The 144,179-nt window shown below is 41.3% G+C and overlaps 2 protein-coding genes across 3 annotated transcripts; one reads left to right on the top strand and one right to left on the bottom strand.

The window, feature by feature from the left end:
• Positions 1-5,663: 5,663 nt before the first annotated feature.
• cntnap1 (contactin associated protein 1) lies at positions 5,664-26,402 on the top strand. The gene is made up of 24 exons (XM_077619509.1): positions 5,664-6,344; positions 10,436-10,537; positions 10,628-10,821; positions 12,107-12,260; positions 14,436-14,639; positions 14,710-14,894; positions 14,974-15,123; positions 16,380-16,641; positions 16,715-16,864; positions 17,915-18,089; positions 18,178-18,284; positions 18,370-18,492; positions 18,582-18,785; positions 18,853-19,009; positions 19,086-19,213; positions 19,290-19,463; positions 19,530-19,748; positions 19,825-20,064; positions 24,452-24,691; positions 24,776-24,903; positions 25,392-25,485; positions 25,573-25,803; positions 25,884-25,928; positions 26,020-26,402. Exons 1-24 carry the CDS (start codon positions 6,284-6,286, stop codon positions 26,211-26,213), a joined length of 3,921 nt encoding a protein of 1,306 aa, XP_077475635.1. The 5' UTR covers positions 5,664-6,283; the 3' UTR covers positions 26,214-26,402.
• Positions 26,403-36,019: 9,617 nt separating this feature from the next.
• On the bottom strand, positions 36,020-88,323 carry notch3 (notch receptor 3). 2 transcript variants are annotated; one of them, XM_077618778.1, is made up of 33 exons: positions 88,024-88,323; positions 87,229-87,301; positions 69,650-69,792; positions 67,959-68,294; positions 66,417-66,539; positions 64,877-65,110; positions 63,452-63,607; positions 62,917-63,102; positions 61,201-61,314; positions 58,930-59,043; positions 56,194-56,427; positions 55,991-56,101; positions 54,181-54,373; positions 52,897-53,042; positions 52,598-52,831; positions 52,371-52,523; positions 52,066-52,294; positions 51,188-51,389; positions 50,207-50,363; positions 49,938-50,122; positions 49,188-49,320; positions 48,834-49,091; positions 46,650-46,759; positions 46,024-46,553; positions 44,320-44,646; positions 43,398-43,537; positions 43,087-43,315; positions 41,703-41,793; positions 41,453-41,621; positions 41,073-41,380; positions 39,762-39,909; positions 39,015-39,112; positions 36,020-38,945 (listed from the first exon to the last, which is right to left on the bottom strand). In XM_077618778.1, exons 1-33 carry the CDS (start codon positions 88,082-88,084, stop codon positions 37,539-37,541), a joined length of 7,332 nt encoding a protein of 2,443 aa, XP_077474904.1. In that variant the 5' UTR covers positions 88,085-88,323; the 3' UTR covers positions 36,020-37,538. The 2 variants fall into 2 exon arrangements, with proteins under 2 accessions (XP_077474904.1, XP_077474905.1); XM_077618779.1 differs by lacking the exons at positions 87,229-87,301; positions 88,024-88,323 and adding an exon at positions 75,845-75,888.
• Positions 88,324-144,179: the final 55,856 nt, after the last annotated feature.

Below are 144,179 nucleotides of genomic sequence, written 5' to 3' on the forward strand. Positions count from 1 at the left end.
GCACTGTTCCTCAGTAGTCTGGAGCTGAAAACAACAGTAGCAGAGTAGGGCACCTTGACTCCGTTGCTGGTAAGCGCCGACAGCTCTTCCATCTTATCCCACGATGCAATGGTTGGTCAGAAGCGTTGCCTCTTCTCACGGCACTTTTGTCCAGCTCCGAATCCCCGGCGGCACCGAGGTGTTGCTCCTTCCGCTGCGTATTGTAACAGCTAGTCCCATGTGTGTGACAGCGTAGGCATGGCTGAATGGTTCCAAAAAAAGAAGTAGCCGAAAGAAGCCAGGCTAACAGAACACGGAACGTTGTAAAAACATTAAAGTAAAAAGTATAAAGTACAAAGTAAAGTAAAAAGGATTGTATTAAGAAATATTAAAATGTAATTGAAAAAAAGATAGAAGGGCTGTAAATCACGAAAAACATAAGAGTGTACAGAGCTACTTCCACTGGCTCCCGCGTGAACGGCGCCATCTTGGTAATAAATGGACAGTGCAATATTTTGTAGACTCGGATGTTGCTATGACTTCAACTATTTCCGGTATATTTGGTCACAATCAGCATGTTGCTATGACTTCAACTATTTCCGGTATATTTGGTCACAATCAGCATGTCAAAATGATTTGTTTTGATCAAAAAAGATTTGAACAAGACTTCTGTCTTCAAGAAAAACGTTGCAAGTTGCAAACAAAAAATAAGTATAAAAAATGAAACTCAAGCAAACAAACAGAAAAGTATGACTCAATATTTACATTTTTTTCAATTCCCTTTCCATGTTCTGGGTATCCAAACTTTTGCTCTTGATGCCAAACTTTCTCAGAGGCGCCACAACTTTTTTTTTTGCTCAAGAAAAAGATTTATTTCTTGCCTTTCTCTTATGCTCCCATTGGTCAAATAGATTTCTCATGTGGAAGTTACTGCGGGCTAACCACACTGTTTGGCGTGAAATCCTCTGCCTGCACTAAAAAAAGAAGTAAAATCTGCTTGTTATGTCCATTACCTTACTACTACTACATTTATGAAAAGATTTCAATAAAATCTGTCCACTGGTCATAAAGATGAAGATTGAATATGTTGTGTGCGGATGTAGAGTATAACCGTTACATCTTTGGCAAGACGTCGAGGCGAGGTAACGAAGAAATAGGACCCAATAGCAGGGAAGCAGGCGAGGATGAGGGAGGTGGTGCTCAAACCAAAACTTTAATAACTTAAGGACGATCTGAGAAAATAACAAAGACTTAGAAATCAAATCACATAACCAAACCTGACAAGGGGAGATACGGGAACGCGAGGAACGAGGCATATGTAACAGGGATCGAGGTAACGTGGAAACATGGACAAACAAAAGCAGACATAACAATCAGTGGGGTTTAAATAGACTGACATGGGTTAGGAACACCTCGGAAACACACGAGGGAGCAAGCAGGGAATACACCAGGGGCGGAGAAATGACTGCTGAACACAGGGCAATCACTCAGACGGGACACCAGTGGGAAAAAAACATAAAACCAAGCAACCCTAACAATAACTGAGATTCATGACAGGATTTCCAGTTTAAAATCTGCATTTAAAACATTGTACAGTGGTACCTCGTCACACGACCGCTCGTCATACAACGACCAAGCTTTTTTGCATATCTTTCGTGTATAACAATATCTACGAGCACTGAACGATTAATTCAGACGAGTTTTCCCTCCTACGCATCGACCAGGAAACGCACAACGCGCATGCGCGGGCAAAAAGAGGGCTTTCTGGGTAATGAAGTATACTCGTGCACACAACGCCGATAGGCAATGGCACTCTTTCTCAAAATGAAACTTCATTACCCACAATCAATACGTGGGTAAGCTGAGCTGTTGCATTTCCTGTTATTTTATTATCTAATACGAGGAGTATTATATTACTTCTCGTTCGCTGCTCCTAAGAACATCAGCGGCACTGGCTCGCAATTCCCTCTTTGTAATATTTTTGGTCGCAACTCTCTCTCATAGGCGCCGTTCAAAGCGGTTGCAACCAGAGCCATTTCAACGAGGGAGTTGCGAGCCGGTCTTTATGAGCAGCGGAGCGATCGCTAAAATGTACTACAAGACTATTTCTCGTTGGCAAGTGGTCGTGGGTTATCCTATTGTGAGGACATTTGTGTGAATCATTTTCGGAATATTTTGATGGGAATACGTAGTACAACAGCAAACAGCCCATCGATAGCGAACGTGAGGGTGGAGGCGTGGCAAACCGCCAACCCGGAAAACGAAGGTAACAAAAGATTACAACAAAATTAGAATTCAGTTTTGTGTAAAGTTACATTAAACGTATGTTTGAGTGTCTGTATATATTAATCCAAGTTAATTTAAATTTGTTTGTTCCGTTTACGAGTGCGTTGTCATGGAAAAAAAAGATCCCCCCCCATGCCCCCAAACGTCTGTCTCCCGTCGGCGAAATCTGCCCAATTTTAGTTAGATTAAATACATTTTATTACTATTAAACCACTAGTTATGTGTTACTTTGTTAATCGATGGCGAATTAGAAGAAATAAAACATTTTTTTCCAATCCAATATCCTGTTTTTGGTGTTTTTTCAGAGAGTTGGAACGAATTAATGTGTTTCCCATTCATTTCAATGGGAAACGTCCGCTCGAGTTACGAGAATCTCGTCATACGATCTCAGTCCCGCAACTGATAAAATCGTATGTCGAGGTACCACTGTATATTCGGCCGACCATCTGATTCCACAAAGAATCCTGGTCTTTGTTCAAACCGATCCAGTGCCGACTGTTTAACCGATGAGACGTCTTCTAAACTAAGTAACACTTCACTGCTATCAACTGATTAAACTTGCAAAAGGTGTCCTCTTGTTCTGTTAGGATGAAAACCTGCACCCACTGCGCCCCTTTGAGGAACAGTTTGGTGCCCCTTATTTTAACAAACATTGGGGCTTGAGTGGGAGGACTACACATCCACCCTTGGCACTTTTCAGTAGGGATTACATGGAACAGGAAGGGCTAGGCAGAGCTTGAACTCCTCTCACAGCTCTGTTTACGGCCATCGACGGGAAGCCGTGACAGCAAGTTCCCATGGGAACCGACCAACATAAACACTCATCCTGTAGTTGAATTCCCGAGTTTCCTAAAAGGCCTCTGTCAGCCTTATCTGCCTGTGTTTTGAGTCGATCTCACACGCACGTATGGCAGCTAAAGGTTCCTCCATCCATCTTCATGACAAGTAGTGCTCACCGATGATAACAGATCAGCATAATTATCACATGGAAACATCTGGGCATGAGCTGTGAGCCATAGGGGTTGCCCTCGGTTGTACGTGCAGATCCACACTGTGTCTGTGTGTCTTACTCAATGTGCACCCCTATGGAAAATCCACTGGAACAGGGGCAGACCAAGGTCCTATCTGGTGAGAAACAGCTCCATTTGTGTTTGTATGCAAAACAAATAGGGGCATCGAAGTACACATGACCGCCAGGCATGTTTTTATTTATTTTTTTAAAATGTATTTATTAAGAGATTTTTTGTTTTTTTTTATTACATAAATTAAAACGTCATCATGCGGCCTGGCGGATGAGTGGTTAGTATGTCGCCCTCACAGTTCTGGTGTCCTGGGTTTGATCCCAGGTCGGTCCTCCTGTGTGGAGTTTGCATGTTCTCCTCAGACGTACGTGGGTTTTCTCTGGGTACTCCGTTTTCTTCCCACATTCCAAAAGCATGCATGGTAGGCTGGTTGAAGACTCTATTTTGCCCCTATGATTGCCCCCAGGTATGAGTGTGAGCGTGAATGGTTGTCCTCGTGCCCGGCGATTGGCTGGTTACTATTTCAGGTTGTCCCCTGCTTGGTGCCTGAAGTCAGTTGGCATATGCTCCAGCACCCTCCACGACCCTTGTGATGATAAGCAGTTCAGAGAAGGAATGACAATGATTAAAAGGTCAAAAGTCTATTCAAGAGTAAGAGAAAAGCAGAGACAAGGCGGACATCTAGTGGCAATTTGAAGCAGTCACATTTGTACCAAAAATAAAGCATTGCCTCTCATTTATGTTTCAAAGTACAACAGGAATGACCAATTCTATGAAAGACCTTAGCAAGAGAATGATAAGATGTACAAAATATCTTGGAGCAGCATTCATGTATTTTTATTTTGAACACGCCATACTATACTTTAACAGTATGGAACAATTAAAAAAATAAATCTAAGAGTAAGAACCAGAGAAAGATGACAATTTAATAACTTTCGCTAGATGATGTAGGCAATGAATGCTATTCACGTTTGAGCACCGTTTTGAGAATTAACCTTAAAAGGGGCGTGTGTAAGGATATGGATAAATATTCATATATACATATGACCAAAGTTGTTCACATTACTACTGTAAGGCCAGTGACTCAATAATTGGGTGGGAAATCACATCCATAACTGAGTACCAGGGCAAACTCTATTGCCGATCAGAAAGAACATGAAAGGTTCTATAAAATATAAGTAAATCTGAATAGTTCCCAAGACTTTTGTCACGATGAAACACAGCGCCTTAGACAAAAAACAAACAAACAAAAAAACACAAAATACTACCATGAGTCAAACATGCTGGTTGGGCTGCTTTGCTGTTTGGATGACTTGCACTACTCACTAGGATCGACAACCCAAAATGTTGAACGAGCCATTTTGGACCCAAAAAAAGTATGTCTGGAGTCTTAAAAGCCTTATACTAGCCTTATAATGAAGGCAATACGTGCTGTATGTATCGGTAGTAATCTACTTCAAAATAATCAAGTTGGTTACAAATCCATCATGAGCATTCATGATTAAATCTTTATGCATTCTGTCGAGAACGACTCACCACATGACGGGTCTGTTGTACGATACTGCCTCAAGTTGAACTTCATTACAATATTAATGAATTAAGTTTCATTGCTATGATGAAATTATTCATTCATTCATCTTGCATACCGCTGGGTTTGCAAGGGTTGCTAGAGCCTAACCCAGCTCACTTCGGGCCATAGGCAGAATACACCATAGACTGGTCGCCAGTCAGTCGTAGGGCACACACAATTTTTTAATCTCATTTTATTTTGAGGATTTGACATAACGGGTGGCCCGGCGGCTGAGTCCTTAGCGCTTCGGCCTCACAGTGGGGTGCCTGTGTGGAGTTTGACTGTTCTTCCCGGGCCTGCGTGGGTTTTCCCTGGGTACTCTGGTGTCCTCCCACATTCCAAAGACATGCATAAATGTGTACAGATGATTGAGGCTGGGATGAGATTTAAAGGGGGGACAGATGGTGGGCCTGTCCCACCTACTTCATGTATAGTATATAGGAGTCGTTTACCAATGACTGTGTTATCAGTATAGTTTCACGCTTTTTGTAATATTCATTCAGACTGGTAGTCTGGGAATGCCAAATTAGTGCCAGGGTGTCAGATGGGGGTAGCGCTGCATTAACCAAGCTTACCAAGCATCTGACTTGATTGAAAACACAAGCAAATCCACAAACACACACACACTGGCATTCAATCTCACAGACACATGACGTCCCATAAACCCACTTCTTAATCTCAAAGCTGTTTTTATTTTTTCCCCTATTTGTGGCCACTGTGTTTCGCATCAATGTAAATCCCCCTCTGACTAAATCCACCCCGCCCCCTCCTGAGATTTCTCCTATCCTCAGTCCTCTAAACTCAGCCACAGCAGCTGGCATCATTGTTATAATCTAACCTGTTCTGGAACATTTGCGACTGGACACTCGATATGGACAAGGTGTTTCGAAGCCAACCCGCAAGGATGCCCGGGTTTATTTCCTAGAGGCGTTCACCAAACACGGCCCGATTTGACCATCTTAAAACTGGAAAGCGTGCCAACCCAGAACACGAAATGTCAGACAAGCGGCGGGACGTGTCTTTGTACCTGGTAGGGTGAAGAGGACAAGTGGATTATTTTTCATAGGGATTCATAGAGACTTCTTTTAAAGAAGCTATTTTGGGAAACTTCGACTTCTGCAAATTTGTTCCTCTTCTACACGCCTGCAACACCCGCTATCTTCTTGCCTGACAATCCCAATATTTCAACTATTTGGAGTTTTAAGACGGGGCAAAGGAATCGCGCGCTCTTGCAGCATCAGGACCAACATTCCATGCGCGTGCCCGCCCCGGTAGAGCCTGCCGGGGTTGAAGAGGAGTTGGACGATTTAAAGTTGGCTCGGCGTGTGGAAAATAAGGAGCCGATGCGATGAAAAGAGCATTCTGTGCGGAAATTCTGTCGTGTAATTAACATTTTCAATGAGGGCAAGGCGCTCTAACGAACAGGATGACTTGCAAAATATTGACTTTATCCCTCTTGATTTGGACCGTGCGACACTGCTCGTCACGTAAGTCATATCGTGCAGTAAATGTGTTGCTTTCTTGTGTAATTGGCGTTTTTGTGTCTTTTGGGGAAAATATTGCGTGCATGCGTAGCAGTGAAGGGCATTACGTGTCTGCCCTGGAATTCCGAAGGACATGTTGTGATAACTATAGCATGCTTTGTCGCTGTAAAAGCCTCCAGTACACATTTATCTGGGAGTTCAACTTGGGGGATTCGGTCGGTCGTTTCGTGGCGTTTGCGTTTGCGTCAATCCTGCAGAATTAAGGTGAGCGCCGATTGGACTGTCTGCATTGCAGTGCTTTCACTCTGCACGCAAGTTTGTGCCCGGCGCAGCCTTGCTCAACTTGCAGGAACAACGCCGCTGAATTGATGCGACTGCGTCAAACATAGTGAAGCATACATTAAAACTGATGTCAAATTGAACTCATTGGCAGCCTTTGACGTCGATAGACGTCCAATTCATTTGAACTGGGAGGGTCTACTCGTGATGAACTCATTTGAACTCATTTCCTACCCTTGATGATGATAAATGTCCAGTCCATTTAAGATGTCAGGCATTCCAGTACAAATGGATTGGCCGTAAACTAATGCTGAATTCATTTTAACTCTTTAACTGCCATTGGCAGGGATAGACGTCCAAATTGTTTGAAGTGTGGGGGATGGCAGCAAATGGACAAAATGGCCTGAACGTTGTGACTTGTTTAAATTCACAGCAGAGGGATGAACAGCCCACATGATTGTCATCAATGCCACTGAAAAGGGTCAAAATGAAGACGGTTAAATATAGGCTGAGAGCCTGGCTGGGACCAGCCCACTGCAGCACTTTTTGGAGGGAGTCATAAGCTGTCAATCAAAAAGCCTTGCATACAATGAGGTACATGGACCTCCAACTCGATGTACAAATTATGTTTAAAAGGGATGTAATTAACATTTTAATGATTTCAAGACGAATCAGGTGTCTGTACAGTATAATATAAAACACACTAAATGCTTTTCTTTGCATGCAGTGCCAAAGTGATCATGAAATCCTTCAATCCATGAAGTTCAACTGTGCTGAATGACTCAGTGATTTTGCCTTGCGAGAGGTGGGCGTGCAGAGAGGATGTTGGTCGCTAGTCACGTGACTCAAATTTGGAATTTAAAATTAATCAGCAGCCAATGTCGTTTGGAGGATTTGTGTGATTACAGTTGGGTTCGATTCTGCTATGAAAGAAACAATGCTTAATTAAGCATTATATGTGAAGTGAACAAAAGTTTATTGAATGCTGAGTACTTCATGATGGTTCAAAAAATATATTTGTGCACAGTTGAAATGGGCCAGATGAGAATGGACATTCCTCAGAAGACTAAACCATAGTGAGAGGAAAGTCTGTTCACTCATTCTGTGCCCTTAGTATATAATGCTAGACCAGCAATCATGTGGCATCCAATCATCTGCTGAGAATTGGTTCGTCACTAGTAGATTTTTGATTTATTCGAAGGTCGAGGGTGTCAGTGAATACAACAAACTCATTGGTTGCCATCGATAAGGATAGATGTCCAATCATCCTACTCTGAAATGATTGAATGAATCACAGGTAGTAGATGTCAGATGTCTATTGCTGTCAATGGTAAACACTGTGTTTGAGAGGCCTTAAGACCATTTTTTGGGACAATAAGAAATTCAACAACTGTCAAAATGGTTGATTGATTTGATCAATAAATTTAGAAAAGTTGCCTCAAGTAATTAGAAAGGCTCCCCACAATATAAGAAAAGATGATAACCTCTTTCAAAGTGGGAGTGCTGGGACTGAATACATGAATTCTCACATGCTTGGATGTCTACTTGTGGCGAAGTCATTTCAATTTAAGAATAAAAAGAGCTGCATGATTTGACGTGGCGGCAGCCTGACGGCCGAGTGGTTAGGACATCGGCATCACTGTTCTGGCGTAGAGACTTCAATCCCAGGTGGGTGCTCACTGTGTGGAGTTTACATGTTCTCCCTGGGTTTGGGAGGGTTTTCTCTAGGTCCTCTGTTTTCTTTCGACATCCCAAAAACACATGGTAGGCAGGTTGAAAACTTTAAATTGCCCCTAGGTACGAGTTTCAGCGTGAATGGTTGTCCATCTCCTGGTTGGACACCAAATCAGAGTTTCCCCTGCCTGGTGCCCATAGTTAGCTGGGATAGGTTCCAGTGAAGCCAGTGACCCTTGTGAGAATAAGCGGTTTGGAAAATGAATGAATGAATGAATATATTTTTGAATTGTTAAAAGTAAGTTTAAAAAGATCTGGTTAATCTTTTTTAAATACTAAAAGAAAAAACAAATAAGAGAATGTGTATGGTTTCCCTTAAAAAAAATCCAATAATAATATAATTCTTTTTTTTTACAATTCTCATTCTACCATTAATATTTCTTTTTTTAATGAACATTCATTTGCTACCACCATCCTGGTTTAAATGAATTGGATGTCGACTACTGATAAACTCACTTGAATTCAGAACAAAAGGATGACAGGACGCCACATGATTGGACGTCGATCATCGCCAATAGAACTGAAGGAACATTATACAGTGAATAAAGTGCTGGTAACCACCCCAGCACTAGTGATAAGACCATCTGCAGAGAAGGTACTGCTCTGCCCCTCACCCTCCTCATCTGATTTCTGCATAGCACTGCAGTAAAAAGATGTGTCAGCTTGCTGGGCCCGTCCCACACTCTTACAGATGACGCAGCACAAATGGAGAAGGTGCTCTAAAAGTGTCCACACTGTTTCTACCCCACAGATCCAAACTGATGAATTTATAATAAGTGCATTGAGGAGGAAAGTCTTTTTGAGGGACACATTGAAGGGTCCTTAGAGGAGACCTTTGGGATACAGAGCCTTTAAAGTATTAGAAAGGAATGCTTGATTTCCTTTCTTTATTTCTGGAGTTATTAAAGCCAATCAATAAGACTGCCTTAAAAGCAATGCAGATTTCCTGTAATTGAATATTCTGGTTCTGGGTGTGCACAGATGAAATTCTGTCAGAGGATGCAGATGCACCTGGGAAGGTCACATTAACCTTGCCTGCCATGATTCGTTCATACGGGGTAGTCCTTGAGGGGAAAAGCAATGGTGGTCTGACCTCTCAGGGTGTGTGACATTTATTCAAGCTAGCAAAGAAAAGAAGGACATTTTGTATTTACTCTGTCATTTGCAAAGACAAGGTTAGATGTACAATCGTCATTCTGCTGTCTATATGAATGAGTTTATCTGTATTTCTAGCAGACATGCAATTCATTTGAAGTGGGAGGAATGGCAGCGAATGAACGTTGAAGTGGAAGAGTGGCAGTGAATAAATGAATTACCATTCCTCCCACTGCCAAAGGATTAAATGTCTAGCATTGTCAATGGCAGCCAATGAGTTAATAGTTGGAATCACAACGAACCTTTACACAACAGAGAGTGTTTAGGTCAAAGCCCAGTAATTTTTGTATTTACTTGTCATCATACAATGTCATCCACAAATTTGCTCTTCTCTTCACCTATTATCATGAGGTGGCAAGGTTTTCATTTAAATACTGGAAACAATAAATCAATTTACCAATAATATCATGTTTTTTTTTACTATATCGTGCATTTAAAATCCTTTATTTTTTCCCAAATGTGACAGTGTACCTTATAATCCAGTGCGTCTGATGTATGAATTCTAATAGAAATATTGTTTCTCCAGTAAATTGCTCAAGACATACATACATTTGCCAACTTAATACCCATATGAAAAACAATAAATTGATAAACCAAACAATTACAATATTAAAAGATAAAGAACATCAACAAATATAGTACATTGATGCATTAATGTGCCTTATTATCAGGTGCGCCAAAAACATAGTACAAGTTTAGCTTCTAGTAAAAAAAAGATCTCATTCATTACAAATAAAATAAGATACAATCCCTTAAAAACTATCATTGCGATACTTTGGGTTTCCTTTATTAGCACGATTTTAAGGTTTATTTTCCAATATTTTTTTTGATTTACCACTGGCAGATTTTTTACAGTTGTTATTTGCTGTGTCATAATGTTGAGCGTGTGATTGGCTCCAATGATTGATTTTTATTTTTGCTTCTAGAAGAATGTGTGGACCCACTAGTCTCAGGCCTCTACGCTTCGTCCTTCTTGGCCTCCTCCAGATATAATTTTCTCTACTCTGCCAATTTTGCCAAGTTGTATGGTAAAGTTCTCGCTCACTCATAGTAATGACATGAATCTCAGAGTATTTACATTGCAACTAATTACAAACATGCCTTTGTTGTCTTTGTAGGAAGCAGCGGCTGGTCGCCCTCCCTTAGGGACCGGCAGCCCTGGCTGCAAGTGGATTTGGGTAGGAAATACCGCCTCAGGGCCATCGCCACCCAGGGAACGTTCAACTCGTACGACTGGGTCACAAAGTACACCCTCCTCTATGGAGACAGGCCGGACTCATGGACACCATATATCATGAAAGGAGGCAACTCGGTTAGTGCCAGAGGATGGAAGAATTGAATGCGTTGGTGATAAGATGATAGGGTGTTGTGAGGGTGGGGGGCGTTAATTTTTATTTTTTCACAGGGTCCATCCAGCCATGCATTTCCTACTACTCAATGAGATTTAGGTACTCATTGAGATTTAGGTCCTTCAAATCAGGGATTTCTGTACCTAAGAAGGTTCCTTTTAGTTCAAGATGTCAAACTCTGGCCCAAATCTGGTCTGGTCAGACTGTATCATTTTCCAAGGACCATCAATCATTTTCATTGATTTTTTTCTCTCTGAAATAATATGTATGTAAAATTTCTGTAACTCATTTGTCTCCCACCAATAATTAACCAAATACATGAAAAAAATAATGCTTAAAATTCTAGAGAATATTGATAGTTTTTTTAATCCAAAAATGAAAATATAAAAAATGCTGTGCTTATGCGCCAACTTTTTAATTACAATTGGTGAATAAATTAAAATTTAAAATGAAAAATAAATGAATGAATATATAAAACGAAAATAGTCATGTTTTTAATAATATATTTTAGGGGACAATTTATTAGTCAATTTCCCTGCAATTGGCTGGCCGCCAATGCCTGGTGCCCGTAGTTGCCTGGGGTAGGCCCCAGCACACCGCGGACCCTTGTGGGGATAAGCAGTATGGAAAATGAATGAATGAATGATTAGTTAATTAATTTTGGTCGACCTTTTTTAAATGGCATTGATGCCAATTTGACTGGGTGTAGTGTCCCAGTCAAAATGAATTGGATGTCTAGCGCTCTCAACGGCAGACAATTTAGTTAAATTTGTATATACGTATGTTGGCCAATATTTTCCTACAACAGCATGGAAAACCAAAGCTTACAAGGCCTAGTCCATCCATCGTGATTTGCAACAACAACTTTCTTTCAGTTTTACAATTAACATTCAGGACAGGCAACTTTTGAGGCCAAGTTTGCATGATTGTTTTATCAACGCTTGTAACCTTTTGCTAACACTGTTAAGTAATTATAGTAGATTTTGATCTTTGGTTTGACTTTTTACATCAACAGTAGACTGTACCGGTATTGGATTAATACAGATTCATGGTATGTTGATTTTAGCATCCTGCAGTCCCCAAAGAGCAAAGCTTTCCACAAGTTAATGAAGATTTCAGGGGGTGGACTGAAATATAGCACATTATTTCTACCACTGACAAAGCTCATTTAATCGCGCCTTCATCATTCCAGGCGAGTTTCTTAAAGGGACTATGACTCAATATCACTCCCTCCTATTTTTTTTGCAGACTCTGCCTGGCAACTGGAATTATTATCAAGTGAAGAGGAACGTTTTTCATTATGCCTTTACCGCAAAACACATTCGCCTTCTGCCTCTGGCGTGGAACACAGAAAATGGAGGGAAGATTGGTGTCAGGCTGGAGCTGTTTGGATGCCATTATGGTAAAGGATCATTTCAGTTTAGTTACTGCTGGCTTTGTTCTCATGGAAAATTAGTAAGGCAAGGCAAGGAGAGGCACTCTAACACAGTGTGCTTTAAATCATATAAAAACATTGTAATAAGCAATTTACAAAAAAACAATCTATTGAGGCGGCCCAGCGCCGCGAGTGGTTAGCGCGTTGGCCCCACAGTGGGGGTCCTGGGTTCAAATCCAGGTCGGTCGGTTGTGAAGTTTGCATGTTCTCCCCGGGCCTACGTGGGTTTTGTCCGGGTACTCTGGTTTCCTTCCACATTCCAAAAACATGCATGGTAGGCTGATTGGACACTCTAAATTGTGCCTAGGTATGAGTGTGAGCGTGAATGGTTGTTTGTCTCCTTGTGCCCTGTGATTGGATGGCCACCAATTCAGCATGTCCCCCGTCTCTGGCCCGGAATCAGCTGGGATAGGCTTCAGCACCCACTGCGACCCTAGTGAGAATAAAGCGGTTCAGAAAATGAATGAATGAATGAACAATTTATTGAAAATAGAATAAAACCCCTCATCAAATTCACAATAACAGGTTCAAACAAAAAGAATAAAACAGGAAAAAGCAGAACTCATACATTACAGTTTTGAACTGCAAGGGCAGTTTGGAAAATGCTATAATAAAAATGGTGTTTTTAGCACTGAACTATGTGTTTGAGCACACCTCAGATTTTCATGTCATTTGTTATAGAGAAGAGAAGGTGATTGCTGCCTTACACTGCTTTGTACTTGTTCTTGAAACACACAACAAACCAGTTCCAGATGACCTAAGGCATAGCCGTTCAAACTACAGCCACTGGGCTGCCTGCATCCTGCTACATAGTTTTAACTGGTCCGCAGCAAATTATGAAAATGTAATTGAATATAGCCAATGAAAGAATCTTAAATTCATTTACATTCAGATTTAACAATAGATGGAGTTAATCACTTAAATGGTGCCTCTCCATGATTTCCAATCATTGTAGGAAACTAGAATTTCAGTATTTTTTTACGTGGGTAAACGTAAATATAAACCATCTAATGTGATACATTGACTGCAAAAAAAGTGAAAAAAATGATTTTAATGCGTTTTTATGGTTGATTGACATTTTCTCTTTGTTCTGCAAAGTTAGTTTCAGTGGTGTTAGTCTAAATATCAGCTGCTGTCAAGTAGTATGTATTAACATTTTTGATCACAAGATTTTAATGGGGCAGGCATGGTAGGCTGATTGGACACTCTAAATTGCCCCTAGGTATGGGTGTGAGAGTGCATGGTTGTCTGTCTCCTAGTGCCCTGCGATTGGCTGGCTACTGATTCTGGGTGTCCCCCGCCTCTGGCTCGGAGTCAGCTGGGATAGGTTCCAGCACCCTCTGCGACCCTAATGAGGATAAAGCGGTTCAGAAAATGACATGAGATGAAAGAATGGAAAAAACAATTACAAAATAATCCTACAAACAATAAATCTAGGAAAAAAATAACATAATACAAACTTAATTAATTCCATGGTGTTCATAGTTAACTTCCAAATATTAATTTATTCATATTATTAAGTTTTAAATGCTGGCCTGATGCCCGAGTGGTTAGCACGTCGGTCTCACAGTTCTAGGGTCGAGGTTTCGATCCCAGGTTGGTCCTCACTGTGTGGAGTTTGCATGTTGTCTCTGTGCTGACATGGGTTTACGCCAAGGAATCCGGTGTGCCCTCACATCCCATGGGTGCAGGTTTTCATTCCAAACCATAAAGAGGACACCTTTACACCAATCTGGTGTCCAACAAGTGCAATCAGTGGATTGCAGTCAGGTGCTTCTTGTTTTCTGCAGAAATCTTGTTGGTTAAAGTGTCTGTGCTGGATCGGTTGCACCAAAAACCTGCACCCACAGTGGCCCTCAAGGACCGGTTTGGCTACCGCTGCTCTAAATTGTCCCTATGTATGAGTGTAAGTGCAAATGGTTGTCTGTCACCTTCTTCCCTGCTATTGGCTGGCCACCATTTCAGGATATCCCCTGCTTGTTGTCCATAGTTGGCTGGGATAGGCCCCAGCACCCTCCTCAATCCTTGTGAGGATGCTTCATAAGGAATCAGGAGAATTCAGCATATATCTTGGTCCAAGTATTGCAAAACTACCTCTAAAATAACCTATGTGTCCTGTCAAAATGCGCACCACTCCCCCAGATTCCTATGTGCTGCAGTATAACGGGGATGATTCGGTGGTGTATATGTACCCCGGTAAAAGGTTCCATACGCTCAACGACCACATTGAAATCAACTTCAAAACCCTGGAGCAGGAGGGCTTGCTGTTACACAGCGATGGAGTACAGGGGGACCTCTTCACCCTCGAGCTAAAAAGAGGACGTCTCCACCTTCATATCAGCCTTGGTATGGCCTGACATAATTTAATCTGGGGAATTCAATGTCATCAGCCACAAAATGAATGTCTCTGTTTCAGGTGGTAGTGTTATACACAAAACAGATGGCCGGACCACTCTAGTAGCTGGAAGCCTTCTCGACAACTTGCACTGGCACTATGTTACCATCAAGCGATGGGGTCGTCAGGTAAACTTCACCGTTGACAGCCAAACGGTGACGGCTATCTGTAACGGTGAGTTCAGCCATCTGGATCTGGACAATAAGGTAGGCTACGATCTTTAGAAAGTTGACATCTTAAGATGTCTGGACCAAGGTGTTAAGGTTCTTTGCGCCTGATTTCTAGTTATACGTCGGTGGTGTAATCGAGCCTAAAATGCCTCACCTGCCCACCACGCCGAATTTCCGTGGTTGCCTGGAAAATGTCTTCATCAATGGCATCAATGTCATCCATAAGGCTAAGCGGGAAGAAGAGGACATTGTCATACCCAGAAAGGTATTCTGTTTAGAGCACGTGTCAAATCGGGCGGCCAGATCAAACCCGTTATATCATTTTGAGTGCGCCACCAAAGTAAATTACATGCATTTATCAATCTCATGTTTTTAAACAATATTCCTGTAGTCTTCACTGAAAGCTTGAGGAACAGAGAAAGCCGAGAGTGATGACATTTTGGTTTCTTTCATAAATAAATAAACAGGTTTTAGGCAGCCTGCCGGATGAGTGGTTAGGGCGTCGGCCTCCCAGTTCTGGGGGCGAGTGTTCGATCCCAGGTGTGTCCAGATTTTATAAAATGAAAAAGGGAATAAAAAAAAAATTGACTAGATTGTCTTGTTTTAATAAAAAAACATATTAATTAAGAAATAACAGAATAATTATAGTCGTCTTTTTGTGTTAGTTTTTCAGTTAAATTTAAAAAATAAAGATTTAAATATAAAGATATTATTTCTTTTAATAAAAAAAATATATATATTGCGGGGTTGTCTATCTTGTGCCCTGCGATTGGCTGACCTCAAATTCAGGGTGTCTATTGCCTGGTGCCTGTAGTTAAGTGGGATAGGCTCCATCAACCTCTGTAACCCTTGTGAGGATAAGGCAGTACGGAAAATGAATAAATGAAGTGTTTAGGGGCCTGCTGGGGGAGTGCTTAGCGCGTCAGTCTTGCAGTTCTGTGGTCGAGGGTACAATCTCGTGAGTAATCAGTGTAGAGTTTGCATGTTCTCCCCAGGCTTGCGCGGGTGTTCTCCGGGTCCTCTGGTTTCCTCCAACATCCTAAAAACATGCATGCTAGGATGGTTGAACACTCTAAATTGCTCGAAGGTATGAATGTGAGAGGGAATCGTTGTCTGTTTCCTTGTACGCTGCAATTAGCTGGCCACCGATTCAGGGTGTCCCCCGCCTGGTGCCCTTAGATACCTGGGATAGGCTCCCCTTGCGACCCTTGTGAGGACAAGCAGTTCAGAAAATGAATCTATTAATTAAATAACAAAACTGAATAAGTATGTTGGCTATTAACTATTTCACTGCCATCGACAGTGTAAGGCCATCCAATCCATTTGAATTAGAACGGTTGGCATTGAGATATCATGTATACCTGCCAATGACGACGATAAACGTCCAATCCGATTTACTATGGTGCCTCCTAATGAAAATGGATTGAACGTCTATAGCCGTCAATTGCAGCCAATGAGTTAAGAGACTCAAAATTACTCGCTGTGGAGTAGATGATCAAATAGATTTTGGATATATTACAGAAAAAGATGCATTTTGCCTGCCGTGACATTCTTCTTAAACCGATGACCTTCGCTGGACCCAACAACTACCTGCAAGTACCAGGCTTTTTTAGACGGCCTCGCATGTTCATCAAGTTCAAGTTCCGCTCGTGGGACTACACAGGACTACTCATGTTCACTCGCTTTGCCGATGACTTGGGTGCCCTGGAGCTAGGACTGAGTGAGGGGCAGATCAACGTCACTATCTTTCAACCCGGAAAGAAAAAACTTCAGTTTGCTGCAGGTTGATCTTTCACAATCGTAATGATCAGAGTGATGAAAATCAGTGATTTGACAGGCTTTTCTATTCTGTCCAGGTTACAGGCTTAATGATGGTTACTGGCATTCAGTGGATTTGGCAGCCAGAGATAACCTGCTAACCCTCACAATTGATGAAGAGGAGGGTTCTCCGTTGAAGATCACTAACCCCTTCACAATTCGTACTGGGGACCGTTACTTTTTTGGAGGTGAGGTTCAAATATGCAGTTGTTTTCATCTTTTCGCTGTGAATTTACATCAGTTTAACAGTTGTCGATGTCCAATCAATTTGAACTGCAAGGGATGGCAGCGGATGAAGGAATGGAATGGACTCCCACTTCAAATGGATTAGAGGTCTAGCGTCATGGCAGCCAATGAGACATTGGTTCTGCGGATATCTCTTACATTGTGTTTTCCTATATCTACTCTCGGCTATAAGTTACTATCTCTATCTATACTGCTATTTTTCGAATAGCAGGCTGTATCCGATTTGGTCACAAGACCAGATTCGATCCAGTATTCACATGTATTTTCAGCACCCTTGCACTATTTGGCTGCTGTTAATCAAACCACAATCCAAACATGTTGAGAAAATAATATTAATGACAGATGATCGTGTAATATTTATAAACAGATCAAATCAGATCATATTGGATGTCAGATCTTCCAGACATCCCTACTCAGATATATTCCTCGGGTGGTGTATTGGATTTTATCTGATAATGGGTGCTACTCAAAATGTTAAAAAAATGTTTCAGGGGTTTAAATGGTTCTTCTTTGCTTCCAAAATAAAAATAAAAAATATACCCACAAACGTAAAAAAATATATATATATATACCCGCAAACATAAAAAAAAATAAAAAATATACCCACAAACGTAAAAAAAATTAAAAATTGCAGTGCCACATTGAATACAGCCCAGAGTAAAAAAATAATAAATAAAAATAGTAATAAAGAAAAATATAATAAAATGTACATATCGCTGACTTTCAGCTAAACCCCTCAGCAGTTACCACAGCAAAACAGTCAGTCCGTATGCTACTAGATATGTCACAGGTTTTACGCCGCAACAGGCACAGTTTAAAAAAATGGCACCAAAATGTTAGTTTTTATTCTGACCGATTACCACCAGCCTCCTTGCTGCTGTACAAAGAGGAAGGTCACAGATTGATCAATACTGCGGTAATTGTAAACACTACAATCTGGAGATAAACGCAAATCAACTTATTCTGGTATATCTTCATGCATTTTTGTTCAGGCTGCCCGAAAACCAACAACACCATCAGGAAGTGTGAGACCAAGCTCAACCGCTTTCACGGTTGCATGCAGCATATCTTCATAGACAATGAACAGCTTGACATCGACATTATATTGCAGCGACAGTGGGGGCGCTACGCTGAACTCTTGCTGGGAACATGTGGCATCACGGACAGGTGGAAAGTGTTCCTTTCTGCTACTGTTGCGCTGAATATGAAGTCATTGCTGATGGGCATGAAACATACTTTGTATTTTGATTAACAGATGTAGTCCGAATCCTTGCGAGCATGAAGGTAGATGTATTCAGTCATGGGATGACTTCATTTGTCTGTGTGAAAACACAGGTTATAAAGGAGAGGTGTGTCACATGTGTAAGTGTCAAACTCTATAATACCATTGTTTCTAAAGACAAAGCCATCCCGAATGATTTCAATTGAACTCTTTTAACCCTAACAGCTGTGTATAAAGAGTCATGTGAGGCCTACAGACTCAGTGGAAAGTACTGGTCCGGAAACTACACAATTGATCCAGATCTGAGTGGTCCACTAAAGCCATTTGAAGTATACTGTAAAATGAAGTGTAAGCAAGAACGTCATTAATGATTTACTTCCAGAATTATATTATTTGCTTTTCCAACAATTATCTTCCACTCCAATGAACCCCACTAGCATACAAAGCTTGGACGGTGATTTTGAATGACCGCACCAGTGGTACAAAGGTAACAGGGAGTTCAATTGATAATCCATTCATTGGAAATGTCAACTACTGGAACGCATCGTGGGATGAAGTAACCGCACTGGCCAACACCTCCTTATACTGTGAGCAGTGGGTCGAATACTCCTGCTACAAGTCCCGTTTCCTCAACACACCAAGTGAGTCTGTTAACCAAAACTGTAAGTGAAGGGAAGCTTAGTTGTGCTCAAACACTCTCTGATTCAGATGGAAGACCTTTTGGTTACTGGATTGGGCGCAATAATGAAAGCCACTATTACTGGGGAGGAACTTTTCGAGAGGTCCAAAAGTGTGGTTGTGCGATTAACCAGACCTGTGTTGACCCCAAGTATCAATGCAACTGTGATGCAGACTACAGACAATGGTGAACAAATTACAAATTGTTTTTGTGTTATGTAACACTGACGTGACAATATCAGAATGGTCTTGTTAACCTATAGGTACTCTGATAACGGTTACTTGGACTTTAAGGACCATCTCCCTGTCAGGAGGGTGATGGTTGGAGACACCAACAGGACTGGCTCAGAAGCACAGTTTACAGTTGGACCTCTCCGCTGCCATGGAGATAGTAAGAACAACACTAATGGTTTACTTTTGTAAGATTTTTGAGTTGCTTTCTCTCCATAACATTACACTGTTCGCAGGAAACATCTGGAACACTATAGCCTTCACAAAACCTGCCAACATAACCTTCCCTACGTTCAAGCCAGGCTCCAGCGCCGACATCTCCTTCCATTTCAAAACATATAGATATGACTCAGTTTTCATGGAAAACTCTGACGACCACCTGAAGAACTTTATCCGACTAGAGCTTAACAGTGAGTTTGCCCAGAAGCAACCTATTCTCCTCATTTGGCTGCTCTTTAACCCTCACTTCTTTTCAGCCACGCATAATCTGGTATTTGTCTTCATGGTGGGGGATGGCATCCAAAATGTGACTCTTCGCTCCCCTGTGCCACTCAATGATAACGAGTGGCACTTTGTTCAGGCTGAGATTAATGTGAAATTGGCTCGACTCAAAGTTGACTACCAGCCTTGGGCCGTCAGGCGTTTCCCCAGTCAGACCTTTGTCACCATGAACTTTACAAATCCACTTGTTGTAGGTATGTGACTACAAGAATAATTAATCCAGTTAAAGTAAAAAAAAATGTATATTGAATAAATGTTGTTTTATAACAGGTTCACGCAACCGGACCCAAAAACCCTTCTTGGGTTGTCTCCGAGGGTTGCGGCTGAATGGTGTACCTCTCGATTTAGAAGGGAAAGTCGATGAAGAAAAAGGTATAAGGAGGAACTGTACTGGCTATTGTCTCAATGCTACCATACCTTGTCGTAACAGTGGACAATGTATTGAGGGCTATGCCTCTTACACCTGTGACTGTAACAACACTGCATTTGATGGCTTCTACTGCCATAAAGGTGAGTTCTTAAGATAAATTGTCAATTCAGTCTTTTGTCTATTGTATGCATGCAAAAATGCTAATTAAGCCCTCCTCATCCTCAAACCAAGATACACCTCCCAACAACAGCCAGTGGCCAAAGGGTGCCTGTGCCTGTTTGAAATGTAGGGCCGCATGCGGTCATGATCACAAGTACAGGTGCGGGCACCCATTGGCCATTGGCTGTAGTTGGTAGGCGGATCTTTTTTTGAGAATGAGGAGGTCTTTACTCCCTTTTTTGCATGCATAGTATTTACATGAGAGTACAACATTTAAGTATTTTCATGCACAAGTGAGTATCGTCAATGGTTACATTACAATGACAATCAGCGTCGATGTAAAAAGCATGCAATCGTTCATTGGGTTGGGCTTTTTGCTGGTTCATAGATCCCGCCTTTGCTTTGTTTACTGTCATCAGTCTGGAGGACTCTTTTTGACATCCGGTGTGTCCTGCTGCTTTTGCCGTCTGGATCTTGTCAGCAAACTGAAAAAGGCTTGTTCCGCGCTGGACGCGGCCGGCAGCCCGGTATAAAGCTGCCTTTGGTCGGAGGTTGCACAAGCACTCCTCGGTTGATGGGTCTGTGCGGTATGGTGTGCAGGTGCAGTAAGGCGTGTTGTTTGGAGTTTGGTTGGCTTCTATGACATTGGCCATCAAAGGCATGTTGATGGCTAGTCAGTCCGGAGCAGTTTCTACCTATAGTTCCATAGTTATCAGTACCTGTGCATTTTTATGAACCAGTTGGGTATGGGTGACATCCACTGCTGCTTCATGATGCCTGGTCTGATGATGGCTTCTTTGCTCCAGTGCCTGCCCGAGGCCTGCAGGTGGGTGTCCGTCTGAGACACCCACCTGTTCTGGTGACTGTGTGGCGTGCCATTGGTGTGGTTCATCATGTGTATCTCCTGTGGGTACACCATGGCCATGTTGCGTATGCTCGCCGTGTGTGTGGGGTCAAACTGTTGCATCAGCCATATTTCCTCTTTGGCCGTCCGACAGCCTTTTTACCCGAGCGCAGTTCTAGGATCTTGTCGCCGTTTAAGAGCAGGTCTGACCCAAAGTATATGTTGTCTTTCTGGTGCTTGGTCGTGTGGTATATGCAGTGTTTCTAGGTGAGCAGCATGAACCTGCTGCTGTTTGTGAGCCCTTTTGTGGTACCAGAATTGGTGTTAGTAGACCTCCACCGGCTCCTCCCACTCTCTCTTGTAGTTGTTGTCTGTATAGAACAGCAAGTAGATGGTGTTGTTGAACATGCTGATGGTCGTGTTACCATGAATGGCAGGCAGTCTGCTCGGTTAGCGGTATCATGTTGGAGACGGTGCATCTTGCTCCCGTCACACGAAAGGCTCAGTGGTTGTATTAGATTAGATTAGATGGAACCAGTCTTTGGACATCAGGAAATTGATCCAGGTCTGATTTGGTATACGGTCGTAGCCCGTCAAGTACTCTAAAGGGTTTTGGTCCTGGCCTTGCTGCGAATAATCGCATCTGCTGTTTTCTATGTAGGCGTAGTAACTGTTGGAGAATTTCATGATGATGTTCTTTTCCACGGACTGTTTGATGTACAGCATGTAGTCCACCCAGTCCTGCTTGTCTATGGGGGCATCTAGGTCGGTGGCAGCAGCTTGCACGACCACCCCTTTGGGTGCTTCAGCTTGAGCCGTATCCTCCCTGTCAAGCTTGCTTACCAGTCTCTCGATCAGTCTGTCTTCCTCGCCGTCCAGGTCCAACAGCGCTCTCATCAACAGGTCTGAGCAGAGGAGCGTCTGCGAGGACTTACAGGCCTGGGGCGTCGCCATTTCCGTGTCCTGAAAGCAGTCCTCTGTCATCTGCAGTGCCACGGACGACTGGAGCTCCTGCACCGTTGGCCCGCCCGTCATCCTGCTGAGCGTCGCCACTGCCTTGTCCATCATCGTCATCCCCCCAGCAAGCTTGAGACAGGCGAGATCAATTCATTGAGGACTTGGGTGGTGAACAAGTCAAACACAAAGAGCCAAAAGTTGAAACTGTGAGAGTCAAAGAGCCACAACTTGCATCGGAAGCAGCATGGAAAAATCCAATCTGCCAAATTATTTTTAAAATACTATAATTTATTTTTTGTTTTTCATGGGCCCTGATGAATTTGAGTGTTTTAAGTGAGAATAAAAATAACAAGGCAAAGAGCCATAGTATATACAAAATATGATAAGAAGCAAAGAGCTACTACATTTATTTTGGCCAGGAGCCGTATGTGGCTCAAGAGCCATGTGTTCGCCACCCTTGATTGAAGAGATTCCTGGCCTCTTGCAGCAGCATGTTGCCCTGGGAGTTGGCCGGACAGTTCTAGCGCAGAATCAACCAGTGCCCGGTTGTAGGATGGTTGCCCTGCCACCCTCAATGCGACATCGATAGGTCTGACCAGCTGTCTGTGAAGTTCCAGGATTTGTCAGCAGAGGCCTGATGAACAATGTTTTTCCTGTATTTCTTGGCCTATGCAGCACCATTGTGTTTTTTTGGGTGCAGTTGCAGGGCCCACTGTTTGAAGCTTTCGTCGAACTCGTCCGGGTCGTTGCGTTGGAACCTCGGATATCTGTGGATGCGCACCGGCGTTGCCGTGCCATTTGGCATGTCCAGTTTCTTGTGCAACGTCAGGTAGCACAGTCTGCAGTTGTGTATGACCACCTGCAGGTTGGACTTGTGCAGGTGGTTCTCTAAGATCTTCCGAGTGCCCGCCAGCATCTCCTTCAAGGTCAGTGTATTGCAGTTGTGCATGATGTCCTTGGTCATTGGGTTTTTGATGCTCTCCTCTGACTGCCAGCACACCAGGGGGCTTTAGGTGGCAATCATCGACGCCTCTAGCAGCAGCTCGCTGTTGGTCCATGCAGACATGCCCTCGTTTTGAGACGTACCGGAAGAGGAGCAAGCAACGATCTCACCTTCAGGCTTCTGAAGCAACTAGCATTGTGGAAGTTGGTTGAATGTACATTTTATATTGTCCGCTTGGAGGTCGACATGAGCACATGGTAGTAGAGGACGTTGCCTTCTGACAGCTTGCTTGACATGATCCATAGCTGCAAGTGGTGTTCGAGTCACTCAAAGAGGTTACTCACCGCTTCGATGGTGATCACGATCTCTTTGAAAGTGTGTATTGTCACCTGTGTGATCATTCTCATGTAGTCGTCGTAATTGGCTTGCGTGCATGCCTCCTTGAAGTCCTCCTACCTGTCGTCCGAGCAGTAGAATGTCTGAAGTATCACTGTGTGCGCTCGCCAGTCCTGCTCTGGTCCTTGTAGAGCCTGAAGGGCTTGCTCTCCTCCTCCGTCACCAGGACCGGCTACACTTGGCCTGTCTGGTCCTCATAGTTATTGCTGGTGCCATCCCCTGTGTTGTTCAGGTCTTGGTAGTATCTCTAAGAGTCCGGCACTCTGTAGTGATCTTCTAGTGTCCTCAGCTCCAGCAGGTCCATGAACACATCCAGAAACCTAGTCAGTGTCACCATCCGGCTCTGGATCCCTAGGCGGCCCTTCACCGTGGTGTTTTTCAGTCTGAATGTCGTGCAGTCGAAGATCAGCCCCTCCCGAGTCAGCTCAAATTGCAAGCTGTGGGGGGTGGGGGTTGGGGCTCAACCACTTTTTCCCCGTCAAAAAATAAAAAAATGACTCCTCACCAACGCGCCCACCAGGAGTTATGTGTAGGAATCGGGAAGTCAAATCTGAGTCCAACTCTAAAATTTGGGTTGACGGAGGGAGATGAAGGTTGGACCGAACGTTTCTTGGGAAAACAAAGGGAGGAAAACAAATGCGGGTGGGCAAGCGGTGAACTGGCGGCAGGTGGGTGACGGGCAATCCGTCGTCAGTGCTCACGGCTAATGAGGCAGACACAGGAGGAGTAAATTTTAATAACAAAGAGCAGTTCACGAAATAAAACCTTAATACCAAAAAACGTGGAAAAAGTATCAAAGCAACAACAAAACCAAAGAAACCAGGGGAAAACATGAATGGACACGTGGAGAACTGGACAGCACACTGACGTGACCAATCCGACGGTGGGTTAACAGGGTTTTAATACACCAACAGGGCTTGATGAAGACACAGGGTTTAAATACACCCACAGGAGATGACAAATACACAGGGTTTAAATACACCAACAGGAGTTGACAAGACAATTGGCAACACATGGGTCACATTAGAGTAGCAACAGAAAAGACACAACAGGTGAAACTAATGTGGAACCACAAGGACAGGTCACACAAAGGAAAAATACCCAAAATACCAAATCCCCAGCATAACATGACACTCTCTTTTTGTTGATCTCTTTTAAGATATCGGTGCCTACTTTGAACCAAATCCCCAGCATAACATGACACTCTCTTTTGTTGATCTCTTTTAAGATATCGGTGCCTACTTTGAACTTGGATCCTGGTTGAAGTACAATGTGCGGAAGAAGCCAATATCCGACGAAGCAGCATGGGCCAACTGGATAGACCCGCATTACGACAATTTTAGCCTGGGCTACAACGACACAGCTGATGACATTGAGTTCAGCTTCAGCACTGTTTACACACCGGCCGTCCTACTCTACATCAGTTCCTTTGTACATGACTACATTGCTGTGGTACTAAAGAACGATGGTAGGGACCAAACGCACAAAGGCTTTTCTTACTGTACCGTAGCGTATACAATGTCAATACCTACTGTTGATTTTATTGCCATAGGCAGCGTCGATCTGAGGTATAAGCTGGGACTCATCACCCACAAGTACGAGCTTACACGCCGTAATCTTGCAGACGGATACCCACATTACATCAACATCACCAGACACAACCGGACCATCAAAACACAGGTCTGCGGATTCGCACACTACAAACAGTATTTGCCTTAGTTCTATTAAAATTAACAGCACTTCCAACAGCCCAAAACATTATGAAAGATACTGCTATTTTTTTAGCAATTCGGTCTAATGTCAAGAGCTTCTTGCTGAACGTCTATCTCTTTTTTTAATACGGAATATGAGCCAATAACATCGTCAATATTGCCATGGATCATCTTCAGATGTTGTTTTTCAGGAAACATTTATTATTTAGCATTGAGCTACTGTGCCGTCTAATGTGGAAGATTGTCTAGTGTAAGTTTTATTACACATCAACAACCACTGCAGAATCAGGTGTGTGGAAATTTTTGAGTTTGTCGTTTTTAGGAATCGGCTCAGGGTTTCGGAAAAATTGGACAAGTCTTTAAAAATAGGTTTACCACATGACGATGGCACAATTATTAGGGGGAATGAAATCCAGATTTACACTTGTAGGAACCAGTAATTGATTGTCTCTGCAGGTGGACTTTATGGAGCCTATTGTCGAAAAGATAACATTAGTAGAAGATGCAAGATTCGACTCTCCAAGATCCATGTTCATGGGCAGAGTAATGGGTAAATTTCTCTTTTCCATGTCAAGAACACACAAGTTCTTTTTTTTTTTAAATGAATGCATTTTGACTGCATCTTGTTGTCCCCCAGAGGTCGGTGATATTGATTATGAAATACAAAGGCACAACGCCCCAGGATTCATTGGCTGCATCTCTGGCGTCAGATATAATGTCTATGCCCCTTTAAAAGCACTTTTCCGGCCCAATGAAACAGATCCTCCGGTGACTACACAAGGTTACGTCTCTGAGTCCAACTGCGGTGCCTTCCCTCCCGTCCTGGGTTACGTCCCATGGGAAGTGGATCCCTGGTTTACCACCATAGGTATGCCAGTTAAACCATAAATACAGAAGTTAACTATAAGCACATGATTTGAGTTCTTATTTTGTACATGCACTTTTCAGATTATATATATATCCATGATGACCTCGGCCTTTTCTGGATAATAGGTGAGACTTTAAAACATCTAGCTACCGTATTTTCTGCACTATAATGTGCATCAAACTTTACAGTCATTTAACAGCTGTTTCTGTCCCCTAGTCATTGTCATCCTGGCACTACTCCTTCTGCTTGCGGGCTTGTATAGCATCTACGTGTATGCATACCAGCAAAAGGGCACCTATCGCACCAATGAGCCCAAACACCTAGAGTCGCCCAGCAGCTCGCGGCCCCTCACCGAAACCCTGAGACGAAAGATCCTGCCGGAAATGGATGAAGAGTTCAGGAGCGGCTAAACTTAAAAACCCCATGTGGAAGTAGTGGGAACAATAGACAGTGACTTTAGGGAGGACTCACACTTTTTTTTTCATTGATTATTATGATCATACACTATTGGCAGTCCCTCTGAAGTAGTCACTTGTGGGTTTAGCTACCAAGATTTACTGACTGTAAAAAAAATCAAAAGTTAAAGGAACAGCAATTTAATCCAAAAAAACGGAATAAACTGCGACTGAAGCTATTTATAAGTATTGTCATCCAATCAATCATCTACAGTAAATTGACCTACTGTTGTTGGCCATCAATGGGTTGTCCGAGTCTATGCTGTTCTCAGGTGTCCTGGTTACCCATTAGCTGCCATTGACAGCACTAGATGTCCAATCCATTTGGTAGCAGAAAAATGAACAAATGTTCTTTCGCTGCCACCCGCCCAGTTCAATTGGATTGGATGTTTACAAGTGATAAACTCATTTAAATTCACACTAAAAGGATGGATAAATAGATGTTTATCTTCATCGATGGCAATGTAAGAGTTAAAAGATGAGTAATTTCTGTAATTTTTATTTTTTAAAGCATTTCAACTCATGAATGAATGTCCATTCCCTGCCACTCTTTCAGTTACAATGAATTCGATGTCTACAAGTTACAAATTTACTGGTGAGATGTAAATGTATAATCCATTGCGGTCCTAACTACTAAAACTTAATGATTGTCAATACTCCAACATGTTACCTACAGTGGTGACAATGTAGTATGTACTGTATATAGTGTATATACATTCTGTTGAATTTGAAGCTTTAACATTTTATCTCCAAATTTAATTTGAATCTAAACTCCTTTTTTTCTCCTGGCAAGTCTTATATTGGGTGTCATAAAAATCTCATCTCATCTCATTTTCTGAACTGATTTATACTCACTAGCGTCACGGGGGGTGCTGGAGCCTATCCCAGCTGACTTCGGGCCAAAGGCGGAGGACACCCTGAATTGGTGGCCAGTCGATCACAGAGCATGAGGAGACGGACAACCATTCATGCTCACACTCATGCTAAGGGGAAATTTAGAGTGTCCAATTACCCTACCAAGCATGTCTTTGGAATGTGGGAGGAAACCAGAGTACCCGGAGACAACCCACACAGGCCTGGGGAGAACATGCAAACTCCACAGAGGTAGACCGACCTGGATTTGAACCCATGTCCCCCACTGTGAGGCTGACGCGCTAACAACACAGCTACCGAGCCGCCCGTCATAAAAATAGATTCATCAAATATGTTAAATTAAAGGCGGCGGTTGAGTGGCTAGCACGCCGGCCTCACAGCTCTGGGGTACTGGGTTCGAAATCCAGGTTGGTCCACCTGTGTGGAGTTTGTATGTTCTCCCCGGCCTGCAGGGGGATTGCTTCGGGTACTCCAGTTTCCTCCCACATTCCAAAAAACATGCATCGTAGGCTGATTCCACACTCTAAATTCCCCCTAGGTATGAGTGTAATTGTGAATGGTTGTCCGTCTCCTCATGCCCTGCGATTGGCTGGCCACCGATTCAGTGTCCCCTGCCACTGGCCTGAAGTCAGCTGGGATAGGCTCCAGCACCCCCCACGGCCCAAGTGAGGATTAAGCAGTTCAGAAAATGAATGAATGTTAAATTACCTCACCAATTAAACCCACAAGCAACCACAGAGGATAAAGTCAAACTATAATATCTCCTCTATCTTTTTTATTTCACTTGTGTTGTTTTTTTCCCCCAGCCTTAGTTCGGTAAGAAGCCATGCCCGGTGCTGTACAAAGTTTGTATTTTGCAACGTTTAAGCGCCCCGCTCTCGACCTGCGTGTCTCACACTGTCCTGCAGGATGAAATACTGAAGTGCCTCATTTGAGCAAGCTTAACACCGCCCCTTCCCTCAAATATCCACAAAAGCCTCATCAGATGGCGTTTTGGATCCAAGATAAGGGAACCTATTTCAGGCTGTCAACTTCCTACCATTTGAACTGTGTGAAAGTACCACCATAGCTTGCAATATTTCCATGTAAAAAAAAATCTCCAAATTTAGTTGTGAAACTCAACCAATCTCAGAGACATGAACATAACCATTGCAAGATCTGTATAGTATTGTAAACTTAAAAAAAGGCTTAATTACCCATACGGAATGATACATGTGCAGTTCAGAAAGGCCATACTGTATTAATATAGATCCCAGCTTTGCTGATTGCAGTATTATACCTCTCTTATAGCGTGGAGCTTCAGACTGTCGCTTTAATAAGGTATCAATCACATATCTTACCTGTTATTGTTAACTCACTAGCTGCCATTCACAGTGCTTGATGTCCAATTGAAGTGGTAGGGTTGTGAGCAAATGTTTTGATGTCACGTGATTGGACGTCATTCACCGCTAATGGCACTGAAAGAGTGAATCTGATTTTTGGGATTTAAAAAATGAGTGAATGGAATTAAAATGCGGTTGATACTGTTACATTTTTCAGGTTTTGGTAAAAAGACTCACCTCCCTTATAAAGTTTAACAGAATAGAACAGCTTATCCTTTTGAGGATAAGCGGTTCAGAAAATGAATGAAGGAAAGAACAGAAATGAGTAAAATGATGGAAAAAAAATGTAGATGTTTTACTTCCAGTTGAAACACATTTTCTGGTCAATTCACGATAAAACTGATGCTTGTCATCACTCTTTGCCTGCATCTACTTCGTGTGTGAAATAATGCTTCTCACATAGCACTTGACAACAATGATCTTTTTTACGACACTGGTGTTAGTTTATCCTGCCAGTATGTAGTACAATGAATGTAGTGATTGCTCAGGACAAATGAAAGTACCCATGATTAGAGTGTATGGTAAACAGGTGAATATAAAACCGTCAGTGTTGCTAGTAATCAGGAGTTTGAGCGTCTTCACTGTTTGGTCACCAAGATACAACAAATCAAACAAGCAAAACATTCACAAATGACAAATAACTCTTTACAACACCAATCACGCTAAAGGAGAAGTGGTGCCCTTGAGATCAGAGATTTACTATTTTCGCAACAACGCATTTAACTCAAGACGCTCATATTTTTCAAGACGGAGGACAATCAGTGAAGAAATACAAATTTTCCACTGTGAACTCAAGCTCCACAAGAGTACAATTTTCCACATTAAAATCATTCCAGTTCATGGTGTAGTCCAGGGGTAGGGAACCTATGGCTCGGGAGCCACATGTGGCTCTTTTGATGGGTGCATATGGCTCTGAGCTAAAATATGGAAACCGGTGGTGAGAGAAAAGAGTCCCGAACGCACCAATAGGAACATCACGTCGGCACTGTGGCATTGATTTTTTTTTCATTGGTCTTCTGCATTCATTCTCTCATTGATACTCATTGAACTCACTGACATTCATTGATTAGCAACAGCTTAACAATGTTGTCAAAATAATTAAGAGACTTTTTGTACTCTAAAAGTTGTAAAATGACAAAAAAAATCGCACATTTTCATGTGTTTTGACTTTTAAATTGTGATTATGGCTTTCAAGGAATAATATTTGAAAATAGGAATTGTTTATGGCTCTCTCTTTCAAAAAGGTTCCCGACCCCTGGTGTAGTCCAACATGGCCAAAGTCAGCATGGATAGGGTCGAGCACTCCGTGACACTGATAAGGATAAGTGTTAAAAATGGATGGGTGATTTACACCTATGTATAAGAGAATCGCCAACATTTTTTTTAAAATTCCTTAACAGTATTTTTATTTTGCCAATTGATCTTTCTTGCAAAGTGCAGTGCCATTATTGTAAAACCTTTTTTAATTTTTTTTATTTTAAATTGGGAAAAAACATTTAAATTGAATTGAAAGCTTTTATTGTCATTATACATAAATACATACACAAATAAATGGTGAAATACATCCTATTTTCAATACAACTTTTATGTAAACAGTCCGGCAGTTACGAAAACACCATGTAAGTGCATATGGTAAAACTAGAAGAAGTTTAAAATAACAGGGCAGTGATGTGAAGTAAAGTTGTTTTTGATATAACGATCAGAAAAGGACTTTACGGTAGTGACAATGCTTTTAACCACCAACCTAGTCCAACGTGGTGTAAGTGGTTAACCCAGGGGTGGGTAAACTATTCCACAAATGGCCTCAGTGTGTGCGTGTTTTCGATTCAACCCATCAAGAGGAAACCTTTTCATCGATCTGATGTCCTACAAGTGCAATCAGTGTTTTGCAGTCAGGTGCTTCCTGCTTCCGCGGAAACCTAATTGGTTAAACTGTCTGTGCTGGATCATGTGGAACAAAAACCTGCACCCACAGTGGCCCTTGAAGACCGTTTTGCCCACCTCGGGCTTATCGCTAGTGTGCCAACACAAACAACAACTATATTAAATTCACCATTACTCTTTTCCTATTGAAATTCTCAAAAGAATGATTCGATGTCAATGTTTAACAGTCGATCACTGTCTATGGCAGCCAATGAGTTAAAGGTGCTGACTATAGACTCAGTGATGGTGGTACCTACAAATTGATAGCATATGAGATGTTAAGGACAACTAACATCTTCCTATATGTTTAACACATCTCTTTATGCAGACGCAAACACACTGGGGTGTGTTGGGTTCAAGTCCAATTGCAAAAAAAGAGGGAAAATAATAAGGGCCCTCCTTATGGCAATTAAATTCGGGACCATCTTGTATAATGCAGAAGGCACAGAAAACCTCCACTTAAATGCTATTTGTCCGGAATTAGCGTCAAACTAGCGGAAGCAAACCCTGTGTCATTGTTTAGAATCTAAAACACATTGCTTTGGATTTGGTTTGACCATTAACATCAACACACACACACACACACACACACACACACACACACACACACACACACACCACTTCTGTCATGATCGTTTCCTTATTTTGTCATATTCTAACTGTAAATGCCCATTGTTGTTATACTTGTGCAAATCATGCCAAACTCACCTCAATAAAAAGCTACAAGGAGCCCACATGGTGTCGTAGTTGTCATACGGTGGATTTTAAACCAGTTTTTCCCTCCACCTTAGCCTTTTAACTCCTGGGTTGTGAGCAGGACCTGAAAAAAAAAATCATTTTTGTGGCCAAAATTAATTTGTCCCACCAAGTAAATCAATTTTAATTTTGGCTGCAAAAAAATCTTTTGCATGTTTACAAAATAAAATCAGTGTTTAAATCACTGAATTAAAAAACAGACTTGCGAAAAACTGAATTTAGCGCTTTTGCGTCGTTAACAATCCGCAAAAATTTCGAAAATTTCTGATAGCCATACTCTGCCCACTAAACATGAATTGATTCTCATACCGCATCCAAGCAGTCAGGGTTGTAGTCCCAAAGTTCCCATCCCGGAAAATTGCGTTTTTCGATTTGTGATTGTGGATTTACAAGATAAAATCAATTTGCTAATAAAAGAAAAATAACTATGAAATAAAATTTCCCCCAGAAAAAAAACCGCGATGTAGTGAAACAACGAAAGTTGATGCCGCGATATTCGAGGGATTAATGTATTGACCATACAGCAGTGGCGGGCCGTGAGGGCCTTCAAAGCCTTCTCTGCTGGCATAAGAAATATCTGAATCATATATTATATTTTGTCCATCAATACTTATTAAATAATGCAAAATTGTCTGTTAGCTTCCTTTCATTGCTTTTCCCCCTGGTTGCACTGCTTCCAGAAGTGTGTTTCATATTGAAGCATTTAACCAATCACATTTCAGCCATTATTTTTTGCCAGGGTCAGAAATCTGCCTCAAGGCCTTCACAATCAGTTCTGCAGGCTCTGCTGCATTAAACAAGCGTCAATAAGACTGTTGCTTTAACCAATCAGATTTCGAGTTGGCAACACCACAATGCCTTGTCGCAGGAGTAGGGATACGTCATCGCTTTCACCAACTATGATTGGCTAGTGATTAGCCAGCGCTACCAACTAAATGCTGCTAGGAAGTGGATTTTACCCCATTTTAGTGCAATTTTTGCCGTTTCGCCATTGATGTCCATCGCTGTCTTTTCCCGGGGAAATCACCCCCCTGGCCCGGTTGTAATGTCTGAAAAGCTCCAGTATTTGTATTTAATCAATAAATGCTGCTAGGAAATGGATTTTACCCCATTTTTGTGAATTGATTTATTGATTATTTTTTATGTGTCACAGCTGTAGCTGCAGTAGAGGTTTTATAGCCATAAAATAGTTTTTGAGGGTTGGATTGATTTGTTGAAGGCGCTACGAGAAATTGCACGGACCGCCACTGCCATACAGTAACTACGGCATACTAGAACTTACAGCATTTGGAACACTAAAACATGAAAAATATTTAATACTAAATAATTTGTGGCCCGGTAGTGGAATGGTTTGCGTGTCGGCCACACAGTTCTGGGGTCGTGGGTTCGATCCCACGTGCTGTACTGTGTGGAGTTAGCATGTCCTCCCCAAGCCTGCGTGGTTCTCTCTGGGTACTTTGGTTTAGGGTTAGGGTTACATGCATGGTAGGCTGGTTGAACACTTAAAATTGTCCTTATGTAAGAGTTTAAGTCGGAATGGTTGTCTATTTCCTTGTGATGATGTTTAAAATATCTCACTCACAGTGTTTGTTTTTCTCAACTTTGCCTCATTTCTTGAAACAAAGAGCACATTCTCAAAAATATTTCACCCAAACCAGCCTGTGATTGTTGACACCGGAATTTTATTTCTCATACATTTCATCAAGTTGTTCATGATTTAGTCTCAGCTTTATCTTTGTCACTGATTGGTTTAAACTACCAATCAGTAGCCTGCTTTAGCACATTTAATCATGATTAAGTGTATGTCTTAAAACATCTTCGTAAATGATTTTGTGGAAGTTAGACTACTTTTAGCACATTTAACCAAAATTCAGTACAATTCTCAAGTGAAATTATCTTGTTGCACTAAACTGATTCTCAGCATTCTTGTGCTGATTTGTTTGTTGTGTGTCATCTGTTCCAAAAAACAAAACTACTAAACTTAAAAAAGACCAAGGCAATGGTTCAAAATGATGTAAATAACTTTGCTTTCATTTCAGGGGAATTAAATCGGGAGCAGGCAAAAACAGATCCGAAGAACAACACAAAATCACACCTTGAAACAGCACACAAAACGCTGGGACCTTTAAAATGCCTTTATATTGGTTAACAATAAAAATGATGAAATAAACTATCAACTGTCAACTGGCTTGTCACATTGCCATTTTTTTGTTGTATTTCTGCTGTTGAACTGCACATATTACATGACATTGTCCAAGATAATAACATTATTACTTTCGTAAAAAAGGAGCAAGGCTAAGATACAAATTATTCACTCTTTCATTCATTCATTTTCTGAACCATTTCATACTCGCTAGGGTCACGGGGGATGCTGGAGTCTATCCCAGCTGACTTCGGGCCAGAAGCAGGGGACACCCCGAATCGGTGGCCAGCCGATCGCAGGACACGAGGTGACGGACAACCATTCACGCCCACACTCATACCTAGGGGCAATTTAGAGTGTCCAATTAGCCTACCATGTATGTTTTTGGAATGTGGGAGGAAACTGGAGAAAACCCACACAGGTGGACCGGCCTGGATTTGTACCCAGGACCCCAGAGCTGTGAGGCCAACGTGCTAGCCACTCGAGCCGCCAGGCCTCATCTCATCTAATTTTCTGAACCGCTTTATCCTCACTAGGGTCGTGGGGGTTGCTGGAGCCTATCCTAGCTGACCTCGGGCCAGGAGCAGGGGACACCCTGAATTGAATTGAATTGGTGGCCAGCGAATCGCAGGGCACAAAGAGAAAAACAACCATTCACGCTCACACTCATACCTAGGGGCAATTTAAAGTGTCCAATCAGCCTACCATGCATGTCTCTGGAATGTGGGATGTATATATATATATATATATATATATATATATATATATATATATATATATATATATATATATATATATATATATATATATATATATATATATATATATATATATATAATATAATATAATATATATACACAATTTTCCTTGGAATGGCCTCAAATTTACACAGCTTGTCTAGTAACATCTTACACTTTTGTGTGTCGTGTTTGGCATTTCTATCTTCTCAGGTTAAGAAATGCCGTTCACTTCAAAAGAAAAGGCATTTCACGTATTAGATTATGCTCAGACTTGGACAGCAAAGACAGTGCAGCGTGCCTTCTTCACAAGTTTTGCAAAGAAGGCACCAACTCAAAACAAATTAGGACTTGGCACCAAAAATTTCATGAAAAGGTCTGATTATCCATACCTAAATCACCACGGCCATCAACATCAGCGGCGACAGTGGAGCAGTTCGTGAAATTTTTGGTGCCATTCCTAATTTGTAGTTGGTGCCTTCTTTGCAAAATTTGTGAAGAAGGCACGCTGCACTGTATGCGGTGACGGCATTTCTTAACCTGAAAAGATAGAAATGCCAAATGTTAAACACAAAAAATGTGAAAATTTGAGGTCATTCTAACGAAAATTGTCAAAACTATTGGCCTACAAGGGGGGTCAAACATTTTGGAACACCTTGTATATAACAAATCAAACACACAGCAAGGCTTTAATAATGAAGCACACCTCATTTCACGTCTCTCTCCAGTAATCTAAAAAGTGGACGTTCACTTGAAAGTAGGGGCAAGTTTCGATTTAGAAGGGACTTTCAAAATAAGGAGTCATTTTTCATTGATAGCAGGTCTTGGCAATTCAACTTATGATTCAAATGCTTGAGAATAATAGTGGAATTCTCCTCATGGGTACCAATGCAGAGGCATTAAACAAATAAAAGTACAATATGAGTGTGAATACATACAAGATTTGATATATGTGAGTAATTGACATCTACCACACAAAGTGAATTTCCTATTTGTATATTTGCACTCAAGCAGCCTTGTGGTTTAAAGGTTCATTCGCCTGACTTTGGTGCGGGCAGGCATGGGATCCATTCCTGCTGGTGGTGGTATGATTGTGAGTGTGGATGGTTGTTTGTCTATCTGTGTCCCCTATGGCTGACTGGCGACCAGTCTAGGGTAGTCTGCCTTTTACCCCAACTTTACAACGTCTTTTTGAGTCTGTATCCGTTTTAGCTACCGCAACCAAGATGGCGCCGTTCAAGTGGCAGCCGGCGGCGGTAGCTCCGTCCACTCTTGCTCCACTTTTGTGTTTTTGCTGTTTTTCTGTCTTAATGATTTGATTTGGTGATTCTCAATTATCCCATTTACTTTGATTTGCTTTGTACTTTGTGCTTTTGCTTTGTTGTTCTGTCTAATCACCCTCTTGCTACTGCCACAATGAAATTTCCCAAATACGGGATGAATAAAGTTATCCAATCCAATCCAAGTCAGCTGGGTTAGGCTCCAGCAATCCCCGCAACCCTTTCGAGGATGTGCGGTATGGAAGATGAATGAATGAATGAATTTTTGACATCTGTTTATTATGGCCAATTCAAGAAGAAAAAAATCCACAGTTTCCACTCAGAATTTCCTGCCAATTTTTTAAAGGTTTTATATCGACGTGATACTCAGTTAGTAATACCTTCAACCTGATGAGATGGCCCAGATGTTGATATGGTCAAGGTAATACGGTATGATGTTTGCAAGTGTTTCTTCTTTATAACAGTTACATAGTATTTGTTTAAGTTTCACTTTTGTCAGATTTGAGATTTTTTGAGTCTCCGGGAGCTGCAACATCCTCTCAGGGTGTGATCCCCTATTGTTTACATTTTCGTTAAGCATTATGGCATAGTGCAGGTATTCAATGGCAGTTAATGAGCTAACAGGAATTGCAAAGGAGAAAAATAATCAAGACACACACACTCCCACTTCTGCTAAATGAAGTACACTTTATTTTTGTCTTTTTTAGTACATAATCATTTCAGAAACATAAGACTTTTCAAGCAAAAGATCTACCCGGGAACAAACATATGTACATACAAAAAATGTTGAAAATTTGAAATGTACAAACACTCAGTGCGACCCGGTAGGAATAACTGGCAGGCAAGTTACACAATATATATATTTATAAAACTCCGAAAATGAATCGAACAAAAACGACAAGTTACGTATATGTCAAGTTGGAGTGGAACTTTGAACAAAAGTGGACAACAATTAAGAAAGACTAATAGGATTACAAGTAGTCATATTTTCTATGGGAATGGTGAGCCGCTTGTGTACTAAAGGTGTTCAAATGACTATAAAATGCTCATTTGATTTTGTTTAAAGGCTGATGGGAATTAAGCGCTTGATTTTCTGAGCGCATCATCCTTGGAATATGTCAAAAGCTAAAAGGCACCGCACTACATGGTAGCGTTCTTTCCTTTATTCTCTCCCGACATTAATTTTAGGATAATAAGCCTTCAACTGATCCCAAGAGATGTAATGGCACATGAAATATTTTGAAATTTGCAGGGAAACCTGATGGAAACAAATTGTAAAATAGCAGCTGGTGAACGTAGCTTAGTAAATATGAAGTGACAACTATAAAAAGGAATGCATTTACTAACAAGGATACAAACAAACTAGTCAATACAAAAGGCAGTGACAAAGCTGATTTTAAAGGCAAGGCAAGTTGAAATTGGTCTTTAAAATGATGACAATGAAAAACTAACATATTAATCAGGATTATTTTTTTAAGGCCGTCATAAAAAACAAAAAACAACAACAACAAAAAAAAAAACTATAGACATGCTTTCAATTCTATTCCCATCATAAATAGAAATTTGTTTCACCAGTCACCACTTCAAGTGCTTTGGATACACTCGTCTACATTCTTATTTTTAATATTCTAAAGAAAATTGACGGGCAACATTTGAATGAGCCTAATAAATACCAGGAGGTTTGATGAGCAGGCCTGAAGGATAAATTAAATTAGAAATCAAATGACAGGAGGTGACCCTTTTTTTAACGTGAAACTAAAAAGGAGTGTGATAATAGCTACATAAATTCAAACAATAAATAAAAATAGAAGAGTTCCCTTCAACTTTGAGCTACTTTTAAATGTTAGTTTTCAGGAGACTAACCAGTCTTTTGAAACAAAAGACTTGGTTTTCTTCATTATATTTCTTTTTTTTAATTTTTTTTTAAATTAAGTCCATCTGTGACAGAATTACTTCAATAAATTGTCTGCTGGTTTGTCAGACAACACCTTTACTGTGTCTTACGACATGACCGCAAACGATGACGGTGATAGCTGTCCAATCATCTTATGTTGAACCATTTTAAACCATCCGCTTCAAACGGATAAGACGTCTATGATCGTCAACGGCAGCCAACGACTTAACAAGTCAATCCAAATCCAATAACAAATCTTGGAAACTGGAAGTTTGACATGTGAACTGCATCTTTAAGCAAAGACCTGCATGTTTTTGTTGGCTTCCGCAACTTGAGGGATTTGGGTCTGAGCAGAGCCTGCGACGGCAGGGCTGGGCGTGGAGTCTGACCAGTCGGACACGCACTGGGGGGAGGGGCTGGACCAGGCCTCGGGCGACTCGGGCGAAGGGGTAAGGTAGGGGTGCTCGGTGGGAAGGTGCAGGTAATGCTTGGGCGTGGCATCGAGCGTCGACGTATAGCTGTGCTGCGACGGCGGGGTGGGATAATCCTCCTGGTGGGGCGGGGCTTGAACGGGTTGGGCCACGCCTGGCGGGGCTTGAGGGGCAGGCTGTTGGAAGAATGGAGGGGGTGCGGCTTGCGACGTCTGCGGCGTAGGCGGTGTGGACGAGGTTACGTGAGGCAGATTCTGCTGGCCACTCATGTTGTGGCTCATGACCTGCTGCTCAGTGATGGAGGGCAACTTGACCGGGCTGACGCTGGGCGTGGAGCCCACGGGAGTGGGTTGCAACATGGCGCCGCGGTACATCTGGTGCATCTGCTGCTGGTGCATCAGCATACTCTGCTGCTGCACAGACGGGCCGGGTGGGCGCATGACCGAGGCCTGGCCGTTCTGTACCAGGCTCAGCACGTGCTGACTGCATTGGGAGGCGGGTGCCCGGGGGTGCCAGTCGAAGGGTACGCTGACCGGGCTCACCAGATTGATCGCCATCTGGCCCGACGGGCTTAGAACGTAGCCACGGCTCATATCCGGAGCTACGCATCCCTGCATGGATACGTTGCCCAGATCGTTGAGTTGCGCCAGCGACACGGCAAAGGGTCCGCCACCGGCCTCCAGCATGCCGGCGTGGACCATAGGTGTGCCAGGTACCGACATGGATGAGTGGAAGAGCCCTGGTGACGGCATAGCCACCGGGGACGTGGGGTTGGTGATGTAGCCAGCATTGCTGGCGCCGCCGTGGGGGGAATCCAGCGAGTCCACCGGAGAGAGGGTGACTGAGCTCTCCAGCAAGGCGCTTTGCATGTCTAAGGTCAGCTTCTTGTTGCGGGCTTTGGCAGAGTCCTTAAGACCGCCACTGTGCTGACCACTCAGGCCAGACCCCTTGGGCCCTGGCCGTCGGTTCTTCTTGCCCTGAGGGGTGCTCTTGAGACTGGGCAGGAAGGCGCTGGGCGGGCACATGAGGGGCGACAGAGTGTGTCCCCCAGAAAGGTGAAGTCCGGGTCCGCCATGGCCCTGGGGGCTCCTCACCGTGTTGAACTCGTCCAGAAGCTGCACGATGTCGTGGTGCATGCGCTCCTGCGCAATATCTCTGGGCAACCTGTCCATGTGGTCTGTAATCTCCCGGTTTGCCAAGTGGGCCAGCAAAACTCTGACCGCCTCGCAACTTCCTTCACGAGCCGCTAGGAACAGAGGCGTCTCTTCCTGCAGGGGGCACGTGCGGAAGGTTACCACACAATGTTGTCATACTAGCGAAAAAGCCAATTATAGTACCTTGAGATCTTGCATGTCTTTGTTTGCGCCATTCTTCAGCAAGGCCACAGTTGCGTCTACGTTGTTAACAGCAGCGGCCCAGTGCAATGCAGATTTACCTGAAGGAGAACACAATTTGAATTTTGAGTGCTTTATGTCATCCTTCCGATATCATAATTTTTGTATTTCTTTTCATTCTTTTGGCAAATTAGTTTATCATATCATCTCATTTTCAGAACCGCTTCATCCTCAATAGGATCGCTTCCGGGATTCCGGGCCGGAGGTGGGGAACACCTTGAATCGGTCACCAGACGATCGCAGAGCACAAGGAGACAAAGGACAACCATGCATACTCACACCCATACCAAGGGGCAATTTAGAGTGTCCAATTAGCCTACCATGCATCTTTTTTTTTGGAATGTGGGAGGAAACCGGAGTACCCAGAGGAAACCCACACAAGCCCGGAGAGAACATGCAAACTCCACACGAGTGGACGTGACCTGGATTTTAACTCAGGACCCCAGAGCTATGAGACCTAACCACTCGCGCCACCGGGCTGCCCTAGTTTATCATTCGGGTGTGAATTACAGCGAGTTGATTACAAGTTCATAACATGTTCAATCCATTTGAAGTGGGGGGTTGGGAACAAAATATTAATTCACTCTCTATCTGTAGTGTCATCAATGGCAACTTTAAATGAGTGCACTTTAAATGATTAAACTCTTGCTCTTGTTGTAAAAATAAGCTTTTCCAATATGATAGGCTTACCCTGTTCATCAACTGCATTGACGTCTGCATGGCAAGTGATGAGTTCCTCCACCATTCCCTCCACCGCCAGCCTGGCAGCCAGTACAAGCGCAGTGGAGCCGTCGTACATGCGTGAGTCCAGATCTGTGGCCCTGTTTCGGATCAGGATCTACCAAAATGCAAAAATGAGTTGAAATTGTGTGTCCCTTTCACATCTAACCTTTTACAGCATCCATTAATAAGAATAGATTCTGGGAAGTTAACTCAGGGTTCTTGCACGTTTAAGTAAAATAAATCTAAGGCATCCATTACACCAGTGGTCCCCAAACTATTCCAGAAAGGGCCACAGAGGGTGCAGGTTTTCGTTCCAACCTGTAAGAGGAAACCTTTCCACCAATCTGGTATCCTAGACGTGCAATCAGTGGATTGCAGTCAGTTGCTTCTTTTTTCAGCAGAAACCTCATTGGTTAAATTGTTTGTGTTGGATCGGTTGGAACAAAAACCTACACCCACAGCGGCCCTCGAGGACCGGTTTGGAGACCTCTGCACTACACCATCGTTCCAGTCTTAACTATTGATCGTAAAAATGCCATGCTGCTGTTACAGAGCCAAGAACCAACAAATTATGGAATAAACTATTACAAAAAAATTCTTATTTCAGAAGTGCCTATTCATACAGATCGTTTTGTACAGGGTGTGTCATTTTTAAAATTGTGTGTTTTGATGCTCTCAAAAGTCTGTTTCATTTCACCCGCAGCAAAATTCTTCTTGTATTTTCATCAGTTGATTTTCTTCATTTTTAGTCTTGTATCCTAACCACTCATAACTTGGGTTTCCTTGTTCATAGCATCGCTGGTTGACAAATATGGAACATGCAAGTAGATGTAAACGTCTGGTTTTTTTGGAAGGATATTCTTGTAAGGTATTGAGTGGCTTGTTTTTGTGGTTTTTATCCTCACACACCTCTCTTGCAGCGCCTTGCTCATCACCTCAGTTCTCATGTTTTGTTAGATCCCCGTTGACCCTTTTGTCACCAACTCTTTTTGTTACTTCATTTTTGAGTTCGCATTTTGTGTGTGCTTTGAGTTGAATAAATATTGTAACATGCCTCACTGGTCCAAGTTGTCTGTTTAGGGGTCGAAACCTACTTACGCCTCGACGGACCATAACAGAAAAATGGAAATAACTTTTTTGTTTCTCAGAATTTTTAAGTGTTTTTTTTTATGCAGTGGAGTCATAAACAAATTGTCATTACAATACCGATATTGCAGTGTTGGTCGAGTTGTAGCAAGTGAATTGACATTGTTGCCCAGCTTCAAATAATAATAATACCTGGAACACTCCCTGCGCATCAGCTGCCACGGCGGCATGTAGCGGCGATCGTCCGGTGTTGTCTTGAGCATTGGCATCCGCCCCAGCATCCAGAAGTCTCTTGGCGGCGTCGGCACGGGCGTAGCGTGCCGCCAGGTGAAGGGCGGTCTCGCCCGTGCGATCGGTTTGGGCGGCGAGTGAGGCGCCTTGGTAGATGAGGTCTGAAATGATGTTCGCTGAGCACTCCTCGCTCTCCTCGTCTTCGGCAGCCACCTCAGACTCCAGGCCTCCCCCGCAGAATGACGCCAGCATCAGCGGAGTAAAGCCATCTAGTAAAATAATAGCTGAATTAAAATACGGTCAATTTGATAGGATTGATGTTATTTGCTGCCAAGACCAACCTGGTCCCCGAACGTTTACATCCATGCAGTCGCTCTCAAACTCCCCTTGCGGAGGTGTGAGTGCCATGGTGGGCGGCACTCGAATGTCTGCCGCCGCCAGGTGATGCTGCGTCCACTGTCGGCTGTCAACAGCGTCCTCGCCGTCTGACAGCAAGCTAGGCTCTTCCATCTAAACACACCAATCAGAGGTGTCATTGTAATGACTTAATCGTAGTACGTGCAATTTTTGTGGGTGGATAAGGTGACTAACCTTTAGTCGTTTGGGCTCTGGACAGTCGGCTTCTATCCACTGGTCGCTGTGATCTCCGAGCAGAGATTCCTCAACAGTTTTGGGCATATGTCTGTTGATGATACAAGAGGACAAGTGTCAAACTCAAAGGGCCATCATTATTTCACATGCAAGTACGATCACTCCATATTGTTACCTAACAAATGGTAATGATACCTGGTTTAATAATTACAAATCAGTAAGATAGGGACTGATAACAAAAATTGGTTGCAGTTATTCAACATGCGATGACTCAGTGGCTGTCATTGACAGTGCTAGATGTCCAAAACATTTCAAGTGGGCGGCCGGGCAGAGAATGAACGAATGTTCATTTGCTGCCATCCTTTCACTTCAAATGAATTGGACATAGTGAAAACTCAATCAAATTCACAGCAGAAGGATAAAAAGAGCCAAATGATTGAAGTCTGTCACCGTCAATGGCACTGAATGAGTTAATAGTGACAATCTGCCACTTTCAGGGTCTTAAAAAGTCTTAAATGAAAATCATGGAAATGATTTGACTCTTGATTTTTTTGCCTGCTTGCCAGGTATAATTTGACGTATTAAACAATTATATTTTTGTGAGGTTGTCCATGAACATTCAAAATTGACATTAAATTCAGTTATAAGTGATCTTCAAAAGCTTTTCCATTTTACTTGATGAAGTCTGGAATTGTCATTTGAGCATGAAACATATATTTGATGAACATGATTTGCTTTTGCGGGGCATGCAAAATGATAGTGTGCAGAATTTGGCCCATGGGCCTTAAATTTAGCGGCAATGATGTAGGGTAATATAGAAAAACAACAACCAAAGTACATTGGTATTTAGGAATAATAAACTGTAAGCCTGTTTGTACTGTTGTATAATCACGTTGTATGTGCCAATTTTATTCCATTTAGTGCAGGGGTGGGCAAACTATTGCCCAAAGGGCTACAGTGGGTGCAGGTTTTCATTCCAACCCATAAAGAGGACACCTATTCACCAATCTGGTGTCGTAACAAGTGCAATCAGTGGATTACAGTCAGGTGCTTCTTGTTTTCTGCAGAAATCTCATTGGTTTAAGTGTCTTTGTTTGATCGGTTGCACCAAAAACCTGCACCCACAGCGGCCCTCGAGGACCGGTTTGCCCACCCCTAATTTAGTGCCATTGTCACTGACAGATGTCCAATCTTGTTTTTCAGTAATCCCTCTGCTCTGAAATTAAATGTGCTCATCAGTATAATATGTCCAATTCAAGTAAACCGCTTCAAATGCATTTGACATCCATCGCCAAGGATTGCAGCCAATGAGTAAACAACTGTTTGTCACTGTACCAATTTAATTACTACCCCAAGTTCCAGCTCAAGTTTCTTTTCAACTTACTTCATTCCAAGAGCATCCTGGCCCACCGGCTCCCTTCGGTTCTTGTTGCTGCTGTGTTCCTTCTTGAGGAAAAAACCCTCAGGGAACCAAAGCGTGCTGTGCTCTCGCTTTCTTCGGGAAATCAGCATTCCAATAACCATAATGACCAGCAGGAAAAGCGAGGCGATGCTGACCAGCATTAGCTTGCCCCACTGAGGAATTGGGTCTGTTACGTCCACAATTTTTTCTCCTGTGCATGTTAAGAGAAGACAGTGATTGTAGACCCCTTCGTCTTGGTTTCTGCTGTGATCATTGCATACGCTTCTACCCACCGCGGACTTCTTTGAGCGGGTATGGGAAGCGGAGCATTTCGACAGCCGACAAGGCTCCGAGGTAGTCAGCGGCACTTTCAGGTGATGGGAAGCAGTCGTCAGTACACAAGCGGTTGTCGATTTCCAGGTACACTATCGAGCTGTGAAGTCACAAAAAAATGGAATGTGTTCATACATGTGGAGGAAATTGTTCTCCACAATAATATACCATGTATTGAAATGGGTTTATCACAAGTAGACATCCATTTGAAGGAGGAAGCTGGCAGCATGGATTGAAGGTCTAGTCGTGTTAATGACACCCAATGAGATTAAGTAAATTTTACAAGTTTGTCAAAATAAATAAATTGAAACACCACACGCAAGGAAACGCTGAATTCAACTTTTTAGTGAAATACATTTTATATAAACGCATTGGTTGCCATTGATAGCCATAGACATTCCCATCCATTTGAAGTAGAAGGAAGGGTGAATGTTCATTCTAGTTCAAAAAGATTGCACGGTTATAAGCAATGTTCCCTCTAATTTTTTGTTTGTCTGGGCAGAAAGACAACCTCCTTGAGCACACTGAGTACTGGTGTGAGCAACATCATCATTGCTCGCTATGGGCACACACCAGTATCACACCTGCCATAAGCAGGTGCATGTCTACTACACATAAATGATTTAGTAATAATAAGATGTAATGATTAATATCTATGAATGGGCGGCCCGGCGGATGAGTGGTTCGCGCGTCGGCCTCAGCTAAAAAAAAGGGATTTTTTTGGTGCGCTCCATATGATTTGCTGTGCGCAGAGAAGACGAGAGTAGTGGGCAATTGCACACGCGCACAGCTTAGAGGGAACATTGGTTATAAGCTCATTTCAATTAACAACAGGATCCTTGGATGGCACATGATTGAGAATTAAAAGTGTGTTTGACTGACCCAATAATTTCCTGCTGTGGCTGCAGTTCCCGCTTGAGTCTAGCCTCTCGTCGGGTGTAGGGCCGGATCATTGCGTCGCCATTGTGGTCAAGCCGGAAGCGCAATGTGGTGTGAAGAATGGCGCTCAGCTTAAGAAGGAAGGCCGTGCTGGTGCGGAGAAGCTCCTCCGGGGGCAGCAGCACCACCAGAACCAATGCGCCGTCGACGATGTCTTCAGGAACTTTTTGAGCGCAATCCAGGCCATCCCAGCCGCATTCCTCCGTGTTGCAGCCCTGGTCGCACAGGCCGTCCGCGTAATGGTCGATACAGTAGGTTTCGTAGATAGGACTGAAGAAAGAACAATAGGAACATTGACATTATTGTCGTTGAACAGTTCTGTGTTTTTCAAAGAAATTGGCAATTATTATTTTACCGTAATTACTCGAATATAACGCGCACTCGAAAATAACACGCAGGTAATTGTGGGCCAAAAAAATCTGGAAAAACGCAGTACTCGAATATAGTGCGCACCTAAAATTTCCCGCTGACGAAAATCAGAAATCTTACCTTTTTTTCTTCGTTTCACGATTGTTTTGTTCAAAACCGGATAGAGAAATCTTCAGGTACGAGCGTGTCGAGTGTCGTGCAGTTGGGAGTTATGCGTTTGAATTTTAGGGCAATAGATGATACACAGAGTGGACAAACATATCATGTAGACATGTTATGTTGCAATACCTTTTAGACTTCTTTGAACATTGACTACATTTCAATTGACAATACCATGTTTTAATTCAAATATCTATTGTCATTCTCAAACAAGAAAAGGAACATACAAATTGAATAAATAAATGATTTGAAGATATGCACAATAGAAAAGACTATCACATGTAACAAGGGAATGTACTGCCCCCCGCTGGACATATTTTTAAATACAAGTACGTACTACACTACAATGTAGTATTCTACTTTCCAGCTTATTAATGCAGGATTGTGATGTTTGTGAGGCTTGACGATCTTTAATATGCGTGTATTTTGAATTCAAAGTTGGAAATTGCACAATGTCCGTGCGTCAAAGTGAGTTTGACAATGCTTTTTTCGATCGAAAATTTGTAATTTATTTTAGTTATTGATTATAACACGCACCCCCAACTATTGGAATTAATTATATAGCAAAAATATACATGTTATATTCGAGTAATTACGGTAATTGCAATTACCGTATTTTCTTGCATACAGTAATACCTTGACATACGAGTGCCCCGACATAGGAGTGCCCCGACATACGAGCAATTTGAGATACGAATAAAATTTCTAGCAAATATTTACCTTGAGATATGAGACAGATTTTGATATACGAGCATACACCCAGATGTGGCAGACGCGAGAGGCTACTTTTGAGAACAACATGGGTACTGTCTTCACGCCGCAACCTCCTTGTGTAAATGTCTTTACGAGCACTGGGTGGAACGTTGCATTTTTTCCTTGTTTTTTCACCATTAGTCAGTGCAGAATAATGGGAACAACAATGGTGTACTGCTATCAATAATTAATAGCTGAAAAAAATCACGAAGAATTGAATTTGCGATAAGTCAAGTTGCGAAAATCGAGGGAATATATATATATATATATATATATATATATATATATATATATATATACACACACATAGCTTTTGGCAGTGTAGAATTAACTGCCATGTTGGAAGAAGACAGAAAAGCCACTCACTTGCAAACTTTCTCTTTAGTTTTGCAGTCAAAGTTGTCATAGAGGCAGTCTGCGTTATTGCATGACATGTCACACTGACTATTGTTGAAGCTCCGCCAACAGCGTGGGTCGGCACAGCGTGCCCAGGGATTGACCGCCAGGGAGCAGTCGCCGCCATCCCAGCGGCAAGCCAAAGTGCTGCACTCCTTATCACACACGCCATCATTGGCCTTGCTGTGGCAATCAGCAAGTGGGCACGACAGGGCCGGGGTTTCGTTGACTCTGCCGGCCTGCTCGCAGCGTTTGCCCGTCCAGCCACCGGGACATTGGCAGTGAAAGAACGGGAAGGCGGTCTCCTCGGTGCACAGGCCGCCATTGCGACAAGGCTGCGATGAGCAACCCTCGTTGCTGCGGTGGGCGCATTGCGGCCCGCCATAGCCGGGCAGACAGGTGCAGCGTGCCCCGCGAGTGGTGAGAGCGCAGCTTCCGCCATTGTAGCAAGACAACTCGCGGCAGGACATGCTTCGGTCGCAATTAGGTCCCGTGTAACCCTGCAGATGACAGTCGAGATCAAATTCCTCTCTTTTTACCTTTAATCATTATTCAGGAAAGCAAAAGGATGTGCTAGGTGCTCAATGTGGACTTACAAGCTGACATGTACATGTATAACCAATAACAGAACTGGACAGTGAGCATGCTCCTCCGTTTTGACAAGGATGAGATTCACATGCACTGAATCTGTTTTGACACCTTCGACCTAAAACATACAAAGCAAAAACACAAAATGATCAACCAGGAGCACAAATAGTCAGCAAACAATCTCGAAAAAAAACTGTAAATATTCTCTGATTAAATTGTCCCTCAAACGCTGTCGATTAACTGGGCAAAAAATTGTATCGTTACGCATGCACATATTTTGGTCAGTAAAATTGATGAAAGAATAACATTGTTTTTGTGGATGCTATCAATGCATTACCAATTGAAATACAGTTGTACCGCTACTTACGAAATTAATTGGTTCCAGAACTTTTTCCGTAACTTGATAATTTCGTAAGTGGAACAGTATTTTATATGTAAATTCTCTTTCACGCTCCTCACACAACTACCAACTAATCCCTTTCAAATTGATCAAAGCGTCCCAATTTTGTATGAAGGGTGTGAGAAACACAACAATGAGAGAAAATTTACTTGACTTGAAATGAATAACAAACATACAAAATCTATCTGTGTTGAAGCATGATATGCGCACGCGCATTTCCCTATGACTCAACGGCGTCAAAAAGCCGTCCACTTTGTAGTTCATTTTAGACTTTTACGTGTACCCTATGTGTGTGTGAAAGTATGTGCAACGTTTCATTTGTAGTTTTTAAAGGGAATTGCCATCATTAATAAGGGGAGCATTTAGCCGGGGTGGACAGGATATGATAGTCCCCTTTGACCCGTCCGTGTCAGAAAGCCGTACACGTTGTAGTACATTTTAGACTTTTACGTGTTCCATATGTATGTAAAGATATGTTGCGTTGCATTTCTAAGTTTTTTTAATTCGTTTAATAAGGGGAATTGCTATCACTAATAAGCGGAGCATTTAGCCGAGGTGGCCAGGACATGATATGCGCACGCCCATTCTCCTTTGACCTGTCCACTTCAGAAAGCCGTCCACTTTGTAGTACTACATTTTAGAGTTTTAGAGTGAGGATAAAGTGGTTCAAAAAATGAATGAATGTGTGCCCTATGTGTAAATATGTACCGTGTTGCATTTGTATGGTTTTTCTCACTTAATAAGGGGAATTGCAATCATTAATAAGTCAATTCTTATTTTTGCACTAAGTTAACCCCAGTACAATTTGAAAGCCTCACGTTTTAAGACTGTGGCGTCAAGCTCGCATATTTTGTGATAAACTTAGTTTGTAGACCAGGACTGTCAAACTCAGTTTGGTAAACGCGCCACATTCATGCCAACTGCATCTCATGTGAGCCGGACCAGTTCCTTTTTGGCCATAAAAAGGTAATTTAACAGCCATTGACAATGCTAAATATCCTATACATTTTGAGTGGGAGGGGCGAATGAACGTTTGTTCAGTCAAAATGGATAGGACGTCTAGTGTCGTCAATCAATGGCACTGAAAAATGAGCATCCACAAAGAGAATTGGAACTCTATTGTTATCAATGGCAGGGGGTGAGTCAATTTTGTGTACTAATTCCTTGTCATTTTAGAGGTACTTACAAGTCACTTCCTGTAAATTTTGGATCATTTCCAATTGATTTTGGGGAATTTCTGGGCTTCCTGTGAGTTGATGGATTTCTGTTAATTTCTGGCAATTTCCAGGTTACTTCCTGTTGGTTTTGGGGCACTTTACCGTTTCTTGTTTTCTCATTGGCTTCCATTAGTGGGACAGTTTCGACTGCAGGGGGGTTGACGAATATGATCGCGGCTTATAAATTGAGTGCAATAGTGCGCACACTCATTCACAGAATTCACCAAATTCTAGTTTTAAATCACCCGTGTCAAAAAAATGAAAGCATTTCATTCCGTATGTACAGTATGAATGAGCTACAAAGTCATGCAGAACATCCCTGTGGGCTGGCTAGGAACCCCTAGCAGTGTTGTAGACATGCTGTATTTTTATTGTAATAGCTAACATTATTGTGTAGTTTGTTAGCTTCTATGTTTTCTGATTTGTATGATAGCGCAACATGATTACCTATTGCAAAGTGTTTATCTGGTAAACCCAGGGGAAAAGGATGTTGCATGTGTGAAGATTTTGTTCCTGTTTGGAGTATCATTTTTGGCGACCATTCTTACATAAAGAACCTTAAATGCCAATCTCACCTGTAAAACCGGTCTTGCAGATGCATTGGTAGTCATTAGGCATCTGGATGCAGTCCAGGCTATTAGAAGGGCTGCAAGGGTTGGAGAGACACTCGTTGATGTCCCCCTCGCAGCGCTCGCCAGTAAACCCGGGCGGACAGTTGCAACGGTAGCCGCCCACTCGGTCCACACAGGTGCCATTATTGAGGCATTTGGGTGGAGTGCTACGAGGTCTCATAGGGGGTGCACAGTCGTCTTCATTGATCTCACAGAGCACACCTTGGATGGAGATAATTGGCGAGTTTATCTTGGGCTTATCACCTCAAAATATATAGGGCCATGTATACGTCATTGCCTGGTGTTGCACGTGCATACCAAGTGTGCCAGGAGGACAAGAGCAGATATAATGGCCAACCAGGTCGATGCATGTGCCTCCATTCTGACAAGGATGAGACTGACACTCGTTGATTTCCAGCTCACAGTTTTGCCCAGTGAAGCCTGGCATACACTGAAGGACAAAAACAAAATTGTGGAATAGTAGTTAAGCATGTCTTCCTTACCGGTGGTGAACAACCTTTTCTTAATGGACAAATTTAATTCAATAAAAAATAAGAACAACAAAAAAACTGCAATGAATACTGTTGGTTTAGGTCTGACTGTTCATAGGCAATTTTTGGTATGGAAAAAAATAACGGATCTACTTTTTTGTCCTCCACTCTTTAGTGCCATTGACAATGATAGATGTCTAATCATGTGTTGGCCAATCATCAATCCTTTCAATGCATTTAGCATCTGAAGACATCCAATCCATTTGAATTAGGTGGGTGGCACTGAATGTTCATATTTTTTTTTTAGATAAACAGGAAACCCATAGTTCAAAAACTTGATGTGAAACAATGTTTTGAATTCTACACCTAAGAATGAGTTCAAAACAATCTTTATCTTGATCATAGTGTATTAATTGATTACTTGAATAAAAATGTCAAATTAATATTTATCAAATCAGGCAATAAATTAATGAATGACTACAATATAATTCAAATAATCAGCAAACACTACATTAATAAAAAAAAGAAACTTTTGGTAAATCATCGCAAGCTGCCTTGATAAAACAATTTAACTCACGTCACACTGATATCCTCCAACGTATCCCCTGCAGGTGGCACCATTGCGACAGGGTTTATCCTCGCAGTGGTCCACTTGGCTCTCGCAGTAGCTGCCAGTGTAGTCTTCCGGGCACTTGCAGTAGTGTGTGTTGCCTGTGTTGACGCAGTGGCCGCTATGGTGGCACAGCTCATCTGTCTGGATTCCTGGTGACAAGAAAAGAAAAAATGGAGGCATGATCAAATGCCACAAGGCAAATGAGAAGAGGAGCATAAAAACGAGAAGGACACCTCTTTGGCGAGCCGCCGTCTCGCAGGAGACCCTGGGGATGTCGCAGTCACGTCCAGACCAGCCGTGAGCACAGTCGCAGATATAGGATGAATCTTTTTGACGACAGCGTCCTCCGTTCTGGCAGGGAGAGGAGCGCCTGCACCAATCAACTGGTGTCTAGAGAGCAAAAAGCAATCTTCATATATACTGTATTATACGTAAGGCTGGCTGAATTAACCCAGATCTAAGTAACATTAATAAAAACAGTATTTTTTTCTAACTGTGCATTAACTCATAGTGAGTTAACACTGCCTACAAAATTAATTGTTTCTCGAAGGTTTTTTGTACCTTTCCATAAGTAGAGGCATATTTTACATTGAATAAGCATAATAAATTTCATGATTTGCCCCCTTAACCATTTAAAATGAGACAAGTATACACATTTTACAAATTCAGTTTCTGAACTGCTGATTCTCAATAGGGTCACAAAACACTGGTGGTTTAGTCAGCCTTAATAATACTTCCCTCGTGGAAAAAAACGGAAACGAAAATGTTAAAGCGATAGAGGCTACCTATGCAATCAATTCCGAATCGATTACCACGGTGAAGTCGCACAAGACGAATCATTTGTCAGAACTTGTAACTCGGATGATTCACAAAGCACTTGTGTTACCGAATTCATCCGGTTTGTAGTGCAGTTGTATCAAATGCGGAAGAAAGATACGGAAGCCGTAGCAATGGTGTGAATTTCGAGGCAAATTAAATTGGAAATTTGGTACTTTCCCAAAATAGTTGCTTCAAAAAAATTTAAGTGACAATTTTTGGGGATTTCCGGAGTTTAGGGAGGTTGTTCGGGTAAACTCCGGAAATTCGGGAGAAGGTCGCAGCTCTGAAGGCCCCAAACAACATAGCTCCAAGGATCACTGGGACAGACAAACCCCACCACCACGATTCGGGGGGATTTGTGTAGCTTTGATTTTTTTTTCTTTTTCTTTCTTTACCTGACAGCGTGTGCCAGCGTAGCCTTTGGGGCAAGTGCAGCGGAATGACTCCAGGGCATCCTGGCAGAGGCCTCCATTGAGGCAAGGCTGCGAGTTGCACTCATTGACCTCGTACTGGCAGTGGGAGCCTGTGAAGCCTGGGCGACATGTGCACGAGTAGCCGTTGACCTTATCGGTGCACGTTCCTCCATTGAAGCATGAACTGTGAAATTGAACTCATGTTAGTTAACTATTGGGACATTTGTGTGCCATTTGCGAAACCTATTTATTTTACCAGAAGAAAAATATGTGCAGTTTGCCATTTGTTTTGTCTTCTTTTGAACATTTGATATCGGAAAGCCACGTACAAGGATTCTTTCTAGTGTAAAATAAAATAGTACTTTCAATAAATTTCACTTTTGATGTTTTTGCCTAGATATACGTTTTTTTTCTCACAGATTTGAATTGAAATGCAATTACATCTTAAATTACTTTAAATTTATAACAAAAACCTGTGATTAATCAAGATGAATTAGTTAACTAAATTAGATAAATTATGTTTAACCAAGTCCCATCCTTAATACACACCCACTGGGCCTAATATACAGACTCTTTGCAAAAAAATACAATATGATAGAAAAAAAATGATATTTTTAAATAAATAAATAAATTTAAAATATGTCTACTATAATGGAAATATAGTTTCAATCTGATTAAATTTTTTTGAAATTCAAATTAAAAAAAAATGTTTGGCTGGGTAAAGCTCAGGACCCCAGGGACTCTTGTGAGGATAAGCATTTATGGGAAATGGATGGGTGAAGGATCTGCTGTCAAGGCAAATGCTTTATAACTTCTCCAAACACACAATAGCTTTAGCTTTTACAACTCGCTCCACCCACCTTTCCGTGCAATCAGGTATGTTGGTTTCGCATTGAATACCGGTGAAGCCAGGCCTGCAGGTGCATGTGTAGGAGTTGACGTAGTCGGTGCACGTGCCGCCGTTTTTGCAGGGAAAACTCTGACATTCGTTGATATCTAGAGCACAGCGAGGCCCAGCGAAGCCTGGCAGGCAACTGCAGTGGAAGGAGTTGACACTGTCCGTACACGAGCCTCCGCTTAGACATGGATCTAATTTGGTAAAGGAACAAGAAATTAGGGATTTGTGATGGACGACAAACCCGTTCACACTCTTGTGGGCACTCACTGGGGGAACAGTCATTGATGTCCGTGTCACAGGTTGGCCCGGTGAACCCAGGCCTGCAGGAGCACACAAAAGATCCGAGCGTGTTGGAGCAGGTCCCGCGGTTTTTACAGGGGTTGGAGAGGCATTCGTTCACATCTCTGTTACACAATTGCCCTGCGGACGGCAAAAAAGAGTTAGTTTAGCTCACATTTTATGAATTTGAATGCTTCCCGTCATTCGAGACCCACCTTGCCAACCCGGTTGGCAGTTGCACTGGTAGCCCAGGTAATCTGGGGTGTGGCTGCAAACAGCCTTGTTCGCGCAGGGATTCGGGGAACATGGAGTGAGCACTTCGGCGCACGTGGGACCGCTATAGGGCAGCTCGCACAGACAGGTGAAGCTCGCCACACCATCCACACATGTGCCCTCATTCAGACAGGGACTGGACGTGCATTCGTTGATGTTCACCTGGCAGAGGTTGCCTACCCGAGGAACAAAACGCACAATATAGCAGAGTACGAGGTACTTTGGTTTCAATGTGGCTTACCTCTAAAGCCCTGGCGACACTTGCAAGTGAAGCCATTGAGCTGGTCGATGCAAGTACCCGCGTTCTGGCATGGGCTTGGCAAACAGTCGTTCCGGTCCAGGTCGCAATTCTTCCCAACCCAACCAGGCTCGCAGTCGCAACGGTAACTGTGGAGATGCTAATTCAATCAGTTTTTGTCACATCATTTTTTGTAGAAAAGAAAATTGTGTGCATCGACTTTGTTTTTTACTCAAATAAAAATTCACTCATTCATCTTTTAAACCGCTTGATCTTCATGAAGATCATAGGGATGTTGGAGCCTATCTCAGGTAACAATGGGCAGGAGGCACGGTAAACCCTGAATTGGTTGCCATCATTTAAAAGTAATTCATTTATTCATCTTCCATACCGCCCATCCTCAAAAGGGTTGCTGGAGCCTAACCCAACTGTCTTTGGGCGAAAGGCAGACTACACCCTAGACCAGCAGTCCCCAACCTTTTTCAACGTGGACCGGTAAAGCTCTTTCTATTTTCTTGCGGACCGGCTAATAGGGAGGACGACAACTTAAGACAAAATTGTGTGCAAAAAAAGTCCCAAGCGTACTAGCAATTATTTATTATTATTATAACAACTTTTCTAATTTCAAGTAGGAGGACGAGATTGAAAACATTAATATTTTTTGCTCTGACGCACTAGCACTAGGTAGCTCGCAGACCGATACCGGTCCATGGACCGGTGGTTGGGGACCACTGCCCTAGACTGGCCACCAGTCAGTCGTAGGGGTACACAGAGAGACTTGCAATCACTCACACTGTCACCGAGCGGGAATTGAACCCAGACTACCCGCAACAAAGTCAGGCAGAAGAACCACTGCACTTTCGGGTGGCTCATTTTAAAGCAAATGAATTAATAACATATATAAGTAAAACATGTACATAAAACCATGGTTACCGGGGAAAAAGAGGGGTCCTAAGCAAGACGGTGCAATGAAAGATACCCGTTTTTTCCCCCGGTAACCATGGTAACCCTCTATTTCAGAAGATAGCTGGGATAGACTCCAGCAAACCCTGCTACCCTTACGGGGATGCGCGGTACGGAAAATGAATGAATGTATGAAACTGAAAAATATGTTAATAAATAAAGAATATTTTCATTGTTTCTTTTTTAATTAAAACAACTCCAAAAACATTAAAAAGAGAATATTAAATGTTTGAAATTTTTAATTTTGTTATCAAAACAAAAACCACCTGGCAAAATGCTACTAAGAGGCTCAAATAGAGGTTTTAAACAATTTTGAAGTCATACCCGTTGACGTCATCCCTACATGCTCCGTGGATGCAGGGGCTGCTGCCACACTCGTCCACTTGTGAGTAACAGTATGGGGGCTTGAATCCCTCAGGGCATTGGCACCGGAAGCCGTTCTCTTCGTCCACGCATGTGCCTCCGTTTCGACAGGGGCTCGACACACACTCGTCTATCTCCACGTTACACTTGGGACCTGACAAGATGGTGAGTGTTAAGAATGCTGTGCAAATGAAATTCAAAGTGTGATTATCAGGGATGTACAAACTTTTTCCACTGAGCGCACAATAGGAAAAAAGGGAGGAAATACCCAACCAATAGAGGTATTGAAAACATTGAATTTTCTATCAAGAAAACGAAGATAAAGTAGAAAATATTGATATCATTCAGTCATTCTGAACTGCTTATCCTGTCCTTGTCGCAGGGGGTGCTGAAGCCTATCCCAGCCGACTTCGGGCATGAGGTGGGGAATACCCTGAATTTGTGGCCAGCCAATCGCAGGTCACAAGGAGACGGACAACCATTCATGCGCACACTAGGGGCAATTAGAGCGTTCAACCAGCCTAACATGCATGATTTTGGAATGTGGGAGTCCCTGGAAAAAAAACACGCAAGCCCGGGGAGGACATGCAAACTCCACATGTCTTCATAAGGTGCCACAGCCCTTACTAGTTCAAAAGGATTGAACATATAGGAGTGTCAATAATACTTTTTGATACCCTAAAATATGTCTTGTTCTAGACAACTACAGATACAGTAATAACTCGACATACGAGTGCCCCCACATGCGAGGAATTTGAGATACGAGTAAAATTCCGAGCAAATATTTACCTTGCGATACGAGACACATTTTGAGATACGAGCATTTAAGACAGCCAGTTGGCCCGGCGGCAAGAGGCTACTTATGATTTCACCGGACTGTCTCTCTCGCTGCATCTCCCTCGTGCAAAGATCTCTACGAGCACTGGGCAAAGCGTTACATTTTTTCCTTCTTTTTTTTTTTGCATTAGTCAGTGCAGAATTAAGGGAAACACAATGGATCTAAAGCTAGCCGGTGTAATGAAGGGTAGTGCGAAGAATAGGCGTATGATGACAATCGATATTAAGCATGAAATAATCGAAAAGGCTCGTCAGTACGTATGGAGAAGCAGGAAGTTCGCCCCGAGAAGCCGCAGTGGAATACATTAACCTCTTTGCCTTGGTTATTGCACAAGAAGGTTTAAATTTAGTGTAACATAAGATTAAAACTTTTTTAAGTGATTGTGTACAGGAATCTAAGTTCATTTAAGTTAAATTTAAAGTTTATGTTATATTACAAGTGCATCCGTCAAGTGACTCTCTCTCTCCTCCATCCACAAACTCCCCGTTGTATAAAATAATGCCTCATTTTATTATTAAACATCATAACCACTAGTTATTTGTTACTCTGTTAGATGGTGAATTGCAACCGATAAAAATATGTTTTCCATTGTCATATCCTGTTTTTTGGTGTTTTTTCCGGATTTAATTTGCATTTAGTTCATTTCTATGGGAAACGTTGATTTGAGATATGAGTAAATCGACATACGAGCTCAGTCCCATAACGCATTAAGATCATATCTCAAGGTATCATTGTATAGGAGACCAACAATAGGGTTAATAAAGTGACAATTGCTTTATGGTACATTGCCAAAATGCCTATGACAAGCTAAAATTGAGATTACCATTAACTGTTAAAATGGATAGCTGTATGCAATGACTACAGTGGATAAAATTCCACCAATATGAGAGAGATAATGTCGATTGCATGAAAGCTAAAGTCAAAATGACATACCAGTGAACCCAGGCTTGCAAACGCAATCGTAATGGTTGATGCCATCTTTGCACACGCCATAGTCGCACGGGTTACTGGCACAATCGTCGAAATTGACCTCACAGTTGGTACCTGTTGTGATAGAAATATTTGAAATGCATTTCTCCCTCGTAATTTAAGGGAATTCCCACAATGAAATTTAGCTTTAGCTGTCAATCTCGTACCTGATGTTCCGTGCTGACACTGGCAGATGTATTTGTTGACCAGGTCCACACATTTGCCTCCGTTCTGGCAAGGGTTACTGTGGCACTCATTTAGCTGATTCTCGCATCTGTAGCCCGTATATCCGGGGTCACATTCGCATGTGTAGCTTGCGATGCCGTCTATGCAGGTTCCATGGTGACAAGGGTCTGGTTGGCAGTTGTTGATGTTACTCTCGCAGAGTGTGCCCTCATAACCTAAGGAGAGTACAACTGATTAGAAGTCAGTTTTTCCAAGATGGCGCCGTCACGCGGCAGCCAGTGGCAGTAGCTCTGTCCACTATTATTTGTTTTTCGTGTTTTACAGCCTTTCTATCTTTTTTTAATTACATTTTAATATTTCTTAATACATTCCTTTTTACTTTACTTTGTACTTTATACTTTTCACCTTAATTTTTTTACAACTTTCTTTGTTCTGTTAGCCTGGGTTCTTTCTGCTACTTCTTTTTTGGACCATTCAGCCATGCCTACGCTGTCATACACATGGGACTAGCTGTTACAATACGCAGCAGAAGGAGCAACACCTCAATGCCGCTGGAAATTCTGAGCTGAACAAAAGTGCCGGGAGAAGAAGCGACGCTTCAGACCAACCATTCCATCATGGGATAAGATGGAAGAGCTGTCGGCGCTTACCAGGTCGGAAACAGAGTCGAGGGGTTCTACTCTGCTACTGTTGTCTTCAGCTCCAGACTACTGAGGAACTGTGCGGTTAAGCTTGGAAGAGTGACTCTGCATATTCTCTACCTCAGTCCCAGTCTGCAGAAGTTCCCCATCTTGTGGAAGACTTCCTGTGTGTGGTTCCAGTTTTATCCAACTCTACGTCTTTTTCTTGAGTCTTTTTCCGTTTTTGCTTCCGCAACCAAGATGGCGCTGCTCAAGTGGCAGCCGGTGGCGGTAGCTCTGTCCGCTCTTGCTCGCTTTGTGTTTTTGCTGCTTTTCTGTCTTAATGATTTGATTTGGTGATTCTTAATGATCCCATATACTTTGCTCTGCTTTGTACTTTGTGCTTTTGCTTTGTTGTTCTGTGGCCTTTGCGACTGTATTGTCTAACTTGTAACTATGTGTAACTATGCCTTTTCTGTTTCTGCATTCTCACCCTCTTGCTACTGTCACAATGAAATTTCCTGAATACGGGATGAATAAAGTTATCCAATCCAATCATTTTCCAAAAAGACAACTCCAGGGTTCCAATTGATTTCAAGATTTTTTACTTCTGTTTCAAGGTGGACAGAATAATGTGTGTTCTAACAATTTAAAGATGGAGGGAATAATATTGCCTTTTTAAAATAATTAAAATCAAACGAATAAGCTGTCTTTTTTTATTTGTTGATTTACTATGAAAACCTATGGCTCATGTGAGCTGCTTTCTTGCCCACTCGCCTTCAAAGCCTCTCATCTTCTACAGTCATACCTCTACTTACCAATGCGTCTAGGTACAACATTTTCAGGTTATGAAAGCTTTTGAGATGCAAATGAGTGCCTCAAGATAAGAAAGCAAGATCCAAGTTACGAAAATGTCAATACATTTCCTGTGTCCGTCATTTTATTTTGAAAATGTTCGTGGATGCATTGCTTAGTGCTTGACATGTCCACTGCACTCTACTGGGCTCTCTTTGGCTGTCTCCCAACAAAAACTCTCCATGTTTCAAGATTCTATTATGTCCGTTTGACCATCGTCAGTCGTTGTGTGTTTGAACTTATACTTGGAGGAAGCTGTGGCCGGGTGCCTTTGACGGACTAGCAGTCGACAACAACACTCCACGTCTCAAGATTCTCTTATGTATTTTTGACGACCGTTCGTCGTTGCGTGCTTGAGCTTATGCTTGGAGGAATCTGTGGCCAAGTGCCTTCGACGGACTCACAGTCGAGCCTTAACCTGAACCGCAGCCTGGGGAGAACATGGAAACTCCACAAAGGTGGACGTGACCTGGATTTGAACCCAGAACCCCAGAGCTGTGTGAAATTGTTAAATTCTGCCACCCCATTATCCAAATTCCAAATAAATGTCATTTTTTTGTACAGAACTTTTCAATATATAAATATATTTTCTTTTACCCTATGTTTGTCTTCTAAAAAACATATTTTCACGACTTTGGCTTCCATGTCAACAGGTTGTCAGTGGCTTAGACAAGTGATGGGTTTGTTTGCTATGTGTATGGTGTGCTGCTGAGTTGGGCAAAGCAGCAAAGAAAAGTCCTAACCAAGGCCCCTCGGGTCCGCTTTTGTTCTCAGCGACGGTGGAAACAATGGCGGCCTGCAGGATGTCAAACAGAGCCACTTCTCCATGCGAGGGAGGAGGGTTTACCAAGCAGCTGGCATGTGAAACAATGCAGCAGGCGATTCTAAAGGCAAGGGACTAAATAAACGTTTAACATTGAAACAAGCGTTAACAAACGCTGCCGTACACTTTCCTGCCAACCCAACATTTTTTTGTCAAGATAAAACTACACATACGTGATGGAATGAAGTACTTGCACACCATAAGGTGGAGTGGGGGTGGAACAGATGAACAAATGAACAGATGTCGGGGTGATGACCAAGATTCTTTTCTTGGTAACTAGTGATTCTCATTGACCCTGTGATCTTGGGGGCAGCACGGTTCACGGTATCGACCTCAAGTTTGCAATGATGTAGATTACCCCCTTCTATAAAACAAACCCACAACAACTGGTTAATTGTTCAAGCTTCTGACAAACGTACCTTCGGCGCAGCGGCACTCAAAGCCATTGGGGCGGTCGTAACACTTGGCACCGTTCTGGCAGGGTGTGCTGGCGCATTCGTCGATGTCGATCTGACACATGGAGCCAGTGAAGCCTGGGACAATCAAATAAAGAGGTGACGGGTCAGAAGCAGTTTTGTCCCTTCTTAGTGGCTGGTAGCAAAGGTCTTTGCTGTGGTCTGCAACGTCTGGCTCAGACTGGTTAAGGATGCATCATCTGGACACTGATGGAAATCCCATGACCTTGATGGTGTTTCAAGGTCATCGTAAGATGCTAATGCAAAGTGCATATACCAACTGTTAACCTGTAAATATTTATCATATTCACAGAGCATGTCCTGTGCTAGTTAGTAAGAGAAAATGTATCTTAAACCGTTAACGGCAATACACGTCCAATTGATTTTTTGACCAGTCAAAATAGATTAGATGTCCATTCCCAAAGAGTTAAGGATCTAAAACTCTGATGACCTACATGTCCACCGGGCTGATTTGAATATATTTCTTTCAAATAAATTAAGATTGGTCTGACAAGAGTGTGGGCGTGAATGGTTGACCGTCTCCTTGTGCTCTGCGATTGGCTGGCCACCAATTCAGGGTGCCACCCGCCTTGTTATTTTTTTTTAACTCTTTCAGTGCCATTGACGATTACAAACCTTTAATCATGTAGATCTTAAATATAAATTAAACCTCTTTAAATTAGTTTTTTACAAGTAGACATACAATTAATTTGGAGAGTGGCGGCGAATGAATGAATGTGCTTTGCCCTCTCACTTCAAATAGATTGTGGAGGTTCAGTGCCATTAATGGTAGACAATGAGTTAACAAAAAATGTAACAATATTCTCCATTTCCATCAAGAGTAAAACCAAAATCTAATTTACCCCAGAACAACAAATTTCCTGTGGCCTGTGACCTGTGATACTGCAAAAACAGTGTTGATACTTTTACAATCAAGTATCAACATTTCAGTATTGATAATTTGGTGAATTTTTGACAACCTGACTATAATGTTGATTTGTGGAATCTGATCAAATAAAATCCCTTCCAAATGTGACTTGTGTTCTTTTAATTCATTGAAAAATACTGTATATTAATAAGACTTTGTGGCTTTGAAGGCTTGAGAAACTGCAGCCTTGAAATCGCTGGGCAAAGTGCCCAGACTGGAAGTGAATTGCAGCATTGGAAGCATGCTGTTGATTAACAATGTGAGGATGGGCACTGTGTTGGTGCTGATGGGGGTGTTAGTAGAGGAGACAGTGGGATTGTTTTCTCTTTTGGGTGACCCCAACACACCCTCCCTCCCTTCCTACATCATCTCCACTGGCTCAATGGTGAGATGGGGTGGTGAAGGGGGGAGACGTCTGTCCCAGATGTAAATTGTGGACCTGGAAAAGAATCTCATTAGCAGGACTGCTGTTTCCCCCCTTCGCCAACACCAACAACAAGCAGGGCTAGGTTGAGGGAGACTCTCTTCTAGATTCCAAAAGGGAGGAGTCTGGGGTCACACAAGTGTCTTTGTTTAAGAAGCAAGAAGATAGGAAACTTCTTCTTTTTTCTACTGAATGAAGGTTCCAAACATAGTAAGTTGACATTCAAATCATGTTCACACAAATAAACATATTTTGAAGTGGTATATAATACCCTTCTGTGCATTTGGCCTTCCATCTTTTGACGCCACATGATTGGATGTCTACAGTGTGTATCATTGTCAATGGCACTGCAAGAGTTAAAAAAAGACAATTGACCTGCCATCATTGGCATTCAGTGTTTGTATCATAGTTGATGACAGTCCTCAGCACAACCAAACTTACTCACTAATAAAAATCAACTTTTGAGTGATTTTGAAGTCCATAACTCGGGTTGATAACAGGAAATAACCAACAAGAAGTAACCCAAAAATGGCCTGAAATCACCAGGAAGTGACCTTAAAATTAACAGGAAGTATACAGGAGGCTACCCAGAAATAATAAGGCATAATTAACAGATGTAACATGGAAATGCCTCAAAATAAAAAGGAAGTGACCTGGAATTGAACCTAAAGGTGTTTATTGACTGCCATTGTTGATGATAGATGTCCAATTCATTTTGAAATGGGAGGGCAGTAAATGAACATATATTCATTCGGTGCAAACCCTCCCACTTCAAATGGATTGAATGTCTACTAGTGTTCATCATCGTCAATGACATTGAAAGAAATACATTGATTTTTTTTCTATCTGCACAGTTGAAATGAATAACAGAAGCTAATCTTACCAGGTTGACAGGTACATGCAAAACCGTTGACCAAGTCCCGACAGATTCCATCGTTTACACACGGATTGCTCTCACAGTCATCTATGTCCGTTTCACAATAAGTGCCCATGTAGCCTACAAGACAAGAGTTTGCGCGTGAGTACATATGTTCAAATAATGTCCATTGCTGTGTGTGCATGTATTTTTCCATCAGCACAATAGGAAGAACCTGTGAGAAATCCTGTTTTAACATGTGATACTGACCTGAAATCCCACATTTCTGCAGAGCCTGTCTGTGTCCCATTCACCAGGTGCACGTTAAGTATTCACTGTCAGCAAACTTAGTAAGGGAAGGATTTCAAACTAGGGGCCTGTGGGTCAAATCTGTCCTGTCGCTTTTTTTGTGTGAAAGTAAATTATGCGCACCTACCCTATGTTTTTCACTAAACCAAATTTTCTGTAAAATTTCTGAAGTCCAGAACTTACAGAGCACCTGCATTTTTTTTTAATTGAAAATCAACAAAAACAAGGAAAAATGTGGTTTAATAAGAAAACTTCAAATTGAATTGGCAGTTTATGAGTTAAAATACTGAATTAGATTCCTTTTAAAACTGTTTAGGGAGCCGCGGGAACCCAGAGGCCTGTCTCTGGAAAGCAAAAAAAAACTTGGAAGGGGAGGGTTAGTAGTGAGTCTCTGGGAAAAGCCCCCCTTTCCCTCTCTGTGTGTATGAGGGTGCAAAGTGGAGCACAGAGGGGCCCTATTGTTCCACTCCATTCCCACCACTCTACAACTCATTACTATTCACTGCACAGCGCTCCCCCTAACTGGTCCCCCTCTTCACATCCAGTCCTTTAGAGCCTACTCCCAAGTCTAATTTGTATAGTTCCCAAAACCCCGGGATGCATGTAGGACTGTGTGTGAGAATTTTACTCAGGTTTTGTCACCCAGAGTCCAAGCCAACACTTTGACCATGCAAATACACTCCCCTGTCTGTCTGTACAGTCAGGATAGTGCACCCCCCTGCAGTAAGGGTATACAATAAGTGCTTTTCATTCTATTTTTTGAGACAAGACACACTTATTTCATTTTTAAAAACCCCAAGGCACACCACCAGCAAAAAATTAAATAATCAATCTCTGTGGCAGATTTACTGATTCAATCCATTTTGAAATGAATTGGACATCTAGCCAGGACAGAGGAACTCGGGCTGCTGAAATAAATCGATTTAACGACTAGCCAATGAAGTGTCATCTACTTTGATATTCAATTAATCATTAATGAGCCTTTTAATAACTAATTTCTATTTTTTTTTAAACTTTTTTTATCTTAGTGTGAATAGAAAATATTCTCCTTTTAATGTATTTTTTTTTATAAAAAGAAAGCAAAAAGGGTAAATATTCTCTATTTATACATTTTTTTTTTTGTCATTTTTATTTGTTATGTATTTATCATTTTAAGTAAAAAAAGGGAAAATAATTCATCCTCTTTATCATTGTTGTCCCAATCACTTATTTTACATTTGAGTTTGACTCACCCAATTTTGAAGATGTGCCGATACTTATGACCGATCTGATACCTCAGCAATTTATAAAGGAGAAAAAAGTACATTCAAATGTAATATATTTCCATACTTCAGACTATCACAATTGAATGGCTTTTATTGTATTTATCCTGTCATAAAATTCTCCTATTTTTAACTACGGAAATGTGATTTAGCAAAATATTTGCCATGATACCTGGCATGCAGATGCAGGTGAACTCTCCAATGCGGTCTAGGCAAGTGGCGTCATTCTGACAAGGCATGGAAAGGCATTCGTTAATGTCGATCTCGCAGCGTGGACCGGCGTATCCACGTCCGCATTGACATTGGAACGAGCCCTCGGTGTTGAGACACTTCCCAAAGTGCTCACATGGGTTTGCACCTGTAGGAGATTTACATTAATATTATATTTGCATATTTTAAAATATTCAGTAACAACTTTACAGTGTAATACAATTTTCCTCAATCCTTAACTCTTTCACTACCAATGACGACAATATACGTCCAATTATCGGACTCTTTTCATCTTTCTGATCCTTCTTCATTTTGACGGGAAGGGGTGAATGATCTTTGTTCATTCGCCCCAGCCCAGTCAGAATGGATTGGACATCTAGGGCGTCAATATCAACCAATGAGTTAAAGATAGCCCCAACGCTGATACACTGAGAAGCAAGTATTAACTAACTTGCTGTAAAAGACTGTAGTCCATTGATTAAAAATAACAGACATACCGATGCTGCATTCGTCCATGTCCTGGTTACAAGCTCCCCCCACAAATCCAGCAGGGCAAGTGCAAATAGCACGCCCGTTGAGAGGATTGGTGTCACACACGGCACCCTCGTTACAGGGGTTGCTCACACATGCATCCTCCAGGTGGCACAGCAAACCTAAGAGAGACATGAAGATTAAACAATACCTATTACGGTGGTACTTCTACATACGAGCACCTCTACATACGAGCAGCTCGAGATACGAGGAACATTTTGAGCAAATAATTATCTCTAGATACGAGAAAAATTTCGAGATGTGAGAAACCCAGGTGGCCAAGACATTAAACACTGTTTATCATTGTAGTCTTTTTTGCCGCATCTCTTTTGTGTATAACAGATATCTACGAGCACTGGGCGGAGCTTGCATTTTTCCGTGTTTTTTTCCCCGTTGGTCAATGCATAATACAAAGTGCACAACAATGGATCCAAAGCAAACAGGTGGAATGAAGAGTTGTGCAAAGAAAAGGCGAACGTTGACAATCACCATTAAGTGTGAAATAATTGAAAAATATGAGAGTGGGGTACGTGTCACAGAGCTTGCTCGTTGTCATGGATGATATCGTGTTACTTGGAAATTCCTTGGGGCTGGAGGTAAACGAGGCAGATGTGAATGATCTAATCGCCGAGCACCACGAAGAACTGATGACACAGGATTTAATCGAGCTCCAGGAGCGTGAACATTTGGAGATGTTGCGGGAACTCAGTAGCGAGGAGTAGGTGCAAAAGGGGGGCCGCATGGCTACAAAGGATATCAAAGACATGTTTGCGAAGTGGCAAGAGTTTTCTGATTTTGTAGAAAAGAGGCACCCTGACAAGCTGGCAAGTGGTCGCGCGTTATCATATTGTGAGGACATTTGTGCGCATCATTTTCGAAATATTTTGACGGGGAGGCAAAAACAAACAACCCATGATGCGTTCCTTTTAAAAACTCCCGCTGAACGTTCGGGTCGAGTCAACCCGGAGAACAAAGGTAAAACAAATTAAAACACAATTAGAATTCAGTTTTATGTAAAGTTACATTAAACATACATTTGAGTGTGTCTGTATATATTAATCCAAGTTAATTTAAATTTGTTTGTTCTGTTACGAGTGCGTTTCCGTGGAAGGTCCCCCCCCTGTCTTTGGTGTTTTTTCAGAGAGTTGGAACGAATTAATTTGTTTTTAGTTCATTTCAATGTGAAACGTTCGTTCAAGTTACGATAAGATCGACATACGAGCTCAGTCCTGGAACGAATTAAGCTCGTATGTAGAGGTACCACTGTACTTTATATTAAACTGCCAGCAGGCCACTTTTTCTGCTAGCCATTGGAACCAGATTATTTAGAGCAGTCATTTTAAACTGTTTGGTTTTCGCAAACCTGCTCTATCTCTGATACATCCACCTACCCGTCTTTCCAACAGGGCATTCGCAGAAGAAGGAGGCGACTCGGTCATGACACGTGGCCCCATTGAAGCAAACAGCGATGGCGCAGTCATCTATGTTCTCGCTGCAGTCGTCACCTGTCCAACCATTGACGCAGACACATGTGTGACCTCCAATGGTGTTGAAGCACGTTCCCCCGTTGTGGCAAGCGTTTGGCTGCATGAGACACTCGTTGACGTCCTCAACGCAGTATTGGCCTGGTGGTTAATCATTGGAGTATAATTAGCTCACATAATATACCAAGATTGTCAAACCGATTCCACGAAGGCCCATGGGTTTGTCCTGGATTTTGTTTCAACTAACACAGCACAGGCAGTTGAACCATTTTTTTTTTTTTGCTGGAACAAGAAGCATCTGACTGCAGTCAACTGATTTAATCTATATAGGTGCTCAGATTGGTTGGATGGAAACTTGCACTTACTTGGAGTGTGACAGACAAAGCAGAGTTGCTCTGAAAATGAACTGTTATTACATTTTCTCCAAAGTAACTTTGGTATATATCACCACTTATTACACTGAAACTCAGGAAACAGATAAACAAACTTTGTACTGTTAAAAGCTTTGATTGTGTGAAAGCTACAGAAGGCAGAGATTATGTAAATAGTCTTATATTTGAATTTATCTCTATGTTTGAGTTCAAGAAAACTCTATAGGGTATATAAATTACCTGATTTGTTACCATTTGAGGGCAGTAGACAACCAATCCAATTTGACTGCAAAGACTAGATTACACCACCTGCAGCTACTACAAGATTGGCTATGTTCACAACATTGTAGGTATTCTCAAATATACTAATCAATCTGGCAATTTTGTGTGTGTGCACAAACGTCTACGACGTGGTGGAGGTCTTTATTGTATTGACACAATTTTTTTTGGGACGGTAAGGGCTGACTGCGGGAAATTCACACAATACTGGAAAGGAAGTTTAGCATAGACACAAGATAAAACTACCACTGTTCTTTAAAAAAAATCACTTGATGCGACCATGGTGAAGAGATAAAATATTCCTTTACGTTTTCCTTGCTTGTAATGCTCTCACGCATAAAAAACAAGTTAATAAAATCATGTATATTTTATTATTTGTTTCGTGAGAAACAACAAAAACAAATGTTGCGTGTGCTGATCATTTCTTCAGTGGCTGACAAAGTATAGTCCCAGTGGGACGTACATACCACCTGCATGTTTCTGTAGAAGTCTCACATGTTATCGCGCGATTGCACCTGAATTAACACGTTCTCGTCGACCCCTCATGATTTCCTCTTTCTGATTGCTGCAGACATTTTTAGCGCAAAAGCAACCAGTAGTGATTGACCTGAGATGTTTTCATAGTGCGGACGCATCCGCATCGCAACTGCAGGTGCTGTAATTTTTAGGTACGAAGTTGGAAGGGAATTATTGCAGCCCATCCTACCAAGATTGGGCATACATTGCCGTGACTGACACTGACACATGGGCATTTATTGGCAGTACATAATAGTGGACGTCAGTGTCAAGCATCATACCTGTCCATTCAGGTGCGCACTGGCAATTATATGTGTTGACTCCATCTACACATATCCCTCCATTCATACATTTGTGTCCTGGGCAGTCATCCACATTATTCTCACAGTTGTGGCCCTCAAAGCCTGCGGATAGAAAGAAAAGATTATGACAAACAACACATTAAGTCACGCTCCTCGTTAAGCAACATAATCAATTTAACTCAACCCTGAGTCATGTTTCCCACACTACGGGCGGCATGAGGCAGTAAAAAGGTCGAGAGTGTGTCCGGCTGTTCACATGCACTCGTGAGGGTTCACACACGATGCCTGCAACAGCAATGATGGCCGCCTCTGAGGCCGACAATCCCTTCGATGTTTGCTTGTTTTATAATCTCTCAGTTTCAATGACTTCCTTTCTGGCAAGAGACATTTCCTGTCAACTCCCCAGTGGCAAGACAGAAGGTCCATAAAGTAAATTCCTTCTACTATGGACATAGTGGAGCGTGGGCCGCCTCTGACTTCTCACTACTGCCGCCATCCCGATTCTCATCGGGAACTATAAATAGCAGGCGGGAAGCTGAACAGCGATGTAGGAGTAAATCCCAGAAGTTGTGCTTGAAACTGCGTCATTTGCCCTGGGAAAATCTCCCGTCTTGTGAAAACAGTGGGCCTGTGAGCTGTGATCATGATGGTTTACATGTGTGTAAAGCAACAAACCCCCTGACTCACATGGGGGATAATGAAGCAATGTAGTTAAGTCATAGTGTAACGTTGTCTTGTCTGATGCTAAAATTTCCAACTCGAGAACAATAGACAAATGGTAGTTTGCTGCCACCCCTCTCAGTTCAGATGGATTGGACATTTACTAGTGATAAACAAATTGACTTTTATTTTAACATTGATAACATTGATGAGTGAAGGCAGGAGCGGCCCAGTGGATAAATGGTTACGTGTCGGCCTCACAGTTCTGGGGTCGAGGGTGCTGTCCCAGGTCAGTTCTCACTGTGTGGAGTTTGCATGGTCTCCGTGGGCATGCATGATTTTCTCCAGGTACTACGGTTTCCTCCCACATCCCAAACACATGCATGGTAGGCTGGTTGAACCCTCTAAATTCCCCCTAGGTATGAGTGTGAATGTGAATGGTTGTCTGTCTTCCTGTGCTCTGCGATTGGCTGACCACCGATTCAGGGTGTGCCCCACCTGGTGCCCATAATTACCTGGGATGAACTCCAGCACCCCCCATGACCCTAGTGAATATAAGCGTGTCGGAAAATGAATGAATGATAGAATGCCCTATGATTAAATGTCTGTAATTATCAATGGCACAAGAAAGAGTTAATATAATGTTCCAGATGGATTAAAGTAGTAATAGCCGCAATTTAAATATCAAAATATCAAAATTTGGGGCCTGTTTTTTTTTCACTTTGCATGTATGACTAAGTATCTAAAATGAAATAAAAAGTGAATTTGTATTGAACCTGTGTTCCACGATTTTCCACGGATATTTAAATGTAATCAAGTGCATCTGTATAACATACAAAGTGTCAGGTTTTTTCATGCTACCTGGCAGGCATGCACATTCATAGGAATGGTCATTCATCTGGCGACAGGTGCCGCCGTTGAGGCACTGTGAAGGAGCGCAGGGCTGGATGGACACCTCACACGTACGTCCACTGTACCCGGGTGGACATTGACATCGAAAAGAGCCATGGGTGTCGATGCAGAGGCCGGCATTGAGACAAGCGCCAGACTTTCGGCACTCATCCACGTCGCTACGGCAGTTCTTTCCCTGGAAGCCCGGCGGGCAGGAGCAGTTGTAGTGGTTATTCCAGTTGGCACAGCGGGCACCATTGGCACATGGACTTGTGGCACATGCATCAATGAGTGAGCAGTCTGGGCCTGGAATCAAAGGTGTTCCTTTTATGACATAATTGACAAGAGCTGATACTGTATGTATCTTTCAGACTATGAGGCACACCCTATTGATATTCCCCCAAAAATCCCAAGATTAATTTTTAAAAACCAAATCTTTCAGGACCACAGACGATTGTAGACATCAATTCAGGTGGCATCCAATCATCATTTGGCTGTCAACTAAAATGCGTTTGTCACTAGTTGACGTTCATTTCATTTTAATTAGCAGGGTGGAAGCGGATGAATGGATTGGACCGTTAATGATTGCAAGAGCGTTAACTAGACTCAAAATATACTCAATACTATTTTCAATATTAAATAAATTTAAAAAAACTAGACAGTACTTCTCAAAAAGGGCGACGAATAACAGTGACCCTAATGTTTTTGTCCAAGGAAAAACAATCAATGTAGTCCAAGAATGTAAATACCTAGGAATCACTCTTGACTCTCAACTTATCTTTAAACGACAGATAAAAAACACACCGAATAAAATTTAATTCGATTTGTCCATTTTTAGGTCCATTAGAAACAATCTAACGCCAGAATAGGCAAAACTATATTTTGACACAATGATCATATTACACATGACTTACTGCCTAACGAGTTGGTCATTGACCTGCAAAACAACATTAAACCAATTGAACTCATTTATAAGCAAGGTCTGAAAGTATTGGACCAAAAAACAAAAACGCACCACTACTGTCAGATAATTAAAAAAACACAAACGCCTGAACTGGGACAATACTGTTGAATATGCAGATGCCACCTTAGTTTACAAAATCTTCCATCACAACGCTCCTTCTGCACTGAAAGATTTTGTACAAAAAATCCAACACATCAACAATGGCTGGCTCTAGGGTTGACCGTGTAGTTCCCTTCAAAAAGAGTGCATTCAGTCAAAGCACCTTCTCAATCTGTGCCGCACATACCTGGAACTCAATTCCAATTAACATACGTGAACCTCTTCACCAATCATCTTAAAGCCTGGCTGTTAGATGAACACAACTGCGATCACAACGCTGTCTAAAACTGTGCAACTCGTGTGTGTGTGTGTGTGTGTGTGCGCATGTGTGAGTGTGTGTGTGTGTGTGTGTGTGTGTGTGTCTGTGTGTAAGGCTAGTATGTGTCATTGTTTATCTTCAACCTAGACAAGGAACTAAAGATGGAAATTAGCCTTTGGCTACAATCATACATATTTACATTTATATGTTCATTAACATGAATATGAATGTGTTCATTAATCTGTGCTATCCCTTATTAAATAAATTAAATACTCAAAATAAAAAAATAAAGGATTTTAAGTGTGCCTTATTGTTTGAAAAGGAAAAAGACAGGCATACCTCTGAATCCCCGTTGGCACACACAGCTATACTGAGGGATCCCATTGACCACTTGGCTCCTGCAAGCGGCCCCATTAAGGCATGGCGATCGATGACAAGGATCCAGGTGCTGACAGAGTGGACCGATGAATCCTGGACGACATCTAGGCAAAATAATGCATATTTGAACATCAAGTCTCTGCGCTGAGTGACAAAAAAGGTAGCAAGCAAAAACTAAAGAATGAAACTTTTGGATCCAACTCGGTCCTTTTACATTCATTAACTCATTACTTGCCATTGACATCAATAGATGTCACAATCATTTAAAATGGGAGGATTTGCTTTGAATATTCAGTGCCACTGACGTTCGTTTCTCCATTTGCCCCTCCCAGTCAAAATATAGACCAATAGATTGGATCTCTAGGCAGCCTATGACTTAATAGTCTACTCAGGTTTTCAACTTGATATTTCCACTTTAAAAACTACTTCATACTATTTAAAACCTCATAAATATAGAACCCAAATTATTATTATTTAAATGTTTGAATGCAAAAATATACTATATTAAATTTAGTGATGTCTCGATCTGATACTCAGTATCGATATTGACGCTCGATATAACTATTTTTGAGTATTGAATTTGGTCACAATATCGGGTCCAATCGAGTACCATATTTACTCGCATATAAGCCGCTTTTGTCGGACAATGAAAGTGACAACTATTGCAGTAATATGAACCATCGAAGAAAATTGAGATATTTCGACATTACAAGCAATTTGGCCACCACATCAAGATAGACTTATTTCTTTTTACAAATGGAATAATTTGATATTTTGCATTTACAAAGACAGGCATATTAACTCATGATATTGACCCTAATAATATGCTTTTGAGTCCTACATTATCTCAGAAATACCACGTGTGATGATTTTTCTTAAGATTTTCCCTTCAAAGTAACACATTTGCACTCCCTATTAAAACCATAGATGAGGTGAAAATTGTGAATCAGGGGGCATGTCTTTCAACAATTTTAAGGATAAAGGCTTATACGCGCAGGCGGCTTATACGCGTAGGCGGCTTATATGCGAGTAAATACGGTAGTTGCGTGTCCTTTTAGTACTATCCTGCTTTTTGGCAATCCACAAGGCAAACATGTTCGCTGAGCAGGGCTAAATCTCTTTAGAGCTAACATATCATTGTTTGATGTTGTAAATAAACTACTCCTTGACTTTAATACAAATAAAAGTGATCACTATTTACTGGTTGCACTATATTTTGCATTATTTTTACTGATTGATAAAAAAAAGTCAGTATAGGAACATCCTTATCAAGAGTAGCACAAAATCAAAGTTACCCCATGAAAACAAATTTCTAGTGACCTGTGGTACTGCAAAAACAAATGTACAAATGAATAAAACATTCATTTATTTTCTGAACCGCTTATCCACGTAGGTGGTGCTGGAGCCTAACCTGGCCAACTATGCGCACCAGGCAGCAAGCACGCTGAATTAGTGCCCAGCAAATCGCTGGGCAAAGAATAAAACAAATGTCACAAATTAATCAAAAATTATGGGCAGTACTGAGTAAAATACTCAAAAATAAATTGAACAACAGTTCCATGGGCTGAGTAACGATACTTTTGCAATCAAATGTCATATCCGGATACAACAATTTAGGATCGATACTTTTCGACAACCCAATTCAAAAATATACCACACCAGGCAATTCAAACTCCGTTAGATCTCTTTCCTGACTTATATTGTGGTACGAGACTGGCGTATACGCCCTGGAATTATTTCATATTAGCGCCAGTTCCTTCAAAAGTCCAATGTGGTTTTTGTGGAATGATTGATACACTCACAAATGGAGCCGGGCCATATCCTGAAAGAAGGGATATAACAAACACGCAATTTGGCTTTCCAGCTGGAGAGACCCATTTTTTTTCAGTGTCAGCTAACATTCCTCCATCGTTATGGGTTTTCCGCAGGTCGGCTCTAAAGACTAACACACCCAGCGATGGGCTGCTGGGAAGCCCAAAATGATTCCGCCCCTACGGCATAAGGAAAATGGGGTCCAGACTCAGCACATATTTTGTAAATGGGAAGAGGGAACTGTGATATTTGGAGATGAGAGCCTTGTCTCCTACAGGAGACACTATCTATCTTGAATTTTACCTAAACATATCAAGAACATCAGTACAGGAATACCTTGACATACGAGTGTCCCAACAGAAGAGAAATTTGAGAAAATTCCAAGCAAATAATTTACTAGAGACACGAGACAATTTTAAGATACAAGCACACGAGCCAGGTGGCCGAGATGCGAAAGGCTGCTTAAGATGACAGCGCACGTCTTTCTCGTCGTATCTCCCTCGTGTGAAGATATCTACGAGCACTGGGCAGAGGGTTGCATTTTTTCCCGTGTTTTTTGGGGGGCGTTAGTCAGAATTAAGGGAAAAACAATGGGTCCAGAGCAAGCCGGTGCAATGAAGGGTAGTCCAAAGAAAAGGCGTATGATGACAATTGATATTAAGCACGAAATAATCGTAGTGTACGCGTGACTGAGCTGGCACGCCAATACGAGAGGAGTACTTTGACTATATGCACCATACTGAAGCAAAAGGACGCTATTAGGGGTATCAACCCTTCCAAAGGACTAATCATAATTTCCGAGCTACACAGTGACATTTATAACAACATGGAAAGCCCTCTTTTAATAAAGATAAAAGTAAAACAGTTAGCGGGAGATAGCGTGACCGAATCAATAATATGCGAAAAATCCAGCGGAATTTACATGAATTAAAAAGCAAAGCAAGCATCTGAAAAAGGGGAGCCTTCAAAACCACCAGAGTCCTTCATTTAAGTTAAATTTATGTTTATGTTTTGTTACAAGCGTGTTGCCATTCAACAAGTTTCTCTCTCTCCCCTCCATGCACTCCGCGTTGTACTGATTAATGTGTCATTTTAGTATTGAACATCATAACCACTAGATAGTTATTTGTTACTCTGTTAGTAGATGGTGAATTACAACCAATAAAAATGTTTTTCCATTGCAATATCCTGTTTTTCATGTTTTTTTTTAGAGGGTGGGGACGAATGAATTTGTATTTAATTAATTTCTATGGGAAAAGTAGATTTAAGATTCGAGTAAATCGGCATATGAGCTCGGTCCGGGAACGCATTAAGCTTGTATCTCACGGTATTACTGTAATAGGAGTACCCGATTGCTCTCTATGGGCTGATGAAAGTTCAGAGGAGGTTAGTGATAAGTTAGTTTGTGTCAGAAACCTGACACCCACTGGAGCCTCTGGCTTGGGACAACCCCCCTCTTCAAACAGGCTGATGACAGAGCAATGCTGGCTGGGTTTGACTTCACCCTGCGGCACTGTCTTTTCTTTCACTGGTGAAGAACCATTGGGCATAATCAACAATGGATTTCCCTGTTTTACTTTCTACAAACTTCATTTGAGTACATTATTCTTCACTGCACTACAAAACAAAGGTCCATCCTCCTGGTTTGAATCTAAATGCTCTGAGAATTTTAACCATCAAAAAGATTTAAACTGTGATTGTGTTCAGTGGCTGCCTTCACAATTTAAAATGATTGGACGTCTAGTGCTGTCAATGGCAGCCAAAGAGATATTAAGAGAGCTGAACCCTGGAGCCAATCCCAGCTGTCTCCGGGCCAGAGGCGGGGGACACCCTGAATCGGTGGCTAGCCGATCGTACACTTTCTTGCGTGTGGTATTGAATTCAGTCGTAAATATTTTTTTTGTTTGGTATGTATGCACTTTTTAAGATATGGTTTTTACTGCACAAGTTCCACCTTGAAACAATGGCTACATTTATACATGGAAACATTTTCTTTAATCCGATCAGAATACAGATGAAAATTCAGATGGCTGTACTGTTTTACTGGACACTAAAAATATTGATACAATTAGAATTTGCTTGTTCAGCCATCATGGTACCTTGTGATTTTGCCTGTTTTTGTTTCCGCCTGGCTTTACGGTGTGGTTGGGCTAGGGGCCATATTTCCAATCGGGCAACTCTGTTGACAGATGCCCTAGAATTCAGTTTTGCATTTTCTACTGTTCAGATCAGAATGGCAGGGTGAAGCGTTGTAAAGATTTCAACTCTGGAAAGAGTTTTCATTTTTTTTCGGTTTCACTACTTAAAACAGTGTTAATAAACATATGGAAAACTTTTTGTACCCACACCCCCATTAAAGTTGTTTTGGAAATGGTCATTGAAACGACAATAATCTATTAATATTTCAATAAATCAATTTACCAAATAGAAAGTCAATATTGAAGATTTATGACTTATCACTTCACACATTGGGAAATGTAACGGTACTTTAATGACAGCATGCGACTTGGGCACTTCAAAAGGATTGGACGTATTTCTTTCTCAGTGGCAGTCAATGAGTTAAGATAGTTAAGAAGCTATTGTTAATAAGCTAATGTTATTTTGTCTTACAGTCAAGAAAATAAAAAGTCATGAGCCGGTAAAGTTCTGCTTATGTCTGCAAATAATGTTTACAAATAGCATAAACTGAGTAAATATCGGTCTTGATTGCATGTCTGAAAGGGGCTTCACAGACAGTCTTAACAGAAGTTTTAAAAATGGACCCTGAATGTGTCTCTAACCCCCCCTACACACACACACACACACACACACACAAACACAAACGCCAGCTTGCCTCCCCCTTTCTACCCTCCCTCACTACTGAAAGGTCAAATGTCAGAGGTCCCCCGTCTGATTGTGATGATAATGTCACCCAGGCAGCAGAGATAGAGGAGGAGCTACGCCATGGGGAAGAGTGTCTCTGGAGGTTTCAACTGGTGGACGGAGAAGGGGTGAGGGTCCAGAGGGAATGCCATGTCATATTTCCTGTAATCCCTTGTCCACTGCTCTGAAAACACAGCGCTCGCTCCGGATCGCAGGATCCCCATCACCCTGGCAACAGCGCAGACGAAAGAACAAGCCTGACATTCGACCAATCACCCGACTGCCCCTTGATACCCATGGCTATTTGTCATGGCTTGGCTGGGTTTATTTTGAGGCAAATTAACTATGTCTGGAATCTAGGGGGTCAGACTAAATTGAAACGTGGCACATAAAGGCACTCCACGAGAACCCTAAAGCAGAGGCGGCTATAACGCAACAAAAATATAATAGAGAAGGTTGAATCCCTCTTAAGGTTGTGAGATTTGACTCTAGCGGCAAGGCCAAAGGTTGTTTAAAGGTTTACAGACGGACTCTTGTTAAATACTTGGCGTCCACTGGCTATTATCTGGGAAAACAACAAGCAGGGTTAATGTGTAAAAAAGAAACTAGTACTAACACCTGATAATTTTGTTTTTCTCCGGCGCAAAGTTGCATTGAGATTGCCTAACAGGACACACATTCTTTTGTCTAGACCAGGCTATCATACTTCTCCCATAACACACAATCTCAACTGATACGGCGCAAAATTTGGTTCAGCTACACCTAAACATCTTATCTGACTCAGCAATGGATTCCTCTGCTGCTGGGAATGTGACGAGGCCAGCAAGTGTCATTGCTTCTACTTGACCTTTTTAGGCTCTTGTGAGGGGCAGGTGCAGGCTGGTGACTTCTGACCTCTCAGAATGTGGATGCCAGATGATGGCGAGGAAGAAGTGTTTGATTGGCCGAGTGGCTAATCCTCTTTTGTGTCAAAACATGAAGGATTTTGCCAGCTGCAATCCTCGGCAACAAGCATCTGTCCACATCTGTCATTATACTAGCGAGTGTCTCGTTTTCTCTGAGACATAAGAACAACTGCTTTGCTCATGAGACAGAGATACACACAGCCACACAAACACCTACACACCCACATAAAAATCACTTCACGTCACAAAAGATCCACATTACCCGATTAAAGACATGCCTTAACTTTTTCAGTACAACTGACAATGACAGACCATCAATCGTGTGCTACTTAATTTCTGAATTAGCTTTTTTAAATCAGTTTTCCCTATTAGATGTCTGATCCATTTGAAATGGTAGAATTGGCAGTGAACGAACAAGTGTTCATTCAACACTCCCACTTGGATCAGATGTCTATCACTGTCAGTGGCATTGAAAGAGTTAACAGTTTCTTTTTTTTGCATTCTTTTCACACAAAAGAAGCACTGCCACACAACATGCAAACATACACATGCCGTAACACAAAGAGAAGAAACTTACAACCAGAGAGGTAGCATGAACCCCCAAAAGATGACATCCAAACAGGGAATTGCAGAGGAAAGAAGAAGAAAGAAGTTTAACCTTTTATTGGACACTCTTTTAAATACCATTAATTAAAAATAACAGTTCGAATAACAGCATTCATAGAATTGACAAGAAGTTACCTGAAATGAGCAGAAATTGCTCTGTGAATTCCCCCAAAATTACTAGGAAGTGAACCAAAACTAAAAGGAAAGTTTTAATTTAGTAACCAGGAGCAGAAATCACATTTTCTAGTAAATTTGGTTGTATTAAAATGTCATTAAATAATAAATGCAGTTTATTCACAAAAAATGTCAAACTAAGTGACTTGCCTTGCTTCCAGAGTTAAAAGGAAAAATCTTAATGGCATGGACATTTGATTTATGAGGGCGAGCGCCATTATTAGTGGAACCTAATACCGATTTTCCTTCTCTTTGGTTCATTGAAGCATGGGTAACCTGAGCTCATCCTCTCCAATACAATAGCAGAAACTTCACCACAGGTCAGAGGGCGACTCACCTGTGAACAAATACCCTGAAATCTGTGACATGGCTCATAGAGTTGGAGTTAGAGCCAAGCTCCACAAGGAAACATGTATAGAAGCGGGTCATTTCCTCCACAAGCAGTGGAGGACAAACAATAAGCCTAGGATTCTTTTTACTTTTTTTGTGGAAACTAGCCACCAGTTCTGCTGTGAAATCAAATGATTTTATCACTATTAGGCATACATTGAACTGAGAGGATGGTACCTAACCACTTTGAATGTATTCAACATTGAGTGCCGTCTATTGCTGTAGAATATGACAATATATCCCCAAAACGACATAAAGCCTTCAAGCAATATTTTATGTCTATCGTATAGTTAGCTGCCTTAGTCAATCATACTTAATACATGCTTGCCATATGACAATATCTCACCAAAACGACATAAAAATTTCTGGAAATATTTAAAATCTATCATATAGTTAGCCAATTAGCCCCGTTGGTCAATTGTACGTGAGTAACACATGCATAGAAATCAATAATGGAACACATTATCCGCAAATAACACAATTTGTTGCAATGGCAACCCGCGGTCTTAAAGATAAAAACTGCTAGTCAAAAGTATTTGTCGATAATTATATATCTACTGCATTACAGCAAAAAAATATGCAATTGACAGTGCCGTTAGTGTTTGTACTGAAAAGTTTTAGGTCCCAGAGCTTTCTTGATAGATTAACATTTTTGGCAGGTCAGTTCAATGTCACTTCACAAATATTGTGAAAGATATTTTTCCGTAACGCACACTAGCGCTGTCAACAGCAGAAAAGACGGAAAAGTGTGTAAGAACCGCATTTATTCTCCCATGGAAGTCCATAGTGACACATTACTGATAACTTGAGCCTATCCACATCCCCCTCCTTCCAGCAGTGTCCCTTTCTCAGCAAACAGCCAAATTGGAGGGAGGTGTTAGGGAGTGTTTTGTGGCCCAAATAAAAGAGCTAAAGTAGTTAGAACCCCTTTGTATTAACAGGTTGGAAAGAGGAGGGGGAAGCAAGGGGTGAGCAGTGACCCAAGCAGCAAGTCTTTCAGGTCTGGGCTGCCATGGACCAACAGGCCTACGCCGTCGCCTGGCAACAGTATCCCATGGAGAAAAGGCGCCTTAGTGGGGAGGAGACTGAGTGCTGGGAATGAGGTTTCTGTGAGGACAGTTTGGAGGGACGACTGCTGCATGTGCAGGAAGTTCGTGGCACATGACTACTAGCTTCTTGTAACTGAGTTCCTTCCTAAGCCGAACAAGAAAGTTTGTTTGAACAAAATATCATTGTGGACACATAATCAGGGCTTTCCAATAGAGTTTTTCGACACATCCATTGCCATGCAAAGTATCAGGAAGTTCAGTTATACTTCAGTGATGAGAACCATTGGGTTCAATTAATTTCCTGTACAATCAATTCAAAAAACGCTCACTCAAATTTACCCCAAGTGTTAGATTCTTCGGGTGACAGCTCCTAAACATTTTTCAAATAGCATCAATAACCACATGACATGCATTTCAAGGCCAACGTTTCTCTGAACATTCTGCATCAGGCATGATAATAATACTTGAACCAACCACCAAAGTTAAACCAGATTTTTGCAAAAACTTTGAAATTTAAATCAGAACTTCAATAGTTTCTCTCCACCAAGGCAACATGAAAGACAAAGCCCTGTCCAGAACTCCTCCAACCGCTCACCACAAAGCAACATAGAAAGATCATTTGAACTCCTAAAGGCCTTTATTACTCGCTAACAAAAATATAACCACAAAGGGAGTGGAGTAGGATTTAATAAGGATAAGCAGAGTATCTTATCTTGTTGCTTGTGAAAATAGGAGGCACAAGAAAAGAATCCATGTGAAAGCCTCTGTAGAGGAACATAGTAAAGATCGATAATCTCAGATGCCATCTACTGCGAGGACAAAAGACTAACTGCTCCAAAAAAGGATGTCTAACTAGAAGCCAGCTATGGCCTGCTAAAATGTATTCATGTACTTGCATATAAGCAGCTTTTGTCGGACAAAAAATGATGACTGAATCGAGGATACGACTTATATGCGCATAAAAACACAACATGCACGAAACTGCAAGTTGACGACGCCATGACGCAAGACAATGCGACCGATACGGTTATTTATTTCAAAATGAGAAAGCATCAGGTTTTCATCAAGATAGTTATTTCTTTTTTTAAAAAAAATCAAACTATTTTAAGGCAATTTTATGGGTGCAGGAGGCTTATATGCGAGTAAATACGGTATATATATTTCAGAAAAAATTCCATGGCGGTCCGGTGGTTAGCGGGTCGGCCTCACAGCTCTGGAGTTGAGGGGTGGAGTTTGCATGTTGTCACTGGATTTCCATGGGCTTTCTCCAGATACTCTGGTTTTCTCCCACATCCCAAAAATGAAATGAAATTGAATATGAATACCTTTTTAAAAGAAACAAAGAGAATCTTTGCAGATTTAAGTTAAAAAATAAATATAAAAATGAAAAGAGAATGTTCAATTGTTCCCCTTTTTGTTTCTTAAAATGATAAATAAATAAATAAAAATGAAACAAAATAAACGTATAAAAATTCAATATGTATGTTTTTCCTTTTTTTTTAAAATAAAACACAAAGTGAAATAAAATTCTCACAAACAGATCTGGAGAATTTTTAGCTTAACAACCTCTAAACTGTTTATTTATTTTAATTCATATGGGTTGGACAACATTATAGCCCTATGGAGGAAACGATGACTACAATGCAGCAGCCTCACCTCTAAACCAAACCCATATAATAATCAATTTTATCACTTTTGCCCAAAATTAACTCAACCTGTTGGTGAAGTAAGCCACTGTGGTTAGACAGGATGTGTGGAGCACAAAGGTCAGAAGACAGAATTTCCTGTGGAAGGGCATGGGAACCAGAGACTCCAGATTACAGTTCTTTACAAATATCCACTCTTAAATAGTTTTAAAATCTAATCAGATATGCTAAATGAATTCCTTTTAAACCATTTAACTCAAGCTTTCTGCAATCGATTGTGACATGACGCACAGCTAATTGTTAAGTCAAATATTCTAAAGATCATGACCACAATGAGAGTGCATTGTCGCAGGCATTCCTGAATAGAGTTCCAGGGTGAATGGTTGGAGGTATGGACAATAACCTGTAACATCTAGAAGGACAGGATAAATATTCACCAGAAAACACTGACTCCCTAGCTGGTGCTGTGGACAAATAGTTACTCAACCCTGTCCATCCACTCAGCTACCCAGAGAATATGTGACTTGGCATGTAAGAGCTGAATTATCCCAACAATATCAAAATACTCTCAATGAACTCAAACAAGTCCATATTTAACTCGGTAACTGCCATGAACTGAAGATGAATGAATGAATGAATGAAAATATGGCTAAATGAATTGCCCCACCATGTTGTAAAAAGTGACATTTAAGTTTTCCTGGTAGGTGGTTACTGACCAGCCATTTTTTTTCCCTTTTAACTATATATATTCCAAGCTGCGACACAGAGGAAGGAGGATGTCAACATGTGGAGATAAAGAATGAGTATCAGCAGTTGCTCTGTGAGGAAATGAGCATGTGCTAGCAAGCTAGCTGATGAGTGCACTCCTGTCTCCCACAACATGGGGCCCCGCATGCTACTCAATGGCAGCACCTGGCCCTGCGCTGTCCCTTTGTTGAGATCTGACTTCGCTGGATTACCATCACAACATCCACCAGCTGTCCACTGCGGAGCGCCCACCACCCACCCGTGGTTGGCCCCCCACTACTTATGCATCACCAACATCCGACCCCCCCAAAAGTCTGGCTCCTCCAGCTGGATCCACTTCGAGTGACACACTCTCAATCTGCCTAATTATCTATACTGCCCTCAAACCACTGCCTCACTATCCCAAACGCACATCTTTCTCACTCGCAACCTTCAAAAGAAGTGCGTGATATGAGCAGAATTCATTCCATGACTAAGCTAACATGAATGTGCTCATAGTATGAATTTATTTTCTCCAAAGAAATAATTGAAGTCCAGTTAATGTGCAACTTTTGCAAAGACCCCACATGTTACCCCAATATACAAATTCAATGCATAATAAGGCTAAATAATCTTAAAAAGAAATTAAAAGTATCAAAACAAAGGTTTTTCATATACCGTATTTTCTCGCATATTAGCCACCTCCGCGTATAAGCCGTACCCTTAAAATTGCCTTAAAATCGTAGAATTTTACAATTTTCCTCGTATTAGATGCCCCTATTTCACAAGTTTCACCTCCATATTCATGGTTTTAATACGGAGTACAAATGTGTTACTTTGAAAGGAAAATCTTAAGAAAAATCATCGCATGTGGTATTTCTGAGATACTGTATGAATCGAAAGGATCGCCTGCTGGATTACACATTCCCAAAGGGTCTTGCCTGCACGTAGACAAATTCAAAAAGGAAGTCACGTGAGCAGTTCAACCAGGAAGTGTGTCCGTAGCGGTCTAGTTTGTCATCCCTACGTAAGATGGCGGAGCGCTGAGCAAGCAATGGCAGGCGCAAGTAAGTGAGTTTTTTCACGCTTTATGCAAGATACGTTTTTTTTCTTGAATTTCATTCGCAGACATCAAAATAAATTGTGTTAAGCGTTTTATCTTTTCTCTATTTTGAAATAAATGACCGCATCAGCCGCATTGTGGATGGAATGGGATGGAATGGACTGCTTTTATTGTCATTGTCAAGTATAATGAGATTTAAAGCTTTCACCACATAGTGCACAAATAACATTTGTCTTGCGTTATGGCGTTTCGTCTGTCACCTTGTAGTTTTGTGCATGTCAAATCTAATTTGTGCGCATATAAGCCGTACCCTTGATTCAGTCATCATTTTTTTTTGCGACAAATACGGCGTATTGAAGGCTCACATGCCACTGGCGGGATGCTGAGGTGACGTCATCAATGAAGTATATGCCTCGGCGGGCAAAACGTACTGTCGACGATTGATGATGTAAATACATTTCACAAGAAAGTCAGTTGTAAATACATTTGCACAGTTAAAATTGCAAGGTGCAGTCAGTATACTCTGAGCCTTCTTAACTTTGCGGCTTCAACTTTCCAGCTTCACTACATTGCAATTTTTTTTCTGAAAATATAAAGTTCATAAAATGTGAAAACCCACACTGAAACACAAGCAGAAGCCACTCCTCTGTCTTTCGCCTGCAACTAGGAAAACTGTGGCGGAAGACAGTGTACTGTCACTCTACTCTGAGTAAAAAAAATGGCGGGCAGCGGGAGGTGGCCGTCATTTTTATCCAAAAATAGAGTGGCCGGGAGCCCCTGTGAGGGTGGATTTTTATCAGAAATGCGTGCCCCGCACGACCTTACGCCTTGGCACTTATTTGAAAATAAACTTGCTCGGCAAATTGGATGGAAGAGAGCATCAGCGAAGGGGGATTTTTTTTAGAAATACAAGCCCCTGGCGACGTTACGGCCGATACTATCGGCCTTGTCCACAAATAGACCACTTTGGTCGGCAAGGATGGCGAGATGCCACGGTGGAAGTTGAGATTCCATTTAAATCCGGGCAGTGGGCTGACGTCGTTGCAGTCGATCCGGAGGCCCATTCCTGCGGCGCCGGCCAGCGATTCGGCGGCCCATGCCCACTGCGTCGGCCAGTGATCCGGCGGCCTATGCACGCGCCGTCGGCCAGCGATCCTGCGGCCCATGCCCGCGCCGTCGGCCCATAATCCGGCAGCCCATACCCGCGCCGTCGGCCGGTAATCCGGCGGCGAGTGAGGTCTGCTCTGCGACCCGGCCGCAACAGGCAGCGACACATTTTTTGGAAGAGCTGAACTGAAAATGCCAGGCTTCACACGGATTGCATGTGTGGGGGATGCCAGCCTAAATCAACAAGTTCGACCGTACTCATGCTTTAAAAAACAAGAACAAAGCCTATGTTTGGACTGATTCGTTTATAATAGACAATGGAGTTTTTAGGTCGTTTTGTTACAAGACATGTTTCCATCCCACGCTTAGTCAGGCTAGTACAGTAATCCCTTGAATATCACGGATAATGTAGACCAGACATGGCCACAAGAAGACAAAATGAACATAATACAACTAAGAACAAAGCCTTGCTGCCTGTATACTGGATGAGCAACTGGAAAGCTGAGATCACAAAAGCCTTCACAAACTGTTTCATCCCGAACGCGAAGCAGTACCTCGCGGAAAAAGGGCTACCCTTCAAGAACTTGGACTAAAACTCCCATTAACCTGTTTTTTAATTCATATCAAGCGATGAGGAACTATTTCCACTGTGAGTACAGTATTTAAAGTCTCATCTCTCATCTCCTTTTCTGATCCTCTCCATTCTCATTAGGGTCGTGGGGGGTGCTGGAGCCTATCCCAGCTGACTGCGGGCTAGAAGCGGAGACACCCTGAATCGGTGGCCAGCCGATCGCTGGGCACGAGGAGACGGACAACAATGCACACTCACACCCATACCTAGGGGCAATTTAGAGTGTCCAATCAGCATACCATGCATGTTTTTGGAATGTCGGAGGAAACCGGAGTACCCGGAGGAAACCCACGCAGGCCCAGAGAGAACATGCAAACTCCACACAGGTGGACGTGACCTGGATTTGAACTCAGGACCCCAGAACTGTGAGGCCGACGCACTAACCACTCGCTCCACCGGGCCACCCCAGCGTTTAAAGTATTTACATTTTTATAAATATAGATTATATTTAGATATTAATGCATTACAGTCTTTTGATATGCTTATAGCTGTAATGTTTAATACATATTCACTTTTTGATCATTGTACTTGTGTACTTGTATTTCTGTATAGGCGCAAAAACATGTAATGTGGTAGTAATAATGAGGGTGATCCTACTTCGCGTTTTTTCGTTTAAGGAATAGGACAGAATTTAAGGCTGCCCTTTGATGTTGAAAACTTTCATTTCTGCTTACTTTGTTGTTAATCAAATCTGAGCTGCCCTCCCGGCGACCATCTGCCGACAACCCACCCTCGGAAGGTTGGCTCCTTGAGCAAGGTAGATCGCAGGAGGTTGGCTCCTTGAAAAGTAGATCTTGGAGCAAAAAAGTGTGAGCACCCCTGTCCTACGATAATTGCCTGGCAGTTTTCCATCCACATACTATATCGGCACCTGTGTGGGCTGTGGCATAATGATTGATGAAGCTGGTCAGACCCACCTCAAGCCAAAGAGGCAACAGGAGGAGCTTCACGCTTCTTGTTTTGTAAAAATGGTAAGATATGTTGGGTTTTTTTTTTATCTTGGGGAAAAGTAACAGGCACTTTTGCTTGGCCTTTTAAGGTGTTAACTCGTAGTGTTAGTGTAGCATCCATTTCTATTAGCTTTAATGAGGTAACTGTGATTTTTTTTTTTACATTTTGTCGTGACATTCTAGTGGTTTAAATTAATTGAAAACAATGTAATGTGCCTGCTGAGTGTCTATAATCATGAAACAAAGGGTTGCTTTCGGTGGTTTAGACAACTAGCGTGAGACTGAATTAATTATTTACATCTCATCTTACTGTAAATGAGAAGCTGTTCTCAACACATTGTATACCTGATTGAATGAATGTTAGATACATCAGATATAATAATTGTTGTATTTTAGATTTAGTGCTGGTTTGAACCTGGTTGAGGGTTTAGTTACTACATTCGTTTTCAAAATGTACCTAATATTACTTAAATTTCATTTAATAAACATATTTACTGTATAATATTTGTCTATAATATATGAATTGATTCATTCATTTTCTGAACTGCTTATCATCACAAGGATCGCGGGGGGTGCTGGAGCCTATCCCACCCCAGAAATCGGCTGGCCACCGATTCAGGGTGTCCCCTGCCTCTGGCCCAAAGTCAGCTGGGATAGGATATATCCACTGAGCGAATTGATAAGATGTGACTGGTCATGCAGTTATTTTTTTTAACTTCAATACAAAAGAACTTTAATGAGCGTTAAAGTATTTTGTGAATCAAAAAATCGTTGCTAGATTTGTAAAAAAAAAATCGTTAGACTAATAGTGAAGATAGTCGAAAGACTAGTGGGGAGAAAAATAATCGTTACGGAAAGCCCTAGAAAAAAATGTGACGGAAAACACTTCTTTTTTGTTTATTTTTCTTTTGGTCTTTTCACATTTATTGACATCACAACTCATATTGCGATTCAAAATGTGAACTTATTTTCAAAATCTGCAATGCCTTGACACAATCCAGCCATCAACCGTCAAGTTCAATCACTATTTTTAACTGCCTGTAAAAGTCATACAAATAATATTCGTTTAGCCGTTAAAAGTAGATAGTAAGTGTTGGACTCCGATCTGCTGCCTGAAATGACTCACCTGTGCAGGAACTCGGAACACTTGTTGCAGGTCGTAAACCTTTTTTGATGTACCGCCGTTAAGCTGATACAGCGGGACATCATGGCTGTATGGGACATTAGATACACTGCTATCTGGGGCAATAACAAAGGCAGCTGCCATTTACAAAGCGCTATGTGAGTGTCACTTGCGAAGGCCATAAAAAATATATATTGAAGATGATACATTAAGTGGAACTATTTTTCATGAAGAAATTCTTCAAATAAAATCACTATCTTAAGAAAATTATTTAGTATGTCAAGATCTACAAATGATCTCAGTTTACGTGGCCTTTTCTTCCTTACACTTTGTTCCCTCTGTATCAGGTATCTGCAGGAAGAAAGGATCTTTTGTACTCTTGTACATCTTTGTTTTTTTTCCCCATATGTGGGGATACTGAATTCGTCTGATAACTCTGTCCTTCTTGACTACTATGCCGTGCTGTTGTTTGATCTTGAACACCCTCCGTTTGCGGGAGATGCATTTTTTCTTTCAAATTGTACTTAAGTATTGCTCTGCTTTCATAAAATAGTGTTAATATCATTTAACCCTTGATAAAACATCATGAACACAAACTTCCCAAAGTATTCCTTTTCAGGCTTTTGCTGTTTGCTGGTTGAAATTGCACATTGACCAACGTAATGGCACGCCCAACAACAAATGATTTATAAAACATAGGCAGAGGTTGCTACGAATGTGTTCTGAATGCAGCCACATTTGTAACTGAGATTCATTCATCCATAGAGGGGTAAAAATTCTCATCTTATCTATCTATTCCTTATGTGTTGCCTGACTTCTTATTGAATAAAGATTTGTTTTCTGCGAAGCAGGTGGCCTAGACTGCTTTTGGACTGCATTGAAACTCCTCAGTGCAACACTCAATCATGTTTCCCCTAAAAAAGCTACAAAGGGACTTAAAAGCGGACAAGTGACCCCAGCAAGACACTGTAGCCTATTTCACTTGACTATTGTCGTGGAGTTTCCCACACAAACCTACTTCTCCACAGCAGCCAACTCTTCCAGCCTTAGAAATTTGAAAAACAAAAGGCTTATCATTGTCAAAAGATGCCCAAAGCAAGCGGGAACTAAGGACAATGCAATTAAATTAAGCTTCTCAGTTTTTCGGTGCCAGTCACAGTGATAGTTGTCTAATCGTGTGGCTCATATTAAAATGAGTTACGCTTATAAAAATACCAAAGACTTGAGACTTGTCTGATATGAAGTTGAAAGAATCATAAAAGGAAATTGTCAAGTTTAACCTCCTAAGACTCCAGACTCTTGTAAGGCACGGATTTTTATTTTCTCTTTGATATTTAGGCTAATTGGGACCTGATGAGTGTACAAACAAAGAATTCTCTTTTTACATGATGTAGTTTCTGAGAAAAATGATGTCCACATCATAAGTGGACGCCAGTCCATCGTAGTCCAAATTTTAACATTGTAGACAACCAAAAATGTGATGTCCACACGTGGATGTCAGGTCATAGGAGGTTAAAGACACTGTTGACAGGAATATGGTTCATATCGAAATTTTCATTCAAATTCCAAACTTTTTCAATTGCAGCTTTTATTTTTAATTAAAAAAAACATATATTCCCTTATTGATTGACTTTCTTTTACTTTAATTTTAAAAAAGGTAAGTATGGGCTGCTTTGATTATAATTGAGTGACTGCCATTGTATTGGCTGGCCACCAATTGAGAGTGTCCCCCAAATGGATAGCTGCGATAGGCTCCAGCACCCCCTGTCACCCTAGTGAGGAAAACCGGAACGGAAAATGAATGAATGACTGCCATGCAAGGGCCTACATTTTGATTAGGAGGATTGGCCATGAACTGATTGACATGACTGACCGTTCTTTAATTCGAAAGAAATGAAAATGAATTTTATGTCTGTCCCATCATTGGCACTGAAAGAGGAGCATTCAAAGCCAAACCTCCAAGCTTACATTATTTGTTTGTCTATTATTGTCAAAGGCAAAAAATATGTTTTTTTTTTTCACAGTAAAAAAATAAATACTAGGATTAATAAACATTAGATAGATGAAAGGGGGGCCTGGTGGATGAGTGGTTAGCGCATCAGCCTCACAGTGGAGGACATGGGTTCAAATCTGGGTCGGTCCACGTGTGTGGAGTTTGCAGGTTCTCCCTCGGCCTGCGTGGGTTTTCTCCGGGTATTCCAGTTTCCTCCCACATTCCAAAGACATGCATGGTAGGCTGACCGAACACTCTAAATTGCCCCTAGGTACGAGTGTGAACGTGAATGGCTGTTTGCCTCCTTGTGCCCTGCGATTGGCTGGCCACCAATTCAGGGTGTCCCCCACCTCTGACCCGAAGGCTCCAGCACCCCCCGCAGCCCTAGTGAGGTTAAAGCGGTTCAGAAAATGAGATGAGAGATGAGATAGTTGAGAGTGCATAATTTGATAGTCCATCAAAAAGGTTCCCATGATCTTGTGGGTAAAATGAGTTGGACTTACATGCATCGTGGGGGCGACTCTATGCAGGTCCCTCCGTTTTCACATGGCTTATAATTATCTGTGCAACGAAAACCTGTGGGAAATGTAAAAATGAGTTATATTAAGGACGTAGCAAACAAATTTTTTCCCAAAAGTAAGATAAAAAACATGAAGATCAGATGAGGTGAGTCCGTTACTCTAATATAAAATCAGACATGCAACCTGTGGCATTCTAGAGCCTTTGTGCACTTTAACTTGAACTGGTTGGTCTGATATATTCATAGCTGCCAACCTTCCAATTCAAATGTATTTAAAGTCTACTAGTGATAAACAACGCAGAAGAATGAAAATATTTCTAATCAATGGACGTCTATCATCGTCAATGGTACAGAAAGTCTTTAAGATGCACTTTGCAAGGACTCCCGTTTGAATTTTAAAACAAAGACACACTGTTCGTGCTACTTTTTGAAAGTTCTCTTGTTTTTATTGCGGAGAAAAGTAAACCAATTTAGTTTACCGAAAATGTATACAAATTGTACTCGTGCAGAAAAGGGTTAATTGGTTCACCTATATTCTAGAAATACGATTGCTGAATTACAACAATAGCAATGAGTTCCCACGTGCGGTATAATACATTATTAGCATGGGACACAGGTTCACGACATTGGATTTAAATCCAACTAATTTCATTAAAATATACAATAAACAAATTCTAAATTGTAACATATTTTGTACGTTTCAGATACATTGAAAAGAAACGTGGTCGTGTTGAGACATACCCAGGAAACGAAACACTAGCAAAGGAGCATTATTTACCTTCAGAAAGATGCATGAACAACAAAAATGGCAAAATAATCCACGGAATATTCCCTTCCATTTCAGTGGGAAAAGGTTTCCAGCACTTCGTTTTACTCTTTCAGTACAAATACATCCTTTAGGAATCAGATTGGCGCGAGAAAGAAGGCTCCGGAGTGAGGTGGTCGCCTTGCGATCTTTGTCATAAAGTCGACCGGGTAGGGAGTCGCATTTAGTTCCGAAAAAAAGGACTCCGCAGCTCATCCACTGCGGTTACTCCTTGTTTGAGATTCCCTGGAAAACTTCGGCTGCACTGTGAGATGCAGCAGCACACTGAGAACACCCTCCCTCTCTCCCTCTCTCCTTCTCTCCCTCATTCCCTCACTCCCTCCCTAATTCCCTCCCTCCCCCAACCCCCCTCTCTCTCACTATCACTCTGCTTCACCATACACATAGACACTTGAAGACCTTAAACAAGTTTTAATGGTCCAAAATTAACAATGAAAGTACGCATTTGTCAGTAAAAAACAGGAATTTCAGGAGTTTCTCCGGAAATGCAACGCAAATTCCGGGACTTCTGACAACTTTCTTAAACTCCAGAAAAAAAACCCAAAAATTTTACTCACATATAAGCCGCATTTGTCGGACAAAAAAATTCTGAATCGAGGGTACGGCTTATATATAAAAAGACAACATGCACGAAACTGCAAGGAGAAAAGGAAGAAACACCATAATACCATGGTGCCATGACGCCATGAGGCAAGACAATGCGGCCGATATGGTCATTTATTTCAAAATAGAGAAAAGATAAACAGATAAAACGCTAAACAAAATTTATTTTGACGTCTATGAATGAGATCCAAGAAAAAACAAAACGTATCTTGCATAAATTGTGAAAAAACTAAGTTGTGCCTGTCACTACTCGCCCAGGGGCGTCACCACCTTACCTAGGGGGGCCGCCATCTTACCTAGGACGCCACCGTCTTACCTAGTTCAACGTGCTCTGACTGGCCAGACACGAGTAGCCACAAGATCTTAAAGTTCTGGTAAGAAAAATGCAATTTCTATCATTAAAAACCATCAGGTTCTCATCAAAATAGACTTGTTTCTTTTTTCAAATTGAATAATTTGATATTTTGCATTTACAAAGACAGGCATATTAACCTCCTTTTGATATTGACCCTAATAATGTGCTTCTGATTCATACAGTATCTCAGAAATACCATGACATTTGTACTCCCTATTAATACCATGAATCTGGAGGTGAAAATTGTGTATTCGGGGGCATCTTATACGCGAGAAATGGTAAAATTCAACAATTTTAAGGCAATTTTATGGGTGCGGCTTATACCCACAGGCGGCTTATATGCAAGTAAATATTAAATGTTAAAAAAAATTAAACTACCCTTTCTGAAAAGTACCAAATTTCCAATTGAAATGATTCGCCCGCCATCTTGATTCAACTGCACGAGTGCATTGTGAATCATCCCAGTTACAAGTTCTGACGAATGATTCGTCTTGTGCGACTTCTGCGTGGCAATCAATTCAGAATTGAGTGCATAGGTAGCCTCTATCGCTTTAACATTTTTGTTTTTTTCACGAGGGGGTAAGTACTATTAAGGAGGACTAAACCATCAGTCTTTTGTTTTGAAACAAATCCTGGGGTTGTTCTAAAGGAAGTAGGTGTACACAGCACTGGTAAGGCTTATAAGGCTTTTTGCATGGAAACGCGGTCGTAAAATAACAAACAGATTTAAATGAACTTGGATTATGATGCAGATACACTCAAAAAAAAATTAATCTAACCTTAAACTAAACTTAATTCTAATTTTGTTTTACATTTTTATACCTTTCTTCTCCCAGCCGGGTTGGCTCTGTTAGCCCCGCCTCCACCCTGAGTTTCAGATGCAACCTATCGATGGTAGTTTGTTTTTGTATTCCCTTCAAAATATTCCGAAAATTATGCACACAAATGTCCTCACAATAGGATAACGCACAACCACTTGCCAACAAGTAGTAGTATATATAACCCTCGTGTTAGCGATCGCCTGGCCATTCGCAATGACTAACGGGGAAAAAAAACACTGAAAAAATGCATTGCTCCGCCCAGTGCTCGCAGAGACATTACAAGAGGGAGTTGCGACCAGAGACACATTACACAAGGGAGTTGCGGGGAGAAAGACAGTGCCAATGATGTTCTTATGAGCAGCCTCTCGTGTCCGCTTTCTGCTCGTATATCAAAATTTGTCTCGTATCTCGAGATAAATATTTTCCCGCAGTTTTACTCATATCTCAAATTTCTCGTATGTCTCTCTGTATGTATATGTCCGTATTCCGTGCGTGCCCTTTATTGTGAAGGTCACAAACTTAAAAGCAACAGTTGACACGTGAAAGACAGAGGAGTTTGTTAGTCAGTATACATCTTTGCACCGGCCGAAGCGACACAATTTCTCACGGTGGTTGGATGTTTTTACAAAGGAATGGAATATAATTCAACGAACTGAAAACCATCAGTTAAGGATTGACCAGCCAGTGTCATAAGGTAGCTGTAAAGGAACTTCCGCCAGTTACAGCCATGGATGTGATTAGCATCCGAGAGTCAGGTTTCAAAGGCATGAAACGAGACGACAAGACAGTGTTACGACAAGACCTCATCTTCTCAAACAGACTTAAGGAAGGAATAAAGTTGAATGAAGAGGGTCACCACGAGATGCCACTGCCTTTCAGACAAGGACCTTACTTACCTGACAACAGACATTGGATTGGATTGGATAACTTTATTCATCCCCTATTCGGGAAATTTCATGACAGTAGCATCTCACTGAAATCAGACCCGATCACCTGCCAAGGAACAGAGAGGAAAAGTATGAATAGGAGTACACAATATATATCAAGGACGTAGAAGAGAGAGAACCCCTGCCTGCCTCTCTGAGACGACGGTGGGAGAGCTGGAGACGGGACTTCATCAATCTGGAAGGGATGAAGATACCTCTCGCTGCTACGTGCCCATCAAGGGAGAGATGGTTGAATCAGAGCTACCGCACTTCTCTAACGCGAGCACCAGTGGATATAAACAGTTCTCTTACCTGAGACTCAAAAATCAGAAAGGTGAGATTCACTGCTCCATGGTGATTGGAAAAGCTTGTGTCTCCCCAACAAAGCTGACAACAATAACAAGGCTTGAACTGACCGCAACACTAGTGTCAGTCGCCGTCAGCAACATGATCAGAGAAGAGCTCAGTTGTGTCAATGCAAAGGACTCCTTCTGGAATGACTCAAAGTTAGTTTTGAGTTATATCAACAACAACTCAAGACGCTTTCACACATTCGTCGCAAACAGTGTCCAGAAGATCAAAAAGATCCAAACATCTGCATTACAGATTGCAGAGTCATTCAGCATCGCAGATCGTCTGGTCAGAGTCTCATCGTGGCCCCGCGCTCTTCAAGCAGTCGCTCGCCTGATGAGACGAGCTAAGCAAATCAAGCCAAGTGCGGCTACCTCAGTAAATGAACAGAAACAGGCACAATCTCTCAAAATCAGAGACTTACAGAAACAAGCATATGGAAAGGAAATTGAACAGTTAAAGAAAGGAAATCAACTAACAAAGGGCAACAAACTATCATCTGGATGTTTACATTGATGCAGAGGACATTGTGAAGGTGGGAGGGAGACCCCAACACTCGTCTCTCGGCGACCCCCTTAAGCAGCATCATGCTTAAGAGCATCATGTCACTAAGATGATAATAGCGCATAACCACGAAAAGACCAAACACCAAGGCAAGGGACTACCAGAAGGATAGTGAACGAGCGACTTGCCAGAAGAATGGACTGCGGCTTCCCCATTCTCATATTGTGGAATGGGCTGCTTTGGTCCTTTCATCACGATGGAAGGAAGAAAACAGAACAAACGCCGCTGGAGTCGTTGGAAACTAGAATACCTGCACAGCCTCATTGCAAGACGGAAGTGGCATGCAACAAATAGGAACCTACAAAAAGGCAGTGGCGGGCCGTCAGGGCCTTCAAGGCCTTCTCTGCTGGCCTAAGAAATATCTGAATCATATTATATTTTGTCCATTAATACGTACTTATTATTCCAAATGGTCTGTTAGCTTCCTTTCATTGCTTTCCCCCTGGTTGCACTGCTTCCAGATGTGTGTTTTCATATTGAAGCATTTAACCAATCACATTTCAGCCATTATTTGTTGCCAGATCAGATCTGCCTCAAAGCCTGCACAATCAGTTATTGCAGGCTCTGCTGCATTAAACTAGACTGTTGCTTTTAACCAATCAGATTTCGAGTTGGCAACCCCACAATGATTTTTCATAGGCGTTAGCATTTTGCTGGCTGGGACATGTCATTGCTTTCACACACTATGATTGGCTAGTAGGCGGGCCAAAGCAGTACCGAGGCAGCCGAGATCGCAAACTCCACCCACTATGGCCGACAGAAGCAAAAACAAATAGATTCTGTTTGCTCACAAAGCTATTATCTAGACGGACTTTTTCAGGAAAAAAATTGACATCATTAAGAAAGGGCGGTCAACTCCGAAGCTAGCAAGCCTGTTACAGCCGGGAAAATGGTGTGCGGGGCACTTTCAGCACGCTAACTTAGCTCCACAAGCAAATAGTATATTGTTGTGTTGATTTAATGCCATTTTCAAAACGGACTATGCTGGAAATATGACAGGACAGGCTCGACTTTCATCATTAGCTTCGATGGCGATAGGAAAGAAGGAAGAAAGAAAGGAGGATGGATATTGTGTAAAAAGGATTTTTGGTGAGTAAAATTACAAATATGGCTATATTCCTAAATAATATTTCAATTGTGGGCCAAGTTCTGATATCTGAAAAGCTCCAGTGTTTGTATTTAAGCTCCAGTGTTTGTATTTAATCACAAAATGCTGCTAGGAAGTGGATTTTACCCCAGTTTAATTTTTAGTGTTTCACCATTGACCTCCATCGCTGTCTTTTCCCGGGAAATATCACCCCCCTGGCCTGGTTGTAATGTCTCAAAAGCTCCAGTATTTGTATTCAATCAATAAATGATGCTAGGCTGTGGATTTTACCTAATTTTAGTATTTTAGTGCATTTTTTGTCATTTCACGTATGGACGTATCGACGTTCATTGCTGTCTTTTTACCGGGGAAATGATACTCCGGGCCCGGTTCTGATGTCTAAAAAGCTCCAGCATATTTGTATTTAATCAATAAATGCTGTTTTCGGCTGGATTTTACCCCATTTTCGGGCAATGTTTGCCTGTACGCCATTGACGTTCATTGCTGTCTTTTCCCGGGAAAATCACCCCCTGGCCTGGTTTTAATGTCTGAAAAGCTCCAGTATTTGTATTTAATCATGAAATGCTGCTAGGAAGTGGATTTTACCCCATTTTTGTGCATTAATTTATTGATTATTTTTTATGTGTCGCAGCTGTAGCTGCAATAGAGGTTTTATAGCCATAAAATAGTTTTTGAGGGTTGGATTGATACGTTGAAGGCGCTACCAGAAAATGCACCGCCCGCCACTGGTGTAATGGGACACTGAAGGCAAAGTACGACACTGCAGGGCCCGCACAGTTCATTCACTCCATCTGTGCAACAATTTCCCAGCTCTGTCTTCATGTGGCTCGAACCTTGTGCTAGTTTGGGAGCACATATCTCTGTGAGAAGCTCTTCTCAGTGATGAAGATTAACAAAACAGCAAAAAACAGAAGTTGTCTCACTGTTGAGCACCTGCAGTCCTTCCTGAGAATCTCCACAACACAGGACTTCACACCAAACATAAACCAACTTGTTGCCAATAAAAGATGCCAGGTGTCTGGCTACGATCAGAGCATAAGATCAGATGAGAGTCATAAGAACAAAAAAAAAGAATAATTTGAATTGTAATTTTTGAAAAGCACAGATTTTAACTATATTTCCAGGTTTTGTAGCATGTTCATATTTCCAACTTGCATAATTTTGACAGGAGATATTTTTAAGGAGAGCAAAATCTTTTGGGATATTTAAGTTTATTATTTTAATATATAATGACATAGAACCAAATGAATTTGAATGTCATTTTAATGTTAAGTTGTTTAAGTTTAGTTCTGAGTTGTATAATTTGACAATATATTTTTAGGAGAGCAAAATATTACATATAAATTATTTAAGGTGTATCCTTGTTTTAGAATAATATTCCTTTCTGTTTTTATTAATATTTACGTCCAAAAACATTTAGTTTTATTGTGTTCAATAAATATTTATCCTGTTCGGCCCGCGACTTTAAGTGTGTTTCGAATTTGTGTAATTGAGTTTGATTTAGAGAGACCATTCTAAGTTTTCATAGTAATATTATTCACAGTGACTCAGTAAAAATACTAATATTGGACTCAAGACCAACTTTTGTTCTTGTTGGGATTTTTTTTTCCACCCCCATGTTGGATGATGTCATTTACCCAACAGAAACGTCAAGGTTATGCCACTGAGAATGAGTGAATTAATTTTGTTTTGTCTCATGGTTGCAATTAAAAAAAAAATGAAAATTAAGTGCTGCGGTCCAAAAATCTGTCAGCTCTATTAACATGTGTATCGCTTTAAATTAGTCTATCACTAGTAGACGCACAATCTATTTGAACTGGGAGGGTGCCGGCAAATGGATGATCCTTCCCTACCTGCCACTTCTCTCACTTGAAATGGATTGGACATTTAGCACTATGAATGGTAGCCAATCAGTTAAGAAGAAGTTGGAGGAGGAATGTTGTATCCGCTCCCGTGAAAGGTAAACTGGGGTCAAATGTCTGTCCAGTGGCGAACAGGGTAATAAATCTTCGAGCCGACGGGGTTGTTAGTGAGATTGGAGAATCCCCTTGAGTCGTGCGCGAGAACTTTGCCACTAGAGCTTCCATTCTCACACCTTGACTGCAGTCCAAACAAAACCCCAATACTTAATGTTTGTTTGTGTACGCGTGAGAGAGGAGGGAAAGGAAATAAATAACCCAGTGAGATGTCATTGGATTTCTATTGAAAAGACTGGTTGTTAGCTATACTATACTACTTGAAGAAAAAGAATGGAAGCTGTCCCACCGCTGCTGTTCACATGTGATTTAGTTCTGGTTTTAGTTCTTGAACAATACAACAATACAGGGTAGATCATATTTCCACAGGGAAGACTTGGCTTGTTCTCTACTGATGACATCAGAAGAGCAAGTGAAATTTTACCATTTTTTCTTTGGTCAATTACATCTTTGCTTTGGACTAAATATTTTGGTGTCATTTAGGGTTGAATCTTTTTGAAGAAATATACTTAGACATGGAGAATGGGAATCAAAGTGTCTGCTCGCTGATGAGTTTTAATGTGCCACATGACTTATTGGTTCTATTGTAGTTGTTTTTTTATTGTCTTGTTCTATTTGAGATTGAGTCAATGGCCCAAAAATATTATTCACAGGAAGATTTTGCATGCTCAATCTGTTTTATTTCATTTGTTTGTTCATTCATTAATTTTCCAATCCATTTATCCTTACAAGGGTCACAGGGGGTGCATGCCTATCCCAACGAACTACCACCAGGGATTAAATCATGAGACGGATATAGTACTTTCCACACTTCACAGTGCCTCTTATGTATTTTTTTTTTTACTCGAAATGGAGTGTGTTGTGTTGTTAAAATTCATAGTAAAAGTTTAGCGATAGAAAAATGGTTGTTGGCAGCCCTTACTGTCGAAATGGATTGTGCGTCTATTGGCGTCAATAACAGTGAATGAGCTAAATCATTGGCTGGACATTCAGTCAATTTGAAGTTGGAGGGTGGCACCGAAGGATCTCCATTAAATTTGAGGTTTACTAGTGACAAACTAATTTCAATTCACAGCAGAAGTTTGAAAATTGCTAAACCTCAATGGGAGTGAATAAGTTCATTTGTTAAAGAGCGAGTGTTTTGGTTTGGCGATCAATGGGTGACTCAACCATTTATATTGACTACACAAACTTCTGTCAACTTCAAAATTAAACAAAATTGGTTAGGCTTTGCTGCAGAACCTAAAAAAAGCTTCATGAAGTGGTAAACCTTTTTTTAGCCTGCTCTATTTTTAAGCAGTAAGATTCAGCGATTCTATGGCATTCCCCATGACCGGAAATGATGTCAACATGTTCTCCATCTTCTGATTGGTTGAAATGTGCTGAATAGTATTGGGTTGGTTTTCATGCTTTTGTCATGTTTTGAAGTGTTTGTAGGACCCTGCCTAAAGGGTACACATACGATTGAGAATTTTCACAGCCTTACCCATGCTCGTAATTTATTCAAACAGCTTCAGTGCAGCAATGGTGCGACGATGGTTCTATTCGGAGCAGTTTGCTTGGATATTATTGTGCCGCCTTCCCCTGCAGGGAGAAACTGTGTCAAAATACAGCACTCCTTTTATTATTCAAATTAAGGCTATTGTCTCTGGAAAAGATCGGCTCCGTGCTGGCTGCAGAACAACCAAGGCTCTGTACAAGGTGCGAGCTGATGTGAAATGCATGCTGGGAGTCTGGTGTAAGAAGGAGGTATTAAAAAAGGGGGGGATGGGGGCTTGGACTGGTTTATTGAGAACAACCATAAAAACACAGTGGGAAACCACTGTAAACACACAAACAAACAACACTCCACAAATTTGAGTGAAATCAAGATGTTTAACAAAAAAAGGTTATTGGCACGTCTAAAGAGTCATAACAGTCAACTTATAAGTTTTTCCTGTATTTTATGTTTTGTAGAGTACCAGCCGAAAGATGGTCAACTCTTAACTGATGGTTTTCAGTTCGTTTAATTATATTCCGTTCCTTTGTAAAAACATCCAACCACCGTGAGAAATTGAAACAAACTCCTCTGTCTTTCACGCGTCAGCTGTTGCTTTTACATTTGTGACCTTCACAATAAAAGTCACGCACGGAATATGGACATATACCAGTGGCGGTCCGTGCAATTTCTCGTAGCGCCTTCAACGAATCAATCCAACCCTCAAAAACTGTTTTATGGCTATAAAACTTCTACTGCAGCTACAGCTGCGACACATAAAAAATAATCAATAAATCAAAGCACAAAAATGGGGTAAAATCCACTTCCTAGCAGAATGTAATGATTAAATACAAATACTGGAGCGCTTCAGACATTACAACAGGGCCAGGGGGGTGATTTTCCCGGGAAAAGACAGCGATGAACGTCAATGGCGTACCGGCAAACATTGCCCGAAAATACTTATTTAATAAGTATTGATGGACAAAATATAATATATGATTCAGATATTTCTTAGGCCAGAAGAGAAGGCCTTGAAGGCCCTAACGGCCCGCCACTGACATATACATAGTATATACATTTACAGAAATATTCGTAATGACATAAAAATGCTGTTTAAGAGTGTAACAAAATAAATTTGAATTAAAACAAAATTAAATCTTGAATTGAATCCTTTACACTCCCAACAAAATTAAGAATAATTTGTAATTTAGAATTAATTTTCAAATTGAAATGTCTCTTTGGCTTAAGAAGCCTCCAACAACAACACCAACTTCTGTATCGGTCGCTCTAAAACAGAAGGTCTCAAACGTTGTCCCTTCTTATTCAATCCCTCATCTCCTATTGAGATCTTCACTCTTCTTACTAGTACATCCTTTCCTTTGACCGTCTCTCCCATCCTTGCCAGTTTCCACTCACCTCTAGGTGACAGATCATCAATGTCCATTACAATGTCACCTTTTTGCAGTGGCGGGCAGTGGCAGCAAATCATCGAAAGGGTTATGGGGGTTGATTGAGTCTAGCCCAGCTGACTTCGGGCGCAAGGCAGAGTAGTACACCCTAGACTGATCGACAGTCAGTCGTAGGGCACGCAGAGAGACAAACGACCATACGCACTCACAAACATACCACCACAAGCGTTAATTGAGCCCGCTCTTGCCCGCACCGAAGTCAGGCGAGTGAACCTCGACACCACGAGGCGGCTACCAAATGTAACACAACAGTCTCAAACAAACTGTTTACTTTAGGTGTGTTTTTGGCATGTATCAACAAGGTGTCACAGTGCGATCATGAAAAACGGGAATGGACCCAATTGCAGGGAAAGAGGGAGGCTAGGAACGGTGGTGTACTCAAAAGGTTTTAATTAATATTCATTCATTCATTCAATCTTTCAATCATACATTTTCTGAACCGCTTTATCCTCATAAGAGTCGCGGGGGTTGCTGGAGCCTATCCCAGCTGACTCTGGGCCAGAGGCGGGGGACACGGCTGTTTCGGTGGCCCGCGGATCGCAGGGCATAAGGAGATGGACAACCATGCACACTCACACCAATACCTCGGGGCAATTTAGAATGTCCAATCAGCCTACCATGCATGTTTTTGGAATGTGGGAGGAAACTGGAGTACCTGAAGGAAACTCACGCAGGCCCGGGTAGAACATGCAAAATCCACACAGGTGGACCAACCTGGATTTGAACCAAGTTCCCCTGAGCTGTGAGGCTAACGTGCTAACCACTCATCTGCCAGGCTGCCTATGTTTTAATTAATTATTGAATTGAATGCCTTTATTGTTATTACTAAAGTATAATGAGGTGTAAAGGTTCACCATGAAGTTCACAAATATAATAAAAAAATATGTAGTCATCATAATAAGCGGTCAATATATATAAGTAGTCAACATGAATAAGTGGTTACATGCACCCATCGCGTGTGAGAGGCAGTCATTGTTCTATTACCTTAGTTTCATTATGCTAGTCCTTTTTTGGAACCATTCAGGCAAGGACGGCCATTTGTACTGATGATCAGCTCCAGATTACTGAGGGACTGTACGGATCAGCTTCAAAGAGTGATTCTGCATATTATCAACCTCGGCTTCAGTCTGCAGAAGGTCCCCAACCTTGTGTGGGCTTCCTGTGTGTCGTTCCAGTTTTATCTTGGTCTACATCAGAGGTGGCCAAGTCCGGTCCTCGAGTGCTCCTATCTTGTTTGTTTTCCATATCTCCCTCCACCAACACACCTGAATCAAATAATCTGGATCGGTATCAAGCTTCTGGACATCTTGCTGATGAGTTGATCATTTGATTCAGGTGTGATATAGGAGGGAGATATGGAAAACAGACTGGATAGGGGCTCTTGAGGACCAGACTTGGCCAACCTTAGTCTACATTGTCTTTTCCTGTGTCTGTGCTTGCTACTGCTACAAACGGAATTTCCAGAATACGGGATGAATACAGGTTAATCTAATAAATAAGTAGTCAGGTACAAAACGTGACAAAAGTGGTTACCAGCCTATGGCATTTTAGTGCAAGTACAAGATAGGAAATTAGTCTAGATTAGGTCCTCCTAGGTGCAGAACTCGAGTTGAGTATGGTGACAGCACTTGGGAAGAAACTGTGTTTGAGTCTGTTTGTTTTGGCTGTTATGGCTGCCAGAGAGCAGAAGGTTGAAGAGGTGGAAGCCAGGATGTGTTCTGTGATCCTTCTCCATCGCCTTTTCTAGGAAGACAGAATGGTGGAAGTCAGGGCACCGCTTCTTCTTCGGTGCTGAATTGGGTGGCACTCAGCGAAGAAGAAGAAGAAATTTTTCACCATAGAAGAAAAAATATGCACCGAATAATAAAAACAGTTAATAAGGACGTCGGCTCGCCTTTTCTTTCATTTTCTTCATATTACATTTTGTATCACACACAGAAAGACTATGCTGGGCCTATTTCCAGCATTGTTTGGATTTTTAATTGCCGTTTGAAATGCCTCCTAAGCGTCATCTAACTCATCATAAAAGAATCTACCATGCATTACATTAAGAAGGAAGAAGCGAACATTCGGAAGCTGATGATATTTTGGGCTGTGTTGATCACTCTGCAGTCTGTCTGCTTCTGTGCAGCTTGAGTACCACAATGACACAACACAGGCCAGCATTCTCTCAATGCCTGACTGGAAGAGGGTCACCAGCAGGTTGGCGTCTAGCTGAGTACTCTAAGGAAATCTACGCGCTGCTGGGTCTTCTTGATGAGTGCTGTGGTGTTTGCTGCCCAAGTGAGGTCAGCAGAGATATGGACCCCCAGGAATTTGAAAGACAAAATGCAAACAAGAACATGGAATCTAAAAATACAAAATGAACCAAAACCCAGAGAACAAAATATACCTGGAACATTGACGTGATGTTGACAAGGACGTTAAAAAAAAGAACAAACAAAAGGGACTCAAATACTACACAGACCTGGGGTAACGAGACTTGGAGAATAGATGAGTGAGACACAAGGCAACAGATTAGGCTGAGACGCAAAGGAGAGGCGACAACAGGTAACAGAGATGGAAAATCAGGACAAGGTAAACCTGGAAATATCTAAGAAAGGATCAACTCAAAACACCAAAAGATAATAAACCTAACAGTACACAAAACACCAAAAGCACACAAAAATAACATAAGAAACACCAACGCGTGAAAAAAAAGTGGCAGCCTGTGGTGCTTCCAGTTACCCCCCCTCAAGAAATGGACACTGAAATGAGTTTCATTTAAATTTACCACACAATTTATCTATCATATTTATTTTATTTTGATTGTATCCGAGAAAGAAAAGAGGTATTCATATTTTGCTCATAAAAAGTCACCAGTATATACACACGTAAACGGTGCCTCTCCATTATTTCCAATCATTGTAGGAAACTTTGTTCTGCAAAGTTAGTTTCAGTGGTGTTAGTCTAAATATCAGCTGCTGTCAAGTAATATATATTAAAACATTTTGATCACAAGATTTTAATGGGGCAGGCATGGTAGGATGATTGGACACTCTAAATTGCCCCTAGGTATGGGTGTGAGAGTGCATGGTTGTCCGTCTCCTAGTGCCCTGCGATTGGCTGGCCACTGATTCTGGGTCTCCCCCGCCTCTGGCCCGGAGTCAGCTGGGATAGGTTCCAGCACCCTCCGCGACCCTAATGAGGATAAAGCGGTTCAGAAAATGAGATGAGAGAAGATTTTAATGGAAAAAACAATTACAAAATAATTCTACAAACAATAAATCTAGGAAAAAAATTACATAATACAAACTTACTTAATCACATGATGTCCATAGTTAACTTCCAAATATTGATTTAATGATATTATTAAGTTTTAAATGCTGGCCTGTCTGGTATCCAACAAGTGCAATCAGTGGATTGCAGTCAGGTGCTTCTTGTTTTCTGCAGAAATATCGTTGGTTAAAGTGTCTGTGCTGGATCGGTTGCACCAAAAACTTGCACCCACAGTGGCCCTCAAGGACTAGTTTGTCCACCCCTGCTCTAAATTGTCCCTATGTATGAGTGTAAGTGTGAATGATTGTCTGTCACCTTCCCTGCTATTGGCAGGGCACCATTTCAGGGTGTCCCCTTCTTGTTGCCCATAGTTGGCTGGGATAGGCCCCAGCATCCTCCACGATCCTTGTGAGGAGTGAGTGGTATGGACAATGAATTAATTAATACAAAAATTATTCCATCACAAACTCAAATACTTCTGGATTCATTTGTTGCTGGTTGAATTTAAAAAAAGTTTGGACATCCATGCTTCATAAGGAATCAGGAAAACTCAGCATATATCTTGGTCCAAGTATTGCAAAACTACCTCTAAGATAACCTACGTGTCCTGTCAAAATGCGCACCACTCCCCCAGATTCCTATTGCTGCAGTATAACGGGGATGACTCGGTGGTGTATATGTACTCCGGTAAAAGGTTCCATACGCTCAACGACGACATTGAAATTAACTTCAAAACCCTGGAGCAGGAGGGCTTGCTGTTACAAAGCGATGGAGTACAGGGGGACCTCTTCAGCCTCGAGCTAAAAAGAGGATGTCTCCACCTTCATATCAGCCTTGGTGTGGCCTGACATAATTTAATCTGGGGAATTCAATGTCATCAGCCACAAAATGAATGTCTCTGTTTCAGGTGGTAGTGTTATACACAAAACAGATAGCCACCAAAATTGCTAATTCGTGTTGCTGTATGTATATTTTGACCCAGCAGATTTGATCACTTTTTCTGTTAACCCATAATAGTCATAAAAGAACCAAACTTCATGAATGTTTTTTGTAACAAAGAAGTAGCTGTTCCAATCACTCTGTTCTTGCATATATATATATATATGCCGTGAGGGCCTTCAAGGCCTTCTCTGCTGGCCTAAGAAATATCTGAATCATATATTATATTTTGTCCATCAATATTTATTAAATAATTCCAAATTGTCTGTTAGCTTCCTTTCATTGCTTTCCCCCCTGGTTGCACTGCTTCCAGATGTGTGTTTTCATATTGAAGCATTTAACCAATCACATTTCATCCATTATTTGTTGCCAGGGCCAGAAATCTGCCTCAAGGCCTTCACAATCAGTTCTGCAGGCTCTGCTGCATTAAACAAGCGTCGATAAGACTGTTACTTTAACCAATCAGATTTCGAGTTGGCAACACCACAATGCCTTGTCGCCAGCGTAGGGATACGTCATCGCTTTCACCAACTATGATTGGCTAGTGATTAGCCAGAGCTACCAAACTGTATCTGTAGCGAGCTCCGCAAGCAAATATATTATTGTGTTGATTTAAAGCCATTTTCAAGACGGACTATGCCAGATATACGACAGGACAGGCTCGACTTTCAGCATTAGCTTCGATGGCGATAGAAAAGAAGGAAGGAAGAAAGGAGGATGTATATTGTGTACAGTTAAAAAGGATTTTTGGTGAGTAAAATATGGCTATATTCCTAAATAATATTTGAACTGTGGGCCCGGTTCTGATATCTGAAAAGCTCCAGTGTTTGTATTTAATCACTAAATGCTGCTCGGAAGTGGATTTTACCCCATTTTAGTGCAATTTTTGCCGTTTCGCCATTGACGTCCATCGCTGTCTTTTACCGGGGAAATCACCCCCCTGGCCCGGTTGTAATGTCTGAAAAGCTCCAGTATTTGTATTTAATCAAGAAATGCTTCTAGGAAGTGGATTTTACCCCATTTTAGTGCAATTTTTGCAGTTTCGCGTATGGACGTAAATGGACGTATCGACGTTCATCGCTGTCTTTTTCCCGGGGAAATGATACTCCGGGCCTGGTTCTGATGTCTAAAAAGGTCCAGTATTTGTATTTAATCAATAAATGCTGCTCGGAAGTGGATTTTACCCTATTTTTGTGCATTGATTTATTGATTATTTTTTATATGTCGCAGCTGTAGCTGCAATAGAGGTTTTATAGCCATAAAATAGTTTTGAGGGTTGGATTGATTCATTGAAGGCGCTACGAAAAATTGCATGGACCGCCACTGATATATATATATATACTGTATTTTCCACACTATAAGGGTCACCGCGCTACAGTAGGGGCTGGAGTTACGTTAATATGCATCCATTAGACGGTCCTGCGCTAAAGGAAATGTCAACAAAACAGGCAGATAGGTCAGTCAAACTTTATTGATAGATTGAAAATCATCTTTCTGACGACTCCAATCACTCCCAAAATGAATAAACAACTGTTTTATTATTTTCTCCGAGGTAAAGTATTAGTATTTTTGTGACACCATTTATCTTTTAACAACAGCATGGTATAACATCTAAGTGCAACATTTATATCACATAGTGGAGGGAAACTTTTCCTCCATTCAGTAAACACGTAAAAAAACATTCTGATGCTGTTACGGTACATTAATGTTAGTCATCTATGATTCCCTCAAATTCTTCGTCTTCAGTGTCCGAATTGAACAGCTGGGCAAATGGGGCAACCATCACCCAGGCTCCGTCTCATCAAAGCCGTTATTAATCGAGTACGTGTCGCTTTGGTTGTCTGGCATCTGAGTGACAATTCCTGCCTTCCTGAAATAATGGACTCGACGGCTGCTTACCCTAGTTGCGAAACCTGTTGCGGATCAATATTGATTCATATATAATATATAGTTAGCAGTCTAGCTTTGAATGTTCTGTTGACGCCAATCTAGCGGCTGGAGTTCTTTTCTCAATCCACCGGGAATGACGGTGAGCACCGAATTAGTGTGCTTGCCGTTATACTGGGTGTATTGACAAAAGAACTACATATCCCAGCAATAACCGCGCACAGGGGAAAATGAAGTCGCAGGCTGCCTATCGTAGTTGCGAGACCTGTGGAGGATGATGTACCCTATCGACTGATATCGACTGATTTTTTTATTTCATCGTGATAACAATTTTAATATTGGTCCATATATAAGGCGCACCGGATTATAAGGCGCATATAAAGTCAGGTTTTGAAAAAATTGGAGGCTTTTAGGTGCGCCTTATAGTGCGGAAAATACGGTATATATAAATATATATATGTATATATATATATATATATATATATATATATATATATATATATATATATATATATATTTCCGTCTCACTTTCTTTTGATTTAGGGAAACTGCCAATTATAATGAACAGGGCTTTTTTCAATTTTTTCAATTGTAAAAAAGTGTTTTGGGTGTAAATGTAAATGTTACTGGCAAAATAAAAATCATAGCCTGTGTCATGTCAATCAACCAAAGCGTGTCGGGTGTGTGGTTCATTGAAAAGTGGACGGGAAAAATGACCAATATTGTTTGTTGGGAGCTTCGTTTTGCCATGCATCTAAACATACAAATGAATAACTCCAGCATTAATATTCATTTTATAATGTTAAAAAAGCCTACCATGGATGATTTTGGAAAGTGGGAGGAAACTGGAGTACCTGGTAAAAAAAAACCCACACAAGCCCAGGAAGAACATGCAAACGCCACGCAGGAAGGTCGGAACCCACTTGGGATTGGACCCTCTTTTTCACAACTGTGAGGCCAATGGGCTGCAAATAACTATAATATACAAATTGCGCTGGGGAGCCGGGTGGGCGAGTGGTTAGCACGGTCGAAGTTCGGACCTTTCTGTGCATAATTCAATAAATTATATTATATAGAACAACATAATTCTGCTCAAAATAAGATGTGCTAGAATATGAGTGGCATTTTGGATGAGTGATTTAGTTACCATATAATCATGGATTAGACATCCCCTTTTAGGAATGTATCATAGCCAGAGTTGCCAGATGGAGGAAGCCCCAACAATGTTTCTGTGTGAATGAGCTGCTTAAGGCCTCTATAAACAGCTGCTGGACAGTGCCCCCCTCCTCCTTGCCCCACGGGCCCCGGTAAATCTTGAACTCGTACGCAGCGGCTGGCAACTTGCTGAAAGAGATCCAGGGAGGATCCTGAGGTTTAGTGCTAAAGGTCACATGTATCTAAGTAAGGCCCTGATGCCAATGACCCAACACACGCTTAAGGCTGCTGGACACCAATGACGGACTGTGCACTTCTTGTTTGGATCGAGGGGACCTGAGCTAACAAGGACTGCAACTAGAGGGCTTATGTGAACAAAAGCCAATAGCAGTCATTAAGTGTACAATCATACCTCTGCTTACGAATGTCTCTAGGTATGAATTTTTCAGGTTACGAAAGGAAACGAGTGCCTCGAGATACGGAAAAAGAATTTAATGTATTTCCTGCATCCTGCATCTGTTATTTTAATTTGAAATTGTGGCAGATGCATTGATTCTCACTTTCTAACCTCGCTCCATTCTTCTGGGCTCTCATTGGCTGTCTCACAACAACCCTCCATGTTTCTTTGTACCGTTGTCTGCTTAAACTTATGCTTGGAAGAAGCTGTGGCCAGTGCCTTCGACAGACTCACAGTCGACAACAACTCTTCATGTTTCAAGATTCCCTTATGTTTTTTGTCACCACCGTTCGTCGTTTTTCTTGGAGGAAGCTGTGGCCGCCAAATGTCTTTGACGTGGTCTTTAAGGAGGACGTTAACAAGTTGGTCGAGGGGCACCAAACGAACTCTCAACTGAGCAGGAGTTAATGCAACGCTCAGCAATGCACCAGGAATTCAGCAATAAGGTGGCTGTTGGGTCTGTAAAAACAGCTTCAGGAGCAGGTTAAGAAAGAGTGAGACCAATTTAAAGGAAATAGGTTTATTACCAGACTGCAGGATGGGGAGAGAGCTCAAACAGCGTGAACGTATGGTCTGTTCCTCTGCAACTCTCTCCGAATGAACAGTGGGTGAGTCTTTATATAGGCAGACAACAGAGCACAGTACAGTCTCTATGACAACGACCAAACTTTGGGCAAAGTCTGATTAATCAGTGTCAAGTCTCCATGACAATGACCAAACTTTAGGCAAAGTCTGATTAATCAGTGTCAAGTCTCCATGACAATGACCAAACTTTGGGCAAAGTCTGACTAATCAGTGTCAAGTCTCCATGACAACGACCACACTTTGGGCAAAGTCTGATTAATCAGTGTCAAGTCTCCATGACAACGACCAAACTCTGGGCAAAGTCTGACTAATCAGTGTCAAGTCTCCATGACAATGACCAAACTCTGGGCAAAGTCTGATTAATCAGTGTCAGGTCGCTATGACAACACTGTTTCTATACTTACAAAACCTGATACAATATGAACAAACAATTTCAAAGCGACTTTGTCATCTTATCTTACAATCTTATCTTACAGTGGCTGTGGAGGAAGCAGCCACCATCCCAACAGCACAAATAAGGAAAAAAACGGGGGCAGAAATGAACTTTCCGACTTCGTGGAAAAGACATCCAGAAAAAGTGTTCATGACTTGCGCGATCGCCCACTTTGACAACGCCTGTCTGTTGCATGATAGAAAGATTATTAAAAGTCATCAAAGTATAGTTTTTTATGCACTGCAGAAGGGCAACTTAAATCGGAACAGGTAAGAACCAGTAGCAACTAATAAAATAGGTGAAAAATTAAAATCCAAAGAAATCATAAAATGTTAATGTTTGAATTCTTAATGTTGCGTTTATGAGATGTGTGTTTATGTGTTCGTTTTTGTGTTTGTGTTACCTACCGTGAGCTTCCTCTTGTTCCCCTGCGTTTCAACACAAATATTTTTTAGATTTTGTATGCCTTTTATTCATTTTAAGACATCAATGAATCGTTTTCTTATAATTTTTTCTCATTTTTGTGTGTTTCTCACATCTTACATACAAAATTGGGACATTTTGACCAATTTTAAAGAGTCTAGTTCGTAGTTGTGTGAGGACTGTGGAACAAATTAGAGTATTTACATATAAAGTACTGCTCTACTTACGAAATTTTCAAGTTACGAAAAAAGTTCTGTAACCAATTATAATTCCATAAGTAGAGGTACGACTGTAAACAAAGGAGCTCAAAGCATGTAATGGCAGAAAAAAGAAGCATAAGACCCAAGTTAACTTACGTCGCAATTGCACTGACAGCCTTAAAAGGCAATCGAAACAGCATATGCTCCAGTCAAGATGTCAAATAAAAGACATATTGAGAAAAATGACTGATTTACAACTGCGACTGATCCCACATTTGCCTGTGAAAACGTCAGTAGAAAGACGCCGAGGGGTCCTGAGCGCCCCGTTCACTCTGTCCCTCCTGAGTCAATTGTTGGGGAAGTGCGGTGTCAACCCCACGCCATCAATCACCCCGTTACAGAGGGGCGCAGACAAGGCAGGGACCCGCCCCGCAAGAGTGGGGGGTGGAAGTTCTCATGCCCTCCCTGCCTCCCAAAGACCCACGCTTCTACAGACTGGACTCGGACAGCTGGTCCGGCCATTAAGGTCGGCCCAGGACCCGAAAGCCCCTGTGCGGTAGCGACAGCTGCCAGCCCGCTGGCCCCCCGCTTCCCCTGCTCATGCTACTCTATGAAACCCTCATTGGAACATTCCTTTGCAATGCCTCACAAAGATGGCGGCTGAACGCAACCTTAGTTGTACCGCGCCAGCCTAGTTTATTCTGAAATTGTGGGTGTCGTTTTGCGTGCATGTTTGGCACACAGTTTGCTTGCCACTGCACTCAAATGCCTATTTTCCAATTAATCATCTCAGTGGGTGGCTCTCTTTTGGTTTCATTCATTCATTCATTCATCTTCCATACAGAAAATCATCGAAAGGGTTGTGGGGGTTGATTGAGTCTAGCCCAGCTGACTACGGTCGAAAGGCAGAGTAGTACACCCTAGACTGATCGACAGTCAGTCGTAGGGAACACAGAGAGACAAATGACTATCCGCACTCACAATCATACCGCCACCAGCGGGAATCAAGCCCGCGCATGCCCGCACTGAAGTCAGGCGAGTGAACCTCTCCACCACAAGGTGGACTCTTTTGGTTTCCAAATCATATTTCTAATTTTATCTAAAGTCGACAATCACGAATTTGTACATAAAGTGTAAAAACAAGGAATTTATTGTTTCATTCATTTGAATGTGAGTGAGGTTCAATCCATTTGAAGTGGAAAGGTTTGGATTGGACGTCTACAAGTGATATTTATTTGAATTCAACACACAATTTAGCTAAATGATTCATTTTATTTTGATTGTATCTGAGAAAGGAAATAAAAAGTCAGAGTATATATACATTATATATATATATATATATATATATATATATATATATATTTCTCAATAAGAAAATACTGTGTTTGCATTTTTTTGCTGACTTTTTATTTCCTTTCTCAAAAATAAAATGAATATTTTAGCTAAATTGTGTGTTAAATTCAAATAAGTGTATCACTTGTAGACGTCCAATTCATTCAAACCTTTCCACTGCAAATGGGTTGAACCTCACTCACATTCAAAAGAATTAAAGTTGGTAGTTGTGTGAGGATCGTGGAACAAATGAGATAATTTACATATAAAGTACTGCTCTACTTACAAAATTTTCAAGTTACGAAAAAAAATCTGGAAGTAGAGGTATGACTGTATTGTGGTAGTTATAATGGGAGTGATCCTTCTTCGCGGTTTTTCGTTTATCGCGGCCATGTCTGGTCTACATTATCCGCGATATCGGAGGGATTACTGTATATATATTTATCTAAACCTCTACCCTAGAACTGTGGGACCGACGTGCTAACCACTCTGGCGCCAGGTCAGTATTTAAAACTTAATAATATGAATAAATTAATATTTTGAAGTTAACTATGAACACCATGTGATTAATTGTGTATTATGTTAAATTTTTCCTAGATTTATTGTTTGTAGGATTATTTTGTAATTGTTTTTTCCATTAAAATCTTCTCTCATCTCATCATTTTCTGAACCGCTTTATGCTCATTCGGGTCGCAGAGGGTGCTGGAGCCAATCCCAGCTGTCTCCGGGCCAGAGGTGGGGGACACCCTGAATTGGTGGCCAGCCGATCGCAGGGCACAGGGAGACGGACAACCACGCACACTCACACCCATACCTAGGGGCAATTCAGAGTGTCCAATCAACCTATCATGCATCTTTTAGGAATCTGGGAGGAAACCGGAGTACCGGGAGGAAACGTACGCAGATGGACATGACCTGGATTTGAACCCAGGACACCAGAGCTGTGAGGCTGACGCGCTAACCACTCGTTCCACATTTGAAACTCAATATGTAAATCCCTGTGTATGCATTCATTTACGATACAGATTATGCCCTTCCATGCTGCCCAATGATGCAGTAGTTCTTTGCCTTATGACTGACCCTCGACCAGTCTAGGGTGTAGTCTGCCTCTCACTCGAAGTCAGCTGCAGTGCTCCGGGACCCTGACTAGGGTAACCGGTGTTGAAAATCAATGAAAGGATTATGTTCTTTAGTTAAAAGACTCATTTGTGAATCAAAAATGTCAAATGTATAATATCTATACTGCCACATTACAGCATTGTCAGTGCATGCTTGTGTAGATTGGTCACTGTTTATAAAATAAATATTTATACCTTCATTTTTGGGTGAACTTAAACAGCACGCTCTTGTTTTAATGGCTGTGATTACATGCAAAATGCCAAAATGCTCAAGTCGTTTTTGTACAAATTGTGGCTTGCAAATACACACTGATTGACATAAACCCATAAATGTGCAGTCTTGAGTGTGTGTTCCATGATGAGTGGTAGTAGAGAGGCGTTAGAAGAGATTATGACACAATCCCTCGGGGTATTTGTTACTCATGCACTGCTGGCAGCGGTATGGTTCCCACACTTCCATGGTATGAGGTGAGTACGGCTCCACCCAAACCTCCCCCATTTGCACCTTCACATGTCCCAGCAGAGCCCATCGTCCATCATTAAGAAAACAACAAGGGAAGAGGGAAAAAAACCCACTGCAGCTAGTTTACGTGCAATCCAATCAACTGTTAGCGAATTACAATTCAATGCATCACTAAAGTATGTTTATTATGAAAGAATCCCATTATTCATTTTCCGTACCCTTTTTTTATTTATTGTTTCCCAAAGTAGACTTCTACATTTCATCGCATACACATGGATGTCCAACAAAAGATTTGTGTAACAAGCTTGGTGACTACTCAAATAAAAAATCATGTAACTCAGTGTCACTCTTCCAACAAATCATGTAATGCAACTGATTTTTTTTGTTTACAGGCACTGTACTCAGCCAGCTCACTTGCCTGTATGCATTCTGCTCCTGTTTTGTATTACATTCCTTTTTGTTTTACCGTTGCAGAAATATAATTTTGCACCAGATACTGATTTTGACTCCCCACTATGTGGTATCGGATAATGCCGATATCATAGTACTGATACCACTTTTAATTTTTTTATTCATTTATCTTCCATACTGTGCATCCTCGAAAGGGTTGCCCAGGTTGCTGGGCTGACTTCGGGCAAAAGGCTGACTACACTTTAGACTGGTCGCCAGTCAGGCGTCGGACACAGAGAGACAAACGACCAAACGCACTCACAATCATACCGCCACCACCGGGAATCGAGAAGTTAGGCGAGTAAACCTCTATTTGTTCTTTTGAAAATTACTGCATATTCACTACACTGTAAAGTAATTGATATTATGGCTTGGTCAGACACTGCCTAAATAATTGTCTGCCTTTGAGGGTGCTAGATATCTAATCCATTTGAAGTGGGAGTGTTGGACATTTGCTGACACACTCCTGCTTCAAATGGATTGGACATCTAATAGTGATTAACTCATTGCAATTCACAGTAGAAGGGTGACTGGAATCCTCACAATGTGGCGTCCAACTTGGAAAGGGCGACAAGTTCTCCTTTGCTTAGGCAGCCATCTTGGTTAGAGTAACGGGTGGTCGGAAATTAGATCTAAAAAAAGCACATATTGTACAGCATTGTTAGTACACCCAGATACCAATGACAATTTCCTAAACTGGTATCAGTGGAACATGACTGTATTATACATAGAAATAGGTGCAGGGCAGTAGATGTTGTTTTTGCCCCTTGACAGTGTTCGCAGCAGATAGCCTCTTAAATCTTTCAGTTCCTTTTGAGATCCAATCATGTGGCATCCAATCATCCTTTAGGAGTTTATCACTGCGAGACTCGTAGATACGCAATCCATTTTGCCTGGGAGAGAAAGGTAGCAATCGTTAAAAACTAAACTAGAAACTCTTTAAATTAATTTATTGCTAGTAGAGATCTGCTCCTCTTAAACTGGGAGAGTGGCAGGCAATGAACATTCATTAATTGGCTGCCATCCCTCACATTTTAAATGGATTGGACGTCTAGCACCATGTCAACCAAGAAGACCAAGTGCAGATACAAATGTAGGACTTGTTTTCTGGGAACCATCCATCTCATCTCATCTCATTTTCTGAACCGCTTTATCCTCATTGGGGTTGCGGGGGGGTGATGGAGCCTATCGCAGCTGACTCCTGGCCAGAGGAGGGGGACATCCTGAATTGGTGGCCAGCCAATCGCAGGAGACGAACAACCATGTAGACGCCCACCCATACCTAGGGGCAATTTAGAGTGTCCCATCACCCTACCATGTATGTTTTTGGAATGTGGGAGGAAACCGGAGGACCCAGAGGAAACCCGCGCAGGCCCGTGGAGAACATGCAAACTCCACACAGGTGGACCAACCTGGATTTGAACCCAGGACCCCTGAGTTGTCACGCCGACGCGCTAACGATTGGCGCCACCGGGCCGCCCGGGAACCACCCATATAATGTAATTACCCTATTTTCCGCAATGTAAGGCGCACCTAAGGCGCACTCAATTTTTTCAAAAGCTGACCATGCGGTGCGCCTTAACTATGGATCAATATTGAGCCGCAACAGGTCTCGCAAGTACGGTAAACGGCCGCCAACTCCATTTCCCCCGTAGAAGTAGTGCGTGCTGGGATATATAGTTCTTTAGTCAATCTACCCAGAAGGACATTCAGAGTGGATTGACAAAAGATGTCCAGCCGCTAGATGTTGGCGTCAATAGAGCATTCAAAGTTAGACTATGAACTATATATGTTGTATATATGTTATATACGGATCAATATTGAGCCGCAACAGGTCTCGTAACTACGGTAAACAGCCGCCGACTCCATTTCCCCCGTAGAAGTAGTGTGCCTTATAGTGCGGAAAATAGAGTAAATGTAGTTCACTATTTGCCCAATTGGAATCGTTTTTGTGTGTATGGTCTTCACATATGTCACTTTTATTAAAGACTTTTAAATGTCCAACAGTGGATACAATGCCTCTTACTCACCCATAAGCCCATTGTGGACATGTCCCGGCTATACTTTTGTATATTAGCAAGAGGACCATTATGCTAAGTGTGAGTACGGGTTTAGCCGGCCGTCACGCTGATACTTCCTGCCACCGTAGACTGGCTGCTTATTTCCCTTCTGTGTTTTAATAAAAGTGGAATTACTGTGAGCTCTCCCCTTTCCTTGGTCCCAGAGTGGAATTTCTCCCACTATCAGCCCACTCCTTTTTTTGCCACCACCCCACCTTTTTTCACTATGACCAAGTCTTTCTTAAGAGCACTGCTACCTGCTCCAAACATGCACTTGACCTATGTGACCCACTTCTAAGAAGCCAAACATTAATAGCAACAGCAGCAGCCTTGGACGATATTTCAACCCCTGTAAAACGCATGAATTATTAATTTAAAGTTTTGAGCTGTTGACATCACAAAGAGATCATTTATCTGGGTGCATAGACTTTTTCTGTTATTTATTAATATTATTATCTAATATTTATTCCACAATTTTGGAAAGTTATTCCCCTTTTAGTCCTTGGGCACTTATGGTATGTCAACCACCAACACTTCATTGTTGTCTCACCCTGTCTTATTCCATTACGGCTTTTCTTATCTCTAGTAGGCCTCTGGGCTAAAGGGAGGAATGTGAAATGTTAGTTTGACACATTGTCTGCCATTGGCGGTGATAGACTTCCAGTCCATTCGAAGTGGGTGGATTGGCAACAAATAATGTATTTCTATATATATTTATATATGTATGTATGCGTATATGTATATATATATATATATATATATATATATATATATATATATATATATATATATATATATATATATATATATATACAATTTTTCCTTTCAACCCTCATCCCATACTATTTCACCCTTTTTTTAAAACATAAAAAAAGAATATATTAGATATTAGAATTGAACTAATTGAATGCCATTTAAGGCAATAGGCTTCCAATCTATATGAAGTCGGAGGGTTGGTAGCCAATGAAAAACCTTGTATTTGCTGCTACACCCAATTTATTAGACATCTACTGGTGACGTGAGAAGTCATTTTTATTCACAGGAGAAGGATGATTGGACACCACATGATTTGAGTCTCGAGACCTACGTCAGTGTGAAAACCTTATCATATTTTTCAGCTTTATTTTTACTTCCTGTGCCAGTCCCTGAGCATCATCTTGTCAATCTTATTTCCACTAACAAAGACCCTCAGTTGCTCTGATTTGTTAACTCCTGATAAATTGTCCTTGGCACTACACAGTACATGCAAAATAATGAAATCGGGATTAGAATCACACATGTAGTCTCACAGCACTTCAATGGGCTCTGACAAAAAAAAGACAGCCAGTTGCTATGATGCAGTCGCTGAATCAGAGACTGCCGTGACGCCAGAAACAGACTGGTTGATTTCATTCATAAAATGACCAATTTCACGAGTCGTTTTAATCACAAAACCATTGCAAAATTTGCCACTGTAAGAGAAGGGCCATACATCGACTCATTGGCTGCCATTGATGACGTTAGACATGCGGTCCATTGAAACTGGGAACTGATCTCATTTGAGTTCAAATGAATCTGAGGTAGTAAATCTTTGTCCGTCTCCTTGTGCAATTTGATTGACTGGCCACCAAACCAGGGCAACACCCTGGATTGGTGGCCAGTCAATCGCCTGGTGCTCATAGTTTGCTGGGATAGGCTCCAGCACCCCCGCAACCCTGGTGAGGATAAGCAGTACGGAAAATTAATGGATTCGAAGTCCACGGGTGATAAACTCATTTAAAGAGTTTTAATTTAGATTTTAAGAGCCAAACGATTGGACGTTTATGGTCATCAATAGCACTGAACACTTTACCAACAGTTTGAAGGTTCAATTACGTCATTAAGTTCTCCATTTCCCACCCTCTATTCATGACAACACCCCACTGACGTTTCTACATGGTGAGTCCTTTGGCACTCCACCTTCCGTTTGGCCTGTCTTTTGTGTGTTTAGTGTGGCGTCCTGCGGATTCAGGTTGTCTTATCTGTCCCGGCTGGATCCTCAAAGGCTTGGCAGTGCTAATCTCTCCTGAATGGATGACTTTATTGTTAGAGCAACTTTAAGCTTTTTTGACCCCTTCCCTCCCGGTGACCAGGTCACTGTCTCTGCGGCAACTAACGCAGGATGTGGGATCATGCGGCAGGGAGGATGAGATCATAGACCAAAATGTCATCTCCAAAGAGTGCTAAGAAAATGCACTATTAGGATCCTTCTTTATTTCGCGGCGTCAACTTTCGCGGGTACAACTTCCGCGGCTTCATGGCCACACAGATTTTTTCTGAGGTATATATTAAAAAAAGTTATTAAAATGCCTAATACGCTGAAATTTACAACCGGAAGACAGATGAAAAATGGCGGAAGTCAGGGAAGCGCTTAATCTCTCAGCGCCGAAGAAGGAATCTACAATACTAGAGGAAGAATGGGCTCGCCAACTATCATGTAATTCAGTGCCTAGATCAGGGGTGGCCAACTCTGGTCAGTTTTCCATATCTTCCTCCACCAACACACCTGAATCAAGTAATTGAGATCGGTATCAAGCTTCTGGAGAGCTTGCTTATGAGTTGATTCATTTGATTGTACCTCTTACCAATGTTGACTACTACTTATCCTACTTATTTATTATGTTGACCACTTATTTATCTATTACTATTTATTGATGATTTATTCATCATTATGTGTTTTTGTTTGTTTGTTATTGAGTCCATTGACTCATCCAGTGGTGCAGTCTCAACAACTTGGCGTTGAACATCTCCAAAACCATCGAACTCATCCTGGACTTCAGACGGAACAGGGCCGCTCCGCTGTGCTGATCTAACTTGGACTAATTATTTATTCATTTATTATTCATTGATTTTTTGTTGTTGTTTGGTTGTTTGTTGTTGTTATTTGTGCACTAGGTGGTGAAAGCTTTAAATCTCATTATACTTGCATAATGACAATATAAGCATTCAATTCAATTCGTGTATATGTTTGACAGCTCTGAACCTTCATACACATGCTTTAAACAAATATGGTATTAGCCTGCCTTTCTTCTCTCAACGCCCCCTGGAAGAGAAACCCAACAGACACAATCCAGACATTCCTGCATGCCATTGTATCCTCTCTAATTTAAGAACAGCTGTTGGGTCCTGCGAACCCTCAACCATCAAACCTGGGCGTGGAAGAAGACAATGAGGAGGAGAATAAGGGGTTATGATGAGCAAGCCACTTTCTTAGCTTGACATGCTGACACTCGACAACACCTGTGACAGGAAATGTTGGAGGCAAAATAACAGGGTACTCACTACAGGTCCGGCTAATAAAACCTGAAAGCTATTATCAACTAGAACGAGCTACAGAGTAATTGGATTGTTTGAACCATGCACATAATTCATAAAACTACATGTCAATTATTACTAATACAAAACTACAAAAAATGTGTCTAGAACTGATGTGAAGAAAAAGGCAGTCAAGCAGGAAATGGGGGCCCAAGTGAAGAAAGTTGTGTTGCAAGGAAGACAGGGAAGCAGGTGGGAAGACGAGGGATTGCAAAAAGTGTCAAAGTGCTAATGAAAGACAAAGTATCAACAAGAAACATGAAAGAACCAGGCAGCATTTGGGACAGGAAACAAACATGACAATGACACAAAAAGACTGAACAGAACTGGGGAGCTTAAAAACACAGACATAAGATACAGCTGGTCGGCAGGTACCACAGCAACAGGTTATATGAGTTGATTATCACAAGGACAACACACACTGAGGCACAACACGGAATGAAGCAAAATACAAAACAAGACAGGTTCAATATCAAGAATGAAACTAAACCAAGACCTGGTAGTCGCATGGTTAGGGCATCGGCCTCATGGTTCTGGGATCGAGGGTTCGATAGTGGCTGGGTCCTCACTGTGTGGAGTTTACGGGTACTACCGCATCCCAAAAAACATGCTTGATATGCTTGTTGAATACTATAAATTGCCCCTAGGTATGAGCATGAATGGTTGCCCGTGTCCTTGTGCCCTGCGATTGGCTTTATCCTCACTCTGTTCGCGGGGGATGCTGAAGCCTATCCCAGCTGACTTCGGGCCAGAGGCGGGGGACACGGTGGCCTGCCGATCGCACGGACAACCATTCACACTAGGGGCAATTTAAAGTGTCCAATCAGCCTACCATGCATGTTTTTTAAATGTGGGAGGAAACCAGAGTACCCGGAGAAAACCCACGCAGAGAACATGCAAACACCACACAGGTGGACCGACCTGGATTTGAACCCAGGACCCCAGAGCTGGGAGGCCAATGTGCTAACCACTCAATCCACCGGGCAGCGTAATTAAAATATATGTATTAAAAACAACTATAGATGATGATAGACATCCACTCCATTTTGACTGAAAAATTATTCCACAAAGCCAGGCACTAGGGCTGTGATATTATTATAAAAAAAATATTATATTGATATGATGGACAAATTGCTTTGTATCAGAATAGATCAATATGTTTTTTTAAAGGAACTAAGAGGTCGCTACCAACATTTCCCATGAAATCTACAATATGTTAACACATTGGCTGCCATTTACGGCACCAGACAACCAATTTAAAATGAATTAGGGGTCCAGAGCATATAATGCAATGCTTCTCATCTATTTTCTTTTGTTTAGATTACTGCTAATATTTTGATGAACCTCAAATGAGAGAGCCTGAAAACTAATTTGCGTAGAAACCACTAATAGTTTGGAATCCATCCCAAAGAAAAGAATTCCCCAGTAAATGAGAGGGTGGGCAATTGGCTACCCCCTCATTCCTGTGATTGCGTTGACCCTGTTACTCCCGGCGACCCACGGGCAGCACTTATTGGAGCAATATGGGACCGCAATGTTTCCGCTTCCCTGTTTCTCCTCCAGGGGTTCGGAGAGAAGCGGAATTAGAACAAGATGTTGAAACAGCGTGACCATGGGAGTGCAGGTCAAAGAGACCCCCAGGATAACTTGTTGTTCTGTGGGAAATCCAATCTCTGGAGCCCAAAATTCACACCATTATAAGAGTCTGCTGGCTTGCTGACAACAGAACTAAACTAGGTAGGAACTTGTTGCTCTTGCGTTCTAGTCAGACAAGACATTGCGAAACCTTAATATGTGATTGCAGTAGCATCTGCCTGCAACGTTTTAGGGGGAAGTGCATGCATGCGCAACAGAGACAGCAAAGGGCAAATAAATCAATTGCCCTCCATCCGTTGGTTTAAGTTACCCAGCCCTTCCTAGTAATTAGCTCCCACAACAGAGGCCATGCTGTAATTAAGGGATTTGCACAATGCAAGCGTGGACCACATCTGGAATCTTGCAGGGTCTTCTTGTTGCAACACGTCCTCCACCGACATGAGTGTGAGAACCTTAAGCCGTTAGCGTCACATTGCGACATGCAGCTCCACATCATGACATAGTGGTTTGAAATTAATGTTGCACCGATACTATTTTTTGGCTCCTGGTACTGATACCTAGCTGTGTGCTATTGACTTGGAATTTGATTTTATATAGCAGCTCAGAAAATGAGATGATATATATATATATATATATATATATATATATATATATATATATATATATATATATATATATATATAAATATATGTATATATATATATATATATATATATATATATGTATATACATATACATATGTATATTCTATATATACATATACTATATATATATTTTATTTCTATTTTTTTATTTTTATTTTTTCTTCATGCAAAAATGTGCCTGGTAGATTGGTTCAACAGTCTAATTTTCCCATAGGTTTGAGTGTGAGCATGTAGATTTGTTCTTCTCCTAATGCTCTGCGATTGGCTGGCAACAAATTAAGCATCCTCCCTGACTGCCGTGAAGATAAGCGGTACGGAAAATGAATGAATATGATTTTTAAAAAGTCATGGTATTTTAGTTGGTTTCCATTTATTTTTGTTTTCTTTTGTTCATTGCTATTTATTTTAGTTTTAAGTCACTTCCTTCTTGTATTGGGGCATATCTTATTGCATTCTTAATACTCTGTCTTTTAGAAGTTCTCGAAAATGATTAGCGGTAATCGGGCACACGCAGTGATTATGTTTTAGTGCCATGGATTGATGGAATAAATTCTGGGTAATTGTATGTACTTTTGTTAGTTCTTGTTGCTCTTAGGGTATTTCCATGAAAAACTAACTCACGCTATGGCATGTTTAAGTTACGGATCTCTCATTTGAAGTATATCTGGCAGTGATCGTCACATTGCGTCATCATGTTTCAAGTGGCCAAGGAGTTCAATGTGTGCTCTATAAAGGGTTACTGTAATATGGCCCTGCATGCAGGTGTAGGAACAAATACAATCACAGTAGTTTAAATACAAAAATAGGAGGGGAAAGCATAATATTTGTTTTCACTTTCATTTCAATGTTTCTCACCATCTCCATGTCGTTCAGCTCCATACTGTTAAACCTTAACATAATATGACAGTAGTATAGTACAAGCTTACGTTTACTGCCAATTGACTGAGCGATAATGATCATGTTGACATGGCTAATTGGTTGATGTACATATGTGGAAGATCAAATTATTCTTTCTTATTTTATCTCCTGATTCTTGACCCACTTCAGAGTAAACACAGAGTAAAGACAATTGATGGAATCAAGTTCTAATCCCAATCCCTTCTTGTTTTTTTAATCATCGTGTTATGTTAAACCGGTTGCTCCCAAATGTACGCCCATGGTTCCCACGACCAATGTACAGTTGTGGTCAAAAGTTTACATACACTTGTGAAGAACATAATGTCATGGCTCTCTTGAGTTTCCAGTTATTTCTATAACTCTGATTTTTCTCTGATAGAGTGATTGGAACAGATACTTCTTTGTCACAAAAAACATTCATGAAGTTTGGTTCTTTTATGACTTTATTATGGGTGAACAGAAAAAAGTGATCAAATCTGCTGGGTCAAAAATATACATACAGCAGCGCTAATATTTGGTAACATTGGATTGGATAACTTTATTCATCCCGTATTCGGGAAATTTCATTGTGACAGTAGCAAGAGGGTGAGAATGCAGATACAGGAAAGGCATAGTTATAAGTTAGACAGTACAGTCGCAAAGGCCACAGAACAACAAAGCAAAAGCACAAAGTACAAAACAAATCAAAGTAAATGGGATCATTAAGAATCACCAAATCAAATCATTAAGACAGAAAAGCAGCAAAAACACAAAACGAGCAAGAGTGGACGGAGCTACCGCCACCGGCTGCCACTTGAACAGCGCCATCTTGGTTGCGGTAGCAAAAACGGATGCACTCAAAAAGACGTTATAAAGTTGGACAAAAACTGGAACCACACACAGGAAGTCTTCCACAAGATGGGGAACTTCTGCAGACTGTGACCGAGGTAGAGAACATGCAGAGTCACTCTTCCAAGCTTATCCGCACAGTTCCTCAGTAGTCTGGAGCTGAAGACAACAGTAGCAGAGTAGAACTCCTCGACTCCGTTTCCGGCCTGGTAAGCGCCGACAGCTATTCCATCTTATCCCATGATGGAATAGTTGGTCAGAAGCGTTGCTTCTTCTCCCGGCACTTTTGTCCAGCTCCGAATTTCCATCAGAATTTTGGAATGGGGGAGAGGAAACTGGAGTACCCGGAGGGAACCCACGCAGGCCCGGGGAGAACATGCAAACTCCACACAGGTTGACTGACCTGGATTTGAACCCAGGACCCCAGAGTGCTAACCACTTATCCGCCATGCTGCCACCTAACATTTAGTCACATAGATTTGTACTAATGGGAGCGAAGGCCAATAGCTTAACTACAGGAATGCTTATACTGAACCTTGGGTTGTCACAGCTATCCTTATCATGTCCTATGCGTGCCGTCGTGTTTGCGAACATAACCCGCATACCAGAGATGGCACTATGAGAAAGCAACGTGACATTGTTCCCAAGGGCTGGAAGGACACAAAGAAACTAGCAAAGAGAGAGGTGGTCATGGGGTGAAGTGGTCAGAGAGGGGTAAATGCTGTGGAGCCTGTTTCAAGTCTGTGCAGATCTCAAACAAAGCCAGATGAAAAAAGTCAGTGCCTTGTGTGCCGTCAACTCATGAGCTTCTGCAACTGCTTTCGCTGGCCTTTGTGGTGGTTGAAGTGGGCGACTGTGTGTGGTCTGCTTGCGAGAGGAGAGCAGATTTTTATTCTTTCTGACACACACACACACACACACACACACGCACACACACACACACATGAATCCAGTGCAAAAAAGGCAGAGGTCCAATAAACAAGGATTATTTGAGCACAAGCATGCCAAGCTTCCTTTTGTCTTTGCGAGGACACCACCGTCTTCCAACTCTAAACAGTGGAACAAATCTGTAAAGTAAGAACATTACCTCAACCCTGACAAATGCTAACACCGGTCAGTCAGACAGCTGCACAATACGCTTGTGCAATATACTTTTCAAAAGCCGCTGATTTCTCCACATAGTCCACATCATTCTAACACTTAGCCTACGTGTCATTGTCTAGTAATAATGAAAATAATGTAACTCAAGAGGAATAATTCTAGTCACGTTAGATAACATGATTCAAAGCAGTGCTATTTTATTTGTTTAAAAAATAGCAATTGTTACAGTCAGTAAAGTGGGCAAGCAAATTAAGTAAGCAAATTGTACTGGTAACATTGCGGCCTGATTTACTTCAACTTGGAGTCTCCCACAACCACAATTATCTTTTGACCGCTGTTTGTCATCACAGAGTTCTTCATTTAAAATTATTGTTGTGAATGAAATGAAGTGAGCCATGTTATTCATCAAGAAACAGAAGATAAGAAAGTGGCGTGTGGTTGACTAATATTGCAAGGCAATACGGCCGGCCATAACTCAACTACTAGCAATAACACGCTATTGAAGTCGAAGGAAGCATTAAAAGCGACGACTCCTTGGCATGTTCTCTCTATACTGAACAACGAGATGGAGAGACTGTTAGTCCTCTGGAGTTCTATTTATTGCTAAGTTGTTTTGAATTTATAATTTGAAATAGTTTAGATGTGTGTTTATGTGTTAGTGGGCTAATGTTATCCTCCTCCTTACTGTACTCTACTACTGCATAAATAGAACATGTTTCTGTTTGCTTATGATCAATTTTAATACATTAATAAATAATTTTCATATCATATTCGAGTGGTTAGTGCGTAGGCCTCATAGCTCTGGGATCCTGGGTTCAAATCCAGGTCGGTCCACCTTTGTGGAGTTTGCATGTTCTCCTCGGGCCTGCGTGGGTTTCCTCCGGGTACTCCGATTTCCTCACACATTCCAAAAACATGCATGGTAGCCTGATTGGACACTCTAAATTGACCCTAGGTAAGTGTGTGCATGGTTGTCCATCTCCTGTGCCCTGCAATCGGCTGGTCACCAATTCAGGGTGTCTCCTGCCTCTGGCCCTGAGTCAGCTGGGATAAGCTACAGCACCCCCCGCAACCCTAATGAGGATAAAGTGATTCAGAAAATGAGATGAAATGAGAGAGATATTGTCTGTTTCACATATCCTTCATACAAAAGTGCAACATTTTGATTATTTTAAAGAGTAGCTTTGGTTGCTTTTTTAAGGACAGGAACGAATCACAGAATTGACATATAAAATACTGCTCCACTTACGAAGAATCCAAGTTACGAAAATAGCTCTGGAACCAATTTATTTCATAAGTAGATATACGACCCTACTCTGTCGTACAGGTTATCTGTGCGTTTCAGTCATTCCCCAAAATAAAAGTTCCTGATTAAACCCACAAAAAAATTCATACGGTCTATCTCTCTTATTAAGATTTCACAATTTTCAGTTTTGGTTATATAGCTGCGTTTCCCTCTGAACTTTGCTTGCTGAGCTGTAAATCCACTCCGGTTTCCCCAAAAGCTTTGGAGAGCACCATTGCTTGTGAAGGTACGGCTGTATTTTAAAATGTAGTACTATAGGGATTAATCAGGTTCGAATCGTAACCTGTGAATCGTGATATGAATCGTATTGCCAGATATGCGAAAATACACAAGGCAGCATGGCAGCCAATGAGTTAATACTATATTTTTAACTTATACAAATTAATCATTGTGATGATATAAGTGAAGGGTCCTCAACATAAGTCCTAATTAAAGTGATTTTTAGTTCTGATGTGTGCCGATGAAATTTCATAATGTATCGGATACATAGCTGATTAATATCCACATATGAAAGAGACACAGGTTGATGAATGAAGAATAACATATCACTTATGTGTCACATAAGGGGCAAATATATAGGAATTGACCTTTCGGTGTGACCATAGCCAATTATTGTAAGTGAATAGGATACAAGCAAAGCAAACCCATTTATTGAAAGTAAAAGGTATTCACTTTGTAAACTGCATGACTTTCTTCTTGTGTTTCCCCCATACTCATTAGTACTTAATGTTTCCTGTTTGGAAAGACTTTCTTAATGAAATACTAGTTTCTTAAGTCCATATTCCAATGTCTTCAATCTGGAACCCAGTGTTCCTCTTTGCTTTAAAGAAACTCTACACTGAGCCCTTGGATCGGGTGGAATCGGCGAGGATATTTCCCACAGTTGGAATTTTACAGCAGCCAGGGCCAGATATCTGACACTAATCAGTCATTAGAAGTGTAATGCCATTGTGGAGCAGGATGGTAAGAGGAAAAGTGACAGCTGTTGCTACTGCTTCCAAATTTGCAAATTCTTGGAACACGCAGACTTCTGCACTCCCCCCCTTTGTTATTTCAAAATTGGTATGTTTTCTTTATGCCAGAAAAAAACTGAAAGTGTTAAAATACGGGGGTGAATAGAAGAAACATGACGCGTAGATGAAAAAACTTTTCATCAGCACCGTTCTTGGGACATATGCAAGAACCGTGAAGAGATTTGATGCTTTGGTCACACATCAGCCTTAAGTTGGACAACGTGCATTCCATAAGCATTTGGAAAGAAGGGATCAGCACTAAGCTACAGCGGAGAGGTTTTAATGCAACACCTGTCGGGTTCTGGATTTTGCATCACCGCTGTCTCTGCAGCTGTGCCTACGAACTCAACATTGACCAAGAAGAGACTTCAAAGTCAAATCATGCTGTCTGGTTTCTCTTCAATTTAACTTTTCTTGTGTTCCTGTGGCATTGACGATAATAAGCAGGCAATCAGTTCTTTTCATCCTTTCGCTGTGCCTTCAAAATGAATTGTAGATTTCCAATCCATTTAAAGCGCAAGGGTGGCAGCAAATGTTCGGTATTCACTGCAAGCTCTCCCACTTCAAATAGATTGGCATGGAAGCAAATGAGTTAATTCACTCATTGCTGCCAATATAGCATTTATAGAATATGTTCTCTGGCATTTAGAAAAATAATGCAAATGTGTGCTAATACAGGGTGAATGCACCCATTATTGGCTAACTTATGACTTACAGGCAATATAGGCACTAATAAATCCATGTGATGTAAGCGCATGTCTTCCATTGGAAATTTCCTAAACTGCAAGAGGCTGCCCTTTGCTGAATAACTCCCAACTATAATTCCACTATTAATTAATCAGTCCTGGTGCAAAAAAAATCAGGATTCATCGATATTGACCCATGCTACATGGCTACCAAATTTAATATCCACAAGTACAATGACAACAAACTGAGTGGCGACTTGAATGGCCTGCAGCATGTAAAAATATTTATATTAAAACTAGCCATTGATGGGGATTGGCATCCAATCCATTTTAACAGAGAGGGGCTGTTAGCAACAATCAAAATGAATTGAATTTCAAAAGCAGCCAATGAGCTAAGGGGCCGTCTATAGTTACAATTGTTTTTTTTACTTTTTTAGATGAGCGCCTGAAAAGATAAATAAATAAATGAAATAATTAAATATCTAAACTCCAAATGTCTACATATGTAAGTCTCTGCATGCATTTATTTCCCTGTACTAAATGGAAACTACCCCCCAGCATTTCTCTTCCAGAACCCTTGAGAGAATGGTGACTTAAGGCCCCTGGACAGTTCTCGCAAATATCCATTTATAACCCGATTGGTCCAAATAAGCAGAGGAAGCAAGAGTCGGATTTTCCCACAGTGCTGCAACAGGGCGAACACAACTTCTCTCTTATGACTCCATGGAAAAGTGCACTCCCGAACGAACACAAAATGGGCAGACTGGTGGACCATGGCCAGATAACACAGGCAGTGGTGCTTAATCTGATTAACTAACTTGAAGCTAGCCACGCATGCTGATAGAAGCCCATAATAAAGGCCGAACAGTACACAACAAATCCTATAAAGAAGTCAGCCATGGTGTTATTCCTATCAGTAACCCCAAGAGGTGGGGAACTCAAATCGCATAACTTGAACGAAATTACACTTAAGTCAGAAAGAAATATAATGATTTTTACAGCGGGACCTTTCCTGACATATTATGGAAAAAGTCACAAACATTATGGCAGGTCGTTAAGACGCAATAAACAATTAGTGGGTGAAATATATACACAGTTTAATGGCTGATGACCAGAATGTTATGTACTGCGGAGCAGAGCGGAACCTAGGAACAGGAAGAACATGACGAAAAGGGAGTACTGGTGCACAAACCTAAGGTTTAATGAAAAAAATAACAACAGAAAAAACCTTGCAAATATAACTCTGGGAAAAAAATTAACAAACTACCAGACTTAATGGGAACCACATAGACGGGAATGCACACCGACAAAAAGGCAACATAACCAGACACAAAAAATACTTCAATGCCGATGCACACAAACACACGGTTTAAATACACAGACATGGGTTGATAACAATAACGAACACATGGGTCACACAAGGGAAGGAGAGCCAGAAAAGACACAGCAGGTGGAACACATTCGTAATCACTCGGCACACACAAGGGAAAAACACGTAACCACAAAAACCCCAACAAAGCATGACACAGAAAGAAAGAGCTTATCAAAGCCCCACGATTTTTATTTTGTCTCAAGAAAAGTTGGACAAAGCAGCTGGTGAAGTACAAAGCTGTGACTGTGCTGAAAGTGGATTGTACACTATGCAGATAAGATTTTTGTTTTTACCATCTTCTTTAAATAACAACCTGTCAGTAGAATTTACTATGAACAAGGCCACACAAACCCTGTCAGAAGACTCTCTAAATTGCCCCTAGGTATGAGTATGAGAGTGAATGATTATCCTTCTCATCGTGCCCTCGGGGAACCAATTCAGGGTGTTGCCCGTTTACGGCACATAGTTTGTGTCACACCGTGCTGAGGTTGTTGGCCTAAGTTCCCGATTTATTTTGAGATCCTGATTTTCCTGATTTTAGGACACGTGCGCTTCCCTTATCTATTACCTATTGTGTATTCTCTGCCTTGTTACCTTTGTGTACAAAAAGTATGTCTTCCCCTTGTATTGGGCCCGAGTGTCTTTGTCTGCTGATGCATCACCCCGGCCTTGATTACAGCCAGAGGCATAGTCATTTTGGAAGAAACCTAAGTTTGTTTGCCACTTGAATTTTATGTTATACATTTTCCCCATTTGGAATGAGTTTATGTTGGTGACGTTTTTTCTCCTTGGAGTTATTTTGTGTTTTTTGGATCCTATGTATTTCTCCCCTCAGATAGCAGTTATGTAAATAAAGATTTTTTTTCAAATACAAAGTACTCGGAGCTACAGGATTCCCCGCAACCCTGAGAGGATAAGCGGTATGCCAAATGGATGAATAAATGTAGTGATATTAAAAACCTAATATATTAGTTATTTTAGATTATTCGAGCCCAGATTAAATATCCTAAATTCAAAGGAAATCTAAAAACAAAAAAAACAAAAACGTTTTATTCGGCTTCCAACAACAGTCTGGCTTGCTAAATCCTCCTCCAAACGTGAAAAAAAAGTTAAGTTCATGTTAAATATGCTCACTCTTGCCACAAGCTGCTATGATGCAAGGTGGGAAACATAAACAATGGTGTCACAAAAGATCCTCCTGCAAATTCTTGTTTAAGAAAGATTCCATTTGAGTTGGCATTGATATTCACAAGGCTTGACAATCTTTCCTGTTTGTATTTGTAACTGTTGTTTATTGTAGGGGAAGAAAAGTTATTGTTTGTCCAGCAAATGAGATGAACACATTATTTACATAATTTAGCTAACTAACTGACTGTAGCCAAGTGTTGTCATTTCTCACTGTATATTCTAAAAGTGATTGAGTGACAGGAAGGAACTAGGACATTTGAAGTGGTTGATTGTGAATGACTACATGGATTGGCGCTACAGTAATGCCTCATATTTCAGGGATAATGTTGACCAGATAATCGAAAAACCTTGAAGTAGAATCTCTCTCTCTCTCTCTCTCTCTCTCTCTCTCTCTCTCTCTCTCTATATATATATATATATATATATATATATATATATGTATATATATATATATATATATATATATATATATATATATATATATATATATATATATATATATATATATATATGTATATGTATATGTATATATATATATATATATATATATATATATATATATATATATATATATATATATATAGAGAGAGAGAGAGAGAGAGAGAGAGAGAGAGAGAAGGCATTGTGGTGTTGCCAACTTGAAATCTGATTGGTTAAAGCACATGTGTCAAAGTGGCAGCCTGGGGGCCAAATCTGGCCCGCCCCATCATTTTGTGCGGCCAGGGAAAGTAAATCATGAGTGCCGACTTTCTGTTTTAGGATCAAATTAAAATGAAGATGTAATATTAAATGTATATTAAATTTCCTGATTTTCCCCCTTTTAAATCAATAATTCAAATTTTTTAATCATTTTTTTCTGTGTTTATAGTTCAAAAATCATTTTGTAAAATCTAAGAATATATAAAAAAAGCTAAAATAATATATATATATATATAATATATCTATCTATCTCTATATATATATATATATATATATATATATATATATATATATATATATATATATATATATATATATATATAGAGAGAGAGAGAGAGAGAGAGAGAGAGAGAGAGAAAGAGAGAGAGAGAGAAAGAGAGAGAGCTAGATTTAATAGATTAATGACTGTACTCACAATGAAAAAATACTTCCTCTCTGCTTAGTTCAAATAAAAAAAAACTGGTTATTGGGAGCTTTAGTCCAAGTCTTTTTGGTCAGATTGAAGAGGCATTGGATCATCAATGGAATCTCCGGGAGGCGGTGTATGGGAGCTCTTCAGGAGAAGCTTTTGTGAGAGGTTTTGGGCACACAAGGAAGATGTTGATGGGGAATCGTGACCGCTGTTTCTTTTTGGTACAAATTTCCTTTTGGAAAAAGACATGACATTGTCAAGGCGATTGCCATATTTGATGGCTATGACCATGTTGTCCTCAATATCAAGGACACTTTGTTCCAAACTGTGAGCCATATTGAAAGATTTCTCAAAAGTACGAAGACCACGTTCTTCATCTTTATTGCCGTCATTGTTTTTTGCTATCCAGCCATGTTACTTGCACAGGAGCTCTATTTTCGTAAAGAACAGCGGCGTCAGCCTGTTGGCCCAGACTTAAACGGACACTCAACTTCCACTTTGCTCCTCCGTGGGGTCCAGCCATCTTACCCAGAGCCCAGAGAGCTCTATTTTTGGATCTGCCGTATTTTTGCGTCTGCCGTAACGTCGCCTGGAGCTTGTACTTTGAAAAAATTCTGGGAAATTACACCATCAGCACCGCAACCTCGAGGCTTCCGGCCGTCCAATCCGCAAGCGAGTTCTACTTTTGGTTAAAGGGGAAAGCGTCCACCTTAAGGTCGCCCGGTGTTCGCATTTCTGAAATATCCACGTTCACCGAAGCTCCTTGTCGTCCACTTTGATGTATATGTGTACTATATGTATATGATTTTAAATAAAGAGAAAATGATTTTTTAATTCATTTCTTATTTTTATTAAAATTTAGTTAATAAAGAACAAGAAGTGAGGAATAGCAGTAAACATTCTCTTTTTTATGTGTAATTTTTTGTAAAACAAATGATTTCAAGTGTCAAAAGAAGTGAAAAAAATGAAATTTGAATTAATTGATTGAATATTGGTAAATGGACTCGTAAAGTGCCTTTACACCTTTCTGGTCCTCAAAGTGCTTTAAGACATTATTGTCAGTCACCTACTGATGACACACATCATCAGGAGTAACCAGGGGTTCAATATTTTATTTAGACGATGTCATTAGGGTGGGTAATTGAACCCGCAACTTCTGGGTTACAACTATTCGATCAGTGACCACTGAACTCTCTCAATATGCTGTTCCCTATAATTTTGAATATTACATGAATGTTATTTCAGTAAGAAACCTAAAGTTGATGCATATAATTTTCTCTCTCAGGCCACACAAAATGATGCAGCTGGTTGCATCCCCTGGACCGCTAGTTTGACAACAGTGCGCTAGATGTTACAAAATGTTCCAAGGTTTGCATAAATGTTGATCAACCTCTGGTTGCTAATGTGGTATTCTCCTTCAGAAAACGCATTTAAAATGAACAAAAAGTGACTTCGCCACATTCCTTCAAGATACAATTCATGAATAGAGAAAATTGAGGTGGATTGGTCACTTAGCTCAAATAGTAGTGCGCCCGCTTACCATGCGAAAGGTAGTGGTCTTCCAACTTCTGTGGGCATGAGTGGTTAGTGCGTTGGCCTCACAGTGGTGGACCTGGACTCAAATCCAGCTGTGTGGAGCTTGCATGTTCTCCCCGGCCTGCGTGGGTTTTCTTCGGGTACTCTAGTTTCCTCCCACATTCCAAAGACAAGCATGGTAGACTGATTGGACACTGTGAATTTCCCCTAGGTATGAGTGTGAGCGTGAATGGTTGTTTGTCTCCTTGTGCCCTGCGATTGGCTGGCCACCTCTTCTGGGTGTCCCCCGCCTCTGGCACAAAGTCAGCAGGGATAGGCTCCAGCACCCTGTGAGACCCTCGTGAGGATAAGGTGGTTCAGAAAATGAGATGAGATTAGATGAGATGAGAAAATTGTGTTGGATGAAGAATGAGGGGAATTTCAGGACTAATAGAAAACAATAAGTAGTAATTTTTTTAACAAGTACTTTGAGTTTGATTTATTTAATAAGGGACAGCACATGTTAATGATGAAGATATTCATATTCATGTTAATGAACGTATATAGGTAAATATGTAAGAATGTAGCCGAGGACTAATTTCTATCTTTAGTCCCTTGTGTAGGTTGTTGATAAACGATGACACACACACACACACACACACTTATATATATATATATATACATATATATATATATATATATATATATATATATATATATATATATATATATATATATATATATATATATATATATACGTATTTATGTGTTTATATATATATATATATATATATATATATATATATATATATATATATATATATATATATATATATATATATATATATAAACACACGCACACATGCAAAAACACACACAAGTAGCACAGTTTTAGACAGCGTTGTGATTGCAATTTTTTTTGTCTAACAGCCAGGCTTTAAGATGATTGGCAAAGAGGTTCAGAGACGGGAGTTCACGTATGTTAATTGGTATTGAATTCCAGGTATGTGCGGCACAGACAGAGAAGGTGGTTTAGCTGAATGCACTCTTTTTGAAGATAACTACTCAGTCATCTCTAGAGCCAGCCTTTGTTCATCTGTCTGATTTTTTTGTACAAAATCTTGCAGTGGAGGAGGAGCTTTGTGATGGAACATTTTGGTGGCATCTGCAGTATTGTCCCAGTTCAGGCATTTGTGCTCTTTAAAATATCTGATAGTGGTGGTGCATTTTTGGTTTTCTGCCCAATACTTTCAGAGCTTGCTGATAAATGGTTAGTGTTGTTTTGCAGGCGGGATTACCAACTTGTTAGGCAGTAAGTCATGTGTGATATGATCATTGTGTCAAAATATAGTTTTGCTGACTCTGGCATTACATTGTATCTAATGAACCTAAAATTGGACACATTTTATTTTATTTTATTTAGAGGGTTTTTAGAGACAAGTTTGAGAGTCAAAAGTGATTCCTAGTTATTTTAATTCATGGACCACATTGATTGTTTTTCCTTGGACAAAAACGTTGGGGTCACTGTTATTTGTCGCCCTTTTTGAGAGGGTTAGGGTTAAATACAGACAGTCTTAGATATGTTTAAGTGTTGTTGGGATTTTTAAAGCCACTTATTCACGCTCGTCATTCCATCTGTGAGTTCCTGTGCAGCGTGTAAACACCTTGGCAGATCATTTATGTAAAGACTAAAGAGCGGTGGACCTAGCACTGACCCCTGCGGTACCCCAAGACTGTTATTCCGCGAAGTAGATTTTGTATTTTGTATCCTGACGCACTGTCATATTACAGATAAGTATTATTCAATTCAATTTAGAGTGCTCGGTGAGATATTAAAATTAGACAGTTTAATATTATAATTATAATAATCGGACATAGGCTTTGTCATCATCATTGACTCGACAAAAAGCCTAATCATACCCAGAAACTGCGTATGACAAAATTGGTAGTGCTTCTCCATAAGGTGCGTTTTCCCGGCTAAAGACCCAAATAAGTGATAATTTCGGACTCATAATTTGGCATTCTGCCGTGATGGATACATCGCATCACCCCCCGAGCGGATCACTTACCTCTCACTTTCTTTCACTTACCTTCAGTCAGCCAGTAGGAGGCAGATCACCGCCAGTCTATTCATAATACCTCACCCCGAAAATATTACGCAGAGAGGATTGTGTGTCGTGTTACCGCAAGTTTAGAGTCCTGAGGGATGTGGGAAAAAACTGTCCTTAAGCCTATTTGTCCGTACTTTGTGGGACCTATAGCGTCTGCCAATGGGCAGCCGCTGGAACAAATTGTGACCAGGGTGGTATGTGTCCCCGATGATGTTCCTGGCTCTGCTGAGGTATCGAGGGCTGGCAATGTCTTCCAGTGAGGGCAGAAAGCAGCCGACGATCTTCTGGGCAGTGTTAATCACTTTCTGCATGGCCTTTTTGTCTGCTGCCGTGCTTCCAGCGTACCACACTGTAATGCAGTATGCCAGGATGCTCTCCACAGTGGCTCTATAGAAGGTTACCAGAACCTTAGTGTTCAGGTTGTTCCTCCTGAGTACCCTGAGGAAATGGGCCTTCTTCACTACTGCCGTGGTGTTTGTAGACCCGGAGAGCTTATCCGTGACGTGGACCCCCAGGAATTTAAAGGACTGGACCCTGTCTACACATACTCCATTTATGAGGAGTGGGGCCAGATCTGTGCTGTGTTTGCGAAAGTCCAGGATTATTTCTTTAGTTTTCGTGGTGTTCAGTGTGAGTTTGTTCACCGAGCACCACAAAGACAGTTTGTTGACCTCATTTCTGTAGGCCGACTCATCCCGTCCTGAGATGAGTCCGACCACAGCGGTGTCATCGGCAAATTTGATGATGGGGTTGGACTGGTGGGTTGGTGTACAGTCGTATGTGTACAGGGAGTACAGAAGAGGACTCAGTACACAGCCTTGAGGGGAGCCAGTGCTCAGTGTAATGGAGGAAGAGAGGTGGGGACCAAGTCTAACAGTTTGTGGTCGGTTGGTTAAGAAGTTCTTTATCCAGCAGCAGATGGAAGAGGATAGTCCAAGGTGGGAGAGTTTGTTAGCAGTATCTCGTGGTTGATGGTATCAAATGCCTTTTGAGATCAATGAAGACAGCCACAATCTTGTTTAGATTTTATGTTTTCCAGAAAGAAGCAAACTGCCATTTCAGTAGAATGTTTTCTAAAGCCAGATTGTAGCCTGTTCAGGGCGTATGGACTGCTGTTAATGTGATACTTAATTTGCTCCGGTACTATCTTTTCCACAACTTTTGAGATGGCTGGAAGGATGTTTATAGGTCTATACAGTGGTACCTCGACATACGAGAACACCGACATACGAGTAAAATTTCGAGCAAAGGTGGTAGGAGGGATTAGGACCCAATCGCGGGGAAGCAGGTGAGGACGAGGCAAATAACTAAACTTTAATAACTTAGGAGGGACCGTACAAAATAACAAAGACTTGTGAAACGAAACATGAAACAAAACCGGACTAGGGAAAACAAGTGGAATCCAGGAGCAAGGTAACGTGGCTGCATGGTACGGGATCTACGCAGGAATTTGCGCAGGGACTTTCGCAGACGATCCGACAATGAATACCAAACTCACTGGTGTTTAAATACACAAATCAGGAAGTAACCTTCTATAGAGCCACTGTGGAGAGCATCCTGGCATACTGCATCACAGTGTGGTATGCTGGAAGCACGGCAGCAGACAAAAAGGCCATGCAGAGAGTGATCAACACTGCCCAGAAGATCATCGGCTGCTCTCTGCCCTCACTGGATGACATTGCCAGCCCTCGCTACCTCAGCAGAGGCAGGAACATTGTCAGGGACCAAGACCACCCTGGTCACAACCTGTTCCAGCTGCTGCCCTCTGGCAGACGCTACAGGTCGTACAAAGCACGGACAAATAGACTTAAGGACAGTTTTTTTCCCACAGCCATCAGGACTCTGAACTTGCGTCAGCACGACACACAACCCCTTCTGTGCAAAAACTTCAGGGTGTGCAATAACAATGTGCAATATCTTAGATTGTGAAATATTTTAGAATTTACCTAGCCGGGATGTGACTTTTTATACTTTTATATGACTATTTATGGTTTTTTTAACTGAGAAAACGCACTTTGTGTAGTAGCACCACCAATTTTGTTATACACAGCTGTGTATGATGACAATAAAGGCTTTTGATTTGATTTGATAATGTCTCTGGTCGCAACTCCCTCTTCGTAATGTCTCTGCGAGCACTGGGCGGAGCGTTGCATTTTTTCTGAGTAACCCCCCCCCCCCCAACCCCCCCCCCCCCAGCCTGTTAGCTCCCGTTGGTGGAGCGATCGCTAATTCAAGACTACTTCTCGTTGACAAGTGGTTGTGCGTTATCCTATTGTGAGGACATTTGTGTGCATTATTTTCGGAATATTTTGAAGGGAATACAAACTCAAACAACCTTCGATATTGACTGAAAGTCAGTGTGGAGGTAGGGCAAACAGAGCCAACCCGGCTGGGAGAACGGTATAAAAATGTAAAATAAAATTAGAATGAAGTTTAGTGTAAGGTTAGATTAAACTTATTTTTGAGTGTGTCTGCATCGTAATCCAAGTTCATTTAATTTTTTTTATGTTATATTATGGTTCACCGGTGCAAAAAGTCTTCCCCGCTCGCACCCGCCCCCCTTTCTATGTCCCTCTCTCTCTACCCTCCGCGAAATCCGTCTAATTTTAGTTCTATTAAACACATTTTAGTAATATTAAACCAATAGTTATGTGTCACTTTGTTAATAGATGGCAAATTAGAAGAAATAAAACATTTTTTTCAAATCCAATATCGTTTTTTTGGTGTTTTTTCAGAGGGTTGGAACAAATTAATTTGTTTTAAGTTCATTTCAATGGGAAACGTTTGTTCCAGTTACGAGAATATCGACATACGAGCTCAGTCCCTGAATGAATTAAGCTCGTATCTCGAGGTACCACTGTAGTTGTAGGTTATTGCGCAGTTCCCTGATTTGAGGACCGGTGTTATGACTGAGTACTTCCAGGGTTCAGGAAAGAGACTCTTGTTTATGGATTTGTTTACAATAGTGGTTAATGGAGCTATGAGAGATTATTTCTGATATTTCAGAAATGTTAAACCCATATTAAGATCTCTTTAGTATTCCCTTTCATGGTACTAATTATGTTTATAAAGAAATTTGATTTTGCAATTCAAATTTCTTTTATTACTACTTTGTTTCTTAGATAAGTAAATCTCTGTCTGTCATTCTTTTTGTTTTAAGTCATATTTTGAGAGCCTGGTCTTGTTTTCTCATTTAACCATGGGAGCTGATTCTTTTTTGATGGTTTTGTTTTAATTTTTCTCGTGAATGCAGGTCTGATATACCTTTGATGCAAGTTGTTTCCTAGTATTGCTGCATTGTCTCATTTTGTGGGTGGCTGTGTAATAACAGCGGTTAGCATCCAGCTGGCTCCAAGTCTGGGAACCAGCAAGGAGCACTAAGATGCACTTTGGACTTTTACTACAAGCCTATACATGATTTTGCCCCCTCCCCCACTCACCCCCTTCTTCTCCCTCATGCTCTGTTTGTCCCTGTTCCTTTGGTTCTCTCTTTCATTTCAACCAAAAAGACAAAAACACAACAGATCACCCTGAATCGTCAGTATAATCTGCAAATCCGTTCCTGGCGTTCTTTCCCAAAAATTACAGCAGCATGTGGTGCAGGATTCCCACATGAGAAAGAGCGTCGTGCGGCGAAGGCCGCATGTTCTGCTTCCTGCAGATTAACTTTGTATGCCTGACTCTTTCATTGTGACAGCCTGAATCCATCTAATGTAAATAAGCATGCGCAACCTTCAACAAACACATCTTAGTTACAAATGAGAGAATCCTGTGAGCTGATGTAAACTGCCCCCCTACTCTCTCGGCTTTTCCGCCAAGATCTCATGCTTTGCTATCCGATGGCGCCCAGGCCTCCCCGACTTTGACTTCCCACATTTAAGAGTTACTAAAAAAAGCATCTTCAAATTGTAACCATAAGTTTCCCTCCTCCCACCCTTTTTCAAATATAACAGGGTCTCTGAGCTGACTCCTACAGTGCCATTGACAGGCATACATATCGAATCATATGGCTACTAAAAGCTAAATTCAAATTCTAAAAATTAGTTACCGTATTTTATTGCATACAAGCGGCCCCGAGTATAAACTGCACCCTGAAAATTGCCTTGAAATCGTTAAATTTTACAATTTCTTGCATATACGTAAGTCCCACCCTGATTCACAATTTTCAACCCTATATTCATTCTTTTAATAGGGAGTACAAATGTATTACTTTGAAGGGAAAATCTTAAGAAAAGTCATCGCACGTGATATTTCTGAGATACTGTATGAATCAAAAGCACATTATTAGGGTCAATATCATAAGGAAGTTAGTAATTCATCCATTAATGGTTGTTTTTTTACTGCAAAACAGAAAATAACCAACAAATAGTAAAGGTTAATTTGCCGACATCTACTGGTGAAAAATAGTATAGCAATGCTGTAAGTGTTGTGTGCATATAAGCCATACCCTTGATTCAGTCATAATTTTTTCGAGTTACAAATACGGCTTATTTGCGAGTAGGTTTTCTGTGGATCGAGGTTCAGAGAGACTTTATTTATTTATTTTATTTTATTTATCGATCGCAAAGAAATTTGGGTGTATTCTAAAGATCTATAGGAATTGATCCTTAAGTTCGATTTAAAAATGTGTCTTCCATTAGGGCTGATTAAGTTATGGTGGAATTTTAGATAGGAGTTAACCAGTAGAGATTTCCTCTGAGATTTAAAAAACATGCAGGCTGGGTGAACGTATTAGTGTGAGGACAAATGGCTGTTTGTATTATTGTGTCCTGCGATTGGCTGGCAGGAAAAAAATCAATGGGACAGGCTCCAGCACCCCCCAAGGCTTGTGAGGATACAGTGGTACCTCGACATACGATCGTAATCCGTTCCGAGACTGAGCTCGTATGTCGAGCTTTTCGTAACTCGAGCGAACGTTTCCCATTGAAATGAATGGAAAACAAATTAATTCGTTCCAATCCTCTGAAAAAACACCAAAAACAGGATATTGGATTGGAAAAAATGTTCTATTTCTTCTAATTCGCCATATATTGACAAAGTAATAAATAACGAGTGGTTTAATAGTAATAAAATCTGTTTAATAGATGTAAAATTAGACGCATTTCGCGGAGGGGAGAGACAATGACACACACGGAGGCGGAGGGGGGGGGGCTGTTCGGGGAACTTTATCCACGGCAATGCACTCATAACCGAACAAACAAATTTAAATTAACTTGGATAAATATATACAGACACACTAAAACATTCGTTTAATGTAACTTTACACAAAACTGAATTCTAGTTTTGTCTTAATCTTTTGTTACCTTCGTTTTCCGGGTTAGCGGTTTGCCACGCCTCCACCCTCATGTTCGCTATCGATGGGCTGTTTGCTGTTGTACGTATTCCCTTCAAAATATTCCGAAAATGATGCACACAAATATCCTCACAATAGGATAACGCACGACCACTTGCCAACGAGAAATAGTCTTTAAAGAACGATCGCGGGAGCTTCTGTCATTAGAAAGAATAACAGGAAATGCAATAGCTGAGCTTACCCACGTATTGATTGTGGGTAATGAAGTTTTATTCTGAGAAAGGGTGCCATTGGCTATTGGTGTTGTATGCACGAGTATACTTCATTACCCAGAAAGCCCTCTTTTTGCCCGCGCATGCGCGTTGTGCGTTTCCTGATCGAAACTCGTCTGAATAAATCGTTCAGTCCTAGTAGATATAGTAGTTATACACGAAAGAGATGCGGCACAATGATAAACAGCCTCTCATGTCATCGCCACCTGGCTTGGTCGCATCTCGAAATTTTAATTGTATCGCGAGCGAATTATTCGATCGAAATTTTCGTTGTACCACGAGCATGTTGTATGACGAGCATGTTGTATCACGAGGTACCACTGTATATGGAAAGATTTAACCAATAGTGGTCAGCCTTCTGTATCTAGTGTGCCAATAGAAGGCAGACTTCAGCCTGATTAGCACACTAATACTTGTTCCTATATACTATAAGGCAGGGGTGGCCAAGTCTGGTCCTCAAGAGCCCCTATCCAGTCTGTTTTCCATATCTCCCTCCACTACCACACCTGAATCAAATGATCAACTCATCAGCAAGCTGTCCAGAAGCTTCATACCGATCCCGATTACGTATTTGATTCAGGTGTGTTGGTCGAGGGAGACATAGAAAACAGACTGGATAGGGGCTCTGGAGGACCGGACTTGGCCACCCCTGCTATAAGGTGTATAGTGGACTAAAAACCGCAGGGTTTAGAGCCTGGGAAAAAGTAGAGGCTTAAAGTTGAAAAATTATACGATAATTTGTGATCATTTCTCTCTGTATGTTAGCAGGCTACTTATTGGATCATTATCGGGATTAAGGATCATTTACAACATTTTTAGGGAGAATGGGGAAAGGTTTGGTAATATTTTTTTCTTGAAAACAGTCATGCTTCATTGGTTAGGAAAATTAGAAAAATCACATGATTGTAAATTTGCATATTTACTCTAGAGGTTTTATCTTAACCAGGAAGATTTTTTTTCTTATCTCAAAGTATGGAACTTGATCCCTGTGATATAGTCTGACAGTTTATGTTTCGCACTCGTCCTTGCAGTGGGTGCATATGTGATAGGTGTTATTGTTGCACTTTCAGCAAAACTATTCAAGGGGACTTGTTGATAAACTTTACTTCAGAAAGATGACACTATAACCACTCTACTTATCTGTAGCTCTATGTTGAAGGCCCTCATGCTGGTTTGTGAATGTGTGTGTGCACATTTTTCACGCGTAAGGGGATCTCGGACAGAAAAGATATCTTTATCTATGTGACAGATTCATCAGAGACATCAGGGCGAAGAAGTTTGTCCAAAATACAGCTGAACAATGGTTGCTAGTTTTATTGGAGCTTTCCTAATTATGCGCTTACGCTATAAATCTGCCCCCAGTGTTTTATGCAGCACAAACATTCACTTGTCACTAGTAGATGTTCAATCCATTTAAAGTGGCAGGGTGGTAGTGAATGAACGTTGCCTTATAAAGATCAGCACCAATGAAATGTTTATTTTTATACATATAACACACCAGATTATAAAGTGCATTACTTCATCAATGTACTGCATTTGCTACTTGTTCTTTGTCTTTTAACAATGTCATTATTGTTTCATTTAGGAATTAATTTATTATTGTTATTGGTTTGATGAATGTTGAATACAGTGTGCGTCTGAAGGTTCTGCTTGAACAAGCAGCCCCTGACTGGAATCACTAATTGCACTTGCAAGACTTCAGATTGGGGAAAATGCGTCATCTTGTTTATCGGACTGAAAGCCTGTAAGCACTGGGGCCTCTTGTTGAATTGGTTTGAAATCCCAACTCTAAACTGTCCATTTTTGTGAAAGGATTTTATATGCGCCTTGTAGTAAACATACAGTAAACATGAAAAAGTAAAGTAAAAACTCACTGGGTGAACAAACTTTGGATAGTTTTCTAAAATGTGTAAACTCACCTTTGGGACCGACCGGTTACTCCCACCGATTCCCCCTAAGAATGTTGCTGAGTGCTGAACATTTTATATAAGTTCAGACAAAAAAGTACATTAAAACATGACCCTAATAGATACATGTATTCATTTTTGGATTCACATATCCGCACAAGGATTGTGGGGGTGCCGGGGCCTAGCCTAGCCAACAATGAGCAGTAGGCAGGGAACACCCTGAATTGGCATAACAACGAACAACCCTGCATGCAAAAATTGATAGCTATGGACAATCTGGACAGTTTAATTAGCCTACCACAAATGTATATTCATTTTATTCAACATCACTTGTCCTCATCACCTTAGACTCTATCCTAGCTAACTTTGGGTGGAAGGCAGACTACACACATATATGTGGACAGATAACCATTCGCACTCACAATCCCACGCTGCCCTAACCGAATTCAGGCGAATGAACTGCTACACTATCATTATCAATGGCACTGAAAGAGTTGAAAGCAATATAGCGTTTATAAAATAAGCAAATGTACTTAGCACATATTTATTTTGTTTGTAGGTCATGAAACATTGTGTTCTTTTTCCAGAAAATTGTCAAGGTGCTCAAACCGCAGGCTCACACAACATTTTCACGAGCCAGTCATTCATTAGTATGATACCGAATGGTACTTGGAGTAAAACATATTCAACTTGTTGGTGCGTGTAAGTTTCGGTGTCACACCCACAATCAGAGCAGAAAAAAATGCCAATTACAAAGTCACTGTAGTGGGGGCGTGAGAGTGAGTTTCTATCCCCGGGGTCTATCCCACGCCCCCGCACACTTTGTGAGCATGTGCAAACTAACAGAGTTTGAAGGGGAAATTAACTCTTTCAGTTCCATTGACCCTGATAGGTGACCAATTCTGTGCCTTTTGAAAGTTAATTCAAACTCTTTAAATGTCTCATCTCATTTTCTGAACCGCTTTATCCTCAGTAGGGTCGCAGGGGGTGCTGGAGCCAATCCCAGCTGACTTCGGGCCAGAGGCGGGGGACACCCTCAATTGGTGGCCATCCAATTGCAGGGCACAAGGAGACAAACAACCTATCTGGATAATTTACTGTGTATTTTTGGACACCCTTCTAATTATTTTGGGTCTCTTCCTGTTCATTTCAGATCAATTTCTGGTCATGCAGGTTCTATTCTACATCACTTCTTGTTTATTTTGTCTCATTTCCTGTTTATTTGGGGATTTTCCATGAGAAATATACTCAAATAATGCTCAACGGTTTTTCACTTATTTATTTTAAATTGCCATTATTTAACTCCTTCAATGCCATTCATGGTGATAGATATCATGTTGCGTCCAATCATCCTTCTGTAAATTTAAATGGGTATTTGCCCATCATTGATTTTTGAAGAGATGGCAGCAAAAGAACATACATATATTCACTGTTAGCCCTCCAACTTCAAATGGATTTATGACCTTGAATAGAAGCCACTGAGCTAAAGTTGCAAACACACTTTTCTCAGATTGTCTTCAATTCAGCATTAGTATGAAAGTATATTCTGTCACATCCCTCCGCAAAGCATGCCAACTCAAAAGCCAAAAACAACATTTCAAGTGCCTCTCTTGGGCTTTAGTGTGTGTGTGTGTGTGCATATGTGTTTGTGTGCGGGGGGAGGGGATTATGTATAAACTACATGAAGTAACCCCGGATTGTTGTGTGGGAGAGTTCAAAATGCCCCAAAATAGTGCTTGGTAAGGCTGCTGGAATGACAATCTGCATCGTTTCACCATACAAGGAATTGTTCTGTGAACCTTCACAAAAATGACCAATTTTAGGCAAACAAGTGAAATGGCGGATGAGTGGTTAGTGCGTCGGCTTCACAGTTCTGATATCCTGGTTTCAATCCAAGGTCGGTCATCCTGTGTGTAGTTTGCATGTTCTCCCTGGGCTTTTGTGGGTTTTCTTCGAGTATTCCGGTTTTCTCCCATATTACACAAACATGCATGGAGTGTGATTGGTTGACCGTCTCCTCATACCCTGCGATTGGCTGGCTGGCCAAAAATACAGGGTGTCCCTGCCTCAGCTGGGAGGCTCCTGCACCCCTTGTGAGGATAAGCGGTTCAGAATGAATGAATATTCTGGATCAGGGGTCTCAAACCGATTCCCCAAAGTGTGGGTCCTAGTCTTTGTTTCAACCGATCCAGTGTCGACAGTTTAACTAATGAGGGGTCTTCTAAAATAAAAAGCACCTGGCTGCTATCAACAGATTACACTTGCAAAAGGTGTTTGCTTGTTCGGTTTGAATGAAAACCTGCCCCCCCTGCGGCCCTTTGAGGATCGGTTTAAGACCGCTGTTCTAGATTCATCAAATGAAGCATCTATGATTGACTGGCTGTAGATATTGATTTTTTTCTAGTGCAACACAGTATCCAATTTGAACGCTTTGGGGGAAATTGACTATATCTTGGTCATTTAAAAAAAACGTGACATCAAAAAAACCACGTGTTCACATATGTGGACATGAAATTGGGGGCCACAATATTAGCATTTTGTGTTTAAATGTAGTCTAAATGACCCATAATATCATACCAAGTAGGAATTTAAGTATATCACTTTATATTTTTGTTATAAACCCTTATTTTTGGAAAAATATATTTATAGTCATGAAATGTTAAAACAAAACATTTATTCGCCCCTACCAGTTCAAATACATTGGAGGTTTAGCGCCATCAGTGGAACCCAGTAAATCAATTAGTGTCAGAACATGGTTTAAAAAAAATCAAAACTACAAAATCTTTTCAACTCATATTTTTCCAGTGACGGGGATCTGCATCAAGTCTAGTTGACTGGGATGGATGGCATAAAATTATTTTGCCTTAGTGTCAAATGCCAATCTGTTTTCAATGAACATGAGTTCATTCTCACTTCCCAATAAAGAATGGATTAGATGACAAGCACTGTAATGTATGAGGTAACATTAAACCAGTTAGAACAGTAGGATGGTCGTATGTTTCTTCAGTTTGAGTGTTGAAGGGTGTTAATATGTCAATGTTACTTCATGGTCAATGTAAAAACTGTTTGTTTTCAGAGCAGATCTGTTTCGTCTGTTACCATCATCCACAGCCAAGGAGTTAATAGGGAAGTGACCGGAAGGGCAGTCTGGCAAGATGTCAAATGCTACAAAACGCTAATGACTCTAACACAACAGACCTAGCGGACAATAGAATGACTCACAAGCACCCGCTGATCAAGTCCAGACACACTTACTAGATATGTAGTCACATTTATCTAGCTGGAGTGTCACTGCTAATTCTGAAGAGGTTTCAAAGGCTTTGATCTTCCCTTTCTTCAGTAATTTTTTCCTTGCTACCTTCGTTCAGGGATTTTTCTTGTCGAGAAGTGAGAACAGACACGCAATACTAGGAAAAGATCTGTTAGCCCTTACAGTCTGATTTTAATCAACATTGTACCTCTCTGAAATAATACCTTGCGGTGCTCTAATAACATCTCATCTCATTTTCTGAACCGCTGTATCCTCATTAGGGCCGCGGGGAGTGCTGGAGCTTATCCCAGCTGACTCCGGGCCAGAGGCAGGGGACACCCTGAATCAGTGGCCAGCCAATCGCAGGGCACTAGGAGACGGACAACCATGCACTCTCACACCCATACCTAGGGGCAATTTAGAGTGTCCAATCAGCCTACCATGCATGTTTTTGGAATGTGGGAGGAAACCAGAGTACCCGGAGGAAACCTACGCAGGCCCGGCGAGAACATGCAAACTCCACACAAATGGACATGACCTTGATTTGAACCCAGGACCCCAGAGCTGTGAGGCGGACACGCTAACCACTCGCCCCACCAGGCCGCCCCTTGCTATTCTAAAAACCAAAAATAAAGAAAAATTTGGGGGGGTCACTTCTTGTTGATTTTGGGGCATTCCGGGGTGATTCCTTTTAATTTCCTGAACCTAAACTAATAGATTTTGGTTTAATTTCAGGTTACTTCCTGTAGATTTTAGGTCATTTCCTGTTGGCTTTGGGGCATTTCAATGCGAAACACACTCTGGTAATGGCCTATGATAACACAGAAGTTATTTAAAAAAAACTAAATATATTTTTGAACTGTTTCAGTAAAATTAATAATTCTAAACATCCTACTCGTGAGAAATTTATGAGTTTGTTACTAATGAGTGTTCAATCAACTTGTGAGTTTATCACGATTAGACGTCCAATCCATTTGAACTGGAAGGGCTGACTGAGCATTCGTTTATTTGCTGCCAAGCCTCTCACTTCAAATGAATTGGACTATCAGTGTCAGGCAATGAGATACATGATTGTGCTACAGAGGGTTAAGAGAACTGGACCATTAGTTAAAATGATCAAGTTATTTAAAAACGTAATTCGCTCCTCTGTAATTCAGGTTTACCACAGCTAGTAGCCGATCTGTAGCAGATGCATCTCAGTTATACAAAAGCATTTAGTGTTGGTGCCAAACGAAATAGCCGCTTGGCACAAGAGAACTATAATCCCAAAGTTCCTCGACCTTCTAATCTGCAGACGTTTAATATTGTTGGCATGTCTCTGAACCTGTCAGAACATCGTCTCAGGGAGGGAACTCACGGTTTAATTCGCTAAAGGCCAAGCCAGAACTTTGAGAAAGATGGCAGTGAGTAAGAGACAGCTGTACGATTTATCCCGTTATCCTGGTTGCATGTTCTGTCCTTCAGTTCACACCTTGGATGTGACAGCAAAAACGAAACATTTATTTTGTACAGGGGTCAAACTGTCAGAAAAATAAATACAAAACAGGCAACATTTGTATATTTTATGAACGTTTGAAAAACCTTTTTTTCTTTTACATATTATTTTTTAATTATAAAGATAAATAATGAAGATTAACCACCCAATGTCATATTCTGTCTTTTGAGCAGCTGAATGAGCCGTAGGAGCGGGGCTAGGCAATGCATCTGTGGCACATCAGGAACGTCCAGTACTTAAAGACCACAATCACCGTCAGCTGACTGTCGAACGATTGCTTTTGACTTATCGTTGTGTGCCTGACATCCCTTCATAGTCCTCCTCCCTTTGTATGGTTGTATTTATCATTGTGATTATGTTGGTACTTTGCATTCCTTAGTTTACGCACCGACTCGGTCGTGCTGTTTTTCATTGTGCCTTATTTTTATGCATAGGTTGCGTCACACCGTAGCGCAGTGGTTCTTAATCTGGGTTCGATCGAACCCTAGGGGTTCGGTGAGTCGGTCTCAGGGCTTTTGTGGAGCCTCTGCTGCGGAGGTCAAGACAGATCGACTCATCATGTCTGTTCAGGATAACATGCCCCGCTTGACCATCACTGGCTGCAGGTGATCACGTGACATTGCTTGGCCGATCAGTGCTGCGAGGAATTTATATATATTTTGAATTTGAAAAAAATCCACATTTTATTTTACACTAAAGTAGGGGTTCGGTGAATGCGCGATATGAAAATGGTGGGGTTCGGTGAATGCGTGATATGAAACTGGTGGTGTACGGTCAGTA

Source organism: Stigmatopora argus, chromosome 14, assembly GCF_051989625.1.
Source record: "Stigmatopora argus isolate UIUO_Sarg chromosome 14, RoL_Sarg_1.0, whole genome shotgun sequence".
NCBI lineage: Eukaryota > Metazoa > Chordata > Actinopteri > Syngnathiformes > Syngnathidae > Stigmatopora > Stigmatopora argus.

Coding starts and splice junctions, on each gene's coding strand:
- cntnap1 (XM_077619509.1), top strand. CDS start 6,284: ATGACTTGCAAAATATTGACTTTATCCCTCTTGATTTGGACCGTGCGA. Junction 10,538..10,627: donor CAATTTTGCCAAGTTGTATG/GTAAAGTTCTCG, acceptor TTGTCTTTGTAG/GAAGCAGCGGCTGGTCGCCC. Junction 19,464..19,529: donor TATCCGACTAGAGCTTAACA/GTGAGTTTGCCC, acceptor ACTTCTTTTCAG/CCACGCATAATCTGGTATTT.
- notch3 (XM_077618778.1), bottom strand. CDS start 88,084: ATGGAAGGGAATATTCCGTGGATTATTTTGCCATTTTTGTTGTTCATG. Junction 43,538..44,319: donor CCACAGCAGGAAATTATTGG/GTCAGTCAAACA, acceptor GTGACTTCACAG/CTCGATAGTGTACCTGGAAA. Junction 38,946..39,014: donor AAGACATGCAAGATCTCAAG/GTACTATAATTG, acceptor TGCCCCCTGCAG/GAAGAGACGCCTCTGTTCCT.